Source organism: Harpia harpyja, chromosome 14, assembly GCF_026419915.1.
Source record: "Harpia harpyja isolate bHarHar1 chromosome 14, bHarHar1 primary haplotype, whole genome shotgun sequence".
Classification (NCBI taxonomy): Eukaryota; Metazoa; Chordata; class Aves; order Accipitriformes; family Accipitridae; genus Harpia; species Harpia harpyja.
Genome location: NC_068953.1, coordinates 40,543,913 through 40,645,393, shown reverse-complemented (window position 1 = coordinate 40,645,393; position 101,481 = coordinate 40,543,913). Strand labels below are relative to the sequence as shown.

The 101,481-nt window shown below is 49.2% G+C and overlaps 4 protein-coding genes and 2 long non-coding RNA genes across 10 annotated transcripts; 5 read left to right on the top strand and 1 right to left on the bottom strand.

Annotated features, from left to right (window-relative positions):
- Positions 1-17,168: 17,168 nt before the first annotated feature.
- Positions 17,169-60,887, top strand: LOC128150717 (E3 ubiquitin-protein ligase RBBP6-like). 4 transcript variants are annotated; one of them, XM_052807160.1, is made up of 6 exons: positions 17,169-17,355; positions 50,499-50,665; positions 51,981-52,178; positions 52,259-52,337; positions 59,232-59,298; positions 60,525-60,887. In XM_052807160.1, exons 2-5 carry the CDS (start codon positions 50,621-50,623, stop codon positions 59,252-59,254), a joined length of 345 nt encoding a protein of 114 aa, XP_052663120.1. In that variant the 5' UTR covers positions 17,169-17,355; positions 50,499-50,620; the 3' UTR covers positions 59,255-59,298; positions 60,525-60,887. The 4 variants fall into 4 exon arrangements, 3 of the variants coding, with proteins under 3 accessions (XP_052663120.1, XP_052663119.1, XP_052663118.1); XM_052807159.1 differs by lacking the exons at positions 59,232-59,298; positions 60,525-60,887 and adding an exon at positions 58,998-59,150; XM_052807158.1 differs by lacking the exons at positions 59,232-59,298; positions 60,525-60,887 and adding an exon at positions 52,431-52,657.
- LOC128150673 (uncharacterized) lies at positions 25,154-28,904 on the top strand. Its single transcript, XM_052807035.1, has 7 exons — positions 25,154-25,292; positions 25,546-25,685; positions 26,060-26,182; positions 26,713-26,878; positions 27,377-27,475; positions 28,024-28,175; positions 28,455-28,904. Exons 1-7 carry the CDS (start codon positions 25,154-25,156, stop codon positions 28,902-28,904), a joined length of 1,269 nt encoding a protein of 422 aa, XP_052662995.1.
- Positions 29,262-34,547, top strand: LOC128150672 (maestro heat-like repeat-containing protein family member 2B). The gene is made up of 10 exons (XM_052807034.1): positions 29,262-29,355; positions 29,589-29,724; positions 29,832-29,927; positions 30,155-30,259; positions 30,481-30,604; positions 31,529-31,638; positions 32,068-32,220; positions 32,889-33,043; positions 33,949-34,111; positions 34,374-34,547. Exons 1-10 carry the CDS (start codon positions 29,297-29,299, stop codon positions 34,545-34,547), a joined length of 1,275 nt encoding a protein of 424 aa, XP_052662994.1. The 5' UTR covers positions 29,262-29,296.
- On the top strand, positions 34,940-39,014 carry LOC128150714 (protein maestro-like). The gene is made up of 8 exons (XM_052807150.1): positions 34,940-35,311; positions 35,500-35,611; positions 35,822-35,968; positions 36,742-36,924; positions 37,491-37,643; positions 37,862-37,984; positions 38,240-38,342; positions 38,707-39,014. Exons 1-8 carry the CDS (start codon positions 35,028-35,030, stop codon positions 38,760-38,762), a joined length of 1,161 nt encoding a protein of 386 aa, XP_052663110.1. The 5' UTR covers positions 34,940-35,027; the 3' UTR covers positions 38,763-39,014.
- Positions 60,888-68,222: 7,335 nt separating the features above from the next.
- LOC128150722 (uncharacterized) lies at positions 68,223-78,783 on the bottom strand. The gene is made up of 4 exons (XR_008238152.1): positions 78,712-78,783; positions 76,783-76,981; positions 70,603-70,670; positions 68,223-68,397 (listed from the first exon to the last, which is right to left on the bottom strand). It is a non-coding gene; the product is annotated as an uncharacterized LOC128150722 (long non-coding RNA).
- A 247-nt stretch (positions 78,784-79,030) lies between these two features.
- LOC128150718 (uncharacterized) lies at positions 79,031-87,073 on the top strand. Of its 2 annotated transcripts, XR_008238147.1 has the most exons (6): positions 79,031-79,065; positions 79,879-79,989; positions 80,619-80,741; positions 84,272-84,518; positions 85,852-86,318; positions 87,001-87,073. It is a non-coding gene; the product is annotated as an uncharacterized LOC128150718 (long non-coding RNA). The 2 variants fall into 2 exon arrangements; XR_008238146.1 differs by lacking the exon at positions 79,031-79,065 and having other exon boundaries at positions 79,828-79,989.
- Positions 87,074-101,481: the final 14,408 nt, after the last annotated feature.

Below are 101,481 nucleotides of genomic sequence, written 5' to 3'. Positions count from 1 at the left end.
GTGTAAGTTAGAGGAAGAAGGCAATGGATACCATCATGGTTCAAAATGTGTAACTTCTATGGCTTTTGCAGACGATTTGGTGCTGTTAAGTGGATCATGGGAAGGAATGCAAAGTAATATCAAAACCCTCGAGGCCTTCTGCGATCTAACTGGCCTCAGGACTCAGGGGGAGAAATGTCATGGTTTTTATATACAACCTACTAAGGACTCGTATACGATCAATGACTGTCCTCCATGGCAAATTAACGGTACCCCACTTAATATGACTGAACCCGGTAGTTCGGAAAAATACCTGGGACTGAGAATAGACCCATGGACTGGAATATCTAAACCCGAACTACTAATGAAAATAAGAGATTGGTTACAACGGATCGGAGAAGCACCACTGAAACCATTTCAGAAAGTTGACATCTTGAAGGGATATACGATCCCGCGACTGATTTACTTAGCAGACCAAGCTGATGTAAAAGCAACGTACCTAGAAGAACTTGACCTGACGATTTGAACTACGGTCAAGGAGTGGTTACACCTACCTCCTACATCGCAGGTGGTTACATCTACCTGCAATGCCACCCTGTATTCCAGTACACGTGATGGAGGTTTAGGCATCACTAGACTCTCGGGTTTGATCCCCAGTATACAAGCTCGAAGACTACACAGGATTGCGCAGTCCTCAGACGATGTAATAAGGTCAATAGTGAAACGAGAGGGGATCAAAAAAGATGGATCTCTCTGCCTGACAGGAGAAGACCGGCCCCCCAAAAACCCTTACATTTTCTTGGCTCTAGAGTAAGCAAGGAATTTATGGTAGCAATACAAACAAGTTTAAGAGAAAGCACGACAGAGGAAGAAGCAGAAAATGTGATATGTCTCACCACCTCTAATTTCAGAGGAAGTTCCAGGGGTGGGGTTTTGTGTTTGTCTGTGTTTTTTATCACTGCACAGCCCAAGTGAAAAAACACACACCTGTGTTTTATGTAGAACTGTAAACTACCAGAGTAAAAGTATCCCATCTACGTAATTACAGTTCTTTCCAGGATACATCAGTCATTTCAGTGGAGAGCTTTATGTTACAAATCCCTAAATTCCGATATGAAAGTAGCAAAACATCACCCGTAAATCTTTGAAAAGAACAATACATTGAAGGAAAACCGTTCATGTAAACTGTAAATGACAGGTTTCTGCTGCCAAAGGCTATAACGCTTTTGAGTATCTTTGCCATCTTCATCTTCTTTGTCTTCACTTTCTTCTGACGACATTACAACTACCGTCCCTCAACATAACAGTGAACTGCTCAAGCACTCTTGCAAACTATATGAAATCCAAACTGCCTCACTGTCCTAGTTTTGGCTGGGATAGTTACATTTCTTCACAGTAGTTTGTATGGGGCTATGCTTTCGATTTGTGCTGAAAATAGTGTTGATAACAATGGTCAACAAGTTTCATTACGAAAAATCCCCAAATCCAGAACATCCATTTTCCCGCAAGCTATTTAAAACATGCTGAATAATACTTGAACATGCATTAATAATATTTTTTAATATCGAACTAGAATAATCCAAAATCCTAGTTTTGCTTTGAGACAGTTCAGGGAACCTACTCAGGACCCCACTGGACTTAGGTGATCTTGTACACGGCACTTTGCAGGAAAAGGGCCTCAACTTTTTCTACTGTAATGCATTCTCAGCTCTTAATGATTGTTTCAGTGCAATATGAAGGGCAGAAAAGAGACAGAAAAACACCCACACATTGAAGGATAACCTGAGAACATGCAGGCACATCCTGCCTCCTCATGCAAAATGTGAGGAAGGAGTAAAGCATTTAGTTTGACAAGAAAATGGCAGCTCCTAACAAAATTCAAGCAACATCCATGCAGTCCTAACAGAAAGAGAGGCAGCCAACATTTCACTTAAAAAAAAAAAAAAATCTCTTCACAGTCAAAAAAACAAACTGTGAGAGATAGAAACTTCGGATTCATTCTGCCAAAGTTGCTGGCCAAATGTCCAAAGTAAGAGGACGGCTGATCAATCAGCTCTCAGGGACATTACAGATCTTATTCCCTGTCTTAACATCATTTGCTAGGTTCAGCCGAATCATTAGAACCTGCAGGAGCACAACCACAAAGAGCCCCTTCTCATGCAGAGGTTTAACTTGGAGATCATTAGGATCAAGTTACTACCTTTTTTACAACGCAGGTCAGCATTTTATCTACTATATTACATTCTAGTTTGCCTAAGAAGCATGTGCCATGGTACTTTGCCACTTCCCCCCACACACTCCGCCCCAGAACAGGCATTTCACTTCAACACAGACATTTCATAATTTCAGCATATAGGCAAACGTCAAAGGTGTTCATCTATTTTATGTAATGGCTTTACCTGGGAAGAGTACAGCTTCACCTAAGGGCAGGTTGGAAGAGAAAATACTGACTAGCTCTCACACTCCCAACTTCAAGGCATTCTGACCAAAAGGTTTGGATTCAAACCTTCTATTCAGCACAGAAATATATACAAAGGGTTGCCCGTAAGCCTGCTCAAAGAGAGTATGTGAGAACACACCAAAACCATTCTCAAGCACGCATTTTTCTTAAATGCTAATAACCTGTTGGATTAGCAAGGAAAGTTCTACCTTGCTGAATGCTGCATCTCATTATTTTTTTTGATTAAATCACTTAGGGAAAAACCTCAGAAAAGCAGATGAAAGTGAACAGTTTGGGGGTTTTGGCTTCATTTCGGTTTTAAGGTGGTTAATCGAGCAATTTTATTGCTTTCACTTTCCAGAAGCATTTTCTTTGTTTAATAACAGATGAGAGTTTAGCTAAGTAAATCCAAGAGGTACTCTTGTTTCTTCTCAACAAAGCAGTCGTCACCATCTGTTCGCACTTGCCAAACACACATCCAGTAAGACCAAGAGAGCAAGGGCTCCCATCTGCTCCGTTTCCCTTGCATGGCAAGGAGGAGGACAGCAACCCACCCATGGGAGCAGGCAGCTTGCAAACAGCCACCGTGCTAAGGAACACAGCCCACGGCTCAGAAATCACTGGCCTATATAAGGGCTTTCCATAAAGGTACAAATGAGAAGGACAAAAGAAGGACCAAGTATCTGCAAGATCAGAGCAGAATGAGAAAGCCAAGAGCATAACTTGCAACACTCCAAAATGAAAAAAACCAAACAATAACCTCTTATGAGGATGTCACATCATCTTGGAAGAACAGTGCCCTTGCCTGCACACCAGCAGGACCCAACAATTCTTACTCCTGAACATTTTCATCACCTGTTGTGGCAAGCCACTGGGCAGGCCTCATTAGCCATATCCTCAACAGCTTTAATTGATGACTGTAGCACTTGGGACACACAAACAAATGACAGGCTAGCCAAGGCTGTAAGGAAGAAAGAGTCCCACGCTACATCTACATATAAGAAGCTGTTTCTGAGTGACAGGGGGCTTGTACTCCGGGGGTAAAGGTGTCCATTTTAAATGACAAATCTACTCAGTGGGATCGCTGTCTTCACAAAGAGGCACTTCTCCTCACCCTGCCGCAAAGGCGGCAAAGAGGAAGGGAACCTATGAAGAACACACAGCCAGAACCAGAACCGAGCTGGGACGGCTGCCAAAAGTCTCCAGGCACATCTGACCACAGCACACTCCACGTTTCTTCACAGGTCTACTTGGCTACTGGCTAAATAACTATGCTGTCTCCCTCCCTCTTTTCTTTTGTAGCACTGTACATCGCTGACAGCAGCCTACTGCAAATCGCTTACCATAATTTAGCTTACCAAAGGCAGTAATGCATTCAGGTATTCTATGGCACCTGAATCACTAAATCGGTTTTTTCTTCAGTGAACCTCCCAACAAATACATCAAGGCCCGTCCTAGCCAAGCTAAAAACACACAGTACACAATTACCTTAAGATTTAACAGAAGGAAGCATCTTGTATGGAGTCAAACCTCTGCAAGTACATGGAAGGACAAAAGGTTATCTTCTCACCTCGTTATATTCCTCCATGCTAGCACCACCTCCAGTCCCAGTCTTCTCAGACACACCCTGAAGATCCATTTAGCCTAACTGGTTCTGTAAGCAGTACCAGACTCCCCCAAATGGGCAAGAAGAGTATAGGTGTGGAAAACCAGTTCCTAGAGGCACATTAAACACATGGGAGAAGCCATTCTTCAAAGCAATCTTTAAGAACTCCACATTTTCAAGACATGGAGAAAGGAGGAGAACTTACATACTTAAGGGTAATTTATGGGCTTTAGAAGTCACCGCCTAGCGATGCTGCTACCTATCCTTGCAGCTGTTGGGATAAGCTTCCTTTGATCTGCAAGTTTATTTTTCACAGGATCCCTGCCTCTAAGGCAGTTGCCATCTTGCACTGCTGCAGCGTCTTCCACAGGCAGTGCAGAGTGTCATTTCAGAATGCCTTTTATTTGTTGTTTTCCTAGATGCAAGTTAGAAGGCCCTTTGGAAAAAAAACATCTGCAGTGGGCCTTTGGTATGGAAGGCCAGGTAATGTTGACAAGCCCAGTGTCCTTTGTGTAGGCTACAGCTGGTAGAACTGGCCAACATCTCGTCCAATCACTGGTTATTCCCCCCCCCACAGCCCCGATTTTCTGAACATAATGCCGTCATGAAGGTAAACACCTACTGATGGGAATCCCTTATCAGACAGGGTGCTTAGCCATTCAGTGACAACTCTTACTGGTGCCTTGCTCCCCCCCATCCTCCCTCACCATACTTCAGCCATTATACCTCAGCAAACTGAAACAATGCAGACTCCTCAGTTTGTTTCACAGATCCAGGGACTGCAGGCTGTGATGTGCTTGAGGAGATCTGTCAGGAAAACAATTATGTTTGTATTACCTAACTCTTCAGTTTCAGTATCAAACTTCAATGTGCTAAATTTCTGATCCAGCGTACAGAAAGACTCCTGGGACCTAAGAACATGCAGATGAGTCCCAGCACACCTGTACAGTGAACAGTAGCTGCCTTCCCAGGAGACATGGAAATGGGTGATCTGTGAAACAGTGATCTTGAATAGTTTTTCACAAGGCAAGTCTTGCCTAGGATCAAGAGAACAGGCTAAGGCTTTTTTGAAGGGCTTTTATTTGCCCACTGGTATGTCAAAAGAGGGTTAGCAACAAGAACTTAACATTATACTGTATTTCACAGTTCAGTGAAAGACCTGAGACTGCAGACTACTGGTGCTGATTGTGCACACAAATTGCTGCTCAGCACGGATTGCTCTGGAGGATGCAGCATTTTACTTAGAGGGCCCTCGGAAAGAATCAGAGAGGGGCGGTTTTATTCCCTGGGAAAGTGCTCTGACGCTTACCTGCTTCTCAGACAGCATAGGACAAGTAAAATACAGGAACTCATCAGTAAGTAGGGGCTAATTTCTGGCCCATCAGGATTCTAACAAATCCCACCACTAGTTTTGTTCAGACTGTATTCATGACAGTGATTTTGGTCTACATTTGGGGGGAAAGCAGATTACACAGCCTGCCTCTTTGATGTGGAGGGCCAGCTTTCAGAAGAATACTACAAGCCCAAAAGAGCACAGCGCAGTACAGCTTAGACTTAAAGTAAGTATTACATCATAAGCCGTACTGCATGCTTCTATCAGAGAAAATGGGCTTTATGTAGGTGCATGGGAAGTGTGTCCTTTGCTCAAAAAAAAAAAAGAAAATCCTGATTAAAAAAAGTTCATATACTAACACAGTCACACAACATCCTTTTTGATTCGCCTCTAAATCCACATGTCGATTTTATTCCTTCACCATCACCTGAAATCATACGACTTGAGGCACTTTTCATGGAAAACCAAGAAAGTTCAACTCAGAAGGCAAAGACCCTTCTTAATGGAACTGACTATCTGTGACTACAATACACCTTCCCCCTCATTTAAACATAACAGCAGAGTAAAAACAGGTTTTAAATTCCAAGCGGAGAGATTCCAACTTCGAAGACTACAAGACATTCTCCTTTTAGCACAAAATAATCACTTTCTTTTCACTTCTCTGCCAGCATTACCCTCGTGTTTCTTGTTGTTCACGCTGCAGCACAGAAAGCCAGTACCCACAGCTGCACAAAGACTTCCACTGGTCACACCGGTGTGCAAAGCACTGAGGAGCCTTGTCTCAGTCTTGGCCGTACAGGAGCAATCCATCTCAAACACACTACACATTTGGCATTTGCGGGTATCACAGAGAGAGAGTTAATTATTGCTTTTCCTCCCTATAACAATGAAAAAAGAAAAAAGGAAAAAAAAAAAAAAAAAGAAACCCTCCTCGCTTCCACAGCTCTTCTTTCCAGGCTAGAGATTTATGGCAGCGACTACCTATTTTACCCAACATACTAACCACCTTTTGAACAATTTTCAAAGTTTGCCCCCAAAATAGATCATAAATATTAACCTGTCTAAAGAAAGACCAGAGGTCTCTGCACTACTGGAGACACACGGGAACACTTTTATTTACTAGAATCCTTTGTAAAACCAAATTGTTTGTGATGGCAACTGAACTACAAACTTCTTTTTAGACCGAAAGACTTAGGGAATGGGAATATCCTGCCAACACTTTGATGGCTTGTTAGCACTTGCATGGCTTCAGAATGCACACGTAATGACACTGACTGTATGGAAATTATCAGGTATTTATTTTGCTGTTGGTGCCAAGGCCACAGATTTGTGTGAGGCATTACACAAGCAGATGAAATCCTTGCCCAAAAGAATTTGCAAACCACCTCTGTGTTAACACACTCACTGCATTTCAAGCCTTCCACCTGTGACAACGTCCTCTCAGAGGGCACTCTTGCCTGCTCTGATCAAACACTCACTCAGCAGAGTTAATACTGAACTGATACAAAATCTGGGCCCAACCTCTACGTTCATGGCTGGGATACAAGACTCCTATCACAGGGCTCACACTTCAGTCCCACCTGAGGTATGTAAGTAAATTACATTTCCTACTGGTCAAATATTCCTCCTCAGTGCTCTCTTTCAACTGAGGTCTCGCGGTAAGGGAGAGAAGAGAGTTCCTTACCTCTTGTGCAGTCAGGGCACGTTCCCCTGCTAAAAGCAGCATACTCAGGCCTCCCATTTGTGTTGGATCTGTTAAAAGAGTAAAACCAAGTCTTCAGTTGATTCACTTGCTTCTTTAAAGAACCTACCATTTGCAGCATTAAACCCCCAGCAGACTACTTGTCACAAACACTCTAAGCAAGCTGCCGTAAAAGGCAATTCAAGAGAATCACAAATATCCATTTCTGTACCCTCTGGGAGAGGCTTTCAAAGCTCTCTGAAAGGATTGAATTGGATTTGTCTGCTTCTTACCCCATTGCATGGATTTACGGTTTTACTGCCAAAGGTTTGAGGTACTACAGAGATGGATACCTTTAAAACAGCAACTGTAATGATCCCATGCATAAATATACACAAAGGTGCTCTACTATTACCCATGTCTATAACTCCATGGATGCTCCTACCAAGGGAGTGGTTCCTTTCCGTAGCCATTGAACAAGTAAAAGGATGGAACAAAATGGCATGATCAAGCTCTGAAGCAAAATTTCCATTTTCGTTTAGCTTTAACTTAGAGCTGCATTTAGTGGTGAAAAGTGCCAGCCTGACAGCTCTGAAGCATGAAGCGCTTGATCCTCTGCACCAGAACCATGCAGGCACTGGCCAGGCAAGCTGCCTGCCTACTTCTTGCCCTGCCAATACAATATATAATTGAGGAAAGTAAAATGGAGTTAGAAGTATATTTTCTCCAAGTATTTGATGCTGACAGCTTCTTGCCTCTAGCCTTCCTGCACCTCAACAGCTCGGAAAACGACAACAAGAAGTGAAAGCAATGAACACTGGCACTGCATTACTCATGGAGTGGCTTTTCCACTCAGAACAGTGGTTGCTCTTCATCACCATGAAGACTAATTGTCTGGTTTTGGAGGAGTGCTTTGGAAGCAATGCAGGGGCGCAATTTAACAGCGTGTCATCTAGAGAGAGGGAGACAGTCTGTGGCCCAAATGTCTCGCTCAACAGCCACAGCAGGAGAACAGGGCAGCGTTATCCTTGCTGTATTGCTGAGACACCAACTTCAGCAATGATGAGACACCAAAGGTAAGTAATTTTCCCCAGGTCTCACTAAGCATGCACTCACGTTTTCCAATTTCCTTTCACTGAACTACACAAAACCTCTCTCTACAACAATAAACTACACGTGCCTGGGACCATTCCCTGGAATGGAGGCCAACTGGCACAATTACCCTTGGCCATTTGGTTGCATTTTGCTATGCAAAATTTGGAGGCAGAATAGCTGCATCCAAAATGCCCACTGGGAAATCCTCTGGCCCACTCCCACTCGTGAGCGGTGCCAAGGAAGTTGTTGAGCTTTTCAGCTGACAGGGGCCAAACCTGTACCTGTAAACCTCCAAACGATTTAGCACTACAGATGATCAAGGTCATGGGTACACTCACTGGTGCTGTTTAATTCAATACCACAGATGCTGCCAAAAATTCTCCCTCAGACAGCATCTCACGCTAACATACCCAGGGTAGGTTTTTTCAATACTAGCTTTAAACCACCAGTAAACAGAAGCAGAGGAAAGCAATGGGAATAAACCAAGCTCATCCGCTATCTCAGGGATAGAAGAGTGGCTCATTATCTTAAGAATACAGACTAAAGAGCACCTGGCTTCAAACCCAAGGTGCAACCGGAATCATTTTTTCTGTTACTGTGATGAATATGTAGAAGGTGGGGGGGGAGGGAGGGGCGGGGGTTGGTTGTTCTTTTGTTTTTAAACTTCTTACTTTTAAAAAAAAAGGAGAACAAAAGGTATTAAGCATCTACAAAGAGACAAGGTACTATCACAAGTGTAGGATCTAGCAACAAGAAGTGACTGAAGAAATGGAGACAGAAAATGGGAAGGGCCAGCAAGCACCTAAGCACAATTCACAAGTGAAGCGATCCTGTCGCCAGAGCCCTTTTTGCCACCAAAATGCTTGATCAGCAACAGTTCAGTCCTTCAAACAAGAGGACATCAGAGCAATTAAAATGTGAAAAGGCAACACATACCTTGAAAGACAATGCCTGAAGAGGCAGTTGATTTGGAGGAAGGAGGGATTGGAAGAGATCTCCAGGCCCATCATAAACTTACTGAACTCCCTATTAAGCAATAAGGGGTTGACTGGTTGCTTTCTGCTTGCTTTCCTTCCATCGGAAGGCTGTTGCAGAACACAAATCTTCTAAGCATGTAGAGTTTTCTTCCAGTTTACAGCTTAATTTTACTCAGGACCAGGAGCTACACATGTTTTCTGGTGCCCACACCTTTAAGCTTAAAAACTGTTCTGCCTAAATGGTATTTCCCTCTCCTGCGTTTACAGGAGTCACCCCACTCTTCTTCCACTTGTTTTTCTAGCCTAAGCAAATCAAGAACTCCTGATGTCATCACGCATGTCCATCGCCCATGTCCCAGCAATCCCTGCAGCTCTCTTCTCCAGTTATTCCAGGGGGAGGGCATCTTTCTTGTACAGGAAGGACCAGCAGGGCAACCACGTCAGGTGAGCTGTGCCCTGTTCAATGGCATTAACTCTTCTCTACAGGTCCTGAAAAGACTTGGCCTGACACCCTGCAGTGTAGCACTTCCTTATGCCCACATCACGCTGTTGGCTCCCAGCTGCTCTCCTGTGCTTCCCTTTAGCTACCTGTAGTTCTTCTTCCCCCTCCTCAGTTTTGGCCAGCTGAAGAACATAGAAGAGAATCATATAATCACGGAATCATAGAATGGGTTGGGTTGGAAGGGACCTTCAAGGGCATCTAGGTCCAAACCCCCTGCCATGGACAGGGACACCTTCCACTAGACCAGGCTGAGCAAAGCCCCATCCAACCTGGCCTTGAACGCTTCCAGGGAGGCGGCATCCAGAACTTCTCTGCGCAACCTGTTCCAGTGCCTCCCCACCCTCGGAGGGAAGAATTTCTTCCTTATATCTAACCTAAATCTACCCTCTTCCAGTTTAAAACTATTACCCCTTGTCCTATCACTACATACCCTTGTCTAAAGTTCCTCTTTGGCTTTCTTGTAGGCCCCCTTCTTTCCCCTCTTCTAAATATCTTCTTGGGGGTCTCAGCTTGCTGCCCTTCAGCTACGTAGCTTATCACAACAGGACAAGGGTAGCACTGTTTTCTCCCCAAGTAAGCAAATACTTAAACTGTTTATTTAAATATAAAAATGAAGAGGAAGGAAAACATTGACAGCTAAGTGGAAAGTGAAAGATTAAATTGGTGCTGAAGCAATGCGACTACTTATTCTGCAGCTGTAGCAGAAGGCTGGCACTTAGATGTCTCATCAGAACACAACAAAAAACCCTTCCACTATGGCTTCAAATTACAAGATAACTCCATCTAAGGGAAGAAAAAATGTATATACACAAATATTGCCATATGTCTACAGTGCCGTCTCAGCACAACATTTCTCTCACGGCACCAAGAACTTACTGGTATGAAAAATTACGAATTAAGAAGAAGAAGAAGAAGCAGAAGAAGCAGAAAAAGAAGCAGAAGAAGCAGCAGAAGAAGAAAAAGCAGAAGAAGAAGAAGCAGCACAAGAAGAAGCAGAGGAAGAAGCAAATGCAGAAGAAGAAGAACAAGCAGAAGAAGCAGCAAAGGAAGAAGCAGAAGCAGAAGAGGCAGCAGAAGCAGAAGAAGAAGCAGCAGAAGAAGAAGCAGAAGAAGAAAAAGAAGCAGAAGAAGCAGAAGAAGAAGAAGAAAAAGAAGAAGCAGAAGCAGAAGAAGCAGAAGAAGAAGCAGAAGAGAAAGAAGCAGAAGAAGAAGAAGCAGAAGAAGCAGCAGAAGATGAAAAAGCAGAAGCAGAAGAAGCAGAAGAAGCAGCAAAGGAAGAAACAGAAGCAGAAGAGGCAGAAGAAGCAGAAGAGGCAGCAGAAGCAGAAGAAGAAGCAGAAGCAGCAGAAGAAGAAGCAGAAGAAGCAGAAGAATAAGAAAAAGAAGAAGCAGAAGACTAAGAAGCAGAAGAAGAAACAGAAGCAGCAGCAAAGGAGAAGCAGAAGAAGAGGAAGAAGAAGAATCAGAAGAAACAGAAGCAGAAGCAGCAGAAAAAAAAGCAGAATAAGAAGAAGCAGAAGAAGAAGCAGCAGAAGAAAAAGGAGAAGAAGACGAATAAGAAGCAGAAGAAGAAGATGCAGAAGGAGAAGAAGCAGAAGAAGAAGAAGCTGAATAAGAAGAAGCAGAATAAGAAGAAGCAGAAGAAGAAGAAAAGAAGCAGAAGCAGCAGAAGAAGCAGAATAAGAAGCAGCAGCAGAAGAAGCAGCAGAAGAAGCAGAAGCAGAACAGAAGCAGAAGAAGCAGAAGAAGCACAAGAAAAAGCATAAGAAGCAGAAGAAGCAGAAGCATACGCAGAAGAAGAAGAAGCAAAAGAAAAAGCAGAAGAAGCAGAAGCAGAAGAAGCAGATGAAGAAGAAGAAGGAGAAGAAGAAGAAGGAGAAGAAGAAGAAGAAGGAAAAGCAGCAGCAGCAGTAGCAGAAGAAGAAGAAGCAGCAGAAGCAGCAGAAGAAACAGAAGAAGCAGAAGAAGCAGAAGAAGCAGAAGATTAATAATAAGAAGAAGCAGAAGAAGAAGAAGAAGCAGAAGATTAATAATAAGAAGAAGCAGAAGAAGAAGCAGAAGAAGCAGAAGAAGAAGAAGCAGAAGATTAATAATAAGAAGCAGAAGAAGAAGCAGAAGTAGCAGAAGAAGAAGAAGAAGAAGCAGAAGCAGAAGAAGCAAAAAAAGAAGCAGAAGCAGAAGAATCATAATAAGCCTAAGGAGTAGAAGAAGAAGCAGAAGACTAAGAAGCAGCAGAAGAAGAAGCAAAAGAAGAAGCATAAGAAGCAGCAGAAGAAAAGCAGAAGCAGCAGAAGAAGCAGCAGAAGCAGAAGCAGAAGCAGAAGCAGAAGAAGCAGAAGCAGCAGCAGAAGCAGACGCAGAAGAATAAGAAGTAGAAGAAGCAGAAGCAGAAGAAGCAAAAGAAAAAGCAGAAGAAGAAGCAGAAGAAGCAAAAGAAAAAGCAGAAGAAGTAGAATACGAAGAAGCAGAAGAAGAAGAAGGAGAAGCAAAACAAGAAGAAGCAGAAGAAGCAAAAGAAGTAGAATCAGCAGCAGAAGAAGCAGAAGACTAAGAAGCAGAAGAAGCAGCAGAAGAAGCAGCAGAAGACGCAGAAACAGAAGCAGAAAAAAAGCAGAAGCAGAAGCACAAGAAGAAGAGGAAGCAAAAGAAGAAGCAGGAGAAACAGAAGAAGCAGAAGCAGAAGCAGAAGAAGCAGAAGAAGAAGCAGAAGAAATCTATGGGACCTGATGGGATCCATCCAAGAGTACTGAGGGAACTGGCAGAGGTCCTTGCCAAGCCACTCTCTATCATCTATCAGCGTTCCTGGTCAACAGGGGAGGTCCCAGAGGACTGGAGGCTTGCCAATGTGACTCCCATTTATAAGAAGGGTCGGAGGGAGGATCCGGGGAACTACAGGCCTGTCAGCCTGACCTCAGTACCGGGAAAGATTATGGAACGGTTTGTTTTGAAAGCACTCACATGGCAAGTCCAGGATAAGAGGGGGATCAGGCCCAGTCAGCATGGGTTTACGAAAGGCAGGTCCTGCTTGACCAACCTGATCTCCTTCTATGACCAGGTGACCTGCCTAGTGGATGAGGGAAAGGCTGTCGATGTTATTTTCCTAGACTTCAGCAAGGCCTTTTACACTGTCTCTCATGGCATACTCCTTGAGAAGCTGGCATCTTGTGGCCTGGATAAGTGCACTATTCACTGGGTGAAAAACTGGCTGGATGGCCGAGCCCAGAGGGTCGTGGTAAATGGGGTGAAATCCAGTTGGCGGCGGGTCACGAGTGGTGTTCCCCAGGGCTCGGTGTTGGGCCCTGTTCTGTTTAATATCTTTATTGATGATTTGGATGAGGGGATTGAGTGCACCCTCAGCAAGTTTGCAGACGACACCAAGTTGGGAGGCAGGGTCGATCTGCTTGAGGGTAGGGAGGCTCTACAAAGAGATCTGGACAGGCTGGATCGATGGGCTGAGGCCAATTGTATGAAGTTTAACAAGGCCAAGTGCCGGGTCCTGCACTTCGGTCACGGCAACCCCATGCAGCGCTACAGGCTTGGGGAAGAGTGGCTGGAAAGCTGCCCGGCAGAGAAAGACCTGGGGGTGCTGGTTGACAGCCGGCTGAATATGAGCCAGCAGTGTGCCCAGGTGGCCAAGAAGGCCAATCGCATCCTGGCCTGTATCAGGAACAGTGTGGCCAGCAGGAACAGGGAGGTGGTTGTTCCCCTGTACTCGATACTGGTGAGGCCGCACCTCGAGTACTGTGTTCAGTTTTGGGCCCCTCACTACAGGAAAGACATTGAGCTGCTTGAGCGTGTCCAGAGAAGGGCAACCAAGTTGGTGAGGGGCCTTGAGCACAAGTCTTATGAGGAGCGGCTGAGGGATCTGGGGTTGTTCAGTCTAGAAAAGAGGAGGCTGAGGAGAGACCTTATCGCTCTCTACAACTACCTGAAAGGGGGTTGTAGTGAGGTGGGTGTTGGTCTCTTCTGTCAGGTGTCTGGAGATAGGACAAGAGGAAATGGCCTCAAGTTGAGGCAAGGGAGATTTAGGTTAGATATTAGGAAAAATTTTTTTACTGAGAGGGTTGTCAAACATTGGAATGGGCTGCCCAGGGAAGTGGTTGATTCACCATCCCTGGAGGTATTCAAAAAGCGAGTGGACAGGGTACTCCAGGGCATGGTTTAGGGGGCATGGTTAATGGTTGGACTCGATGATCTTGAAGGTCTTTTCCAACCGAAATGATTCTATGATTCTATGATTCTATGATCTCTGTCGGAGGCTGTTATTTTATAGGCTATCGTTATGAAACTCATGAAACAGCCAGCCTTCGCTTGCATGAGGACTGGAGTGAGACCCCTGCGAATTACTATGCTCACCGACTCAGCCAGCAGAAAACAAACAAACAAACAAAAAAAAAAATAAATTTTAAAAATCACATGTAGCACAAAAGAGGGCCTTCTTCAGAAATTAATGGCTCCATAGATAAAACAATGGATTAGATCAGTTTCTCACTAACTCTTAAGTTCTCTGTCCTCTGCTCTGATAGGTGTTGATTCAAGATCTCTCCAGACTCAGAAACTCTACAGCTGGATATCTCGGCAGGAGCAGTGGGGGACAGCAGCCAGGTAGACCAAGACCTACTCCTTGTTCTCTCTAAGTCAATAAACCTGAAGGAGCATAAAAGTGACTCCTCTGAGAGCAAAAACGGAACGGGATGAAGGGGCTTGAGATTTTTAGAACTGGTCTCCCATATATCAGAACGATGTAGCAGGAAACACTTTCTTTTGATCCAATTTCACAGTTCCTTCATAGCCAGAAGAAATTTTGTTACAGGAATTTTCAAACCACTAAACTGGCAAAAAGGCATACAAGCCTTTTTATCCCTTCTTGTCCTTTTATACTTGTTCCATAAAACCATTTTCCACTCTCCAGCTCACGACCTCATAACCCAGGTAGGATATGACAAAGTTTCAAATACATCAGTATTTATAAGATTAGAAATGTCAAACCGCAAAAAAAGAAAAAAAAAGGAAAAAAGGGTGGTGGGGTAAAAATTAGTTTCTACCTTGACTGTTAGGCTCTTAAGCTGCCAGTATTTAACATTAATGTTTCTACTTCAGGGTCATGATTGCTACAGTTCTGCCATTTGTGGATATCAGTTTGAGATTATCTGCCTTTCACCAGCTCAGGCAATCCACTTCTTCATGGATATGATTTTATTTTATCTTTTAATGTTTAAAATGGTGAGAATCCACCCCTCCAAGCTATCATTATGCTTCTCTTGATTTAAATACAGGAAGTTAGCTCCACTGGTACATTCATCCACAAGAACCTTAGCACCTCCAACTTCAGAGACAACCATAAATTATTTCTGTCAACAGCAAATTACTAAACATAGTACAACACTCTATGAAAGAGAAGAAGAATGCACACAATCAGCACTTCCCTTTCTGACTATGAAAATCTCTAACAGCAGATAAGCCTGAACTAAACACCAATCAAATCTGGACCCCAAATGGGGTATGGCTTATGATATGTCACACGTCTGGACTCGACTCTTGAAAGCAATCATGCACTTAGGAAGATTTGAGGCTGTTATGCAGAGGTCTAACTAGAGCCTTGGCAAGTCAATTTGGGACATAAAAGGTACTTGCACTACAGTACCAGGTGCAGTAAAGGAAACTGGTCTTGCAGTTTGATTCCAACACCACATCTGCAAACAAAATGAGGCTGCTACGTTTGAGGAACATGGATGGAAATCTCACCTGCCATCCTGACGTTACGGTGTGGCATTTTGTCACTTTTTGTCCCTTTCCTCGGGCTTGGTAAATCCTTTGCAGAGTCTGAAGCAAAGGCCCATAGCTTCTTCCTGTTTGTAACAGTGGATGTCTGGGTTTTCGCAGCTTGGTTTGCTGTGGGGCACCACTTGTACCCTCGATTTGCCTTCATACATGCATCCTTGTACTAGAAAAGGAAAATTGCCAGTCATGGCATTATACTATCCACAGGGCAATAGAGTGCACTGCTTGTAAGAGCATTTAATACAGTAAATAATCCTTAAATATCTTGATTTTTTTGACAGTTTAGTCATGTACTTAGAGTCTGACCGCTAACACAATCTAACAAGAAGAACTATTAAGATAAGTAGAGCTGCATTTAAAAAAGTGGGGTTTCTCTTTCCTCTCCTGAGGGTTTATCACCCAGAGCAGGCTGAAGTTCTGATCCTGCAAACTGCTCCCCAGTGCTTGAATGCTCACTCTGGGAAACAATTTCTTTTGCAGGTACAATCTTTGTTTACTTTCTAGTTTGAATGAAATGAAAGCAGACGTTTAGCAATAAATGCAGCATGATGCTCCTTACCTTGCACTCCTTTTCCTCTAATAGATCTGTACCTTAGACTATTTGAGTATATTCTTTCCCAAACCAGGCACTGAAAATAAACCACTACCAGTATCACCTCATTTTCAGCAACTTCTGATACATCATCCCAGTGTGCCTTCCAAAATGTACCATGCTGCACAGCTGCATGAAATAAACGGCGAACATTTAAAATGCTCTTTGGCCTGCAGCACACAGCACACATCTCAGCTGTTTGCTATATTCTTGGTATGAGGCAGCAAAATGAACAAAGCCAGGCTACACACAGGGGGGTAGGGGGAGAAGGTCTGGATCCTGCACAGTTTCGGGGGGAGGGGGAAGGATGGGAAACTGTTTTATTCTCAAAATGCAACCGTGATGTTTTCCAAATACCTTGCTGACTTGTTTCAGAGATATCCACACCCAGCTGTCGTCAGTCCCCATTACGGCACAGAGAAACACCTATGTTTCATGCACATGCCTGCACAGAAACACACGCAGAGGGAAAAAACCCCTTGGGTGTCACATACAGAAACAGCACTGACAACCTTGTTCTCCGACAGAGTCACTGCGGCGTTCTCCCAGATCAATAATCAGCACGCCTTGTGGCAGGATCACCATCGCAAGCGTATCGCGTGCTTTCATCTCCATCTTAATCTATCGGCTGGCACTTGCTCCCTCCAGACTGTAGCCGGGATGAAAGCGATTCCGTTTACAAGAAGCACAGCACCGTGTGAGCCCCCCGTGTGAAGTCCCGTATTTATAAAAATGGCTACAAATAATAAAACTCTGCAGGGACCGCTGACCCACACAGAGGCTGTGTTTGCTGAAGAGGGCGTCTGCGTGAAACCTGCAAACCCAGGACTGCGACCCCCCTCACCCTGTCCCTTTTCTCCTTCCCTCAGCCGGGCCCGGCTCCAGCTTGGAGCCCCCCCCGGGCAGCCAGCAGGCAGGAGACACCCCCACGCCCGCCCAAGGGACTCGCTCGCCCCAGGGGCAGCCCCAGCCCTCACCTCAGGCGGGCCGCAGCTGGAGCAGAGACTGCAGAGACCAACATGGCCGCCCGGCAGCCCCGTGCCTCAGGACTACAGCTCCCAGCATGCCCCGGGAACCACCAGGGCCCCCTGGCTGCCCCGTGCCCCAGGACTACAGCTCCCAGCATGCCCCGGGAACCACCAGGGCCCGCGGCTGCCCCGTGCCCCAGGACTACAGCTCCCAGCATGCCCCGGGGCGCTCCTTCCTGCTGCCTGACCCTGCAGGGACACCATCCCCGGCCCGGCCCCGCCCCCCGCAGGCCCCATGGCCGCCTCCCCGGGGGAGGACGAGGACGAGGAGGAGGAGGAGAAGAAAGAGAAAGAGAGAAAGAGAAAGAGGAGGAGAAGGGGGGACAGAGCGGCAGAGAGAGGTGGGGCAGGGCGGTGGGGTGGCCGGAGAGGGGCAGGAGCAGGACAGAGAGAGGGAAAAGGCGTCAGGAGAGCGGAGTGACAGAGAGATGGGACAGGGAGCAGGAGAGAGGGACGGAGGGGAAGGGTGAGAGGAGAAAGGCAGGGAAGGGTTTGTGTTCCATTTTCTGATATCTTAGGGCTACGACGTGCTCGGGTTATGGTATGCTAGCGTTACAGTGTGCTAGGGCAGTGGGATGGCAGGATTACAGGATGTCAGAGTGATTCAAAGAAACTAACTCAATGGTTTGATTAACTATTAAGTAGGTATTCTTTATTGGCAGCGCTGGATGCACGGGGCATCGTTCCACCTATCGTGCACACCGTCGGGTCTGATTGTGCAGGTTAAGTACATGTTCTACATACGTATTCACTAGATTTCCAAGAAATGTTATACATATTCATTAGTTTTCTGGGAAACTATTAGCATATGCAAATGTCCTTTACGCAGGCGCATTGAAGGTCTCTGGTGGTCTTCAGGAGTCCTCTGGTGGTCTTCCGTAGTCTTCCTCACTTGTCCGCTATTTGACCCTCCTCAGGTGATTCTGCGCAGTATGGTTCTTTACATGTTTTGATACCTCAGTGTTTGTTAGTGCTCCTATTATCTAAGTTTTCATTAGTAGTTTAGAACCATATGGCTAGTTTAAGCTAAATTATCTACAAGGACGAGAACAAAGGCAGGAGTTGTTATCTTTTCCGGCCCTATCTATTCAAGCAAGGCCTCTACTTGTGCCTTCTTAACAAGATCGTAAGTTCATCAAACATTTAATTAAGTTTTGTGATCGCTCATGGTTCCTTCTTGCTCATCACTCCCAAGTGCCAGTCTCTGACAGGCTTAATCCTTGACAAACACCAGTCCTTGGTATGTAAAGTTACAGAGAGACAATCATTAAGCAATAAGCAGTTTGTTCTCTATATCAGAGTTTAGGCGAGTTAGGAGTAAAGCATGTTACTGTTACAGACTGGCTGTGGGTTTGTTGGCCCTGGGTTCTTGGAGTTATGTTATTTTTGCCTTGCCTTGTCTTGTCTTCTGGGTGGTCTTTTTTTGTTGGTTTATTTTGCAATTCTTTCTTTATGTTGCTGGTCTTTTCAGGGTTTGGAGAGGGGCCTTTGCTTTATGTATGTTTCTTCTGGTTTTTTTTTTACTGTTCTGGTGGTTTGTGTTGCGTTTTCTGTCTCAGAACCACCATTTGTGGTCTAATATGTCTGACCAGGTGTAAGAGACTGCATCGGATGGTCTGGACTGGAGGCATGGAAACCCATTTTCTTGCTGCGTATCCAGACCCCGATCCCAGCGGACCAGGTGCAGCCACCAGCTCCACGAGGGCCTAGCCACCAGCTTTGCCAAAAAAAAAATCCGTGCACTGTGTTGTTGAAAAATTGCAAAAGAAAAGGCAAAATGCTTATGACTTTGTTAACGCTTTATTTTGTGGCACTTGTTTTGTTAACTGTCATTGTAATAATTTTGATGATTTATGTTTGTTTACCCTATGATTGCCATTGTGGGCAATCGCCACCTTTACCTAAATTCCCAGAGCCGTGAACAAGTAATGCAACCTGGGACATGTTTTTGGTTTTATAAGATAAGATGTTGTTCATTAGATTTAGATATGTTAAGATAATTTAGATAAATAAGATGCTGTTGTTTAACTTAGAAATGTTGTATTTAGAAAAAATGTTTTTAATTAGTATAACCATTGTGTAATATTTTTGTTTGTTTTTTAATGAGCATTTACATATTTTTTTTATACCAATATAGAATGGGCCTTAGGAAACCAAGTCGCTTAAGCTGTACGCATCTACCTCACGCGCCTTCTACCTCTATCCTTTTCTTTCCTCTCTTTTTTTTTCTCTGCGGCCAGCACCTTATCTTGCTCTTTCTCTTTTTCTCTCCTGCCGCACCTTATCTCACCCTTTGTCTTTCTCGCCGGGTTAACCTCGTTTGATGTATATAGTTTGACATTATGATACATATTTTATTAAATTTTGAAAAAAAAAAAAAAGCTATTAACCTGCGAAGGTTTGGTGTGTTGTAGCAGTTGGTGCAGTGGGGTCTGGAAGGCGACCAGCGCTGTGAGGTCTGGTGGATGGCAGTGGGGTGGAAGCAGCTGTTGGGGGGTCCGTCATTTGCACAGCCCAGCCCCCCCCCCAGCATGCTCTGGAATGTCTGGGTCCCTGTGGCAGTTTTTGAATGGTCCCTCCCAGTTGGGTCAACGGACCCAGTGCAGCCAGTAGATCCCGTTGGAGCTCCTCTGTGTGGCATAAATCCCTCGGCATTGGGGATTCAGGAGAGGTGACCTTGGAATCTGCAGATCTCCTTAGATGACCTTCAGGAGCTGTGGGCTGTGGGTGGGGACTGGCTCTCTTTCTCTGGTCCAGTGACCGGTGTCATTGCTCATAGGAAGTGGAAGAGCTTTTAACAGGCGAATCTGTCATTTCCCTTCTTCTGGGGGTTACGGGAGCTGTTCTGGAGGTGAGGGAGGTGTAAATTCACGGTCTTGAGCCAACCTGGCTAGAGCAGAGGTGGACTGTGATTTGTCTGACCTCAACTGTGTATCTGTAATGCAGTTGTAATCGTCTCTGCCTGCACAACTGGCATGAGGTCCTATTTTATTTTAAAGGAGCTATAGTGAATAAAGTCAGTGAATCTAGTGCACGCTCTTTCTGACCAAATATATGAGCATTTACTTTAGGATAAGATAAACAGTACCTTGAACTCACTGGTTATACTGACTCAACTCTCTGTTGCGTAAAAATGGGGCCAAGGTTGGCTCGGACATGGGTGTCTACATGAGAGACATCCACGTTTAGTCAGATGAATCACACCCCAGTCTCCTGTGTTCCTCATCAGGTCTCTGACAACTCTGCTGTTAGCCCTTATTGAAGCCAAGTACAGTCTCTGTCTCTTTTCTTTCTTTCTTTCTTTCTTTCTTTCTTTCTTTCTTTAACACAAAGGAAATTCAGTCTTAGACATTCAGTTGCAGAAGAAAGTTTGTGTTTGAAGATCACGCTTGGATCTTTGAGTAGGGCTAATTAGATGCCTTTTCCTCTTCTCTTCATCCCTGACAGGCTTAGGCACTCTCTGTTTCGGAGGACCACTGCCCAAGGCGCCTAGCGTTGCACAGGGAGATGCTGTATCTCATTTTGCACTGTGGATTTTGTTAGTCATCAGGAATGAAGTATTTTTGGGACATAAGCTAACTAAATTGCACTCAAGTGAAAAAAGTGCTCTGTAACTTCCGAGAGATAGTATTGGAATATAATCAGAATATCAATATTTGGGGCAAAAGATGCTTAAAAAGTTAGGTAAAAATTATGAGCATAGTGCTGTTTTTTTTAGTTTGGATTTGTATATGTTTTAGATTTAAAGTTTGAATGTAAACAAATCTGGTTGAATTGATGCGGAAAATATGTTCAGATTGCCAAGTACTTCTTTCAAACAAGAATAAGCAAAGTAACAGCTACAAAGAGTGTTTCGGCTTTAAAGTGTTTTGTATTTTTCAACCCCAATCTCCAATTTTCTGTTAAAGTGGCCTAGAAAAACACCTGTGTCACCAATTTGATGATCCACCCCTCCTAAGAAAATTATTGTTGATGTTGCTTAGTAGAGACATAGGCAATTAGTGGTTGGACTGTGGCCTCTCAAAACATGTGTCTTGTTTTGTTCAGAAGACTCTCAGGCTGCAGCAAGCGCCCAGACATCACAGCAAAAGTCGAGGATCCAAAAAAGAAGCCTGCAAGTTACAAAGGAGGGATGGGCAAGTAAAAGGCAAAAGCCTGAATCCCATCTGTCCTAAATAATAAACTGCTCAGCTCTGGGCTGGCAGCACAGGCCACCTGCAGTTCAGGGTCTTGGGCACAAATCTTCTGCAGTTCGGTACTTTCCTCCTTCCTCACACATGAAGAAATAAAAAATAAAAGGAGATCCCCGTTACTTAGTTCAGTGAAGGGAAAAGAAAGTTCTATGTAGATCTGTTTGCCCGTTTTGAAGGATGGACTTCAGCACAAAGGCGAACAGTGCCCTAGTAGCAGGCGGCTGGGCAGGCGGAGGGGCTGCAGGGAGTCTGCTCCCAGGGAAGCTGTTCCACTTTGTATAATTTAGGAACTGTTGTATTGGGGGTTTGAAGCCGAGTTCCCAGCAGGCACACCCTAGCTCCTTTCTCTCTCTGGCCCATTAATTGTCCCGAATCCACTCCGGGTTTACAGAAAGCGGGTCAGCCACCGTTAAAGGGGGATTCTGTCCTCAGGATGACTGCAACCTCGAGCTCAGCCTTGCGCTTGGTCGGTGAGAGAGCCATGGCTCTAACTGCAAATCTGAGTGAGGAGGGGCTGTGGATATAGGAGTTTTGCAGGGAGCGCCTGAGCCGCTGGGCTGCTGGACAGGGTGAGACCCGTGCCAGCCAATTCATCTTTTAGCTCCAAATGCCTTTTGATAGAGATGCAGGTCTCCTGGGGATTGTGGGGACGTGCTCCTGCGTCTGGAAAAGATGGCTGAGTTCCTGGCGTAAGAAGGGCACTGGGGTTTAGAGGTCAGAGTTGAGGCAGGTATGGAAGACGGCAATAGCTGTGATCTTTAGTCCAAAAATGTATTTTTGTATAATCAAGCAGTTTTTTTACCTCTCTTCTGTTAATCCAGTGTGGAATATGAGCCAACAAAGAGAAACTGACGCTGTACACACTGCACACTCTTAAGTATTTGTTTTAAAATATGTGTGAGGTCAAGCTAGAACATGCTTTGCATTTTGTGTATTTATTAAAGCAAATTTTGTGCTCTTCCTGGCTGTCTTCTGTGATTTTCAGCGTGCTTCACCTCCACAGAAAGAATTACTGTGCCTAAGAAAGAGGCCATTAGGCATCTTCCCTAAGGAGATTTTTTTTTTGTTTTGTGCTCTGCTTCTGAATTACAATCTGTGTTATTTACGCCAATGTTTAAAAGAGCTTTCTGATTCCCTGGTTAAAGTATTCTGAACCTACTCCAGCTACATTTTACTACGCACAACTCCCACCAACCATCATTTTTTATTTCAAGTCGTTTTTCATGAAATTACACACATCGCAGCCAGAATCCTGTGTTGCTGTTCCATGGTTTTCTTCACAGTTTTCCAGCTGTATTCCTCCTCCCCATGATAAACAGTGTTGCCAGTATTTCTTTTTCTCTTAGAATACACATGGTAAGGATGGTTGCTGGATGTCTCATCCTTTTTAAGGCTGTGAAGACATGTTCCAACAAGGCCTTTTCCCAGTCCCAAGTATTCAGGGACGCAAGACATGCCTATCGCCATCAGCTCTGTGGAGGATTTAAGACAGATTGTGCACCTGAAGGTTAAACCATGCTTCTGTCGGAAGCTGAATTTCAGCAAGCAAAAGCAACTTCCCCAACCCTTAATTTGTGTGCCCTTTTAATGCTGCAAAATGTAAATAATGATCCTTGCATACATCTTTCTCAATTAAGCGTACAGTGGATGTCTTCTCTTTCAACTAGTCTGGAGCTTAAAAATCAGCTTAAAAATACTGGATAGTGTAATTTTTGCTACACATAGCCTCAGTCCACTTGGAAGAAAATTGGATTAGTTACACAAGTCTTCATGTAAGGCACAAAGAGAGCTTAAGGTTTTGAGTGCCCAAGGCTGCTCTTTTCAAGTAAGTTAACAGGCACATAAACACCCTGTAATGGCGTAAGGACTCCCCAGAACATCTTCAGGACAGCTGTATTTTATGTAAGCCGCTGTTTCCATGCAACCTCAGCTAGCGTTGTGCTGCTCTTTACAGGATGGGGTGAGTGGTGTTGTCTTTGGCTGTGTGGGCTTAAATGTGTTTCTAATGAGCGTGTCAAATAATTACCTGTTAAACAGACTGCCAATCTGGCTGAAGCCAGTGCTTCCGAAGAAGATGAAATAAAAGCTTTGGTGATACAGTCCTGCCATGAATATGATCCAATCAAGTAAGTGTTGATCATGTCCAGTCTGTTCTTTGAAGATTACGGAAAAATTGCAGAGATGTGTGTTTTAACAAGAGAGACGTGTGCCTACCTTTTTCTTTTTTTCCCCCAAAACTTTTAGTTACATGAAGAAACCCTTGGGCCCGCCTCCACCATCATGTACTTGCTTTCGTTGCGGAAGACCTGACCACTACATAAAGAACTGCCCAACAAATGGGGTATGATTGTGGGGGACTTGTGGTGTTACTCTAGTTTTTAATTGTTTTACCTTGGCAGTTATTTAACAAATACATGAATACTCATATTAAGAATTGTTTCTCTTGGGGTGAAATGCAGAGGTTATATGGCAATGTTGCAAAGCCCTTCAAAATTCAAAGGGAAGCTGGAAATATAAAGGTGAAATTTTCTTTCTAGGTCGTAGACATTAAATATGTCCATAGATCTTTCTCTGTGAACTTTCATGCCTATTTTTATATACTTCAGTATTACTGGAAATTTTTCTGTTTTCCACTCTTTTTAATGACAGTTCACAGTTTTTATTATTTTGCATAAAACCAAGACATTTCTCTTGACACCATCTAAGAGTAGCTAATTGTGCAAGTGATTACAGTGTTAGATATTGAATGCGTTTAGTTTGTCCACAGCCCTTTCTCTCATACTAAATCATGTAGCCAACTCTGGGGACTTACGGTGGTCTGCAACAAGCGGATAGTTAGGCATTTAATCCACATTCTTCTCCACGGGAGAGTTGGTTAAAACCTTCAGAACTCAAACCTACTAATGTTTTTTTGAGATGTGTTTTATTCATTAACCTTGAGGTTGGGGACTTCTCACTGTACTGGATAGTGGGAAAAAGACTGGTTGAAACATCAAGACACAGCCTATGCTACATCTTCAGATGTTACAATAGTGAAATGTGAAAACCGTATAGTTATTCACTGCATACTAGAAATTTTTTACAGTATTGAACAACTAGAGCTTCATGCTCTCAATTCAAGACCATATTCACCCAGTAATCATATGTGTGTTTTTATAATTGATGAGAACCCCCAAAACTTCCTTAGTTTGGCTAAATACTATTTTGATTATTCTAATTCTACACAGGTATTAGAACAGCATTGCTGGAATCTGAGGAACATACATGCCCAACGTGGCATCAGACGGATGTTTCGCCTGATGCTTTAATTGCCAACAAGTGCCTACACCAGGTAACGTGATGACATTTACGTCAAGTGCTTGTAAGAAAAGGCTATTTGTAAAAGGCCGAAAGGGAAGAAAATATTAATTTACATCTCCTTAAGCAAGGCGTATTTGAATAAGGCTAAATTTACTTTTCAAATACATTATCTGTTGTTGTCACAGAAGCTTACAACTCTTTAGAGACAACCTGGCAAATTCAGGTCACGCTTTTGTTTAACATGATTGCCCTGCTTTCAAATTCGGCATTAACACTGAAGTACTTTAAATACAGGAACTCTGAGTTACCAGCCATTAGTAACAGTTTTTCTTTTTCAAAGAAAAAGCAGAGATTTAAAGTATTAATGAGTAACCACAAATCCAGCTAAACTCAGTGGGAAGTGGCAGCTACTCTTTTCCCCGAGCCCACAAAGGGCTGCAGTGACACGGGGCCAGGGGCCCTGCTGCGGGGCCCTGCAGCGCAGTGTTTCCCCATTCCCCACGGCTTGAATTTGCCTGTAGCCCGCAAATGATTTTTAGCAACAGCTTTCTCTAAAGGCCCATCCTCGCCCCAGGTCCGTGTTGTTCCCCCCTGCCGGGACCCAAGGTGAATTGTTCTGTCAGCCGGGTTGCGTGATGGTGTCACAATGGTTGGTTCCAATGTTCTGGTTCCAGTGTCCCTCCCTGGGCCAGTTGCTCACAGCTTTTGCAGGAGGAAGACCTGGAGAGACCAGTCTGTCCGTCCAGGGAATCCTGCTGCGATGAGGAGGCTGAGAGTGCTTGAAGGTGAGGGGCTGGCAGGGGGCTAAAGCACGCTGGAGGCAGGACCCATCACAGTCGTCTGTGGTGGACCGAGTCCCCTCGAGGTTTGAGCATCTCCAAGGACGGAGAGCCCACCGGTGGCCTCGCTGGCCTCTCGTGACTCTTGCTGCAAATGTCTGCCCTGGATGTCTAATGGGGATTGCCTGTGACCTCCAGCTTGTCTCCATCCACTCTGTTGCTGGGCCCCTCCGAAAGCTGTTTGATTCTTTCCTTCCAGGTTGCTGCCTGTGTGTAGGTCTCCAGTCAAGACCTACGCATCCCGGGGGCAGAAGCAGGGTGATGGGTTCTGTCCCTGCGGCTGGCCCCACCGTTGCTGCCGTTGTGACTTCTCTGCTGGAGCGTCTACAAGACAACAAGGTGAGACGGGGGCATCCCACTGTGCTGCCAGAGGCTTGAGGGCTCCCCCCCCAGCCCTGCCTTCCCTGCCCAGGAGAGGGCAAGTGCCACATGTCCCGCATCCCAGCGTTCCCTCTGGCGCTGGGCTGTGTCCATAGGAGTGGTGGGTTTGGGGAGGACCTGGCCTGGCATCAGTATGACCTCGGGTTGGTGGCTGGTGCTCGGACACCGTCTCCAGGGCAGCTGCTCCCTCAGCTCCTTTCTGTCGCAGACATGAGCTGGGGGCACGAGGTGATGGTGCCGTTCACAGGCTCTCCGGAGAGCAAGGGCTGGCAGCTCCCCAGGAATGAGGACAAAGTAAGTCTTAATGTCTCCCTTTCGCGGTCTGTCCTCAGGGTGACCGAGTGCAGACTTACCGCCAGCTGGAGAGCGCCTTGCAGGGAGGTGACGGCCGTTTGCAGAGCGGTGTCTTGAACCGCCTGATAGCTGAAGCGTCTGGTGACATAAGAGCCGCCCAGGTGAGCTTGTTCTCTTTGAAGACGGAGGTTCCCCAGTGCCCCTGCGAGAGCTGCTTCTCCTGGGGAGCCCTCCCTGGAGAGGAGAGACCGTATCCAGTGCCGCGCTGGGGTGCGTATAGAGCCAGCGAGCCCCTCTGTGCGAGGTGACTAATGAGCCACGTTTGGAGGATGGAGGTGGGACACACAGGCTCCCAATTCCAGCTGCTGGCAAGTCTTTGCTTAGGGAGAGGCTCTGGGGACTCGTTCTTGTGGGGCATTTGGTGAGGGCCTGTAGAGAGCTCTGAAGAGGGGCGGACATGGTCTGCCTGGGGAGAGTTGGGTTCAAGTCTCTGTTACCCATCCTGCTCGCCTTCCCCAGGGCACGAAAAGTGGCAAATGCCTGGCCTGGGGTGCAGACGTCCCCATGGGGTCTTGCTGGGGAGACGGGACTGTCTCTCCGCTAGCCCTGAGGTCACTGCTGGCCGGTTTATCCCCGTCCGAGCGCCTCAGCCTTTTTCCCGCGGAGTGTTTCACCTGTGGTGCTTTTTTAGGGTGTGACCGATGACGTGAGGACAGCCGCTAGTGACATCCTGGTGGCTCTGGCTGGCTCCCACTTCCATTTCGTGATGTCCGAGCTCCAGGGACACCTGAAAGCCATGGGGGGAAGCTCTGAGGAATTTGTCTTTGTCACCCTGGGCAAACTTGCCAGCAGCTACGGTATGGAACCCTGGCCTCCTGCTTTGAGTTATGGTCCGTGATAACTGGGAGAGGGGATCCTTCCCCTCCCAGATGCTCTGTACCGAACTGGAGGGCTATGGGGTTGCGGTGCCTCCTTGCCAGGCTCCATTGCCAGGGCTGGGGCTGAGCGGGAGCTCTGCCTCACAGCCTCAATCGTAGTGCTCTGAGGGCAGGAACGTGTCAGAGACCAAACCTTCAGGGGCTCTGCCCCACACCATCCTCCCCATGCCCACCAAAGCCCTTCCCTGCTCCCTCTCAGGGAAGCAGCCCGTCAGGAGCCCTCCCCATCGTCGGGGGCCTCCTCCGTCCCGCAGATATCACTCGTGTCCCCCTGGCCCTGCAGCATGTCCCCCACATCCCAACAGTCCTGGCCCTTCTGCTGGGCAGTCGCGTTGAGGGCTGGACCCCAGGGTCCCCCCACCGTGGCTCCGGCTGACTGCGTCCACGCTCTATCCCTCTGCCCTGCCCTCTCTGCAGCCCTGCGATGCATCCCCTTTGCCGGAATGACGCTGCTCGCCCTCCGTGCCGTGCTGAGCCAAGTGGGGAGCGGACGGGTCCGGCGTGCCGTCTGCGGTGGTGAGTGTCGGACCCTCAGCCGTGGCCCTGAAGGCAGGGGAAGGGTACGGGCCGGCTCGCTCTGATCTCGGCGCAGGCACGGCGGGTCCGAGCCCGTAGCGAGGTCGGGCCTCGGCAATGCCAAACCATCGTGAGCGTGTAGGAACGGCGGGTGAAGCGTCAGAGGTTTCTGGTGGGCAGGACGTGGAGACGCTGGGTACCTGCACAGAGGAACGTCACGGGTGCCTTTGCGCTGCCTGGTCCTGAGCCTTTTGACCGGCTTCATGTGCCTGTGCTGAAGGGCAAATATTTGGGCAGGGAAGGGCAAGGGATGCAGCGGGTATATGCTGGAGGGGAACAGGCATGTGAGGAGGAGAAGCTGTGGCGGGGAGGAGAAGAGAAAGAGCGCAGACACCTCAAGCGCACGGTTTGCGCCTGAATCCAGATGTGGTCTCAAGCCAAAACCTGGCAAGCTGGGGGCTGTGCTTAAAGCAGGCTTGGGTGAGAGTGCAAGGTACCCTTCCCGCCGCAGACGCCCACGTGGCCCTTTTTCCCTTCTTTTGCTGCAGTTCTGGAGCAATGGTTGAAAGGGGTGAAGACTTACTTCCACTCCTGGGACAAATGCCCCTTCCCTCGCATCGGGGAAGCGCATATCTGTGAACGGGTTTACCCCCTCTATTGCTACGTGGTGCAAAACTGGCTGGGCTGCAAGGAGGAAGAGGTGAGGGCAGCTGCCTTTCCAGCCCAGGGACTGAGAAAGCCCCCCCCCAGGCCAGGAGTCTGCCAGTACCATGCCCAGGGCTGGGGGCTCCCTGACAAGAAGCAGCCAAATCCTGGGACCTTTTAGCAGTGGGGTGTTGGGTGCCAGCATGGGGAATTGCTTTTCGTCCTCTGGAGCGAGCCCTTCTTCTGCGGGGTACCTCTTTCTGGGACGGGTAGGACTTGTGGCCAGGGGATGCTGAGGTCTAAGCAGATCTTCAGCCCTCCCTTCCCTCTCCAGGACAAGCAAGCTGTCCTCAGGGCGGTGGCTGCCATGATTGGCGTCCTCCTGCACGAGGAACAGCACCGAGAATACGCCTGGGATCAGCTCGTCTTGTACCAAGACACTTTCTGGGCGACCAAGGTCAGGCAGTGCACAGGACCCGGCGTGGCCATGGGGTCTGTGCAAGTACCACAAGGTGTCGGGGAGCTGCTGGGTGCCAGAGGAGCTAGGGAGCCTTTACTGAAGGTACAGGGAGAGCAGAGGAGCCCTGAGGCTTCTTTCAGGCAAGAGAAGAGCAACCCAGGAGGGACCCAAGTGTCACTGGGGCTTACCTCCTGTGGAGGGGATGCTCTGCCATCTGCCTGGGGCTCTGGTGTGCCTGAGGAGCTCTGCCCTAGTGCCCAGGGCCATGTCCAGCCCTGTCAGACACAGGGAGAGGTCTCACAGGTGGGAAGCCATGGCAGGTGACGAGGGCAGTTCTGGATTTCCTCAAGGAGCTGCTCAGCGCCAGTGCCCGGAGCCGTTCAGCATGGGATGTGGTGGGGCATGTCCTTGGCAAGTTCAACCCCGTCTCAGGCAAAGCCGCCTTACAAAGTGAAGGTGCTGGTAGGAACAGGGCATTCTATGTCATTCGATGCTAAAGAGCGATCATCAAAACGCCGGCAGCATGGGCTGGCGGGTCTGGCTGGAGGAGCTTCTTGTGCTGCCTGTCTGCTCTGGCCCTCCAAAACACGACCAGCCCAGCCAGTAGAAGCGTGCAAGTGTTTCTACGCAGGTCTGGCAGCAGAGCCTGTCCCCCGCAAAAAGCCTGTCCCCACCGCCCACTTTGTGCATGTCTCTTGACCTTGCAGGACTGGACAATGGAGGAGCCCTGGGACTCCACAGTGTCCCAAGTGTCTCTCGGTCTGGTGCAGTTGAGGTAAGGTCTACGGCCCAGACCCTCGGACTCCCTCTGTTTCCCCACCCGGCCAGCTGGTGCAGCCCTGTGGCCTTAAGCGTAGTTCTGGGAGTAGCAGGGTCTGCGGGGTGGGACGGTGTTTCTCATTTCTGATGTCTCTCCGTTAGGACAAACCCAGTTGTCATTTGAGCCGCTCTGGAGAGAGCTAGTGAGTCCCCGTGTTGTTTTTCTCTTCCTTTTTTTTCTCTGGCCAGGAAGCTGAAGCCATCTTTGAGCAGGGAGGAAAGCTGCAACCTGCTGGCTGAGTGCTGCCACACCATCTTATCCTTTCCTTCCAAAGAGGAGACGGAAGGGAGAGGGAAGACAGCGAGGCAAACTCGGAACATACAGGTACCCGCCATCCTGGCCCTGCCCACCTCTTGGTCAGGATCCCACCTCAGCGTGCCCTGGCAGCCCCCCGTGATGCCAAAGCTCAGTCCTCCTTTTCTTGCTTTCAGACTCTGCACATGTTGTGCTTGGAAGGTCTGGGCCGGATTATAGTAGCCCTTCTCGAGGCAGAGGTGACCTCTACCTGCTTTGAGGACGTGGTCCATGTGAGCAGCCATGGGGTGATGGGGAAAGAGTGGCTCCGAAGCTGGGGCGGAGATTTGGGGGGCTTAGAGAGCGGGGCTGCGAAGGCAGCACTGCCAGTGCTCGGTGGGTCTGGGGGCCATGCAGAGCCACAGGGCAGGCCATCAAGGAAGGGTCCAGAGGAGGGAGATGGAGGGATGTCAGGGAGAGAAAGATGCCCGTCGTGAGACAGGATAACCCCCTGCGCCAGGTCCTGCAGCGCTGGCTCGCCTCGGCCAAAGCGTGGGAGCGGGAGAGGGCCTTGCAGGTCTGCGCCCAGCTGCTGGGTGATTGCGAGGAGCGATTCAAGGTCATGGTGAGTAGGGAGCTCCTGTGTGCCCCATGCCTTTCCCTGTCCGTCGCAGCCCCAGAAGAGAGCCCTGCTTGGCTGGGCGCTGGGTTTCAGGTTTTGTGGAGTGTCCGGGTGGCACCTCTGCCCTCTCCTTTGCCTGATCCCTGCTCCGGGCAGCATGGCTGGGAGAGGTGAGTGGGCAGCGGGTCTACCTGCGATGCTTTTCCTGCCTCTTGCCCCTGCAGAGAGGATGCGCTTGCAAGCAGTTTGGCTTCTTGGTGGGGCTGCTGGGACCTCTGACTACTGAATCCCTGGCCACATCCCGCCGCTGGGCAGGGGTCTGCCTGGGTCACCTTCTCCAAATGCAAGGTGAGGACAGAGGGGGCTTGCCAGGCTCGGTCAGCCTGATCAGACCTCCCTTCTCTGCCTGGTGCCACCGGGATGCCACGGGGCCAGACGCCATCCCCAGGAGGGAAAAGGGAGGCCACGCGCTCGCCTGGTTTCTTAGCCCTACCCGCTCTGTCCTCTCCCTGTCCAGGGCAGTCAGGGCCATCCCCCACTGCTGTCTGAGAGCAGGACCTAGTCTCCAATGCCAGGCACTGTCCCCCTCTGTGAACGGAGCCCTCCACGTCCCGGCGAGACGGGGTGCTCAGACAAAGTGCCCAAAAATTTGAGGGTGCCTTTCCCCTTGCTGACAACAGGCAGCTCCCCAGATGATTTCCCCAAACACGTGCCTACCAGGAAGGAAATCTGCCCAGGACCAGAGGGGAAATCAGTGAGCTGCCCAGAGTTTTGGAGCAGGGACTCCAGCTGCTGGCCCAGAGCAGGAGGTGGGGGGGGTTCTGGTTAAACCCCTCTCCAGCCAGCCAAGAAATGCTCTCCGCAAGGGAGGAAGGTTGTAGACGGGGTATTCTGTGGCCCTACAAAATCACTGTCCCTGCAAAGAAATCGGTTAGAAATGAGTTCCTGCCTGCGCTTCAGTGAGCAGCATCCCTCTGTGCTGAGGATATTTCCTCCCTCCCAGAGCCATCCCTGCCCTGTGAATGGCATAGGGGAGGCAGCTGCTGGCATGAGGATGGCACCTGCCAGCTCCCCGCAGGCAGTGCCAGGGAGAGGAGGACGGGTCTGCCCAGCCTGGGATTTATTGCCTGCAGAGGCTGGCTAGTCACATCCCGCTGCGCCGAATTCCTGGCCTTTGCTGCCCCAACCCTGGGTCCTCCTTTTTCGATAGCTGGGGCTGATGGTTGGGTTCCTGTAAATGTGACTCTCCTTTTTACCTGGTGCTTCTCCCAGCCAAGACCAGGAATGTGGCACCCGAGGCGGGTGACATTGCGTGCCTGCGTAAAGGGCTGGACGCCACCGACGACGTGCCTCTGCTTGAGACCTCTTATGAAATAGCAAAGGTAACCGGCCCCGGTATGGGGCTTGGCGACTGGGCTCCTGCACATCCCCCTGCTCCCTCCAGGCTCCCACGCCATTTCCAGAGGGAGCTGTCATGCCAGCACCTCCCTTGTTAGCAAGTGGCAGGAGGCTTCGAGACGTGCCTGGCCTTTAGGCACACTGTCAAAGGAGCGGATACCACGTCGTGTTTGTGTGTGTGTGTGCATGAGAGAGTGCTGTTGTCAGAAGACAAGCTTTGCAGATAAGCAAACGTGAGAGGAGACGCTTCTAAATCTCTTGGCTCCATAAAATATAAATGGCCGGAGTGTACTGTGATTGCCCCTTCCATGACAGGCGAACCGCTGAACTTAAGAGTCCCTTCGAGGCTCCTTCCCATTCTGCAGACGTGCAGAGTTGTGACTGGGTCTCTCCTGTTTCTGATTTCGCTCCAGACTGTCTGCAAGTATTTTCCCCCAGCACAGGCCGCAGACTTCATGAGCACCATCACGGAAAGCCTGAAGTGTACCAGAGACGAGCGTGCATGGGCCGCGGAGGTGTGGATGACTACCTTTCTGGAAGAATGTGGACAGCTAATATATCAGGAGGTAAGAGGGACATTTTTTTTGGTTTGGCTTTGACTTTTCTCTGTTGGCTGTTGCACTACACCTCGTGCAGTTGACACAAGCTAAAGAAACGCAGCCTGTGTGCAGAGACGAAGGGTATCACTGGTCCGAGCTGCATGTTGGCACCTCCTGCCACATTCTGCTCTGCGGAGTCAGGGGGCATGGGCACGTGCAGTCCCAAGTCTCCTGCTGGAGCAGGTCCTTGCTGTGAGAAAGTTACCTTTGGGATGCACCGACCTTCCCGTTCCTGTCCTTTCACCGTGAGGCTTCTTTATGGGCTTGAAGCATGGTTTTGGTTTTGATCTTGCATTGCCACAGCCCGGTGGTCAGGGTTATCCAGGCTGTTCGGTGAGAAACTTGTGCACCTCTTCGGTGTACGCAAAGTGCTCAGCCCCTGGCACCGCTGGGCCCAGGCAAGTGCAGCAACCGAGGGCACGTGCATGTTTGCGTGCCGAGGGCACACTCGCCCCAACCTGTGAGCCAGGGCTTGGGCAGAGCGGCAGGGTGACGTTTAGGAAGTTTAGGACTAGGCCCTGACAGCGTGTCAAGGGAGCAGGCATTGCTCGTGAACTAACTGACCGTGTTTGTGTTCTGTAGAAGTACGGGGAAAGGATGCATTGTGGCATTCTTTCTCGTCTTCTTCCTTTCAGGTGCCAGAAGTCCTGCACGTCCTTTACAGCCGCTTGCAGACCATGCAAGAGAACACCCACAGGCCCCTCCTGCTCCTGGCAGTGTATGTCCTGGCCTGCTTTCACCATGAGCCTGTGGTCGACAGCCTCCTCCAGAAACGTCTGCCCCTGGACAGGTCTGTGCACCCCCATCTTGCCCCTCTGTGATTAAACATGGCTTGCCTGTGTTAGGAGGTGTCCCGATCCAATGTTGGGGAAGGTTTCGATATGATCCCAAGAGCGAGATTAAGACACAAACGAGGTCAAATGCCGTATATCCAAAAGAGTTTTTATTGTCAAAAGTATCAAAAGTAGAAAATAGTAGCGATGGGATAGAATGGAAGAAAAGGCAGAAATCAAGCAAGCAGCTGGGATAGAGTTGCAAGGATAGTCACCACCATGGATCCAGCGGCGTCCCGTTGGTCCTCAGTCTTCAATTCTTTGGTGGTGGGTGCACGCCACGACTTGTCTCCACGGTTTTTTATAGGGCCTATTTCGATGAGGTATGCACGTATGTATTGTTCATGCACTGTTCACACGCTGCAGGTTTCGTCTATCACACGACCTTTATGTGACCAAATCTTATCTCAAAGACTACAGTTTCCGTGAGAATGGTAGCCTCCACATCCTTACATCCTTGTCTGCTTTAGCCTGTTTCCTCTCCTGAATGCCTCAGTGGCCTAGTAATTGACCTTATGGACAGAGGAATGTCCTGCTTAGACAGGCCATCTCAGAGACAAAAGGGCTCGAGATAAGCAGTCCACAATTGTTGAGATGAATAGCTTGAGAAGTCTCTCTCACACCTGACAATCTTTGAGACAAGCAGCTCAAGATAACAATTCAGTCTCTCACAGGAGGAATCCAAAGAACAAGGTCGCTCGTCTCCCAAAAGGTCTGAGCATTGCAAGGCCATGTGCTCCCATCTCCGGAAAAAACAGTCATCATAAGCCCAGCTGCTGACAAGCAGAGAGTTTGGGCTCTGGTGAGGGCACCGCAGGTACCAAGGATATGAGCTCAAGGGTGAATGTCTCTTGCCCTGCAGGGATGCGATGGAGCTGTGGAGCATCCTGGGGAGAAGCAGCCTTGGGGTTCAGGTCCTGAAGTACTTAACACAGAAATTAGAGGCAGCGGGAGAGAACAGCCCTGGGCCCCACTCTGCTGCTCACGAACTGGACCACAGCCAGGCTGCTCTGGAGTCCCTCACGGTATGCTCGATGGCAGAGGCGTTCCTGCAGCTTCGTGTCTGCTTTCTAGCAAATGCCTGGGGAGACTGCACAGGGGTAATGTGCTGGGGCATCTCAGCATTAGTGCTGTGAGGGGCCGGGACACTTTGCTGCTCCTGGACCGCAAGGCTGTCCCTGGCATGAGACCTGCAGGCAGCAAAAGCTCCCCAAGGGAGGCAGCGGGACTGCACTGGTGGGCAAAGCCCTTGTTTAATGGGTGTTTCTTGGCTGAATTTCCCTGTAGCTCCCCCGTGCCATCTCCGAGGTGGTGTTCATGCTGCCAGCCAAGGAAAGGGTCCAGCGCCTGCTTCCCCGTCTCCTTCCTGGCCTCCTGGGTGAGATCAGCAAGGCGCTGGGTGAGGGGATGCTGCTTGCCCCTCTAAGATGCCAGAGAGGGCTCTTCTTACCAGCATTTTAGGAAGCAGGACTTGCAGGCCAGAGACAGCCCCAGTTTCCCCCGACCCTTGAGGACCAGGAGCAGGGGCAGAGCCTGGCGCTACGAGGACGTGACACAATGGGTCCGTCCGCCTATAAATCTGAAAGGCAGGAACACCACTGCTGCAGCCAAGCCCTGCGGTCACATGCCGCCAGGCCACAGATTACACGAGTTAAGTCTCCACAACGCCAAACCACAGACGGCCATGGCCAGAGCTGGGCCACAGCCCCTGGACCAGGAAGGGTCTCCCCCATCCGCAGGGTGCTCGGCCGGACCGTTCCCACGCAGGATCTCTCCCCAGTCAGCGGAGGGAGAAGAAGGACACCCTGCCATCAGGGTTGCACACAAGGCAGGACGAGAGCAACCGGCGATGCTACCAGCAACCCTTGGGCATCTGGCATCGAGGGAGCACGGGGACCCTGGGTTTCCTCCTGCTGTCAGTGGCCTGAGGCATGGCAAAGGATGAAAATGTCCCTCTTCATGGACATGGAGTTTGGGATGAGTGAACCAACACCTCTCAAGGCAGCAGAGCCTTTTAGCTCTGCTACAGACAAATCTTGCCTGGAAGCGCTGCGATCTGAGATGTCTTTGGGCTTTCTTTTTACCAGCCCTTACTGTGAGGCTTTAGAGCTGGTGCTGAGCAGATGCATGGAGAAGAGATGGCTGCTGCTGCTATGGAGGCAGGGAGCGTGGGCATCCCTCAAAAACCCGCAGGCTCACGCTGATGGTGTGTGTCTCCTGACGAGGTGAGATCCTCTTCTGGTGTCTCACCTTCTCGTGGGTGGCTGTGCCCAGGGAAATGGCTGCCAGGACCATTCCCATGTGTGCAGGGAGCTGTCTTGCGGGGCTGAAAAGTGCCTGCACCAGAGCAGGGGAAGTTTGGGGTCGTGGCCTGTGTCCTTGCCGCATGACCATGAGTTGCCTTCTTGTGCAGTGTCCTGCTTCACAACCAGCTCGTCACAAGGGGCGTGATATGGGCCCTCTCCCAGTGGCTGAACTCCCCCTCGGGAAACCTGCAGCTCACAGCGACAGCTTTCTTTGCTGAGGTGAGGCAACAGGAGGGGAAGGAAGGGTTCAGAGGGCTTCTCTTAGAAAACTGCTGCTTGGGATGCCTCTTTCTGAAGGAAGAAGGTGCCAGAAGAGAGCGTCATCATCCAATGGATCCAATGGATCCTCGTTTCTACGAAGCATGTTCATGTGGTGTGCCTTGACTTAGGTGGCACCCTGGCGCTCACGGGCATACTGCTTTATTGCCGCTGATGAAGGATCCGCCAGTCATGGAGAAGAAGTTCCTGGAAAGTGTCCTAGGTGTCTTGGTGGAGAAGTCACAGCACGGAATCGGCGCCGTGCGGCAGATGGCAGTGAGAGGCCTGGGCAACGCCGTCAGGGGAGCACCCAAGGAGGTGAGACCAACTTTTCCCCTTTCTGACTGCAGCCCCTCACTGGCAAGAGCCTGGTGAAGAGCGGCAAGGGGCTTCGACAGCTCGGACAGGCTAGTAAAGGCAAACGGGGCTCTTTCCTAAGACCACGCTCCTTTGTCTGATGTCAGTAGGGTAGCAAAGGGGAAACCTGGTGCCAAACAAGGCTTCCTGGGCTGAGATCACCTCTGAGCGGGTTTCTAGCAACTTCAGCCCTTGGCAGCTGAAGGGATCCTGACCAAAGACCGTTGCCCGTCAAGGAGTTTAGAGAGCCACCTAACAGTTACCCTGAGGAGACCCAAGCCTGTGCTGCTCTGTGCACATCCCATGCCTTGGCCTCAGGAGGAGCTTAGCAAGCTCACTGCAACCGAGGAGCCTGCGGGCAGCTCCCCCATGTACCAGTGATTACGCCGCCTGCGTGGCCTTGTAGGAAAATCCTGTAACAGCTCAAATGGCCAAAATGGCTTTACCCTTCCCATAGGCGGTGTCTGCACAGCACCCTGCATGGAGATTGGAGGTGCATTCGGTGCTGCAAAAGTCAGGGTTCCCAGCATCTGAAGGGACTATCTATATTAGTCTGTCTTTATAGCGCTAGCTCTGATAAATAGCATGTTAAGAGGTATTTCACCGAGTCTGCGTGCCTTTATAAGGGGATCATAACGGGACAGCACCTCCTGGTGCAAAACATAAGCAATAGTCAAGAGAAGCCATTCGGGTCAGGACTAGCGAGAAGCTTGTGGGTGTCTTTGGCTTTGCAGGTGCACAAGCACAAGGCGGCCATCCTGGAGGTGCTGCAGAGGGGCCTGGAGAACACCACGTGTCCTGTGGTGGCTGCTGAGAGCATGCTGGCGCTGGCTGAGGTGGTGAGGAAGCTGAAGGCAGAGGGCTTGGGGTCTGCCTTCAAAGATATTGCCAGGTCCACCAAGATGTTCTTGGAGGCGGTGAGTAAAATAACTTTCTCCTGCTTGTCTGAGAGGTAGTGGGGTGGGCTGGGACCTCCCCATGCTGCGTGGAGGGTCTCTGCTGGCTGAATGTCTGCTTTGAGCCTTTTTCCCCACTGTTCCGTGGGTAGGGTGGGTTACGCTGTGAAGTGCCTGTGCTTCCCCCAGGACAACAGGGTCTCTCACATGCCCCTGCGGTTTCTCAGGCTTTAGACAGCTCCCCTGCCAGAAAGGATGCTCAGGTGCCCTGAGACTCCCCGTAGATTGGGAGTCACACTTGGACTCACGACCTATGTGGCAGGGAAGGAATCTGGATGAGGCAACCTTCTTTCCAAACCTGGGTTCCAACACATACTTTTCCAAAGAACTGTATTCAAGCACACTGACTTACTGATCAGTGATTCTTGTTTTGGTGCTTTACATACCGGTTTCTCGAGGGTGGGAATGAGTGGACGACAGCTATTTCTTGGGCTGCCATCCTCCACGGGCAGCGCACGATTGTTGATGTGGGGTTGGTAGGAGGTGCCCTCATTACCCAGCTGACAGATGGGGTCTGTGAGTTGCAGGAGCCAGATGTCCTTCGCTTCTCAGCCTTCAGCCTCTATGCTGTCCTGGCCTCCTCCGCCTCAGGGAAAAGATCATTCTTCACCAGAGAAGTGTGGGAGACCTGGGTCAGCCTTCTCTTGCACCTCCGGGATCCTGACCCTGAAGTTTCCAATGTAAGAGCCCCCAGATCTTATTTGCAAAACTGTAGAAAGCCACAGAAAGCTGCCTGGTGAATTGCTGCAGCCAGTGCCCTCCCTGCCTGGAGGCTGCGCCTGGGGCAGCCCCCTCTGCTAGGGAGAGCTCAGCGGAGCTCAGCTGGATGAGCTTCCCGGGAAGGACCCCGGCCACTCCAACGGGGGAGGAACAACATGGCACGACTCTCCTTTTTCAGGTGTGCAGGACCACTCTCTACGTCTGCGCTCCGTTTCTGGTGCTGGAGCGGGTGCAGGAGAGCATCGTCACCTCCATCGGGCTGAGCGCAGCCCAGCTGCAGTACGAGGTTTGCCATTGCCTGGTGAGTGAGCTGTGCCCCGGGGAGACGTCGCAGCCGCAGGGCTGTTCCCCAGAACCGAGAAGGGAGCGTGAGGCGACACGCCAAGGGTGGGCAGGATGGGAGCCGGGCAGCTGGTGCTGAGACATGGCCTGCCCTCCTGGACACCTGCTCGCTCTTCCTCCTTCCCCTCGTGGCCAACCCAGCTTGACCGGCCGTGGGTCAGCAGAGTGGCCTTTTTGGCCAGAGAAGAAATCGTGCCTCCTTGCTTCCCCCAAGGTCAGAGATGCCCCTGCTATGTTGGAGAAGCTCCACAGCATCGCCAGGAGCCGCCGCCTCGAGAACGGCCAAGCGCTGCACCCTGCCGCCGTTGCAGTCCTAGGTGAGAGTCAGGGCTGGAGCCCGAAGCTGCGCTTCCCAAAGAGACAGCCACAGGGGACCGCGCTTTCCCCGTCCGCCCAGGGAGACCAGGGCCAGCCTTGGCAGGGCAGCCGCAGAAGGCTTTGCTCAGGGCTCAGGGCGAGCGTAGGAGAAGGCGACGGCGTGCAGAGCCGGCACTGGTGGGGTGGCTGGGCCCCGCACGAAGCGATGCTCAGCTCTGCCTGCTGCTACGTCCCGACTGTAAAGTTCGGATCTTTCTAGCCTTCCCCTCCAGCTCCCCGAGCATGTCCCGGGTGTAGGGGAGGGCCACAAGACAGGGCTGGAGGGCAATGCTCTGACATTTGCCTCTTTGTCCCATGCCTTAGGAGACATCCTGGAAAAAACAAGAGGCCTTAGCGGCTCTTGGCAGCAGCCGGAATGAGGCTCCTATCTTCAGGTAGGTTTGAGCGGAGCTGAGCTCTGGCTCTGCAGGTCAGGGAGGAGGTCAGAGGCTTGGCAGCAAAAAGCCTGGCTTGGAGCAGAAGGGGGAGCACGCAGCAAGACCAGCTCCTCATCACCCCTCCTGTGTCACTGCAGCTTTCCATCGCCTGCGGCCAGGGGCAGACAGCATCTTCTGCCGCTGTGGACCACGATGGGCCAGGGGTACTTGTGGCAATAAATTTCCTTTCCTGGTCACACCAATGGAGAGTTGATCTTTCTTTCCTAGAGACCGGGGGGGCCGTGACAGGGCCATGCCAAGGCCTGAGGGCATGCACCCACGGGAGCTGGCTGACGGGACCATGAGGCTGCTCTCAATGATCTTGGAAATGTTGCAGCAGTTGGGAAAGGTTCCTGAGGACTGGGAGAAAGCAAATGTGGCTGCTGTCTTCAGGAAGGGCCAGAAAGGAGAACCAAGGCAGCACAGGCTGGTCGGCCTTGCTTTGGTCCTTTGGAAGAGGATGGAGCAGAACATGCTGGGAACAGGGGAGACCAAAGGATGTTGTTTACTTTGGGTTTAGTTAGTATTTTGACACCATCTCCCATAACGCCCTCGCTGACCAGGTGACAAAGACTGAGTCCAATAAGAGGCTGCAGAGGGCGACTGAAACCAGTTCTCATGCCTGCCCAGGGGGCTGCAATTTCTGGCACAAAGCCCCACGAGAGGATCGCCCGCTAGCAATGCGCCAAGTTTGGGCACCAGTGCTGATGCAATGTCCACTCCTCACGAGGGATACAGACAATGTGGCAGAGCGTGCCCTCAGCTAGTTGGCAGGTGACAGGCTGTCAGAGTCCTATACTCCTTGACCAGCTACTTTCAGATGCTCCACATGAGGAGCGTTTAAGGTTTTAATACTAAATGTATTTATTTGAGGATATTTGATGTTACAGGGGATTTTTATTTAGAGAAGTGATATATACTTAATAGACTGAAATGACGACAGAAAAAGAATGGAGCAATCGTATTATACAGCTGAATCGGAAGGCAAATATGATTCCCATTACCTATCTCTACACGCTTACCGCCAGGATGCTGGGTGTCCCCAGTTGCCTGGCAGGAGTACATGGTTTGAAGCCAGCTAAAGGCCATTTCTCTCTTCAAAGTATATTTTTCTGGGTGTACTGTAAAATTTTCAGCCTCTTTTTTTTTTTTTTTTTTGCACATGGTATCTGTTTAAAAACCCCAACCAACTAAACCAAATGTAAGGCGGGGCGGGGGCAGTGCCACAAAAAATGTGTTCTACAAAATGATAATGTCCTGGTAGAGTAAATGTCCCGAGGAGACTAGGAGACTCTGCATCCCCTTTCTGTCCAGTTATTGGGGATCTGGGGGGAAAGGTCTCGCTCCGGCGGTCCCTGGAGGTTCCTTTGTGCTGAGGAGAAATCGGCACGGACAGCACTGAGTGCCTGAGGAGACCCTTCCCAGCACCACCACCACGCAGGGCAATGGGCAGGATGGAGGAAAAGAGTTCCTCTGCCCGTGGGGATGCTGAAATGGCCGCCGAGGGCCAGGACTGGCCCTTCCCTCAGGCCTTCCTGGCCCTCAGAAGACATTTGGGCACAGTGGAGGGGATAGTCCTGACGGTGCCCTGACAGGGAGGAAGACGAGGCTTGTACAGAGGGTGCTGCCTTCTTTACCCCGTCAGGACGCAGGGCCCTGTGCGTGCCCACCAGTGCCGTGGGCTCCAGCGTGCTGCCATGATGGGGGAACTACATTTCCTAGCGTGCCGCGGGGGTCCCAGCCCCAAGCACGTCTTCTGCCAGCTCCTGAGCACGTGCAATGTGAAAACCTGCACCCCCCAAACTGTATTTCCTTCTTCTTGCAGCTCTTTTTGTTTAATCTGATGTAGGATGATGAGCTCATCAGTTTGTATTTCTGTTTCAGACCACAGCTTTTCCTGCTAGTTTTCATACAGGGAGGGCTCGTGCATTTGCAGCCTTGAGTAAGTGGCGAAATTCTCAATGTCCGATGCACAAACACCCAGAAAATTCTGGAAAAAAACCCAAACCCAACCCCAAACAAAAAACCAAACAGAAGAAATCTCATAAATTCTCTGTAGCAGAGAAAAGAAAAAGATGTTTCTTTTTGCACAGACATAGCAGGTTGCAGGGACACTGTGGGGCAAACAAGGAGGTAGGGGGAAGATTTCTTAGCCTGAGGTATAGACCAAGAGCTGTATATACATTATATACTTCAGTGTACCTGGAAATTTTTCTGTTTTCCACTCATTTTAATGACAGTTCACAGTTTTTATTATTTTGTATAAAACCAAGACATTTCTCTTGACCCCATCCATTGCATATTTGCGTGTTTTAATTACACTAAGTCGCTGGTTGAGTATTGATGCCATTTCACGTTAGTCACTGAAGCTATATGCATGAGGTATGAATTCAACCTTCACCTATAGACGGTGAGTGCAGGTTTTGCCAGTGACTGATTCAGAGCACAAGATTAAGCTCTCATTCTGAATTGTGCTTTGCAGGAGGAGCAGCGGGTTTGTCTCTTCTCTGAGTGGACGGTGAGCTAAGGCATATGTCAGCCTTAAGGAACCTGAAGTTAAGCCAAAGAATGTCGCTCGAGTTCAAAACTCTGCTCAAGCCTTTGGAACATCCTGGCTATATTCATGTAGGAGAAGCAGTATTACAGTTGAGCAACCCTTACGCTAGGTAAAAGGAGAGGATTAAAGGCTTTTGCTGCTTAAAATAATCAGGGAAATGTCATTCTAAGTGTGGGTCTTGAGGTATGTCTGCCTCTCTTTTCTTGAACAGGACAAAACTTTTGAGACTGTTCCCAGAAGTAAAAAGAGCACAGGAATTCCACGGAGTTTCATGATAGAGGTGCCCAATACAAAGGGTGCTATGCTGACAAACACTGAAGAAATATGCAATACCAACTATTAATGCGTAAGTATGGAATTAAGTGGACTGACCAAAAAGTGAAGGAGAGAAACCACGTGTAAATATCTTGAGTGGCAGTGCAACCAAGTTGGCCAGCATCTGTCATTCCAAGGGAGGAAGCACTGTCCTTGTATCTTAACCTGAAATCTGTGATATTTTCTACTATTAAAAGAGGGTGGTCCTGCTGGTCATGCCCCTGGAAGTTGGTTAAACTTGTGGTATGCTAAGAATCTGCATTTCTGCAAAACATTTCAGTAGTGTTTACAGTGGACTCGTTCTCTCTGAAAGTTCATTTTGCTTCTGGTTTATGTTTCTGACTTCTATTAAATCCCATGTGTGAAACAGACTGAAGCTTTCCTGTTGCTATAAACTAAGAGAAAACTACCGTGTGCTGAGAGCAGTGGCTGTTTTAAAACGCACTTGGTAGCACTTTCGGTTTTCCATCATGGATCTCCTTTTGTAGAAGCTGTAACATAGACTTCTTCCTTTTAGAAAATGTAGTTACTCGGAGACTACCTTTATCCTGAGCCTGCAATTTACATTTAACCTCTGGCAAAGGAGAGGTGGGATTCATTTTGCCTGATTTCTAGCTGTCAAAAGTTACTTTTCTAGTCTGAGCTTCTTTCTTAGTTGATCCAACGAATGGGAGAGTTCTGCAGAAGGAAAATTGTTGCCCCCTCCCTCTTCTAGTGTTGTGGCTGTAGAAAAGTAGTTTAAACTAAGCACCTGTGTTTTAGAAGGCTAATGTGGAGTGAGAAGAATTCCATCTCTTATCTTCCTTTGATAAATTGCAAAGCTTGGAAAAGTTTTCCTTTACCCATCTTTAACTTGTTTCTTTTTCCTTCCCCACCCCTCCTCCAGGGAAGCTTATGCTAGAGGAAAGAAGAAGCAGCCTCCCTTTTTACCAGAGGAGTCATCCTTCTCCTCCTCAGATGATCTTGTTCCAGATGAGGTGTGAAAATTAATGCTTGCGTTTACCTCCTGACTCGCTAAGCTTATTTTGCTTGTATTTTTACCAAAAGATTGTGAAAATCAATTCACAATCATTCAGCAGGCTGCTGAATTATTATCTGCATCACATACCCAATGCTGGTGGGTACCAACCTGCAGCTGCTTAGAGGAATTGGACTTCTTCTCACTGACTAATGGCAAGTGATGCTGTATCAGTCCCCAGATATGCAACACTGTGGGAAAGGAAAGATCTTTTACTCCTTCTCCTGTTCTTCCTTTTCCTCCTCCTCCTCCCCCACTAAATCTAGTTTAAAGCTCTCCATACAAGTCTGGCCAGCCCGTAGCCTCAGTAACATTTACATATAGGAAATAATATGGATTTCTTTTTTTCCCCTCCCCTCAGCCCAGAGGATCCCACAGAATTGTCCTCAGACTCCGAGGCAGAGAGAAATCCACAGAAGAGCAGCGGCCAAACAGCAAGCACAGAAGCAGCTGTAGCCAAAAGCACCTGAGCCTGAGGATGGCAGGGAGCACGCTGATGTGCAGAGAGCTAGGATGCTGAAGGGGTCTTAATTTCATCTAAATCCCAAAACTCAACACATGGTGGGGAGGGGCAGTGCCCCAGGGCCGTGGCCGCAGTGGGAAGGCCGGACTGTGAGGTCACAGAGCCCCGCTGTGCCACGCCGTGATGTGCAGTGCTGTGCCACGGGCACCGCTCCAGCAGCAGCAGCAGCAGCGGCATGGCGCAGGCGTGGGGGGCCATGACCCCTGCCTGCCTCCTTATCCTCTTCGTGGTGTCCCTGCAAGCCTGGGCTGTCGGGGCTGCTCCGTGGCAAGCGCGGGGATTAGGTAGGTGGGCAGGGGAGGGCCAGCACCCACTCCTGGCAGTGTGGCGCAGCACCCACCACACCTCGGGGTGACACCGGGGCTGGGGTCGTGGTGTGGCAGGGCTGTGAGAGCAGCGGGGCTTGGCTGGGCCGGGTGAGCCGTGGCCAGTTCCACGGGCAGTGGGGGGCAGATGCCCTGCGAGGAGGTGCAGGGGGCTGCAGCCGCTGCGGAGGCATTTTCCAGGTGAACGGTGGGGCCGAGAGCAGCACCGCGGGGTGAGGAACCATCCCGAGAGCCAGCTCCGTGCTGCCCTGCCCCAGGGCAGCCTCCCCCCAGCCTGCATGTTGGGGCCAGAGCAGCACCGCAGGGGCCAGGCAATAGCCTGCAGGGGCACTTCTTCCCCGGGCTGGTCACAGCTGTGTCCGGGGCCATGGCTCTGCCGCTCCCTGGCTGGATCCTGGCTTTCAGCCTCAGGGACGTCCGTCCTTGGGAGATGTCTGCTCAGGAAAACAGGAGCATTCCTGCTCTAGCCCTGCAGTGCTCTCCTCGGGTGAACCCAGGTCCCCCAGGCAGGCCCTCTGCAGCTTTGGAAATCTCCACCCATGTCTGGGTCCCACATCATTACCTGACCCCCCTCCAGTGACTGCAGGTCACTGAGAAAGAAGTAGATCACAGCCTCTAATGGAAATATGATTGATTACAGCTGTGCCTGTAGCCGATGGCCACCCGACTGCTCAGCCGGATCTTGTCCGGGAGCCTCAGGGCAACCCCACAGGTATGTCACTTCAATGAGCGGGCATTTAGGTTTTAATATTCGTTCATATGAAATTTAACTTAATATTTTCTTGGCCGATGCTTAGACATGCAGAAGAGCAGAGAGGGAATGGGTCAGGCTCAGTGACGTGGCCTGGGGCGCTCTGCCTTGCAAAACATTCTTTCCCAGCCTCTCCCACCCTGCGCTGCTTCCAGTGCCTGCTGCAAAGCCAGCGGGCTTGTTGGGGTTGAGTTTAGAGCTGGTGTGAGCTCCAGGGAGTCCTTTCTGCCGGCAGCTCTGTGCATGGTTTGTTTTAAACCAGCATGGTCCAGGCACCCAGTAACGGTCTGCACAGTGCTGCTGAGTGGCAAGGAGAGACGAGTGCCATGGAGCAATCTTGTCTTTGAACTGCATTCATTGCTGTTCAGATCTGAAGAAGTCTATAGAAATATTTCACGGGAGCTTCTCTGTTCTGTTTGTTCACAGACGTGGCTGGACGCAATGGATATCCAGCTTCCCAGTCGGGTTCCAGGGCTGACGCGCAGAGAGATCGCACAGGTGCGTCATGGCTTTTTACTTCCTTTGAGAGCTGCCAGCTCAAAGCCCAAATGTGAGCAAGATGTCTCTTGCAGGTGTGAGAATATAGGCCTGCATCGTGTGTGCCATGTTGTTCTGTGATCCCCTTATATGTTCTGCTATTCAGTATGACAGTGTATATCACAATGTATGATGGGAACTTCTCGTGTGTGTTTGGTTGCAGATGTGGGTACAGGGAGGGCTTTTCCAGCTTCTCGGCTAGGTCCTGCGCTGGAGCTCACCTGGCATCCCAGGGGTGAGTAGTCAGTCCTGACTGACTTCACAGACTAAGCGCTCGTTTTCAGTATGTTATTCTTGAGAAATTTAACTTTATACTTTCTGTTAAGGTCCTCAAAGAGCAAAGTATAAAGCTAAAGCTGAAATAGGAAAATCTTCCCAGTGGTCACCAGAAGTCCTAAAGGAAATCCTGGAGGAATTGGACGAAGCAGCACGTGGTGGGTATAACCGGAAGACTTGGGAAGCTGAGGTTTCAGATGCATGTATGGACAAGCCGTAGCCTACGCAGCAGGAAGGGATCGATCAGAGCCTCACTGCGCTGACACTCAAATTTCACGCCTTGCAGGTGCTGGTGAGCTGTAGAGATGGTGCAGAGTCTCTGCTGCCAGTTGTGGTTCAGCTGAGCCCCAGGGACGGCTGCTGCCCCAGTTATAGCATTACTGGCCAGAGCTGTTCCGGGCAGATGTTGGTATCCAGCTGGCAGGAACTGGCGTTGCTCACACCTCGAGTGTGTGAGGGACTTGGCTGAGGAGCTGATTCCTGATAAGCCATGAGAGGGCCAGCACCCCGCCAGTCGCTGGTGGGGAGAGTGCCCTTGGCCGCTGGACGGGATGCGCCGGGAGCTTGGGGTCACTGAGACCGGCAGACTTTGCCTGGGCTGCAGGCATCCCCTGGCCAGGATGGGAGCACCCCGGCTTCACAGCCTGGTCCAACCCCATTGTTCTCCTTGATGTCTGAGGACTCTCGGTGACACCTCGGGGTCAGGGACAGGTGAAAGCTGGACACCCAGCTGAAGGCCAGACACCTAACTTGAAGGCAGCTAAAATGAAGGGCTGTGAATTCGGTGTTGGTGGTTTGCCTGTCTGTTTCTAGTTGTGTTCTAGACAACTCGGTTGTGGTTTTCCTCTTGTTTTGGGGGACTGTGGGCTCTTTGTTGCCACTTGTGAAAGTGCCCAGAATATGGTTGCAAGAGCTTGCGGTTCAGTCCACCGTGTGTGTCTGTTACCCTTACCATGTGGTGGAGTTGGTATGATGGGAAGTGCTTCTCAGAAGGACTCTTTCCCCAGCTGAACTGGTTACAGCATCTTCCTGTCTTCTCTGAAGGAAGTAATTTACCATCATCTTGCAGTTTGCCAGAAATGCACCAAGTGGAATGTGAACAAGATCACATGCAATCCCCTGCAATCTCAGCAGGTCAGGATTTGCTGTCTCCTGGTAAACTGGAAAGTGTCTAGCGCTTAAATTTTTCTCCATGAATGACACATTGTTTGGACTAGTGACTAGGTGCACCCCCAAATGCCCAGGCTTTGTTTCTAAGCCTTATTAATGTATTTTGAGAAGTATTGCCTCCTGAAGATACCACGTTCCTGATGAGGAACGGTTACTTCTAATTAAACTGAGCCACTTTCTTTCTAAAGAGCTGGACCGTGAGACTGTGGAGACGGAGGCGTTTCAGGAAGGAGATAGTCACGCAGTGCCAGTCTCTGACGAAAAAGCAGGGGCAATTCAATCAACAGGCGTGCCAGGTAATTGCTGTCCTTCAGTCATCCAGTGTCATGAATCAAAATCACTGTGTGTCTGCAGCCTCTTGCCCTGGTGCCCGCTACTGCACATCTTGTCAGCAGCCAAACTATTAGTACAGAGCGAGTGTTCTAAAAGAAGCCAGGAACGGCTCTCTGAGGATGACTGTCATCTCTGAGGTGTGGAGGTTACTGCCATCGGTGTGCCAGAGAGACACTCACTCGTAACCCTCTGTGGATGCAGTGAGATGCTCACCTCCCAGTGCAACCTGTTCACCGGAATTTCAGAACTTTGCCGTTTTGGGAGTGAAGCCATCTGAACCACCCTCAGCAGAGGATGGGAAATACGACTCTTAATCGAATGTGCCTCTTGCAATACCTGCATCCCAGAGCTTGCCCTGAGTCCCCCTAAGCCCAACAGAGGGGGATCCCTCCTGTGAAATGAGGTCCAAAGGGATTCACTGACGGATCGGGCATGGGCTTAGAGGGAACCTGTGCCACCCTCCTGCATCTTCTGTGCCTGAGCCATGCTGAGGTTTTACCTTTCTCTGATTCTTGGCAGTGGCAGTGCTGTCCAGCCCTGGAGAAGGCCACCACGCCAGGAGATATGAATTTTCTCCAAAGAACGCAGGTGATTAGCAGTCTTGCAGGGGGCCATAAGGGGAAGACAAGTCCTGAAACCTGGGGGCATGCAAGCAGTGCCCATGCTGGAGAAAAGGCAAAGAGGGAGAGAGCAAGGTTCAGGTGTCTCCTGAGAGGGCCTGACTCCATCCCCTCAGGGTGTGGGTGCTGGGCTGGGGAGAGAGCTGGGGGTGGCACTCCCTGACGCAGGGATGGTTTTTGTCTGTCTCAGAGAGGCTATTGGTCAAACAACTGTGCTCCCCCACATGCTCTCCACCTGGTCTCATGAGTTCTGTTCAGTGGGACAACTTGTCCCAAAGGGTCAGAGAGAGCCTCCAGGCAGCAGCACTAGCAAGCCTTGGAGAGTGAAAGTGGGTGAGCGCAAAAGAAATTGTGTGCAAATGTGAAGGGTGGCCGAGAAGGGGGAGCAAACCCGTGACACTGGGAAAACTGAATTACGGCCATGCCAGAGTGTAAGCAAAGCTCTGAGGAGAAAGAGAGGCTCCAGCCGTTGATTTGCAACAGCTTTGGGAGTTTCCTTTGCTTCTACTGAAACCAAGGAAACATTGCAGCCCCAGCATGTTCGCTGGTGCAGAGATGGTAACAAAGTGAGAAAGAACATTTCCTGGCAATGTCAGACCTCCTGTGAGATTACCAGTAGTGTGCAGGACACACTAATGCACAGAATTGTTCCTCCAGGTGTGGATGGCAAGAGAAACACAAATGCTATGGCTCCTCAAGATTTCCGGTACTACTGCATAGAAGGCGCCGTGGCGGTCGTGGGCTCTGTGCTGTTTGGGATGATATTGTGTTGTGTGATCTGTCTGTGGAGGAAGAGACAACGGTGAGTTGTTGGGAGGTTTTTCTGCCAAACTTCTGTATTAGATGGCTGCTATTAGCCATTTAGAGGTAGGGTATTCTGGAGTGCCGAGTCAGTTACTGGCCAAACTCTACTGAGATTTCTGCTGTAAGATGTTTTAACTGGCCTCTCAATTCATGGGCACTCTTTTGTGAAACCCCTTCCTCCTGTGGCAAGTGTTAGTTAAAAGTGACCCTGCCTCGACAAGAGCAGACCCAGCGACAGACATAGGATTAGCAAGGTCAGGAAGAAAAACGAGGGATGACATTGCCATAGAAAGTGAGAAGCGCAATAGTGACATCTTCCTGCCAGTGAACCTACCAGCAGAAATCACCCTGTTAGGTGATGCCGTAAATCCCAGAGGTTCACCTCGGCCAGGGTGACCCAGCAACTCAGACCGTGGTGAGGAACCTTCCCAGCTCTCGGCCTTGCTTTGGAGAAAGAGAGTCAGTCTGTCCCATCTGCACCTGAGCACTGCCAGCGTGCATGTTCTCAGCACAGGCAGGGGTTTTTTTCTGTGCAGGGGTACTTTCTCTCTTTGGATACATATTCTGAAAGGAGGATGGAGGGCATCTCACTGAACTGAGAGCCGAGGCTGTGCCCTTGTGTGGTGAGGGACGGGCAGGGGAGCCGAGTGCTGGTCTCTGCCAGGCACGCTGAGAAAGGTGAACAGGAGGCTCTCCTGGCCCTGCAGTGCTGTGCCCAGCTTTGGTCCCCTCGTCTGTCGCGGGCAGGTCTCCTTCCAGGCAAGTGCAGAGCAGGCAGGTCAGGATGGTCAGGGCCGAGAGGAGACGAGCCGTGGGCAGGCGAGCAGAGCCCCAGACGAGGGGTGCGGGGTGCCCTGTTTTCCGCACGGAGCTCTCCATGCCCACAGCTCCCACGTGCAGCCAGGTGTCCGCACCCCGCGAGGCGCCCAGTGCTGCCCCGCACCCTCACACCCACCCGGCCCCACAGCCGCGGTGGGGCCTCAGCAGCCTCCTCTCTCTGCAGGCGCCTCTCCGCAGCTTCGTGAGCCCGGCCTGACACCAGCAGCTGCTCCTCGGGCCTGGACAGCCCGAGCAGCTGCCCCAGCACCCCGGAGAGCTGGACCCGACAGCAAGAGCCATCACCTGTGCCTGGAAAACCAGCCCGCCTGCCACAGAGCACCAGGGAACGGGCCTCCACCAGCCCGGACAGCCGCCCGGCCCGCCCGCCTCCACCCCGGCCCCCATGGCTGTCCAACTCAGCCAGCCGGGTGTTGCGGGACCAGCCCTGCGACCTCGAGCCCCCAGAGGAGTCGAAGCCACCCGCCCACGCTCCAAGACCATCGCGCCAGCCCTCCTGCAAGGGCCTGAGCCAGCCCCGCCAGGGTATGGGTTTGGGCTACGATGACAGACTCCTGACGGACAGCTTCAGGGATCGACCATTCATGTCCGAATAATGGCACAGCAATAAATACAGATCAGTAGCACAATTGTCCAGGTCGTAATGGCAGCAGACTCAGGGATTCACCAATCCTGGGCCGAACTTCGTATCAGGGCACGCAGAGACCTGGATGCCCACGGTGTCAGCAGGCAGGGAGCTGGGCATGAGACCCACCAACAGGCTGGGGGAGCCCAGCTTCCCTGGTGGGACTGTCCTGCTAAATTCTGAGCCACAGAGGCACCAAAGGGGCTCGTTAACAGGTCATCATCCCCACCTCTGCTCCCTGGGCCAGCTTTGTCCTGGAGTGCACAGGACAGGGGTACCGTGTAGGGCAAGACCAGCGCCAGCCCCTCCATTGTGAGCACGCCAAATACACCACATAAGGCAAAGCTAGAAATAAAACGCAGAGCAGCACAAAGCTGCTATCGAGCCATAACAGAGACACCGTCTGTTCTGCTTTTGGCTGGGATGGAGTTAATTTTGTGTTAAGTTGGAGTTAATTTTTGTGTGAAATGGACTGAAGCTTTCCTGTTGCTATAAACTGAGAAAATACTACCGTGTGCTGAGAGCAGTGGCTGTTTTAAAACGCACTTGGTAGCACTTTCGGTTTTCCGTCATGGATCTCCTTTTGTAGAAGCTGTAACATAGATTTCTTCCTTTTAGCAAATGTAATTACTTGGAGACTACCTTTATCCTGAGCCTGCAATTTACATTTATCCTCTGGCAAAGCAGAGGTGGGATTCATTTTGCCTGATTTCTAGCTGTCAAAAAAATATTTTCCTAGTCTGAGCTTCTTTCTTAGTTGATCCAATGAATGGGAGAGTTCCGCAGAAAGAAGATTGTTCCCCCTCCCTCTTCTAGTGTTGTGGCTGTGGAAAAGTAGTTTAAACTAAGTGCCTATGTTGTAGAAGGCTAATGTGGAGTGAGAAGAATTCCATCTCTTATCTTCCTTTGATAAAATGCAAAGCTTGGAAAATTTTTCCTTTACCCATCTTCAACTTGTTTCTTTTTCCTTCCCCACCCCTCCTCCAGGGAAGCTTCTGCTAGAGAAAAGAAGGAAAAGCCTCCCTTTTTACCAGAGGAGCCGTCCTCCTCCTCAGATAATCCTGTTCCACACGAGTTGTTATGTCTCATTTGTAAGGATCTAATGACTGATGCAGCTGTTATTCCCTGCTGTGGAAACGGTTGTTGTGATGAATGTAAGTGTTACTCCCATATTTGTTGATTCAAAACATCACATCTGATCTTCTGAAAGCAGAAAGAGGAGATAACGAAATAACTTTGTTACCAGTTCTATTTAATGATTAAGTATACACTGAATATGAAAGCGCTCTTCTTGTATAAAGTGAAAAAATATCCAGGAAGCTTTTCCCCCTTTTTCGTATCTAGTTAAATCTTCTTTACATGTGGAAGGACGAGTATGAGAAGAGTGGCTAACTGTGCAGGTGATTACAGTGTTACATATCGAATGCGTTTAGTTTGTCCACAGCCCTTTCTCTCATACTAAATTATGTAGCCAACTCTGGGGACTTATGGTGGTCTGCAAGAAGCGGATAGTTAGGCATTTAATCCACATTCTTCTCCACGGGAGAGTTGGTTAAAACCTTCAGAACTCAAACCTACTAATGTTTTTTTTGAGACGTGTTTCATTCATTAACCTTGAGGTTGGGGACTTCTCACTGTACTAGATAGTGGGAAAAAGACTGGTTGAAACATCAAGACACAGCCTATGCTACATCTTCAGATGTTACAATAGTGAAATATCAAAACTGTATAGTTATTTGCTGCATACTAGAAATTTTTTACACTATTGAACAGCTATAGCTTCATGCTCTCAATTCAAGACCATATTCACCCATTAATCATATGTGTGTTTTTATAATTGATGAGAACCCCCAAAACTTCCTTAGTTTGGCTAAATACTATTTTGATTATTCTAATTCTACACAGGTATTAGAACAGCATTGCTGGAATCTGAGGAACATACATGCCCAGCGTGGCATCAGACGGATGTTTCGCCTGATGCTTTAATTGCCAACAAGTGCCTACACCAGGTAACGTGATGACATTTACGTCAAGTGCTTGTAAGAAAAGGCTATTTGTAAAAAGCCGAAAGGGAAGAAGATACTAACTTACATCTCCTTAAGCAAGGCGTAATTGAATAAGGCTAAATTTACTTTTCAAATACATTATCTGTTGTTGTCACAGAAGCTTACAACTCTTTAGAGACAACCTGGCAAATTCAGGTCACGCTTTTGTTTAACGTGATTGCCTCGCTTTCAAATCCGGCGTTAACACTGTAGTATGTTACATACGGTTACTCTGAGTTACCAGTCATTAGTATCAGTGTTTCATGTGATGTGTATGTTGGTTTCATATATCTGTATCTTGGTTTCTTTTAGGACTGATAGCACTTACAGGAATACACAAGCAATTTTCCTCTGTGAAGGCTTTTGTTCGTATATCTGCTGAAGTTTCATCTTACCCTTTTTGTAAATGTTTTTCTGCCTCTAGGCTGTGAACAACTTCAAAAATGGAACTGGCTACACAAAAAGGCTCCGTCAGCAGATTCAGCAGCAACAGCAGCAGCAGCCGCTACTGCCACCGCCTCCACCACCACTCCTGAGTGGTACACCTCCTGCTGCTCTGGTGACTGCCGCTGAACCTTCTACATCTTCCTCTCTGTTCACCAGCAGTTCGTTGGAAGAGAAGGTAAGCTTTCTTTCAACATATGCAGCTATTCTTATATTTTAGTACAGCTTATTTTCCAACTGTCTGTGTTTATTCACAAGGGCTATCAGGATCCTGTGCGAAGGCAACCAGCATTAGCAAGTCGTCTGGGCCCCCAAGGACAATCAATACCCACCACTGGTAAGGAACTGTAACTTTAGAATGTCTTTTAAAAAATTCTCTTCAGATAAACTGAATGGGATTTTTTGCTATTTCCTCTCTCCACTCCAAAAGGTCATCCAGCGAGAGCCAGTACACTTTGCTCAGCAGGTGGCAGACCAGGCTGGGAACTGGAAGTATTCTACAGAAATTCAATGTATTACGACTTGTAAGCTGTTAAACGAGGCCGTAGCACTTAAGTTCTGCAACAGCCGATTTATAATGAAGTAAGTATGGACAGATAGTTGTGGAGAATACAAGTGGTCCTTAATTTTTAAATGGCCTAATTTGAATTGGCTTTAACAAAGGGGATCTGTGCTTGCAGTAAAATTCTTTAAAATAAAAGTCTAATACCTGATTGAAAAGAGGACTCTGAAAAAGGAACTTTTTTGGTGGAAACCGTAATTCCATATCAAAATTAAATACAATTAAAGGCTCAGGTGGAAAGCTACCCTTTTGATTACTGGCTGAACAGGGCTGTAGAAATTGATTTCCCAATAGAAGTCAGCCTCCAACATTCTTTTTCTAACAACTTAGTTGATGCTGATTGAGCAAATTCTTGGAAAAGTCAACACTGTTATCTTATGACAATTTTGAGTTTCTTCAGTTTAGTCAGCCCAAATAGCCAAGCTGCTTTCTCTCAGTTGGGGAGAGAGGAGTCTGTTTTATCTATTATTGCAGCGTCAGGTCAGTCCTTCCTTTTGGAATATACGTGTTAGAGATAGATTGTAAGGGTGCACTGTGTTTATCAAATCTTAAAGATAAATCAGAACAAAACCCCGGATCCATCCCACAGATTGTCTAAAATCTCCAATTCAGGAAGCAAGAAAATAACAATTCAGGGACAAGAGCAGGCCAAATATGTCATCGTGAGGCAACAGCATAGGAAGCATACGTGGAAGAAGATAAAAGAAGTTCGAGAGAAGACGAGTTATTATCTGTGCCATACGGGCTGCCGGCAGCTGTGGCTTGGCACTGCTCTCAGGCTACCGACCCAGCTTCAAGGCGGAAAAAAAAGTGGCTTTCTCTGAATGCTGGCATCAGGAACAAGGTGCTTTAACTTGCCAGCAGGTGTCTGCAGGCTTTTATCAGCATGAGTTTGTGTGGTAGGAATGGAAGGTGTAGCTGGTGTTACTTCAGTGAAGGTCACAGGGTTTGGGGGTTTTCTTGCTTGGTTGGATTTGATTGGTTGGTTGGTTTGGTTTTGTGCTATCAGTTTGGGGGGTTCAGGAGCTGATTTCCAGTCATTCGTCCTACCAAGTGGTGAGGGTAGAAAAGGCTGGAGTAACAAATTTCTACCCGGCTGGAGGCAAGCCAACCTCATGAGTCGGAGAGACGCATTCACAGTGAAGGCTCATACACCACCCTGATGGCTGAAGGCAACTCCCTGAACTGTAATAGTGTAAACGTATCCATTGTCTGTCAGAGTATGCAGGAGAAATGGCTTGCAGCTTTGTGAAGCTATAAGTGACAAAACTTGGAACAAATCAGTTTAACTTCTTGTATAAAATTAGGATCTCTCAGAACAGAAGTATGTTGGAGCTGTTCACTATAGTGGACAAATCATAGCAAGAGTTGGCAAAATATTAAATTGCCAGAGACTTCTCATTTAAGCAGAAGGCTGATGGATGAATAGGTAGTATGCCACGTGTGCTACTTTCTCTCTTAAGATCTCTTCTTTGTATATGCCTGGCAGTCTGGTACAGTTGAGAGAGAGAAGTAAGATTGTTTTATTTTTTATTTGCTTTTAATTCCAAAAGGGGAACACATTCTGTTGCGCATAAGTCACTCTCAATAAAGCTTTCCAAGTGCCATTTTTAACTTTTAAGTTGTGAGATCAAATTTTCAGTAATACATGCAGGCAACTGAAAAATATCTACTCTTGACTAAAAGAATTTGCTCTTAATAATATCTGCTATATCTAATTTATATTGTCCTTTATGTCAATCTCTAATTATAGCCTCTGTAGGAAGAACGGGGCAACGAAAGGCAGATGGTGGCCTTCTGTACACTGGAAAGATCTTGGATGCTAGCAAAGTCTAAAACCCATTCTTGTGTTGTGCCAGCTTTCTGAAGTGCAAGTTGTACGCTGCAAGTAATACGTAAAACATGTAGGAAGTTGCTGCTGTAGGTGTTCTAATTTAGATGTAGTGTACATCAATTAAACATAGGCTTTCCTTCTGTATTTGTTATGGAAATGATAGCATAAGAAGGAAAATATTCATTATGACTATTTTTACTTAGGAAGTGGAAGTTGACAATGCCTATAAACAAGGCAAGGCAAATTAGGTCAAGGCCTATTTACCCTTGTAAGTAAACAGCTGTTCTGACTGGGGAGACTAGTTGATAGGACTACAGTCCTAATACCCCCCCGCTCCAGCTTTTTTGGAAAACGCATAGAAAAAAGTTTGAAAAATGAGCTCATAGAGAAGGGAGGCGGGGGAACCCACTAGATGACTAAAAGCCATGTCTGTAGTTGGATAAAGCTACTCTGAGAGAGAGAAATCCATCTTCCCTCAGTGGAAGATAAGGGCAACAATTAGAAATAAGGAGCTGCAATAAGCTACCTTTTTAAAATCAAGTGTTGAAGCTGTCCTTTGAGCACTTCCTCATCCCATTCCAGCCAAAGTGGGTCAGATGCTTTAAATAGTTCTAAGCATCTCTTGACTAACCCAGCTAATACTTGAAGTTGTCCGTATGTGAAGTAGGAAAATGTCCTGTTTGAATAATGGCATCATTAATCCCTTTAGCATTTGGGTCTGGATATGGGCTCTTTGATCAAGCATGATGAGTTGTAGAGTGTTGGAGAATGGCTGAGGGAGCGCGGTCATGGCTCCATGGAGGAGTTTTGTTCTACCAATCTGGACATAAAACCAGACTAGGCTGCGATGGAAAATTCCGAGTCATGCTGACAAGGAAGAAAAGAAGGTCATACTGACCTTGTATTGTGTAGATAAGGAGGTACTGTATGAGGAAAAACAGGATGTAACGCGGGCCCAGGCACGAAGGCAGTAACTGCAAGTAGGAGGAGTATGATAATGTAACCTTTAGAGCTAAGCCAATGATTGTAGGACAAGTATGTATAAGATATAACTTTGTGTTATAAATATGTGAAGGTTTTGCAGTAAAGTGAAGCTTGCTTTATCACTCACATTGAGTCGACTGCTTGACTTCCCTCGCTCGTCGCAAGTGGCGCCCGAACAGGGACCCCATCCTTGTTCTTCACCGGACAGCGAGGTCGGAGAAGCACTGGTAGCAGCGACCAGGGAGCAAAAGATCGGCGGACGCTGCTGCGGCGCGCCTGATCCGTGCTTGGACCCAGGACAAAAAGGAAGGGGTTCGCCGTCCGAAAGAAGGCTACCCGGGGAAAAAGGCTGCACTTGACCGGATAATTAAGAAGGTCGACATAGAGCGCAACGGAAAACGAGGTAGCATTCAAACTTTTAAAACGCTTTTTAGAAAAGCGGGGAGTAAGCCAATTAAAAGACCTGGCTGGATTAATCGCGTTAGGGAAAGTGAAGGGGTTTTTTAAGGACCCCGAAAGTATGTTTGAAGTAGATGAGTGGCGTTCTTACGGTGATTGTTTGTGGGATTTAGTAATTGATGATGATAAATCAGCAAAGAAATTGATGAAATCTTGGAGAGATGTTATTAACTGCATGAAAAAATATAAAGCTGAAAAGAAAATGGCTGCGGCTCCCTCTGATCGGCTTGCGCAATCTGATCCTGCCGCTGGTCGTCTCACAGCAGGGGGTGACTATTTTTCGCCTCCGCCTTCGGGAATTCCTGTTCCCGTCGTTCGCCGACCTTCTCATCCTCCTCCTGATCCACCGACAGAAGGGGTTTGTCCCTCCGCACCGCCGGAGGGGAGGGAGGAGGAGGGCCGAAGTGGATTCCCAGCCGTTGGACCAAGGCTGCCGTTGCTGATGATAATCAACATAGTTCTACTCACACTGATTCCAGCGATGCCACTGCCCAGCCGTGCGAACCTATGGGTGGCATGGGCGAATAGAACTGGGACAACAGACTTTTGCCTGAGTTCAGCTACGGCAACTGAGCCTTTTAAAACATGTTTGATAGGTTTTCCTGAAATTATTGTTAGTGATTTTCATAAGTGGACGTCTGTAACAATTAACTGTACAAATGTTACTGTATCAAATTGTTCGGTACAATTAATACGAGCCCTAAATCACACTCTCCCTTGGGACCCCCAAGAAATTGACCTTTTGGGGTCTGAAAAAATTAGAAATGCAACCGATAATGTTACTACTCAGACATGTTTTGTGTTTGGAAGAATTAGCCGCTTTGGCGCACAGACCCAAGTTCTGCAATCCCTCCTTGCTGTAAACAGCCGCCTTGATGACAACAACCCTTTTGTTAATACCTCTGGCTGGACTGTTGTCTCACCTTTCATGAGTGGCTTTACAGTAGGCAAACATTGTGGAAATTATAATCAGACCCGCACACTCGGTGCCTATGGCTGGAGTATGCGGGGAACCAGTAGCTCTTTGTGGAACAATGATACGGCCAAAGCTCTTCCCCCCGGGTATTTTTTGATCTGTGGGGATCGAGCATGGCCTGGCATTCCAAAGAACGCCTTTGGAGGGCCTTGTTATTTAGGTAAATTGACTCTGCTCACAGTTAGCTGACAAGTTGGATCAATATAACTACAGTACCGCGACAAAAAAGGTCTATACATCAATTGCGGACAGATTGTAACAACAATGTTGAGTTATGGTCGAGCACAGCCAATGTATTTGCTTCCTTAGTGCCTGGCATAGGCACTGCACAAGCGCTGGCTCAACTCAAGAAGTTAGCATGTTGGTCAGTGAAACAAGCTAGCGTAACCACCAAAGTCTTCTCCGAAATGGCTCGAGACATGGACAGTTTACGCCATGCCATTTTACAAAATCGAGCAGCCATTGACTTTTTATTATTGGCACAAGGACATGGCTGTGAAGATGTAGAAGGTATGTGTTGCTTTAATCTCACAGATCACAGTTACTCTATTCAGAAGCAACTGCAGTGGCTGCGCGACCACACAAAAAGGGTTACCGAAGGCGACAGTCCTTTTGATGATTGGCTCAAATCCATATTTGGAGGATTGTCTCCTTGGCTGTTGTTGTTGGTTAAAGAAGGATTGCGCTGGCTTGGCATTTTAGTAGCACTCGTAGTCATAGTAAAAATAGCATATCACTGTATTCTGAATAATGTTGCAAAAATGAACCACAGTGCCTTGATGGTCCAAAAAGAAAAAGGGGGAATTGTTGGAGAATGGCTGAGGGAGCGCGGTCATGGCTCCATGGAGGAGTTTTGTTCTACCAATCTGGACATAAAACCAGACTAGGCCGCGATGGAAAATTCCGAGTCATGCTGACAAGGAAGAAAAGAAGGTCATACTGACCTTGTATTGTGTAGATAAGGAGGTACTGTATGAGGAAAAACAGGATGTAACGCGGGCCCAGGCACGAAGGCAGTAACTGCAAGTAGGAGGAGTATGATAATGTAACCTTTAGAGCTAAGCCAATGATTGTAGGACAAGTATGTATAAGATATAACTTTGTGTTATAAATATGTGAAGGTTTTGCAGTAAAGTGAAGCTTGCTTTATCACTCACATTGAGTCGACTGCTTGACTTCCCTCGCTCGTCGCAGTAGAGACCTTTTTCATGTGTCTCCCCCTTTTGCTACTAGTGTTTCTGTAGAGACCCTTGATCCATTAAGTACAGTCCTCACCTCCTGTCCCACCCCTTTCTCTCCCCTGCTTTCATCTAGTAATGCAAAGTAGGGTTTTTTTTCTCCATTTTTCACTTTCCAAAGCAAGGGTTCTGTGGTGTAAAAAAAAAAAAAAAAAGCTCATGCTGCTTTTAATTTAATGTTGTGCTGCCATGTCAGTCCTGTGCTGCTTCTGATTGCAAGGGAGTCTAAGCAAACAGGGCAAGCGGAGGGTTGGAGGTGAAAATGATGCCTTGCTGTGCCTGGAGTTCCAGGGGCAGTAACCTTGTGGGCCTCCAAACCCAGGTGCCTGGTGTCCTGCTCAGCCTAACTGGGCAGTGAGCTAGCTCAAGCAGATTTGAGCACCTTCTACAAACAGAGCTTAACTTGTGCTGCTCTGCATGCTGACACACAGCCCTTGGATTTAGATTAAAACAGATGTATGTACAGCTAAGCCTCTGAACTGAATAAAAATTGAACACTGTGTTAAGAGCACAAGGCTCTGCTAGCAACATTAGCTGCAGATTGGTTGATGTTTTCATTCATCCTCTTCCGTAAACAAAACCAAGGTAATGCTGAATTTGCTTCAACAACTCTGTTTAACAGACCACTTTGTTGTATGTCCTTCCTCTACAATTACCTATAAAGTCCTTCCAGAGTCAGTAGAAGCAACTTGGTAGCAACTTGGATCTTTTCTTATATCCAGAAATGTTTTTTTAAAAAAGTAGTTGTGACTTCTAAGTTAGCTCAAGTTATCAAAAAACCATAAGCAGGATCTTTTTTCCCTCATTTATGTTAATGCTGGGCAAAAGAGCAGAAGCTGATTTGGAAACCTCTAAGTGGAAGGGTGTTTTCCAGTAAGGTGGTTGGTTTGTTGTTTTTTTTTTTTTCTTTTGAGGATTCTTCAGTATTTTATTGTCTCCCACAGTACTCCTAGGCTGCAGAACCAGCCTCAAAGGCATTATGGAATGACTTCTCCAATTAGCTTGGCTCCTCCTAAGGATGTAGATTGCATTCATACTCAGAAGCTGGTTGAAGTGATGAAAGCATTTGGGGTATTTGAAGATGAGGAAGAACTGAATCACAGGTATAACAAGGCTGTAAAGTTTGTTTATCTCCTGGGCTTTTTTAGGACAAACTTATACATGAGTTTTCTTTACAGGCTGGTCGTTCCTGGTAAACTGAATAACTTGGTCAAAGAATGGATTTCAGAACTTGGTGAGAGCAAGGTAAGGATTTTTGATACGTTCTTATCAAAACAGCTGAAGCCTTTTTGCTTCTTTTAAAGGTGATACTACTAGGATTTATGCTAAAGTTCAACTTTTAACTTTCTTCTTAAGTATCAAGGAGAGCTGTAGTAACTGCCATTGAAATAATGTATAAAAGATACTTCAGATCAAGCTCTTCAAGTCCTTGGGGCACTGAATAAATTTGGGAAGTGGCTCCATCAGTTGACTTGTAGCAGTTAACAAAGCTGAAACAACATATTGTGGGGTGAGAGAGGTGGTAAATGAGCAGTAATCTTGCCCCAGACAGCCTGCAGCACTCAGTCTAGTTTGACATTATTTCACTAGACTTGCCTTTGGTATGGCTCTTAGATTGTGTTAATTTATGTGGGTCTGCTGCAGGGAAGACTGATAGTAGGTCTTAATTTGTTTAAATTGATGAAACGACTGCTACATTACTCTTTTTTTGTTTTGCTTGTGAGCTGCAAGCACTCACTTCAGAAAAACAGTATCAGTCCATTAGACTAACAACTCAGTCCGGGAGAGAGAGAGGACATTGTTTATGGAGGCTGTTGTAGTCTTTCTAAATGACTTAGAAAGAGACTCTGCATCTCAGTGGGATTCTGACGTAGAGCCTTGGAGGGAACGCATGGGTAAGTCGTGAGTCTTCGCTTCCTTTGGTGGGTCACAGGCAAAAGCTCACTCTATCCCCTCTGCAGCTGCTGCTCTGCAGACCAACATTTAACGATTACTGGTATTGCACAGTGAGTTTAATGCGTTCTTCGCATGAAACCTTTCTACCCAGAACATCACCCGTGTGCCTTTGCAGCTTTGGGTGTCTCGGCTTACACCTGTGTCCGCTGCTCATCTTCCATGCACTACCATTCACTTATGAAGAAGTAGATTGCAACGTATCAGGGGAATGTTTCTCCTCCAGATGGGATTAGAGCAGTGGCTGTAGGCTGTGTGACTTCAGCTTGTGAGCTGGATGCCGTTCCAGAGCCACAGGGGGAATGCAGGGCTGAGGCATTCAGCTTTGGTTCTCTATTTTTTATGCCTTTATAATACTGTATTGCACTCCTCAGGAATCCAGGGTCCCCAGCTAGCAGTCCTTGCCCCAAGCCCACGGGCACAGCTGGACGTAGCAATCGTTCAGCCTCTCAAACACACTGTGCGACTGTCAGCAGTGCAGAACACATGAATATGTGGGACTGTCTCATCTCCTACAGGTGCTGGTGAGAAAAGTCCACAGGCTGCAAATTGCAAATGGCCGCTAATGTACCATGCAGCTGTGGTGCTGGCCACCCTGGCGTCCATAGTCCTTCTGGCAGCTTTGGGTCACCTGGTTAAATCGCTGCTGAAGAATAGGAAACAGTGAGTTGGTCTTCCCAGCATTCTTGCACAGCAAAGCATTCCCAGTGGCAGCATCCTGGAGTGCAGTTCACTCAGGGTAGCAGCACCCTGTTAGCATTTCATAGAATCAGAATCATAGAGTTGTGGAATGGTTTGGGTGGGAAGGGACCTTTAAAGATCATCTAGAGCAACCCCTCTGCCATGGCCAGGGACATCTCTCACTACGTCAGGTTGCTCAAAGCCACTCTGTACAGCATCGTTTTCAAGGCTCTTAGAGCCTTAGCTGGAACAAAAGCAAGAGAGGGTGATACAGATAGTCTCACGGCCCTTCGGATGGTGGGAACCACGAGTCGCGCAGCACTGAGCGGGCCTCCGACCAGCACGCAGCACACCGGGCAGACCCCAGCTGTAGACCAGGTTACCCCATTTTGGTCATTAAAGCTCTTACTGGATTTTTCTTACAAGAAACCACTCTGTTCATTGCTTCTAGTGTCGAGCAGAGCAGATCTTCCCCGACAACTTCTTGCTGCTGCCCTTTTAGACAAAGGCAAGGCCAGGCAGGTGGTGTGATCGCTGGTACTGAGCAGGAGTTGCCTGCAGGCTCCCCCGGTCCAACGAGCTGGCGGAGTTCATCCTGCAGGCAATTCTCCCAACTCTTCCACCTTCTCCCCAGAAGCAGCACAGGGGAACGGGGAAGGGAGGTTGCGGTCGGTTCCTAACGCTTTGTCTCTGCCGCTCCTATCTCCTCATGCTCTTCCCCTACTCCAGCATGTGGTCCCTCCCACGGGACCCAGTCCTTCATGAACTGCTCCAAGGGGTACAGGGCACAAGTACACCCGTGTGTGTGTTGTAATACATGTGTACGCAGGCACAGGTACACCCGTGTGTGTTGTAATGTCTGTTTATACATGTGCACACCCTGACGTGCATACAGGCACAGGTACGCCTGCATGCCTGCTGTAACACGTGTGTGCAGCCTAACATGTGTACATGGGCACAAGTACACCCCTCTGCGTGTTGTAATGCCTGTTGCAACACGCATGTACACCCTGACACGTGCACAGAAGCAATGTATACATGTTGTAATGCCCATTTACATGAGTGTACACCCTGGCATGTGCACACGGGCACGAGTACGCCCATGTGCATGTCGTAATGTGTGTTGTAACACACGTGTGCACCCCAAAGCGTACACAGGCACAAGGACACCTGTGTGCATGCTGTAACGTCTGTCATTTACACACATGTACACACGTGTGCGTGGCACTGTGTCAGAGCCTGCAGTACGTGTGTGTGCACATACAGCCCAATGTACACATGTGTGCACACACATACACAGGTGACCCTGCATGTGCAGGTCTGTACCTACCCCTACACACACGTCAGCGTCAGCTCCTGAAGCCACGTGCATGTGAACATGCGTGTGGACATGTGTGTGGTGTCCAGCATAGCCATGTGCCTGACATCACCACCGGCACGTGCGCTCCAGCCCAGTGCACACGCGTGTGCGTACGGACATGGCCCCATGTGCGCACACCCACATACGCCTCGTGTGTGTCGCCCCCTCCCTGCACACGGGTGCGGGGCACTCACATGGCAGTGGGGCGCAGGTGTGTGGGAGGGGCTACGTACCAGCCGTGGCCTGGATCGGGGAGTGGGGGGAACGGATGGATGGTTACTGGGAGGCACTGGGGCCTCCCTCCCCCTGCCCCCCACTCCCATACTGGGACCAGTAGAGCAGGAACCCAGTATGAACTGCGGGTGCTGCTCCCAGTGCCCCCAGTATGACCAGTACTGGTGCTCCCAGGTCCCAAGACGGCCGTCACTCATGCTCCCAGTATCCCCAATATGACCAGTGCCTGCCATTCCCAGCTCCCAGTACTGCCATTCCCTGCCACTTCCATTCCCAGTGCTCCCAGTATGACCAGTACCTGCCACTCCCAGCTCCCAGTACAACCATTAGCTGCCACTCACACTCCCAGTACGACCAGCACCTGCTGTTCCCAGCTCCCACTACAGCCAACACCTCTCCCTCCCAGTCCTCCCAGTAGACCCATTACCCCTCACTCCCAGTACACCCAGTTCTCCCAATAACTGTCCCTCTCTGCTCCCAGTACTCCTTCTCCACTCTGGCTCCCATTTCCCAGTATACCCAGTAGCTCCCAGTAAGACCATTACCCATCATTCCTCAGCCCCAGTATACCGACAGCTGTCACTCCCAGTACTCCCAGTATACCCAGTATCTCTCACTCTTAGCTCCAGTAACACCATTACCCGCCATTCCCCACTCCCAGTACTCCCAGTATAGCCTTTACACAGGCCTCCCAGTTCCCAGTACGCCCAGTCCGCGACATTCCCAGCTCCAAGCATACCAAGCAGCTGTCATTCCCAGCTCCCAGTAACACCAGTAACTGTTATTCCTAGCTCCCAGTAAGACCTGGCATTCCCAGTACGTCCTGTATGGCCTTTATGCAGTGCTCAGCCCTTACACTGCATTCCTGGCTCCAAGTAGAGCTCCTACATGGCACCTCCAGCTCCCAGTACTCCCAGTATACCTCTTAGCACTCCCAGCTACCAGTACAGCTCTTACACTGCACTCCTGCCTCCAAGTATAGCCCTTACCTGGCACCCCCAGCTCCCAGTATTCCTAGTATAGCCCTTACCTGGCATCCCCAGCTCCCAGTACTCCCAGTATAGCCCTTAACTGGCGCACTGGGCTCCTAGTGGAGCCTTGACCCGCCACTCCCAACTCCCAGTATGGCCAGTCCCTGCCCTCCCAGTGCTCTCATACTCGACTTATCAGGGCGCCGCACCCAGCCCAGCCCAGAGCACCCAGCCCAGACCTGGGAGAGGGGGACGCAGGCATCTGGGCACCCGAGGCACCCCCACCCCAGGGGAACCCAGGCATCTGGGGATGGGTGCTGACAAAAGAGCTGGTGATGAAACAGCCCGGGGCGGGCAGGGGGGGAGAAGTGAGCCCTTGGGAACTCTCTGCACTCCAGGGAGGGGGTGCAGGGCCAGACCCTCCCTTTCCCATTTGGTCCCATCCCCCCCATCAGTGTCACCCACTCAGGAGGGACCCACCCCCAAACCACAGCCCCTCCCAAAGCCCCAAATCCCCGCTATACCCCCCAGGCCACCCAGACACTCCAACACCCCAGGCACCCCCAAATTTAACCCACGTCCCTCCAGACACCCAAACACCCCCCCAATCCCTTCTATGCCCCAACATCCCCAAATCCCACTCATGCCCCCCATACCGATCCCCCAAACTTTGACTTCCTGACCCCCCCCAACCATACAGCCCCCCCAAACCCTGTCTGTTCCCCCCCCCCTTGAAAAGGGGGGGGGCAATGGGAATGGGGCAATGGGGGCATCTCCCCAAGGGATCCTGATTGGCTGTTCCCCTCCCTCCACATGAAGTGGTCTCCCCCGGATTTCGGGGGTAACCCCCCCAAATAGGGGGACACATCCCCACGAGGGGAAACTGAAGCACAGGGAGGGGTGTCTCACACAACATGGCTGCCTACCCCCTAGCTGTGCTGGTCCTTTAGGACCCAGGTGTGATGAGAGCCCCCCCCTCCCCCCCCAGCTTCGTTGGAAAAAGAGGATTTAGGGGGCTGAAGTGCTCAAGGGCCACCCATGGGGGGAATTATCCCCAAATGTGACACACACACCTCCAGATATATCCCGCTGCCCCCCCAAAAAAGCACAAGAGCTGCTCCCCAGAGTGGGGGTGCCCTGTCTGCACCCCCATAACTGCAGCCAGGACACCCCCCACAGTTAAGGCAGCACCCCATTGCCTCAGCCTGGACCCGCCCCATTAACTCAGCCCAGAGCCCCCCCATTTAACCCTCCCCTCATTTACCCCAGCACAGACTCCCCTCATTTACCTCACCTCAGATGACCCCCCCAATTCATACCAGGGGGGGTCAGACTCCCCCCCATTTACCCCAGAGTGTTCAGGACACCCCCCCCCCATTATCTCATCCCAGACGCCCCCTAATTTACCTCACGGGGGGAAGACACCCCCCCCGCTTACCTCAGCCCGAGATACCTGCTTCCAAGTGCAGCAGTAGGAGTTCACCAGCACAAGAATTAATCTCTGTTTCTCATATTTGATATTCCTTGGCATGGCATTACATGGTAGTATGTGACCTGGAAGCCCTGAAAAGCCAGAAGATTAGGGTCAAGACCAACAGAGTTTCTGTGGCATCTGCCACATCACAGAAGTCATGCTTATGACCATGATCTTTCAGAGGCAAAAATTATCAGTTTAGCCTCTCTCTTTATAGTTAATAGGTTTCTTTGGAACTAGATCATTTGAACGGCTTCCTTTTCAATTATCGAGAAGATTCATTACAAAAAAATCCCCAAATAAAGAACATCCATTTTACCACAAGCTATTTAAAACATGGTGAATAATACTTGAATGTGCATTAATACTAGTTTTTAATATTGAACTAGAATAATTCAAAATCCCAGTTTTGCTTTGAGACAGATCAGGGAACCTACTCAGGACCCCACTGGACTTAGGTGATCTTGTACACGGCACTTTGCAGGAAGAAGGCCTCAGCTTTTTCTAACGTAATGCATTCTCAGCTCTTAATGATTGTTTCAGTGCAGTATGAAGGGCAGAAAAGAGACAGAAAAACACCCACACATTGAAGGATAACCTGAGAACATGCAGGCACATCTTGCCTCCTCATGCAAAATGTGAGGAAAGAGTAAAGCATTTAGTTTGACAAGAGAATGGCAGCTCCTAACAAAATTCAAGCAAGATCCATGCAGTCCTAACAGAAAGAGAGGCAGCCAACATTTCACTTCAAAAAAAAAAAAAAAATCTCTTCACAGTCAAAAAAACAAGCTGCGAGAGATGGAAACTTCGGATTCATTCTGTCAAAGTTGCTGGCCAAATGTCCAAAGTAAGAGGACGGCTGATCAATCAGCTCTCAGGGAGATTACAGATCTTATTCCCTGTCTTAACATCATTTGCTAGGTTCAGCCGAATCATTAGAACCTGCAGGAGCACAACCACAAAGAGCCCCTTCTTATGTAGAGGTTTAACTTGGAGATCATTAGGATCAAGTTACTACCTTTTTTACAATGCAGGTCAGCATTTGATCTACTATATTACATTCTAGTTTGCCTAAGAAGCATGTGCCATGGTACTTTGCCACTTCCCCCCACACACCCCGCCCCAGAACAGGCGTTTCACTTCAACACAGACATTTCATAATTTCAGCATATAGGCAAACGTCAAAGGTGTTCATCTATTTTACGTAATGGCTTTACCTGGGAAGAGTACAGCTTCGCCTAAGGGCAGGTTGGAAGAGAAGATACTGACTAGCTCTCACACTCCCAACTTCAAGGCATTCCGACCAAAAGGTTTGGATCCAAACCTTCTATTCAGCACAGAAATAAATAGAAAGGGTTGCCCGTAAGCCTGCTCAAAGAGAGTATGTGAGAACACACCAAAACCATTCTCAAGCACGCATTTTTCTTAAATGCTAATAACCTGTTGGATTAGCAAGGAAAGTTCTACCTTGCTGCATGCTGCATCTCATTATTTTTTTTGATTAAATCACTTAGGGAAAAACCTCAGAAAAGCAGATGAAAGTGAACAGTTTGGGAGTTTTGGCTTCATTTCTGTTTTAAGGTGGTTAAACGAGCAATTTTATTGCTTTCACTTTCCAGAAGCATTTTCTTTGTTTAATAACGGATGAGAGTTTAGCTAAGTAAATCCAAGAAGTACTCTTGTTTCTTCTCAACAAAGCAGTCGTCACCATCTGTTCGCACTTGCCAAACACACATCCAGTAAGACCAAGAGAGCAAGGGCTCCCATCTGCTCCGTTTCCCTTGCATGGCAAGGAGGAGGACAGCAACCCACCCATGGGAGCAGGCAGCTTGCAAACAGCCACCGTGCTAAGGAACACAGCCCACGGCTCAGAAATCACTGGCCTATATAAGGGCTTTCCATAAAGGTACAAATGAGCAGGACAAAAGAAGGACCAAGTATCTGCAAGATCAGAGCAGAATGAGAAAGCCAAGAGCATAACTTGCAACACTCCAAAATGAAAAAAAAAACCAACAACCTCTTACAAGGACATCACATCATCTTGGAAGAACAGTGCCCTTGCCTGCGCACCAGCAGGACCCAACAATTCTTACTCCCGAGATTTTCATCACCTGTTGTGGCAAGCCACTGGGCAGGCCTCATTAGCCATATCCTCAACAGTTTTAATGGACAACTGTAGCACTTGGGACACACAAACAAATGACAGGCTAGCCGAGGCCATAAGGGGAAGAAAGAGTCCCATGCTACATCTACATATAACAAGCTGTTTCTGAGTGACAGGGGACTTGTACTCTGGGGGTAAAGGTGTCCATTTTAAATGACAAATCTACTCAGTGGGATCGCTGTCTTCACAAAGAGGCACTTCTCCTCACCCTGCCGCAAAGGTGGCAAAGAGGAAGGGAACCTATGAAGAACACACAGCCAGAACCAGAACCGAGCTGGGACGGCTGCCAAAAGTCTCCAGGCACATCAGGCCACAGCACACTCCACATTTCTTCACAGGTCTACTTGGTTACTGGCTAAATAACTATGCTGCCTCCCTCCCTCTTTTCCTTTGTAGCACTGTACATCGCTGACAGCAGCCTACTGCAAATCGCTTACCATAATTTAGCTTACCAAAGGCAGTAATGCATTCAGGTATTCTATGGCACCTGAATCACTAAATCGGTTTTTTCTTCAGTGAACCTCCCAACAAATACATCAAGGCCCGTCCTAGCCAAGCTAAAAACACACAGTACACAATTACCTTAAGATTTAACAGAAGGAAGCATCTTGTATGGAGTCAAACCTCTGCAAGTACACAGAAGGACAAACTGGGTATCTTCTCATCTCGTTATACTCCTCCATGCTAGCACCAGCTGCAGTCCCAGTCTTCTCAGACACACCCTGAAGATCCATTTAGCCCAACTGGTTCTGTAAGCAGTACCAGACCCCCCAAATGGGCAAGAAGAGTACAGGTGTGGAAAACCGGTTCGTAGAGGCACATTAAACACATGGGAGAAGACATTCTTCAAAGCAATCTTTAAGAACTCCACATTTTCAAGACATGGAGAAAGGAGGAGAACTTACATACTTAAGGGTATTTTATAGGCTTTAGAAGTCACCACCTAACAATGCTGCTACCTATCCTTGCAGCTGTTGGCATAAGCTTCCTTTGACCTGCAAGTTTATTTTTCACAGGATCCCTGCCTCTAGGGCAATTGCCATCTTGCAGTGCTGCAGCCTCTTCCACAGGCAGTGCAGAGTGTCATTTCAGAATGCCTTTTATTTGTTGTTTTCCTAGATGCAAATTAGAAGGCCCTTTGGAAAAAAAACATCTGCAGTGGGCCTTTGGTATGGAAGGCCAGGTAATGTTGACAAGCCCAGTGTCCTTTGTGTAGGCTACAGCTGGTAGAACTGGCCAACATCTCGTCCAATCACTGGTTATTCCCCCCCCCACAGCCCCGATTTTCTGAACATAATGCCGTCATGAAGGTAAACACCTACTGATGGGAATCCCTTATCGGACAGGGTGCTTAGCCACTCAGTGACAACTCTTACTGGTGCCTTGCTCCCCCCCATCCTCCCCCACCATACTTCAGCCATTATACCTCAGCAAACTGAAACAATGCAGACTCCTCAGTTTGTTTTACAGCTCCAGGGACTGCAGGCTGTGATGTGCTTGAGGAGATCTGTCAGGAAAACAATTATGTTTGTATTACCTAACTCTTCAGTTTCAGTATCAAACTTCAATGTGCTAAATTTCTGATCCAGCGTACAGAAAGACTCCTGGGACCTAAGAACATGCAGATGAGTCCCAGCACACCTGTACAGTGAACAGTAGCTGCCTTCCCAGGAGACATGGAAATGGGTGATCTGTGAAACAGTGATCTTGAATAGTTTTTCACAAGGCAAGTCTTGCCTAGGATCAAGAGAACAGGCTAAGGCTTTTTTGAAGGGCTTTTATTTGCCCACTGGTATGTCAAAAGAGGGTTAACAACAAGAACTTAACATTATACTGTATTTCACAGTTCAGTGAAAGACCTGAGACTGCAGACTACTGGTGCTGATTGTGCACACAAATTGCTGCTCAGCACGGATTGCTCTGGAGGATGCAGCATTTTACTTAGGGGGCCCTCGGAAAGAATCGGAGAGGGGCGGTTTTATTCCCTGGGAAAGTGCTCTGACACTTACCTGCTTCTCAGACAGCATAGGACAAGTAAAATACAGGAACTCATCAGTAAGTAGGGGCTAATTTCTGGCCCATCAGGATTCTAACAAATCCCACCACTAGTTCTGTTCAGACTGTATTTATGACAGTGATTTTGGTCTACATTTGGGGGGAAAGCAGATTACACAGCCTGCCTCTTTGATGTGGAGGGCCAGCTTTCAGAAGAATATTACAAGCCCAAAATAGCACAGCACAGTACAGCTTAGACTTAAAGTAAGTATTACATCATAAGCCGTACTGCATGCTTCTATCAGAGAAAATGGGCTTTATGTAGGTGCATGGGAAGTGCGTCCTTTGCTCAAAAAAAAAAGAAAATCCTGATTAAAAAAAGTTCATATACTAACACAGTCACACGACATCCTTTTTGATTCGCCTCTAAATCCACATGTCGATTTTATTCCTTCACCATCACCTGAAATCATACGACTTGAGGCACTTTTCATGGAAAACCAAGAAAGCTCAACTCAGAAGGCAAAGACCCTTCTTAATGGAACTGACTATCTGTGACTACAATACACCTTCCCCCTCATTTAAACATAACAGCAGAGTAAAAACAGGTTTTAAATTCCAAGCGGAGAGAGTCCAACTTGGAAGACTACAAGACATTCTCCTTTTAGCACAAAATAATCACTTTCTTTTCACTTCTCTGCCAGCATTACCCTCGTGTTTCTTGTTGTTCATGCTGCAGCACAGAAAGCCAGTACCCACAGCTGCACAAAGACTTCCACTGGTCACACCGGTGTGCAAAGCACTGAGGAGCCTTGGCTCAGTCTTGGCCGTACAGGAGCAATCCATCTCAAACACACTACACATTTGGCATTTGCGGGTATCGCAGAGAGAGAGTTAATTATTGCTTTTCCTCCCAATAACAATGAAAAAAGAAAAAAGGAAAAAAAAAAAAAAAAGAAACCCTCCTCGCTTCCACAGCTCTTCTTTCCAGGCTAGAGATTTATGGCAGCGACTACCTATTTTACCCAACATACTAACCACTTTTTGAACAATTTTCAAAGTTTGCCCCAAAAATAGATCATAAATATTAACCTGTCTAAAGAAAGACCAGAGGTCTCTGCACTACTGGAGACACACGGGAACACTTTTATTTACTAGAATCCTTTGTAAAACCAAATTGTTTGTGATGGCAACTGAACTACAAACTTCTTTTCAGACCGAAAGACTTAGGGAATGGGAATATCCTGCCAACACTTTGATGGCTTGTTAGCACTTGCATGGCTTCAGAATGCACACGTAATGACACTGACTGTATGGAAATTATCAGGTATTTATTTTGCTGTTGGTGCCAAGGCCACAGTTGTGTGAGGCATTACACAAGCAGATGAAATCCTTGCCCAAAAGACTTTGCAAACCACCTCCGTGTTAACACACTCACTGCATTTCAAGCCTTCCACCTGTGACGACGTCCTCTCAGAGGGCACTCTTGCCTGCTCTGATCAAACACTCACTCAGCAGAGTTAATACTGAACTGATATAAAATCTGGGCCCAACCTCTACGTTCATGGTTGGGATACAAGACTGCTATCACAGGGCTCACACTTCAGTCCCACCTGAGGTATGTAAGTAATTTACATTTCCCACTGGTCAAATATTCCTCCTCAGTGCTCTCTTTCAACTGAGGTCTCGCGGTAAGGGAGAGAAGAGAGTTCCTTACCTCTTGTGCAGTCAGGGCACGTTCCCCTGCTAAAAGCAGCATACTCAGGCCTCCCATTTGTGTCGGATCTGTTAAAAGAGTAAAACCAAGTCTTCAGTTGATTCACTTGCTTCTTTAAAGAACCTACCATTTGCAGCGTTAAACCCCCAGCAGACTACTTGTCACAAACACTCTAAGCAAGCTGCCATAAAAGGCAATTCAAGAGAATCACAAATAACCATTTCTGTACCCTCTGGGAGAGGCTTTCAAAGCTCTCTGAAAGGTTTGAATTGGATTTGTCTGCTTCTCACCCCATTGCGTGGATTTACGATTTTACTGCCAAATGGTTTAGGTACTACAGAGATGGATACCTTTAAAACAGCAACTGTAATGATCCCATGCATAAATATACACAAAGGTGCTCTAATATCACCCATGTCTATAACTCCATGGATGCTCCTACCAAGGGAGTGGTTCCTTTCCCTAGCCACTGAACAAGTAAAAGGATGGAACAAAATGGCATGATCAAGCTCTGAAGCAAAATTTCCATTTTCGTTTAGCTTTAATTTAGAGCTGCATTTAGTGGTGAAAAGTGCCAGCCTGACAGCTCTGAAGCATGAAGCGCTTGATCCTCTGCGCCAGAACCACGCAGGCACTGGCCAGGCAAGCTGCCTGCCTACTTCTTGCCATGCCAATACAATATATAATTGAGGAAAGTAAAATGCAGTTAGAAGTGTATTTTCTCCAAGTATTTGATGCTGACAGCTTCTTGCCTCTAGCCTTCCTGCACCTCAACAGCTCGGAAAATGACAAGAAGTGAAAGCAATGAACACTGGCACTGCATTACTCACGGAGTGGCTTTTCCACTCAGAACAGTGGTTGCTCTTCATCATCATGAAGACTAATTGTCTGGTTTTGGAGGAGTGCTTTGGAAGCAATGCAGGGGCGCAATTTAACAGCGTGTCATCTAGAGAGAGGGAGACAGTCTGTGGCCCAAATGTCTCGCTCAACAGCCACAGCGGGAGAACAGGGCAGCATTATCCTTGCTGTATTGCTGAGACACCAACTTCAGCAATGATGAGACACCAAAGGTAAGTAATTTTCCCCAGGTCTCACTAAGCATGCACTCACGTTTTCCAATTTCCTTTCACTGAACTACACAAAACCTCTCTCTACAACAATAAACTACACGTGCCCGGGACCATTCCCTGGAATGGAGGCCAACTGGCACAATTACCCTTGGCCACTTGGTTGCATTTTGCTATGCAAAATTTGGAGGCAGAATAGCTGCATCCAAAATGCCCACTGGGAAATCCCCTGGCCCACTCCCACTCGTGAGCGGTGCCAAGGAAGTTGTTGAGCTTTTCAGCTGACAGGGGCCAAACCTGTACCTGTAAACCTCCAAACGATTTAGCACTACAGATGATCAAGGTCATGGGTACACACTCACTGGTGCTGTTTAATCCAATACCACAGATGCCGCCAAAAATTCTCCCTCAGACAGCATCTCACGCTAACATACACAGGGTAGGTTTTTTCAACACTAGCTTAAACCACCAGTAAACAGAAGCAGAGGAAAGCAATGGGAATAAACGAAGCTCATCCGCTATCTCAGGGATAGAAGAGTGGCTCATTATCTTAAGAATACAGACTAAAGAGCACCTGGCTTCAAACCCAAGGTGCAACCGGAATCATTTTTTCCGTTACTGCGATGAATATGCAGAAGGTGTGGGTGGGTGAGGGGCCGGGGTTGGTTGTTTTTTCGTTTTTAAACTTCTTACTTTTAAAAAAAAAGGGGAACAAAAGGTATTAAGCATCTACAAAGAGACAAGGTACTATCACAAGTGTAGGATCTAGCAACAAGAAGTGACTGAAGAAATGGAGACAGAAAATGGGAAGGGTCAGCAAGCACCCAAGCACAATTCACAAGTGAAGCGATCCTGTCGCCAGAGCCCTTTTTGCCACCAAAATGCTTAATCAGCAACAGTTCAGTCCTTCAAACAAGAGGACATCAGAGCAATTAAAATGTGAAAAGGCAACACATACCTTGAAAGACAATGCCTGAAGAGGCAGTTGATTTGGAAGAAGGAGGGATTGGAAGAGATCTCCAGGCCCATCATAAACTTACTGAACTCCCTATTAAGCAATAAGGGGTTGACTGGTTGCTTTCTGCTTGCTTTCCTTCCATCGGAAGGCTGTTGCAGAACACAAATCTTCTAAGCACGTAGAGTTTTCTTCCAGTTTACAGCTTAATTTTAGTCAGGACCAGGTGCTACACATGTTTTCTGGTGCCCACACCTTTAAGCTTAAAAACTGTTCTGCCTAAATGGTATTTCCCTCTCCTGCGTTTACAGGAGTCACCCCACTCTTCTTCCACTTGTTTATTCTAGCCTAAGCAAATCAAGAACTCCTGATGTCATCACGCATGTCCATCGCCCATGTCCCAGCAATCCCTGCAGCTCTCTTCTCCAGTTATTCCAGGGGGAGGGCATCTTTCTTGTACAGGAAGGACCAGCAGGGCAACCACGTCAGGTGAGCTGTGCTCTGTTCAATGGCATTAACTCTTCTCTACAGGTCCTGAAAAGACTTGGCCTGACACCCTGCAGTGTAGCACTTCCTTATGCCCACATCACGCTGTTGGCTCCCAGCTGCTCTCCTGTGCTTCCCTTTAGCTACCTGTAGTTCTTCTTCCCCCTCCTCAGTTTTGGCCAGCTGAAGAACTTAGAAGAGAATCATAGAATCACGGAATCATAGAATGGGTTGGGTTGGAAGGGACCTTCAAGGGCATCTAGGTCCAACCCCCCTGCCATGGACAGGGACACCTTCCACTAGACCAGGCTGAGAAAAGCCCCATCCAACTTGGCCTTGAACACTTCCAGGGAGGCGGCATCCACAACTTCTCTGCGCAACCTGCTCCAGTGCTTCACCACCCTCGGAGGGAAGAATTTCTTCCTTATATCTAATCTAAATCTACCCTCTTCCAGTCTAAAGCTATCACCCCTTGTCCTATCACTACATGCCCTTGTCAAAAGTCCCTCTCTGGCTTTCTTGTAGGCCCCCTTCTTCCCCCTCTTCTAAATATCTTCTTGGGGGTCTCAGCTTGCTGCCCTTCAGCTACGTAGCTTAGCACAACAGGACAAGGGTAGCACTGTTTTCTCCCCAAGTAAGCAAATACTTAAAGTGTTTATTTAAATATAAAAATGAAAAGGAAGGAAAAAAATGACAGCTAAGTGGAAAGTGAAAGCTTAAATTGGTGCTGAAGCAACGCGACTACTTATTCTGCAGCTGTAGCAGAGGGCTGGCACTTAGATGTCTGATCATAATAAAACAAAAAATCCTTCCACTATGGCTTCAAATTACAAGATAACTCCATCTAAGGGAAGACAAAATGTATATACACAAACATTGCCATATGTCCATAGTGCCTTCTCAGCACAACATTTCTCTCACAGCACCAAGAACTTACTGCTATGAAAAATTACAAATTTTAAGTGCTATTTTAAAGCAATTTACAGTTAAACCAACAGCAGTGAGAAAATAGTCAAGAACTGGACTTGCAGAATGGGAGATGATTCATGACTTTCTCAGCAGCTTTTACTATTGATGAAGCTTACAACTATCTTACTATTCGGGAATGACATTCTTTGTTAGTATTGGTCCGGTTAGAAACTCAGCAGGCTGGCTTGTTCATCATTGCAATTTTTCAGTCAGAGGAAAGAAAGAACTGAGGAAGAACTAAGCAGAAAGAAGGCCAGCAGGTACCAGTTTCAACTACCTTTCACCTGGGTGCAGAAAGAAGCTTCTTTCTAAAAACAAAAATTGCATCTCTATATGCTAGGAAGCGTTTTTTTCCCACCCTTCACTTCACTAAAAAGCTTTTTGGCCCAGCTGGTTTTCTCCCGATGCAGAAATGTGGAAGTATCGGGAAGCTTGCACATTTGTATAGGAAAGCTGTTGCCCACTTAGCTCTGTAGCTGTGAGGGTAGGTGCTGCAATGGTCACGTTCCCCTGCAAACAGCAGTTGTCTTTGCAGGTGAGCCGTGTCATGAGAAAAACATGCTCCATTACAACTTCCCAGCTGGATGAGCAAGGACACCACTAGTGGGTCTGCAGGTCAGAAGCCCAACGCTGGTGCCACACCTCAGGTTCTTGACACAATGGTAGGTCAATATGCAAAACTTAAAATGTGTGGTGGTGACTGTTGGGATGCCAAAAAGGAAGGAGAGGTATGGCCTGTGGGAGACTTCAGAAAAAGAAAGGAAGATCTTACTCTCTCTACATTACATTTTCCAAAATGACATCTAGTATGTAAAAAGCAATCAAGACAGGATTAACAGCTACCAACGAGCAAACAGATTTCCTGGAGTTGTTCTGGAATCATATAATCCCTGTCTGAAGTAAGCTATCTGCCTTGAAGATGCGAGACAGTCAGTGGCATTTCTACAGTTGCTCAGCTACATTTTAGTTCATCAGTTAGCATGCAGCCTGGCTTTTGAAAGACGTTGCACTGGCTAGAAGAGTCAGAGCTGAATCGAGCTATCACATGAAGTCGAGGGGAGAGGAATACACCACCACATATTTACCACAAACTGGAATATAGTTGACAAAACAGTAATCCACTTGGCACAGCAGACTTGCCATGATCTAGATGCTGCTGCTAACATCTCTGTCAGAGGCTGATGTTATTTTATGGGGTATCGTTGTACTCGTGAAACAGCCAGCCTTCGCTTGCACGAGGACTGGAGTGAGACTCCTGTGAATTACTGTGCTCACTGACTCAGCCAGCAGAACACAAACAAACAAACAAATAAATAAATAAATTTTAAAAATCCCATGTAGCACAAAAGAGGGCCTTCTTCAGAAATTAATGGCTCCATAGATAAAACAATGGATTAGATCAGTTTCTCACTAACTCTTAAGTTCTCTGTCCTCTGCTCTGATAGGTGTTGATTCAAGATCTCTCTGTACTCAGAAGCTCTACAGTTGGATATCCCGGCAGGAGCAGTAGGGGACAGCAGCCAGGTACACCAAGACCTACTTCTTGTTGTCTCCGTTAAGTCAATAAACCTGAAGGAGCATAAAAGTGACTCCTCTGATAGCAAAACCAGAACGGGATGAAGGGGCTTGAGATTTTTAGAACTGGTCTCCCATATACCAGAACGATGTAGCAGGAAACACTTTCTTTTGATCCCATGTCATAGTTCCTTCACAGCCAGAAGAAATTTCGTTACAGGAATTTTCAAACCACTAAAGTGGCAAAAAGGCATACAAGCCTTTTTATACCTTCTGCTCCTCTCATACTTGTTCCATAAAACCATTTTCCACTCTCCAGCTCACGGTCTCTCTAAGCAGGAAAGTCCTATCTGCCACACACTTGTCATAACCTAGGTAGGATATGACAAAGTTTCAAATACATCAGTATTTATAAAATCAGAAACGTCAAACTGCAAAAAAGAAAAAAAAAAGAAAAAAGGGTGGTGGGGTAAATAATTAGTTTCTACCTTGACTGTTAGGCTCTTAAGCTGCCAGTATTTAACATTAATGTTTCTACTTCAGGGTCATGATTGCTACAGTTCTGCCATTTGTGGATATCAGTTTGAGATTATCTGCCTTTCACCAGCTCAGGCAATCCACTTCTTGATGGATATTATTTTGTTTTCTCTTTTAATGTTTAAAATGGTTAGAATCCACCCCTCCAAGCTATCATTATGCTTCTCTTGATTTAAATACAGGAAGTTAGCTCCACTGGTACATTCATGCACAAGAACGTTACCACCTCCAACTTCACAGACAACCATAAATTATTTCTGTCAACGGCAAATTACTAAACATAGTACAACACTCCATGAAAGAGAAGAAGAATGCACACAATCAGCATTTCCCTTTTTGACTATGAAAATCTCTAACAGCAGATAAGCCTGAACTAAACACCAATCAAATCTGGACCCCAAATGGGGTATGGCTTATGATATGTCACACGTCTGGACTCAACTACTGAAAGCAATCATGCACTTAGGAAGATTTGAGGCTGTTATGCAGAGGTTTAACTAGAGTCTTGGCAACTTAATTTGGGACATGAAAGGTATTTGCACTACAGTACCAGGTGCAGTAAAGGAAACTGGTCTTGCAGTTCGATTCCAACGCCGCATCCGCAAACAAAACGAGGCTGCTACGTTTGAGGAACATGGATGGAAATCTCACCTGCCATCCTGAAGTTACGCTGTGGCATTTTGTCACTTTTTGTCACTTTCCTCAGGCTTGGTAAATCTTTTGCAGAGTCTGAGGCAAAGGCCCATAGCTTCTTCCTGTTTGTAACAGTGGATGTCTGGGGTTTCGCAGGTTGGTTTGCGGTGAGGCACCACTTGTACCCTCAATTTGCCTTCATACATGCATCCTTGTACTAAAAAAGGAAAATTGCCAGTCATGACATTATACTATCCACAGGGCAATAGAGTGCACTGCTTGTAAGAGCATTTAATACAGTAAAAAATCCTTAAATATCTTGATTTTTTTAACAGTTTAGTCACGTGCTTAGAGTCTGACCGCCAACACAATCTAACAAGAAGAACTATTAAGATAAGTAGAGCTGCATTTAAAAAAGTGGGGTTTCTCTTTCCTCTCCTGAGGGTTTATCACCCAGAGCAGGCTGAAGTTCTGATCCTGCAAGCTGCTCCCCAGTGCTTGAATGCTCACTCTGGGAAACAATTTCTTTTGCAGGTACAATCTTTGTTTACTTTCTAGTTTGAATGAAATGAAAGCAGACGTTTAGCAATAAATGCAGCATGATGCTCCTTACCTTGCACTCCTTTTCCTCTAATAGATCTGTACCTTAGACTATTTGAGTATATTCTTTCCCAAACCAGGCACTGAAAATAAACCACTACCAGTATCACCTCATTTTCAGCAACTTCTGATACATCATCCCAGTGTGCCTTCCAAAATGTACCATGCTGCACAGCTGCATGAAATAAACGGCGAACATTTAAAATGCTCTTTGGCCTGCAGCACACAGCACACATCTCAGGTGTTTGCTATATTCTTGGTACGAGGCAGCAAAATGAACAAAGCCAGGCTACGCATGGGGGGTAGGGGGAGAAGGTCTGGATCCTGCACAGTTTCGGGGGGAGGGGGAAGGACAGGAACCTATTTTATTCTCAAAATGCAACTGTGATGTTTTCCAAATACCTTGCTGACCAGACCAAGACAAGATTTTTGAATGTTAGCAGCAATAAAAAGAGCACATTTCAGTATTTCAACCATGTTGCTGTGCAAGGTGGAGAATGCATGAATCAAAGGAACATGCCACACATACCTGCTGTGGGTGTTGGCCTAAAAACTGAGAGGGGCATACAGCACTGGCTGCTGTGGGAGGCCACCCAGTAACGACCAGCGGTCACTGCAGGGAGGAAGAACCCAATACCTCCCCATGCCCTCAGTAGCTCTCAACGGCAGCAAACAACCAGAAGAGCTGTTTTATCCTGAAGCACATGGCAGGGCGGCTGCAGGAAGTTTCTGCCATGGTGGCACACGTTGCCACCCACCCAGCTGTCATCAGTCCCCGTTACGGCACAGAGAAACGCCTATGCTTCATGCACATGCCTGCACAGAAACACATGCAGAGGAAAAAACCCCTTGGGTGTCACATACAGAAACAGCACTGACAACCTTGTTCTCTGACAGAGTCACTGCGGTGTTCTCCCAGATCAATAAACAGCACGCCTTGTGGCAGGATCACCAGCGCAAGCGTATCGCGTGCTTTCATCTCCATCTTAATCTACCGGCTGGCACTTGCTCCCTCCAGACTGTAGCCGGGAGAAAAGCGATTCCGTTTACAAGAAGCACAGCACGGTGTGAGCCCCCCGTGTGAAGTCCCGTATTTATAAAAATGGCTACAAATAATAAAACTCTGCAGGGACCGCTGACCCACACAGAGGCTGTGTTTTCTGAAGAGGGCGTCTGCGTGAAACCTACAAACCCAGGACTGCGACCCCCCTCACCCTGTCCCTTTTCTCCTTCCCTCAGCCGGGCCCGGCTCCAGCTTGGAGCCCCCCCCGGGCAGCCAGCAGGCAGGAGACACCCCCACGCCCGCCCAAGGGACTCGCTCGCCCCAGGGGCAGCCCCAGCCCTCACCTCAGGCGGGCCGCAGCTGGAGCAGAGACTGCAGAGACCAACATGGCCGCCCGGCAGCCCCGTGCCTCAGGACTACAGCTCCCAGCATGCACCGGGAAACACCAGGGCCCCCGGCTGCCCCATGCCTCAGGACTACAGCTCCCAGCATGCCCCGGGGCGCTCCTTCCTGCTGCCTGACCCTGCAGGGACACCATCCCCGGCCCGGCCCCGCCCCCCGCAGGCCCCATGGCCGCCTCCCCGGGGGAGGACGAGGACGAGGACGAGGAGGAGAAGAAGAAGAAGAAAGAGAAAGAGAGAAAGAGAGAAAGAGAAGGAGAAGGAGAAGGAGAAGGGGGGACAGAGCAGCAGAGAGAGGTGGGACAGGGCGGTGGGGTGGCCGGAGAGGGGCAGGAGCAGGACAGAGAGAGGGAAAAGGCGTCAGGAGAGCGGAGTGACAGAGAGATGGGACAGGGAGCAGGAGAGAGGGACGGAGGGGAAGGGTGAGAGGAGAAAGGCAGGGAAGAGATAAAGAAAGGGAGAGGCAGGGACAGAGAGCAAGGGAAGGACGGGAAACAGCCCAGAGAGACTGAGAAACAGAGGGATGCGGATCAGGACAAGGAGAGGGAGAAGGACAGAACAGCGGTGGCCTCCAGGATTGAGACGGCAGAGGAGCAGAAGGGGATGGGGAGCAGGACGGAGGCCCAGAGAGAAGAGAGAAGGCCCAGCCAGCTGAGCAGGCGATACAGGCAGGAACAAGGGGCCAGGCTGCACGAGAGAGAGGAATGAGGAAATACAGACAGGGAGCGAGACAGAGAAAGAAAGAGAAAGAAGAAAATAGTGGAGAGAGGGAGGAGATAAAAAATGGGGGCAGGGAGCTAGACAGAGCGCGATGGGGAGAGACCAAAAATGGCAATTCTGAGCAACTGCCCCCGTTTCTTGAGCACTCCCCAGGAACTGCATTACCGGGAGCCACGAGGAATGTGCTGCCTGCCAAAGCCCTGCCCTGGGCCCAGTCCTGTGCCCTAATATTGGTGATGAGCATTGCCTTGCATAGTGGCCAGGACTGAGGGCAAAAAAGGACAGCTGGGGGTAAAAAAATTACCCAGCTTGTTTTAGGTTGGGGTTTTTTTGCTTGATGTTTTTGCTTTTAAAAAGAATACTGTTTAAGCTCTAAATACAAACTGCAAGGAAAAAAGAACCAGGCGTACCAGTCTGGACACATTTAAAGCCTGAACCCATTCAACAGCTGCACCAACCACCGCTCATTCCTGCTGCACACGCTCCACCGCCTGCCTGCAGGTACAGGCAGCCGCCCTGTTTCTTGAGCGTTCCCAAGGCATGGCAGCACCAGGTGGCTCAAAAACCCATGCTGCCTGCAAAAACCTAAGCACAGGTGAATTCTGGTCAATTTTTCCTCTTTTTAGGCTGGGTTAAAGACTCGCCCATCGAGAGATGGCTCAGGACCATGCCGGAGTCAGTGGCACTGCTTTCTGGATCCCATGGCGGTGATGGGCAAAGGAACAGGTTGTCAAATCCTGGGCCTGGGTACACGTGTGGGTTTTCAGGGTCACCCCTGCCTGATTTTTCCCAGCAAAGCTGCAGGCAGTGCCAGTCCTGTGCTGCAGCCTCAGGGCTGAGGCTCAAGGAGCTGGGCATTTCCACAGGCGCTGCATCCTGCCGGGCCCCACCACCAGCTGCTGGCTGCCCTGGGCTTCCCCCTGTTCTCTCCAGCTCTGCTTTCTGCCAGCGCTGGTGGCAGCCCAGAACAGCCTGCTTGCTCCCCACAGCCCCACTGCCGTCCACATCTGCAGCTCATAGATGGTGTCCGCATGCCACAGCTGATTTGGGGGGTGGCAGGTTTCTCTTGTGGCAGCCTGGGAATGGGGGCAAAGCAAACCCCATCTCTCCCTTTCGATCTTTGTCCCCAGGGAGACCCAGTGGAGAAGTACCATGCACTGGAGAGCGTCCTTCAGGGAGGTGACAGCCGACTTCAGAGCAACGCTGAGAGCCACCTGACAGCAAAGGTGCCCGGTGGCCACAGAGGAGCCCAGGTGAGCTGGTTCTCTTGGAGGCCAGCAAAGCAGCCTTCCTCCGCCTCTGGTTTTGTGAGATACGGAGCAGTGCAGAGATGTTTCTCAGGCATCCAGGTCTGAGGAGAGTTTCCCAGTGCCCCTGTGAGAGATCATGGTCCCAGGCAGCATCTCCCCCTAGAGCCGAGGCCGTATCTAGCCCCCCGGAGCTGGGTATGGCTGCCCTGAGGGGTCTCGCAGGGAGGACGGGGTCATCTGCCTGCTGGCTCTGACCCAGAAATGATGAGCTGAAGCCCCGTGGCCATGGTTGGCCGGTTCAGCATCTCCGAGTGCCTTTCTCCCATGGAGCGTTTAAGCCAGGCACTTTTTCAGAGTGTGATGGATGATGTGAAGATGGATGCTGGTGATGTCCTGGTGGCTCTGTCCCACTCCCACTTCAAAGTTGTGATGTCTGAGATCTGGGGCTGCAAGAGACTGTGTTAACTGGAAACTTTTGTCTCGACATTGCTGCTGCAAAGCAACCATTTGCCAGCCTCAACATCCTGTTGCTGTGGGGGAGAACGCGCTCAGTGAGACAAAATGTCCCTGAAGAAACCACCATATCCGCCTGAAGCTAGCAGTGCCTACCAAGCTGTGCTTGCCCACGAGCAAGGTGAAGAAACCACCGAGAACACCTGGGCATGCACCCATGGAGCAGGGGCAGCACGTATGATAATGAGCTCCGTGGAAAGGGGTGGACTTTTCGGAGAAATCATGGGGACCAGGACTATAAAAGAACTGCGTACTCCCCTCTCAAAGAACTGAAAACTGTAAAACCTGAAAAAGCACCTGAAAAGCAACTGAAGAGAACCTGCAGCGCTTGGGACTGGGACTTTGGCTGGAACCTGGGAGTTGGACCCTCCATCACCCACATCGAGACCGAGTCAACGGGACGCTGCTGGCTTCGTGGTGGTGGTAACTAGTCTTGCTATCTCTCTCTCCCGCTTTCTTGCTTAGGTCTGCCTCTGTTTCCTTTCTTCTTCCCTCTGTCCTATCGTTATTATCAGTTGTTATAGGAAATAAAACTTGTAAGGTTGTACAGCATCTGACCTCGTTTGTGTCTTAATCTCGCTCTTGGGATCATTTAAGAACCCTCCCTGATATCGGATCGGGACAGGGGCCACCTGCAGGCTCTGGCGGAGATGTCCGGGGAGTTTGTGTTCCATTTTTTGATATCTTAGGGCTACAATGTGCTCGGGTTATGGTATGCTAGCGTTACAGCGTGCTAGGGGTATGGGATGGCAGGATTACAGGATGCCAGAGTTTAGGCGAGTTAGGATTAAAGCATGTTACTGTTATGGACTGGCTGTGGGTTTGTTGGCCCTGGGTTCTTGGAGTTATGTTATTTTTGCCTTGTCTTGTGTTCTGGGTGGTCTTTTTTTTTTTTTTTTTGCGATTCCTTTTTTATCTTGTTTGTCTTTTCAGGGTTTGGATAGGGGCCTTTGGTTTGTGTATGTTTCTTCTGGCTGTTTTTTTTTTACTGTTCTGGTGGTTTGTGTGCGTTTTCTGTCTCAAAACCACCATTTGTGGTCTGATATGTCTGACCAGGTCAGACAGTGTTACTTCTGGTGCAGTCTGACTCATTTCCAATGAGTCAGAAGGTTGGTAGGTAGGTAGGTACGGAAGACTTGGAGTCAATTGCGAACAACTACCAGATGGCTAACGGGCACCTATCCCACTCATCCCTACACAATTCTGTATTGCTACGGACTTTACCAGCCATAGTCATGGATTCTGGGCCTGTACTGTAGTGCAGTCAAAGCAGGTATTAAAAAAAAAAAAAAAAAAGTGCTTTTCCAAAATATTTACAAGATTGGAAACAACACATGGCTGTGGGCAGGTGGGAATACAGAGAAATGGGCAGCGTGCATCTGGATTTAGGGTTTGTTCCGGGATTAGGGCAATGCTACCAGGCCTAAGGGTTATTTCGGGTTTGAGGGGGTGCCGCTGGGTTGAAAGCTGTTGAAAGCAGCATCTGCTCCAGTGGAAGGAAACCCTGTCCTTCCAGCAGTGCCAGCAGTGCATCTCGTAAGGTGCTGCGCACCGGTGTGGTCATGCTGCACTCTCTGGATGGTTGTTTCAGCAGCTTGGGTCCCCGGCTGGCCACCCTTGAGAAGAGCTGGGGTGCCACCCTCAGGTGTTTTTAACTCACCCGGTTTGAGGTGAAATCATGCCTCTCACGTTTAGACTACTTTAGGATAGTACAAACTGTGCTGTCTGCTCTGCCTTGGTAGTCAATGATGTGTTTTTGTTTATAGTTGAATTGCCTTATTCCTTCTTTTGAATCTCTGATGCAGATCACTCAGGGCCATTGATCGAGGCTGATTTTTGAATTGTGCCTGCTGTTTTGCTTGGCAGTGCTGCAGGAGGGAAGCCAGGCCGCGCTGCTCCGCTACTGCTTGCAGGGGTAGGCATGGAGGAAAGAGGCTTTAGGAAATCCCTTCCCAAGTCCAGCTGAAGCTCAAGAGGTTTTCTGCCAGTGGAGTTGCTGCGGCACTTGCATCTCTTCGCAAGGTCTCTAACTTTCCTTGGGATCACCTTAGTTTCTGCTCTGTAGGAGGTTGCTGGCAAGCATTGAATTCGCACAGCCTGTGCTCCTGTTGAATCGTCTTGTTGCTTTTTGTCACAAAGCAGTTTGTCAGAAAATGTCTAGTGAATGAGGCTTGTAGTGATAGTTCGCTATCTGGATGTTCAGAAACAGGAAAGGGATGTAAGTTAACGTTTTTAAGCTGGATGGAAACAGCAGCTTGAATTTATTAAATGTCTTGGCACACGTCAGAGCAGCTCTGATATAGCATCCTTTGCCTTCTAGCGATACTGGGTAAGATCATGAATCTTTAGTCCTGTGCTAGGTTTTCACCTGCAAACAATTCTGTGTACTTCTTCCTGCATCTGCTTTTGACCCTGTAAAACCAACATCTGGTGTCTGGGTCTTTTGCTTTGTAGTCAATGATACTATTTTGTAGTTTAGTTCATCTGCATTTCTCTCTGTCTCTCTGTCCTGGGAAAATTAACTCTATCGCAGCTGAACCCAGGACACTCTCTCACTCCCTCTGTTTTGGATAGCTGAATAATCTAGTAACCTGTTAAGTAGAAGATTAACCAGGCGCCTATTCCTGTACTAAAGAATGCAATGTAGGAGAGAAAGGCAGAAGCGTCTCAATAGGACACATGTAAAAATGCAATGTCCTTGACAGTTTCGGCCGTGTTTGGCAGTGGTGGTTGCTGTAGCCCTGTGCTAGCTTAGTGCTTCTAGGTCAAACTCAGTGCAAATGTTGCCTGTGAGTTTCTTGCTTGCTTCTGCCTGTGCCTTTGGTTGGCGTGGTGTCAATGCTGTTGGCTGGTGTGTGGCTTCATGCCTTATGTGGTAGGCTGATTTGTCTGCTTTGGGAAGATTTGGAGCTGTTGAACAGGTGGGACTGAGAGCAGGGAAGGCATCTGGCTTTGGGCTCTTTTGTGATTTCGTTAGCGCAAGGACACGGACTACTGTTTGGCTTATCCCTGTTGTTCAGTCCAGGTACATCAGCCTCCAAGAAAAGGAGAAGTCTAAAGGCAGCATCCTCCCCAGCAAGTTTTGTTCTAGGCATCAGTCTGCCCGACGTCCACTGTGGAACTGGGGCCTGTGAAGAATGATGACGAGAGGTGCTGGGACTGCTTTCTCGAGGAAGAGCTCCAGGCTGACCCTTGGGCCAGAGAAGTCCAAGCTCACAGGGACGGGCCTGCACAGGCTATGTAGAAGACGGACCACTGTGGATCGGGGTGAGAGCCCATTGCCTTTACTTGAGATCCACTGTCTTCCCGTTGCTGATACGAGGCGTGGTGGGGTTGAAACTGAGTAAATCCCTGAACTGAGATCTGGGGGGGCCATTCCTGTAGTACCAAGGACTCCACCAGAAGCTCATGTCACAGTGCCCTTTCTTCAGCACACAGCTCGGCCTCGTGAGACTAGAGAACATCCTGTTGCCTGTCTTTGTCCCGTCCGATTCAGGGACTTCCCCTTCCAGGTCAGACGGCTTCTCAAGTTCTCAGATTAATCCTTTCCTGGGAACTTTTGATACTTGCTAGGCAGTCTGTTTTCTCTTGAACTGATTGATCCAGCAGAATTGTGCTTATGAAACCACAAATCTGGGATTTGAGGGCTTGTTACACTCAGAAGTAAAGCAGGCTGCATCAGTGTGACACTAGGGATTGTTTTGCACAATGAAAACTAAAGTGAGGCCATACACCCTTAAAGGCAGCTGTGGTTTAGACTCAATGAGCTACATCTGCAACCCTTCCTACCTCAGCGTGTTCTCTAGTGTGGTTAAGAGATGTAGGTACGTAAAATGTTCCAGGTATGAACAGCAGACATCAAGAATTGCAGCAGTGATAAGATCTACTTTTTTTTTTATTTTTTAACTGGAATTGGATTCCCACCTCCAGCTTTTGAAGTCACTTTATCTGGCAGTTGTACAGCAGGATTCCTGATGGTGCAGTTCCACCTGTGGGAGGCAATTTATAGCCTCCCATTTGCTATTGAAGAGCAGCTCAAATTGGAAATAGCCCCTGTTGCAGAGATGGGCCCCATAATGCTGGACTCTAGGGTTGTTCGCAAAGACAGTAAGACGAATGACTTCTTGAAGCTGTGTTTTCCACCGTCTTATCTGTACCCTTGAACATCATTTCCCCATAGTTACCAATTTCTTGCTCGTACGTGAAATTAATGCTTGAGTTTACCTCCTGACTCGCTAAGCTTATTTTGCTTGTTTTTTACCAAAAGATTGTGAAAATCAATTCACAATCATTCAGCAGGCTGCTGAATTATTATCTGCATCACGTACCCAATGCTGGTGGGTACCAACCTGCAGCTGCTTAGAGGAATTGGACTTCTTCTCACTGACTAGATGGCAAGTGATGCTGTATCAGTCCCCAGATATGCAACACTGTGGGAAAGGAAAGATCTTTTAGTCCTCCTCTTGTTCTTCCTTTTCCTCCTCCTCCTCCCCCACTAAATCTAGTTTAAAGCTCTCCATACAAGTCTGGCCAGCCCGTAGCCTCAGTAACATTTACATATAGGAAATAATATGGATTTCTTTTTTTCCCCTCCCCTCAGCCCAGAGGATCCCACAGAATTGTCCTCAGACTCCGAGGCAGAGAGAAATCCACAGAAGAGCAGTGGCCAAACAGCAAGCACAGAAGCAGCTGTAGCCAAAAGCACCTGAGCCTGAGGATGGCAGGGAGCGCGCTGATGTGCAGAGAGCTAGGATGCTGAAGGGGTCTTAATTTCATCTAAATCCAAAACCTCAACACATAGTGGGGAGGGGCAGTGCCCCAGGGCCGTGGCCGCGGTGGGAAGGCCGGACTGTGAGGTCACAGAGCCCCGCTGTGCCACGCCGTGATGTGCAGTGCTGTGCCACGGGCACCGCTCCAGCAGCAGCAGCAGCAGCAGCAGCAGCAGCAGCAGCAGCGGCATGGCGCAGGCGTGGGGGGCCATGACCCCCGCCTGCCTCCTTACCCTCTTTGTGGTGTCCCTGCAAGCCTGGGCTGTCGGGGCTGCTCCGTGGCAAGCGCGGGGATTAGGTAGGTGGGCAGGGGAGGGCCAGCACCCAGCCCTGGCAGCGTCGCGCAGCACCCACCACACCTCGGGGTGACACCGGGGCTGGGGTCGTGGTGTGGAAGGGCTGTGAGAGCAGCGGGGCTGGGCTGGGCCGGGTGAGCCGTGGCCAGCTCCACGGGCAGTGGGAGGCAGATGCCCTGCAAGGAGGTGCAGGGGTCTGCAGCCGCTGCAGAGGCATTTTCCAGGTGAATGGTGGGGCCGAGAGCAGCACTGCGGGGTGAGGAACCATCCCGAGAGCCAGCCCTGTGCTGCCCTGCCCCAGGGCAGCCTTCCCCCAGCCTGCATGTTGGGGCCAGAGCAGCACCACAGGGGCCAGGCAATAGCCTGCAGGGGCACTTCTTCCCTGGGCTGGTCACAGCTATGTCCAGGGCCATGGCTCTGCCGCTCCCTGGCTGGATCCTGGCTTTCAGCCTCAGGGACGTCCGTCCTTGGGAGATGTCTGCTCAGGAAAACAGGAGCATTCCTGCTCTAGCCCTGCAGTGCTCTCCTCGGGTGAACCCAGGTCCCCCAGGCAGGCCCTCTGCAGCTTTGGAAATCTCCACCCATGTCTGGGTCCCACGTCATTACCTGACCCCCCTCCAGTGACTGCAGGTCACTGAGAAAGAAGTAGATCACAGCCTCTAATGGAAACGTGCTTGATTACAGCTGTGCCTGTAGCCGATGGCCACCCGACTGCTCAGCCGGATCTTGTCCGGGAGCCTCAGGGCAACCCCACAGGTATGTCACTTCAATGATATCCAGCTTCCCAGCCGGGTTCCAGAGCTGACGCGCAGGGATATCGCACGGGTGCATCATGGCTTTTTACTTCCTTTGAGATCTGCCAGCTCAAAGCCCAAATGTGAGCAAGATGTCTCTTGCAGGTGTGAGAATATAGGCCTGCATCGTGTGTGCCATGTTGTTCTGTGATCCCCTTATATGTTCTGCTATTCAGTATGACAGTGTATATCACAATGTATGATGGGAACTTCTCGTGGGTGTTTGGTTGCAGATGTGGGTACAGGGAGGGCTTTTCCAGCTTCTGGGCTGGGTCCTGCGCTGGAGCTCACCTGGCATCCCAGGGGTGAGTAGTCAGTCCTGACTGACTTCACAGACTAAGCGCTCGTTTTCAGTATGTTATTCTTGAGAAATTTAACTTTATACTTTCTGTTAAGGTCCTCAAAGAGCAAAGTATAAAGCTAAAGCTGAAATAGGAAAGTCTTCCCAGTGGTCACCAGAAGTCCTAAAGGAAATCCTGAAGGAATTGGACAAAGCAGCACGTGGTGGGTATAACCGGAAGACTTGGGAAGCTGAGGTTTCAGATGCATGTATGGACAAGCCGTAGCCTATGCAGCAGGAAGGGATCGATCAGAGCCTCACTGCGCTGACACTCAAATTTCACGCCTTGCAGGTGCTGGTGAGCTGTAGAGATGGTGCAGAGTCTCTGCTGCCAGTTGTGGTTCAGCTGAGCCCCAGGGACAGCTGCTGCCCCAGTTATAGTGTTACTGGCCAGAGCTCTTCTGGGCAGACGTTGGTATCCAGCTGGCAGGAACTGGCGGTGCTCACACCTTGAGTGTGTGAGGGACTTGGCTGAGGAGCTGATTCCTGATAAGCCATGAGAGGGCCAGCACCCCGCCAGTCGCTGGCGGGGAGAGTGCCCTTGGCCGGTGGACAGGATGCGCCGGGAGCTTGGGGTCACTGAGACTGGCAGACTTTGCCTGGGCTGCAGGCATCCCCTGGCCAGGATGGGAGCACCCCGGCTTCACAGCCTGGTCCAACCCCATTGTTCTCCTTGATGTCTGAGGACTCTCAGTGACACCTCGGGGTCAGGGACAGGTGAAAGCTGGACACCCAGCTGAAGGCCAGACACCTAACTTGAAGGCAGCTAAAATGAAGGGCTGTGAATTCAGTGTCAGTGGTTTGGCTGTCTGTTTCTAGTTGTGTTCTAGATAACCTGGTTGTGGTTTTCCTCTTGTTTTGGGGGACTGTGGGCTCTTCACTGCCACTTGTGAAAGCACCCAGAATGTGGTAGCAAGAGCTTGCGGTTCAGTCCACCGTGTGTGTCTGTTACCCTTACCATGTGGTGGAGTTGGTATGATGGGAAGTGCTTCTCAGAAGGACTCTTTCCCCAGCTGAACCGGTTACAGCACCTTCCTGTCTTCTCTGAAAAAAGTAATTTACCATCATCTTGCAGTTTGCCAGAAATGCACTAAGTGGAATGTGAACAAGATCACATGCAATCCCCTGCAATCTCAGCAGGTCAGGATTTGCTGTCTCCTGGTAAACTGGAAAGTGTCTAGCGCTTGAATTTTTCTCCATGAATGACACATTGTTTGGACTAGTGACTAGGTGCACCCCCAAATGCCCAGGCTTTGTTTCTAAGCCTTATTAATGTATTTTGAGAAGTACTGCCTCCTGAAAATACCACGTTCCTGATGAGGAACGGTTACTTCTAATTAAACTGAGCCACTTTCTTTCTAAAGAGCTGGACCGTGAGACTGTGGAGACGGAGGCGTTTCAGGAAGGAGATAGTCACGCAGTGCCAGTCTCTGACGAAAAAGCAGGGGCAATTCAATCAACAGGCGTGCCAGGTAATTGCTGTCCTTCAGTCATCCAGTGTCATGAATCAAAATCACTGTGTGTCTGCAGCCTCTTGCCCTGGTGCCCGCTACTGCACATCTTGTCAGCAGCCAAACTATTAGTACAGAGCGAGTGTTCTAAAAGAAGCCAGGAACGGCTCTCTGAGGATGACTGTCATCTCTGGGGTGTGGAGGTTACTGCCATCGGTGTGCCAGAGAGACACTCACTCGTAACCCTCTGTGGATGCAGTGAGATGCTCACCTCCCAGTGCAACCTGTTCACAGGAATTTCAGAACTTTGCCGTTTTGGGAATGAGGCCATCTGAACCACCCTCAGCAGACGATGGGAAATATGACTCTTAATCGAATGTGCCTCCTGCAATACCTGCATCCCAGCGCTTGCCCTGAGTCCCCCTAAGCGCAACAGAGGGGGATCCCTCCTGTGAAATGAGGTCCAAAGGGATTCACTGACGGATCGGGCATGGGCTTAGAGGGAACCTGTGCCACCCTCCTGCATCTTCTGTGCCTGAGCCATGCTGAGGTTTTACCTTTCTCTGATTCTTGGCAGTGGCAGTGCTGTCCAGCCCTGGAGAAGGCCACCACGCCAGGAGATATGAATTTTCTCCAAAGAACGCAGGTGATTAGCAGTCTTGCAGGGGGCCATAAGGGGAAGACAAGTCCTGAAACCTGGGGGCATGCAAGCAGTGCCCATGCTGGAGAAAAGGCAAAGAGGGAGAGAGCAAGGTTCAGGTGTCTCCTGAGAGGGCCTGACTCCATCCCCTCAGGGTGTGGGTGCTGGGCTGGGGAGAGAGCTGGGGGTGGCACTCCCTGACGCAGGGATGGTTTTTGTCTGTCTCAGAGAGGCTATTGGTCAAACAACTGTGCTCCCCCACATGCTCTCCACCTGGTCTCATGAGTTCTGTTCAGTGGGACAACTTGTCCCAAAGGGTCAGAGAGAGCCTCCAGGCAGCACCACTAGCAAGCCTTGGAGAGTGAAAGTGGGTGAGCGCAAAAGAAATTGTGTGCAAATGTGAAGGGTGGCCGAGAAGGGGGAGCAAACCCGTGACACTGGGAAAACTGGATTGTGGCCATGCCAGAGTGTAAGCAAAGCTCTGAGGAGAAAGAGAGGCTCCAGCCGTTGATTTGCAACAGCTTTGGGAGTTTCCTTTGCTTCTACTGAAACCAAGGAAACATTGCAGCCCCAGCATGTTCGCTGGTGCAGAGATGGTAACAAAGTGAGAAAGAACATTTCCTGGCAATGTCAGACCTCCTGTGAGATTACCAGTAGTGTGCAGGACACACTAATGCACAGAATTGTTCCTCCAGGTGTGGATGGCAAGAGAAACACAAATGCTATGGCTCCTCAAGATTTCCGGTACTACTGCATAGAAGGCGCCGTGGCGGTCGTGGGCTCTGTGCTGTTTGGGATGATATTGTGTTGTGTGATCTGTCTGTGGAGGAAGAGACAACGGTGAGTTGTTGGGAGGTTTTTCTGCCAAACTTCTGTATTAGATGGCTGCTATTAGCCATTTAGAGGTAGGGTATTCTGGAGTGCCGAGTCAGTTACTGGCCAAACTCTACTGAGATTTCTGCTGTAAGATGTTTTAACTGGCCTCTCAATTCATGGGCACTCTTTTGTGAAACCCCTTCCTCCTGTGGCAAGTGTTAGTTAAAAGTGACCCTGCCTCGACAAGAGCAGACCCAGCGACAGACGTAGGATGAGCAAGGTCAGGAAGAAAAACGAGGGATGACATTGCCATAGAAAGTGAGAAGCGCAACAGTGACATCTTCCTGCCAGTGAACCTACCAGCAGAAATCACCCTGTTAGGTGATGCCGTAAATCCCAGAGGTTCACCTCGGCCAGGGTGTCCCAGCAACTCAGACCGTGGTGAGGAACCTTCCCAGCTCTCGGCCTTGCTTTGGAGAAAGAGAGTCAGTCTGTCCCATCTGCACCTGAGCACTGCCAGCGTGCATGTTCTCAGCACAGGCAGGGTTTTTTTTCTGTGCAGGGGTACATTCTCTCTTTGGATACATATTCTGAAAGGAGGATGGAGGGCATCTCACTGAACTGAGAGCCGAGGCTGTGCCCTTGTGTGGTGAGGGACGGGTAGGGGAGCCGAGTGCTGGTCTCTGCCAGGCACGCTGAGAAAGGTGAACAGGAGGCTCTCCTGGCCCTGCAGTGCTGTGCCCAGCTTTGGTCCCCTCGTCTGTCGCGGGCAGGTCTCCTTCCAGGCAAGTGCAGAGCAGGCAGGTCAGGATGGTCAGGGCCGAGAGGAGACGAGCCGTGGGCAGGCGAGCAGAGCCCCGGACGAGGGGTGCGGGGTGCCCCGTTTTCTGCACGGAGCTCTCCATGCCTACAGCTCCCACGTGCAGCCAGGTGCCCGCACCCCACGGGTGTGCTGCCCCTCACCCTCACACCCACCTGGCCCCACAGCCGCGGTGGGGCCTCAGCAGCCTCCTCTCTCCGCAGGCGCCTCTCCGCAGCTTCGTGAGCCCGGCCTGACACCAGCAGCTGCTCCTCGGGCCTGGACAGCCCGAGCAGCTGCCCCAGCACCCCGGAGAGCTGGACCCGACAGCAAGAGCCATCACCTGTGCCTGGAAAACCAGCCCGCCTGCCACAGAGCACCAGGGAACGGGCCTCCACCAGCCCGGACAGCCGCCCGGCCCGCCCGCCTCCACCCCGGCCCCCATGGCTGTCCAACTCAGCCAGCCGGGTGTTGCGGGACCAGCCCTGCGACCTCGAGCCCCCAGAGGAGTCGAAGCCACCCGCCCGCGCCCCAAGACCATCGCGCCGGCCCTCCTGCAAGGGCCTGAGCCAGCCCCACCAGGGTATGGGTTTGGGCTACGATGACAGACTCCTGACGGACAGCTTCGGGGATCGACCATTCATATCCGAATAATGGCACAGCAATAAATACAGATCAGTAGCACAATTGTCCAGGTCGTAATGGCAGCAGACTCAGGGATTCACCAATCCTGGGCCGAACTTCGTATCAGGGCACGCAGGGACCTGGATGCCCACGGTGTCAGCAGGCAGGGAGCTGGGCATGAGACCCACCAACAGGCTGGGGGAGCCCAGCTTCCCTGGTGGGACTGTCCTGCTAAATTCTGAGCCACAGAGGCACCAAAGGGGCTCGTTAACAGGTCATCATCCCCACCTCTGCTCCCTGGGCCAGCTTTGTCCTGGAGTGCACAGGACAGGGGTACCGTGTAGGGCAAGACCAGCGCCAGCCCCTCCATTGTGAGCACGCCAAATACACCACATAAGGCAAAGCTAGAAATAAAACGCAGAGCAGCACAAAGCTGCTATCGAGCCATAACAGAGACACCGTCTGTTCTGCTTTTGGCTGGGATGGAGTTAATTTTCTTCCTAGCAGCACATATGGTGCCGAGTTTTGGCTGTGTGACCAAACCAGTGTTGGTAGCACACCCATGTTTTAGCTATTGCTGAAGGCTGCTTGCACGGCCCCAAGGCCTACTCTGGTCCCACGCTGCCCTGCCAGCGAGTAAGCTGGGGATGCGCTGGTGGACGAAAAGCTGGACGTGAGCCGGCAATGTGCGCCTGCAGCCCGGAAAGCCAACCGTATCCTGGGCTGCATCAAAAGCAGCATGGCCAGCAGGTCAAGGGAAGGGATTCTGCCCCTCTCCTCCGCTCTCCTGAGACCCCACCTGAAGCACTGCATCCAGCTCTGGGGTCCCCAGCACAAGACAGACAGGGACCTGTTGGAGCGGGTCCAGAGGAGGCCACAAAAATGATCCCAGGGCTGGAAGACCTCTCCTGTGCAGAAAGGCTGAGAGAGTTGGGGGTGTTCCGCCTGGAGAAGAGAAGGCTCTAGGAAGACCTTAACTGCAGCCTTTCAGTATGTGAAGGGGACTTCTGAGAAATGCGCAGAGAGACTTTTTACCAGGGCCTGTAGTGACAGGAGAATGGGTGAGGGTTTTAAACTGGAAGAGGGTAAGTTTAGATTGGACATTAGGAAGAAATGTTTACGCTGAGGGTGGTGAGACGCTGGAACAGGTTGTCCAGAGAAGCTGTGGATGCCCCATCATTAGAAATATTCCAAGTCAGGTTGGAGGGGGCTTTGAGCAACCTGGTCTAGTAGAAGATGTCCCTGCTGATGGCGGGGGGTGGGGTAGACTAGATGATCTTTGAAGGTCCCTTCCAATCCAAGCCATTCTATGTTTCTATCATTTTTGCTCCCTACGGTGGGAGGACAAAACACTCTGGGAGATGCCTGGGAGGAGTCCCAGGGAGCTACTGGGCATTGACCTGCCTCCAACATAAACAAAACTGCTCAGGTAGCTTCCTTGGAGGAGTCTGGGGCTGCTAAGTTTTTTTTCCCTCTTGCAGCAAACACAAGGCAATAGTTGTATGTTCCTCTGTGGACGTGGACTGTCAGAACACGCTGTGTGGGACAGCCAACAGCTCTGGCCTCACGGCAGCATTGCAGCTGCGAAAGCTGGTTGTGTCACGACTGCTGTGAGCGGGAGTATGGACCCAGCCCTGTAGTGCCGGGTGCTGAATTGGGCTGTCCCTTTGGCAGGGGCAGGCTGGAAAGCTCGTGGAAAAGAACCATATTTTGAGGAGCAGAAACCAAGGGCCAAACTCCCTGAAAACCCTGCCAAGAGCTACAGAGCACAACCAGGGCAGGAGGGCAGGGACCGGTCACCTTGGAAAGCACACACAGACGTGGGAGTGGGGTTGGACCATAGGTGCAAGGGCAGCTCAGGGTGATCCACTGCTGATTCATCCAGCATGCTGACATTTTACTGCTTCCTCATTCTCTGGACAAGTTCCCTTGATTTAAATGCCCTTCATACCCTTGCTGGAGAGGGGAGAGTTAAATGGACCACACAGCTTCCTCGGTGAGGCCTTGTAATTTCCCTGGGACCCTAGTGCAGGGGAAGAGCATCTCCAGAGCATCCCTTTTCCAGCCCATGAGATGCTCTGTATGACAAGGGAAGGTGCCCGTCGGTCCAACGGACGAGGCCCTGCAGGGCTCCCATCAGGGTCCTTTGACCTACCCATCCTCCAGCCACCACTCCAGGGGCTGGGGGTCTCCTGCAGGTCCCCAGCCAATGTCTCACGTACCCAGGGACATTGAAAACAGGCTAAGACTCATTTACAGAAGTTGTTGCTATTAATAGCATGTCCCTTCTCCCCAGGGAAGGTGTTGTGCACCTGCAGATTGCGTGCAAACATTCACCATGGATTTGTCTTCATGATGGCATTAATGCTCCTTTAAAACAGCGGTGGTGTGTTGTGGACCAGGTTTTCAAAAACATGCCACATTCGCCTATGTACAATCGATGGGCATTTTCTTCAAGAGCACCCGCTCGGCTTTTGGCAGCCTGAGCTCACTGGGCTCCTCAGTTTGCCAACCAGGAACAAGTTCACCCACTATTGAAGAAGCCATGTTTTCAAGGAGTGCCTTATTTAAAAGTTGCACCTTCGTGTAAAGCCTTCAGAACAAGTCTGTTGTGCTTTGGGTGTCAGAGCATGGCAGTTAGCAACTCTGTAATTGCTGTAGCTATCAAAGCATGCAATTGAAACAACGGCTGCTTTTTATTACAGTAACAGAAGCTTACACCTTTTGTAGCAGGCACCAATCGGAAAGGCACAATGCCCTAGCCTGCAGTTTTCTGCTTCTCAGAGAGTTATTAACAGCAGCGTTTTCTCCCCCTTGTCACACACAATTCAGTAGCTCCGTTTTCTTGAACCGCTGACGCTGACTATGGAAGCACTTCAATGTGCTAGCAAACGTTTACATTCATTCCCAATTAAAAACAGCATTTCAGCATGTTCCCAAATCCCACAGAACAGACAAGATTTCAAGGTCCATACGTCCTCTATCAGCTGGGGACATCTCCCCTGAAGCAGCTCCACGTACTTAACTTGCATGAGGCACTAACACACGTCAGGCTGTGCTAAGCACAGCCAAAGGAAGATCAGGACTGCTGCTAAAAACCCTGCATAGCCATCGCCACACTCTGGTTCCTGCTCTCTTCCCTGCCTTTTGTCTCTCGCCTTCGTGCTGCCAACCCCAAACCCACAGGATGGGTGCTCTGCTGCATACCCACCTGTCAGCAACTCATGCCAACCAAATAGAAATAAGAAACATCCCTTTGCCTACGGGTTTGGATCTGGTCACTTAAGAACCCCAAGTTAGCATTACTTAGGAAAAACAAACAAACAAGGAACCTTAAGGACAGTCATGTAGTAGTGGGGCGCTGGGAATTTTGAGTCAACCTTCTAGTATTAGACACAGGGAGAGCGCTCTTACTCTCCAGTATCAGCTCTGTGGCGAAAACTGCAGGGAGCCTCTGAGCATCCTTACATCCCGAATGCTGCAATTTCCAAAGCTAAAACAGCCCATGCTTGCAGAGGACTTTGAAATGCTCGTTTTTATTTCCATGCACATGTGCTAAGTGTTTTCACTCTTTAAGATAATGGCTATTTGTCCCAACGCTATTTTGTAAAAATCCAGTGACAGGAGGCAATCTTCCTATCTCCTAGGATACACAGGTTTTGTTTGAATATGCTAAAGCTACAGAGATATTAATTTATTCTCTTGAAATAGTCTCTCTTTTTGTGTATATAGGCCCATATATATATGTATGTCTGTATGTATTGTTAGCTAATGAAACAAAAAGTACAAGCTTAGTTTAAAAATTCAGCTAACAGCATTATATGGTTTTATGCAGACAGAGAGCTTTTCAGCTCCTGCCAATTAGGGTATCTCTGACTCTGATCAAGCAGTTTCAACTGGCTGAAAACCTAGCCCAAAAAGTGACATGGAATTTTCTAACTTAATTTCAAGCTACAAATGGGACCCTCGTCAGGTTATTTAATTTTATTTTTAAAGGATAAAGGAGTAGTAAGGAGTCATGATTTCCAAAATCTGTGCCTGCAAAAGTTCCTGAGACGAGGAGGTTTGGTTTTACCCTGATTCCTTCATGCTTTGCTTCTTAAAGGAAAAAAAAAAAAAAGACACAGGGAAATGAAGTATTGAGGATAAGGCTTGAAGTGAAGATGAAGGAACAGCAAACGTCAGACAAAATAAGCAGAGTAGGAGGAGGAGGACAAACGGTAGGAAGAGCAGGATGAAGAAGATGAGGAAGAAGAAGAAGAACAGGAAGAACAAGAGCAGGCAGAGGAGGAGTATGAGGAGGGACATAATAAGGAGAAGAAGGAAGGAGAAGGGGAGGAGGAGGAAGAACAGGTGTTAGAGGAGGGAAAAATGGAGGAAAAGAATGACTAGGAGGAGGAACAAGGGGAAGAGAAACAGGAGAAGAAGGGGAGGAGGAGGAGGAAGAACAGGAAGAAGAACATGAGGAAGAGAGGAAAGAAGAGGAGGTGCAGGAAGAGGAGGAAGAACAGCATAAGGAGGAGGAGGAGAATAAAGAAAGAACGAGGAGGAAGAAAACAGGAGGAGAAAGAAAAGGAGAAGGAGGACGAGTAGAAATGAGAACAGGATAAGGCAGCTGAAGAACAAGAGGAGGAAGAAAAGGAGGCAGAAGAACAGGAGGCAGAGGAAGAACAGGAGGAGGAGGAGAAGGAAGAGAAGGACAATGAGGGGAAAAGGAGGGGGAGGAAGAGCGGAAGGAGATGGAAAAGGAGGAGGAGCGGAAGGAGGGGGAGGAGGAGAAGGAGAAGGAGAAGAAGGAGGAAACACCTCCAAATTCAGTCTGTAGTGTCAGAACATCAAAATTCTTGGATGGAGCTCCTGCTACATGCATTTGCCCATGGGGATTCATTAAATCCAAGCCTACCGGCAAAGCCATTACTCACAGGAGTCGTTCCACATCATGGCCATCACTCCTCTTGGGAACAGACAGGAAAGCTCTGGATGACAAAGGCTGTCAGGACATGCTGCAGAAACAGAAGACCAGTGTGAGATCCCCATCACCTGATTGCACAGAAGTAACTCTAGCTCAATGAAATGACTATTGAAAATGAAACACACAGAACAGCATCCACCATCAAATCTCTTTCAGTGGTAGTTTTTGCAGAGCTACAGGCTGACGACCTTACCATCACTGTCACAGGACCCCAAAAGAAATAATAAGCGGCAAACAGTAACTCTACCCACAGCCCATATCTGTCTAGCCTTTAAAGATAGAATAGCTCAGCCTGCAGCTCTGGAGGCATAGGCCAGCCTATACATATATCCTGCAACCACCTACTCGATGATCTGTCCAGAAAGTCAAATCACAATTATCTTTGAATGAGCACAGAACTGGGGGCGGGAGGGAAGGGGGGAGAAAATAAGACCTTGGCGGAAAAAAGGCAAAGTCCAGGCACACAATTAAAAAAGAAAGGAGCCGAGTTATCCTGAAGGCCAGCTCAGCCCAACTCACTGTCACTGGTGAAAAGCTGTGCAGCCGGGAGGAGAAAGACGTGACTTTGGTGCTGGGGTGCACGCAAATGTCTAAGTTGAGATCTGAAAAAGCAGAAAAACCTTGACACGGCTCCTTTTCACCTTCCTCATACCTGTGTGCATGCTGTGACTTCCTTGTTTCCCTCAAGTTCTCCCGACTAGCAGGGAAGGGGCTTCTGTCCCGTCCATGTGCCATGCACAGAAACAGCTTTGACCGCTAAGGGGGTAGCAAATAACTACTGCATCCGCAGAAGCAAAGGGGCGGACACACCTCGGCTGCGGAGATGCCCAAAGCTGCCCCGAGCCCCAGAAGCCCCTGGCACCTGGACATCTGCCTGGCCCTGAAGCTGTGTGGGGCCTGCCAGCACTGGGGAGCCCCAGGGACAGAAGCGAAGGCCGGTGGCCAGCCCCCGTGGGGAGAGTGCCGGGGGGTCCGTCCTTCCTTCTGGGCCACGCCAGCACAGGGCGTCTCTCCTCCTCATCGCCTGGGGGAAGGCGAGGCCTGAGGAAGGCCCCGGGTGCTGGGCTCAGCACGGGCGGTGTGACCGGGGCAGAGCCCTGTCTCCTGCCAGGGGCCGGCCCGGCTGCGTGGCTCCCGTCACGCAGCTCCTCCTGCTCAGGGCTGTGGCTGGCAGCACAGACAGACCCGCCTTTTGGGAACGATTTGCTGACCCGGAGCAAACGCAGGGCAGCTCCTCTCCCTCCCTCCCTCCCTCCCCGAGCAGGCGCAGACCCCACAGCAGCACTGAGGGATGGCAGAGCTGCACACACACCTCGCGAGCGCTGCCGAGGGAACGGCTCCGGACCGAAGGGCCCTTCCCGAAGGCCGTCTCTCCGCAGACCCGGTGCCCCGGCTGGCTGAGGAGCAGCTGCGGGGGGGCGGGCTCTGTGAGGAGAGGCAGCCCCTGCCCGCCCAGCAACAGCTGTGCCATTGGCCACGGCTGAGCCAATCAGCGGAGCCGGAGGCGGCCTGTCAGTCACAGCCGGCCTGGGGCAGGGCCGGAGGGGGCAGAGCCCGAGCAGCCTGAGGAGAAATGGGGGAGAGATGGGCTGGGGGCAGCCGGGGCGAGGGGGGTCCAGGGACAGGGCCAGGGGAGCTGCAGGAGCAGCAGCAGGTATCTCCCAGGGTGGAGGGGCCTGGGGGGAGACCTCGGTGATCACCCATGGGCCCTGCTGTGGCCCAGTTGAGTGCTCAGCCCCAGGGACGGCCCCACGACCAGGGTCAGAGCGGTTCCTGCTGCTGCCCCGAGGGTCGCCAGCCCGAGCCCTGAGAGCTGGAGGTTGGTGTTTCGTGTCCGCGGGCCAGGGGAAGGCCGGGCGGCCTCCTCTCCAGCTGGCAGCTCCATGCTTTGGAGCAGGCATGCTCTGGTGGGGACAGAGCAGGTGCCCTTGCTGTCCCCAGGCCTCCCTGTGGGTCTGATGGCCCTGAGGTTTGACGCGTGCCTTTCGCCCCACGCAGGCTGTGCTGCGGGCTGCCGCGAGTCCTGATGTAGGATCCTGCCGGCTGCGCCAATCTCTCGCTGAGGGGCGGAATGCACCTCGCTCAGAAGGAGAGAAGCATCGGTGTGTTTTGTTGAGGTAAAATAATAGTTTGACAGAGTTCAATCAATTTGGGGAATTTAACAAAGTTTGACAGTGGTTTCCCCAGGGTCAGTAAGTTGGATGGCAAGGTTCGCCTTATTAATTACTGCACGGAAGAAACGTACCAAGGAGAGTTGAGTTAGAATCGAGCTGGAAGGATTCACACAGAGACCGGAGACACAAAAGGGTAAGGAAGACCCTCCCGTTGAGTCGCGAGGTTCAGAGGGGACCCCCGTGCTTTCTAAACTCCTTATGGAGCCTAGGGGCGGCTCGGTCCAATCTTAGTCTCAGACTTGGACAACAGTTTATGTCTAATGGAATTGTCTGTACAAAGTTTATGATAGTTAATATTAAGTAGCTACATGGATTAGTAACGTTTCCCTAGTATGAATTCAACATGCTATCAGTCACTTAGCAAAGATCTGCCATTGAGAACAGGTCTCTCTGCCTCGAGGAGCAACCTTGAGAGGCGTCCCAGTTCAAGGGGAGATCACTGCCGTGCAGCCACGCTGCCTAGCAGGGAGAGCTGAAAGAAGGCTCGCTTAGGCTGCCATATTTATGGGATAAAGTGGCTGGCTCCTGGTCAAATTACATGCGATGGGAAGGGTATGGATGAGACTCCTTGTGCCCACACTTTCTTTGCTCCTTGATAAATGAGTCTTGGAAAAGCCACCCACTATTCCTGTGTTAATCGCATGATGAATGTTCCAAGGTGATACGCGTCGGTGCTCACTGGGTCACTCGGCTCCTTTGTGGGTTTTCAGAGAAGAGATTGAAACTAGAGGAGTTGTTGGCCCGGCTATGGCTCAGGCCTTTACCTCCTTTGGAGCCTGTACCAAACTACAGCTAGTTTGGTTATGGGGTCGAGTGTACCTGTCACACCGGCTCTTGGGAAATGAGGGTACAGAGGGCGGAAGGTTTTACCACAGCTAAGAAGTTCCAGTCAACACGTCAGGGACTTTTTTCTTCCTGGTTCTTGCAGTAACAGTTTTGGGGTTTTTTTTTTTAAGTATGTGTTTTTTCCAAGGAAGCTTCACCTAGGAAAGTAGGGCGGTTAGCTCTGATTGCTCCTTGTGTGGGTTGTATCTGTCCTCGGCCAGGTGCACAGTAGCTTTCAGAAGAAGAATGGGACTATTCCAGGGTGAAGTGAGGAATTGGGATCCTGAGCCTGTTTTGTTTAAGGCAGTCAGGTGGCAATGTGCGGTTAGAGCTGTCTGCGTTGCTTACCCTTTGGATTGCTGTGCTCCCCTCTAGTTCTCTGTAATGCTCACTTCTACTACTCGGTTCCATCAGGTTTAAATTTCTGTAAATTGATGCTACACTTTGCGACTGTTTCTACTTGATTCTTCACAAATTTGAAAATTCCCGGTTCAGGTCTCTCTGCTTTCTTCTCCCCCCTGTCCCGCAGACCTGTATTTGAATGCAGGGGCTGCAGAGTCTGTGTTTCTGCCCCATAGTGAGGGAAATATGGACATGGAAAAGAATAGTGATTCTGAAAAGACCCCTTTCTTTGTGCTCGTTTCCTTTCTTTGTGCTCATTTTCACGTTCAGTTGCCTGTTGTGGGTTCTTAAATGCTGTGAGTTACTCAGAGTCTTAGCAATGCCTTGTTGGCATCCCTGTGCTCAGGAGGTACATCAAACATGCTCTGTTTGGGCATTGCCTATGTTAGACAAGTAACCGTAGCCCTTTCTGAAAAATAGCTCATGAGTGAGTTAGTTCCTCGGCCATAACAGAAGGGTTTCTGTTTGCATCCGCAAGAACTCAGGAGCAAACCCTGCTGATGGAAACCCTCAGAAGAAATCTGAGTGATCTTTAATAGTTTTTCACAAGGCAAGTCTTGCCTAGGATCAAGAGAACAGGCTAGGGCTTTTTTGAAGGGCTTTTATTTGCCCACTGGTATGTCAAAAGAGGGTGGTTAGCAACAAGAACTTAACATTATACTGTATTTCACAGTTCAGTGAAAGACCTGAGACTGCAGACTACTGGTGCTGATTGTGCACACAAATTGCTGCTCAGCACGGATTGCTCTGGAGGATGCAGCATTTTACTTAGGGGGCCCTCGGAAAGAATCGGAGAGGGGCGGTTTTATTCCCTGGGAAAGTGCTCTGACACTTACCTGCTTCTCAGACAGCATAGGACAAGTAAAATACAGGAACTCATCAGTAAGTAGGGGCTAATTTCTGGCCCATCAGGATTCTAACAAATCCCACCACTAGTTCTGTTCAGACTGTATTTATGACAGTGATTTTGGTCTACATTTGGGGGGAAAGCAGATTACACAGCCTGCCTCTTTGATGTGGAGGGCCAGCTTTCAGAAGAATACTACAAGCCCAAAAGAGCACAGCACAGTACAGCTTAGACTTAAAGTAAGTATTACATCATAAGCCGTACTGCATGCTTCTATCAGAGAAAATGGGCTTTATGTAGGTGCATGGGAAGTGCGTCCTTTGCTCAAAAAAAAAAAGAAAATCCTGATTAAAAAAAGTTCATATACTAACACAGCCACACGACATCCTTTTTGATTCGCCTCTAAATCCACATGTCGATTTTATTCCTTCACCATCACCTGAAATATACGACTTGAGGCACTTTTCATGGAAAACCAAGA

What these genes read in the sequence shown, in the direction of transcription:
- LOC128150714 (XM_052807150.1), top strand. Translation starts at nt 35,028, where the DNA reads ATGAAAATGTCCCTCTTCATGGACATGGAGTTTGGGATGAGTGAACCA. An exon ending in TCAGGGGAGCACCCAAGGAG is followed by an intron (nt 35,969 to 36,741) that starts GTGAGACCAACT and finishes TTGGCTTTGCAG; the next exon opens with GTGCACAAGCACAAGGCGGC. An exon ending in TGCCGCCGTTGCAGTCCTAG is followed by an intron (nt 38,343 to 38,706) that starts GTGAGAGTCAGG and finishes CCCATGCCTTAG; the next exon opens with GAGACATCCTGGAAAAAACA.
- LOC128150717 (XM_052807158.1), top strand. Translation starts at nt 50,621, where the DNA reads ATGCAGCTGTTATTCCCTGCTGTGGAAACGGTTGTTGTGATGAAT. An exon ending in AAACGGTTGTTGTGATGAAT is followed by an intron (nt 50,666 to 51,980) that starts GTAAGTGTTACT and finishes TTCTGCCTCTAG; the next exon opens with GCTGTGAACAACTTCAAAAA. An exon ending in GCAGTTCGTTGGAAGAGAAG is followed by an intron (nt 52,179 to 52,258) that starts GTAAGCTTTCTT and finishes TTTATTCACAAG; the next exon opens with GGCTATCAGGATCCTGTGCG.
- LOC128150672 (XM_052807034.1), top strand. Translation starts at nt 29,297, where the DNA reads ATGGAGGAGCCCTGGGACTCCACAGTGTCCCAAGTGTCTCTCGGTCTG. An exon ending in GGCAAACTCGGAACATACAG is followed by an intron (nt 29,725 to 29,831) that starts GTACCCGCCATC and finishes TCTTGCTTTCAG; the next exon opens with ACTCTGCACATGTTGTGCTT. An exon ending in AAACGTCTGCCCCTGGACAG is followed by an intron (nt 33,044 to 33,948) that starts GTCTGTGCACCC and finishes CTTGCCCTGCAG; the next exon opens with GGATGCGATGGAGCTGTGGA.
- LOC128150673 (XM_052807035.1), top strand. Translation starts at nt 25,154, where the DNA reads ATGGTTGGTTCCAATGTTCTGGTTCCAGTGTCCCTCCCTGGGCCAGTT. An exon ending in GTGACATAAGAGCCGCCCAG is followed by an intron (nt 26,183 to 26,712) that starts GTGAGCTTGTTC and finishes GTGCTTTTTTAG; the next exon opens with GGTGTGACCGATGACGTGAG. An exon ending in TGGGCTGCAAGGAGGAAGAG is followed by an intron (nt 28,176 to 28,454) that starts GTGAGGGCAGCT and finishes TTCCCTCTCCAG; the next exon opens with GACAAGCAAGCTGTCCTCAG.